The sequence below is a fragment of the Ochotona curzoniae genome, unplaced genomic scaffold (genome assembly GCF_017591425.1).
Source record: "Ochotona curzoniae isolate NIBS_2020 unplaced genomic scaffold, NIBS_Ocur_1.0 scaffold_1852, whole genome shotgun sequence".
NCBI lineage: Eukaryota > Metazoa > Chordata > Mammalia > Lagomorpha > Ochotonidae > Ochotona > Ochotona curzoniae.
Window position 1 is genome coordinate 24,229,760 of NW_024467087.1, and position 144,179 is coordinate 24,373,938.

General features: G+C 38.7%; 1 protein-coding gene across 5 annotated transcripts; it reads left to right on the forward strand.

The window, feature by feature from the left end:
* The first annotated feature begins 16,815 nt into the window (after positions 1-16,815).
* On the forward strand, positions 16,816-117,467 carry KLHL13 (kelch like family member 13). Of its 5 annotated transcripts, XM_040999483.1 has the most exons (8): positions 49,718-49,807; positions 51,500-51,565; positions 86,365-86,506; positions 99,448-99,580; positions 100,135-100,331; positions 106,069-106,864; positions 113,708-113,821; positions 115,888-117,467. In XM_040999483.1, exons 1-8 carry the CDS (start codon positions 49,767-49,769, stop codon positions 116,373-116,375), a joined length of 1,977 nt encoding a protein of 658 aa, XP_040855417.1. In that variant the 5' UTR covers positions 49,718-49,766; the 3' UTR covers positions 116,376-117,467. The 5 variants fall into 5 exon arrangements, with proteins under 5 accessions (XP_040855420.1, XP_040855417.1, XP_040855419.1 ...); XM_040999486.1 differs by lacking the exons at positions 49,718-49,807; positions 51,500-51,565 and adding an exon at positions 16,816-16,897; XM_040999485.1 differs by lacking the exons at positions 49,718-49,807; positions 51,500-51,565 and adding an exon at positions 61,363-61,850.
* Positions 117,468-144,179: the final 26,712 nt, after the last annotated feature.

The following is a 144,179-nucleotide window of genomic DNA, read 5'->3' on the forward strand; positions in this document are numbered from 1 at the left end:
CCTAGCTAGGCATGACCTGTGCTCCAGCCTGGTTTTTGCACTTGCCAGTGAGAGAAGGTTTGTTTAGCCCTACTCTGTCTATCCTCTTCCAAATGAACCCACACATTGCCAATAGTTGGAGCTACTTTGCCCAGCCTACCTAAACCCCAAGTCTGGACCACATGCTTCCCAGTGGGAGCTATGACCCACCAGGGGAGTTTCTCAAATTCCCCCTTTCAGCCTACTTTCAGACCCACATCTCATGCATGCTGGTAGGTGCTAGGCCCTTGCCTGGCATAGTCTGCCCCTCTCTTAATCTTGGCCTAGTATGAGCTAGTGAATTTTGTGGCCTGGCCTGCCTCACACCCTGGTTTAGGATGCACATGTGGATGCTGCAGTCTGGAACTGCACAGACTGGTTTTGGTCCCTGTACCAGTGAGTGATGGCAGGTTCTGTGATCACACTGAGCTTAGCCCATCACCACCCCAAATTTTGAGCCACCCATTGGGACTTGTATTTCCACATGGTTTGGTCCACATATCCCCCACAGAATCTACCCCCCGACCTGGTTCTCTCATGAGCTGGTTAGTGACATGGCCCGTCTAATTTGACCTGTCCCTTGTTCTGACACTCAGTCTGGTACTGGGATCTAGCCCTGCTAGACAGGCCCTCAGCCCTAGCTTTTGTTTGGGCTGGCAAGTAGTGGTCAAAATGTTCTGAGCTAAAAAGCCCAATACAGGACTCGCATGTGGGCTGGTGCATCAGTCTGACTCATACAGATCTTCCAGTCTCTCCTCTTTAAACCACCAGGTCTCAGTCCTTTTGCTTACCTGCAAGTACAGTGGCCCTGTCGTTGGGAGTCCCTCAGGATTCATTCCTTACCAACATGCATTGGTGGCCTTATCCAACGATGTCCTTAGGTAGTAGTTCCTTTCCCCCAAGTCTCCTGGGCTCTAGAACTAGGAACTGCCAAGCTCCTGACTTGAATATTATCTATGAGTCTTTGTGCCAGATCCACTCTCCATAGCATCAAGCCCTGCTCCCAATCTCTGAGAAGCTTCTGAGGGCCCGGTATGGTAGCCTAATAGCTAAATCCTTGCCTGCATAGACCAGGTTCCTGTATGGGTACTGGTTCATGCCCTGCCTGCTCTACTTCCCATCCAGTTCCCTGTTTGTGGTTTAGAAAAGCAATGGAGGACAGCCCAAAACCTTGGGACCCTGCACCCACATGGGAGACATGAAAGAAGCTCCTGACTCCTGGCTTCGGATTGGCTCAGCTCAGCTTGGCCGCTGTGGCCACATGGGGAGTGAACTAGCAGAGGGTGGGGATCTTTCTCTCCATAAATCTGACTTTCCAGTAAAAATAAATAAATCTTGAAAAAAAAAAAAAGAAAGAAAGGGGGAAGACTATATAATTGAGTCCAGCCAGAACTAAAGCCAGAACAATCTATCAGAGCAATACTGAAAGAACACATCTTTGAGGGCAGGGGGAGAGGGAGGCGTTCAATCCATAAAAAAGCATTCTTTTAAAAGATCATTTATTTATTTCAAAGTCAGACTTATAGTGAGGGGAAGGGGCAGAGAGCGAGAGATGTTTCATATGTTGGGTCACTACCCGGATGGCTACAGTGAGTACCCCTGGCCAGGCAGGAGCCAGGAGCCTCATCAAGATCTCCGTGTGGATATCAGGGGTTCCATTATTGGCGCAATTTTCTGCTGCTGTTTTCAGGTCATTAGCAGGTAGATGTATTGAAAGTAGAATGGGACAGACATGAAACGGGGCCTGCATAGGTGCTGGCATTGCAAGTGACAGGTTTATCTACTTCACCACAATTCCAGCCCCCCCAAAACATGTTTTTAAAAGTAACAGAAGAAATTACATTAAATATTAAAATTCAGTAAAACTAAAACCCAGAAAGAAATTAGCAGAAACAAGCAATATGTGGCGAGGCTGGAATTTAAGATCAGGTCTGCGTGACCTGAGAATCCCTTCTCTCCCCATTTTCCTTTCCAAAAGTATGAAGAACTTATAAACCTCTCTGGACCAGGCTGTAAGTAGGACTCCAGTTCAGTATGTGCAAAAGCCAGTTTCAGTATCAAGTGTTTGGCAGCCATTTCTCCATTTCTGGAGCAAACAGTCATATCAGTTATCTAATGTTAGTCCCTTAAGCACCTGGGTTTTTCAGAGGTCATTAAAGTGATGAAGCAATATTTTAAAATATTTTTAAAATTGCAGGGGAAAAGGGCAAGCTGACATTTCTTTTTCAGTCTGAACAAACAGGAAGAAGAAGTAGAAAACTGATTGAGTGGTGTAATACAATTATTTTAAGGTTTCCGTGTTTGTTCCTGAAACTATTTTGAAAATGACCTTTTATTGTGAAATATGAGAGTAAGCATGTGCTTTAATAATTATTTGATGGCAAATATTTATGACACAGTTCCTTTATATAATACTTACATAAGACACATTTTAATTTTCTCATATTGATAATGTAAAGGCAAAACTACCCTGGAAATATTCGTGATTTTTAACCTGTGGATTAAAGCTATTTGCCTACTAATCTATCAATGGCTTTGGTCAATGAAATTGAGATGAATAGTCATTTGATTTCTTGTGTTTTCAGATCCAGTCTAAAAAATTCAAAATTGCTGGGAATGTGTAATTCCCAAAATAACCAGTTTTGTCTTTGAATGATGAAAAATTCATGTTACGGTTTCTTAGCACAGAATAAGAATGTGCTGTGCTCATAGGCAATCTGATGAAATGTGGTCTCTCTGGCTCTTAAGATTAATTTGATATAAAATGAATCTAACCTAACGCTTTATTAAAAATTCACTGTGACCATTTTAAATTAGAGGACCTGGGGGTGGAGATAAGCTTGATGTTCCGGAGTTCGCTTTGCTGCTGTGCTTCCTTCTGAAGCAAACCATTTTGTTTTAGTTCTTTAACAGTTCTTTTGGAAGCTATTTTTTTCTAGGGAGAAACTAATACAGCATGACATAATTTAAGTATCAAACATCTGAGTTTTTCCCCCAACTGCTCTCAGCATTTTGTTTTAAAATTACGCAATTAAGAGTAATCCTTAGATACTCTCCCAGATATTGGCCCAGTTTAGGGAAAATGAAGCCCACTTAAAGACAATGGGTTGAGCCAGTTGTCCTCTGTAGTTCATCTCAGTGCTTCTAATGCTTTTCTTTTCAGAGCAGGAAGGGGAGCTTCTTAGGGATACAGTTTGCTTCTTCTAAAGCCAAACCTTTAGTATTGTCTCCTGACATGGGATTCTCTGTGACTTCTTGACTCCTTTTCTCTTAAACTCATCACACATGTGATGATGCACGACCACAGTTTACTGGCATTAGAAACATGTTATATAGATTGTAGAATTCATGTATCAAAACAATCTGTTAATCAAATACATTTCTTGGAAATCTTTCTGGATTTAAATTCTAACTAGTTTCCTTTATGTCCTCTGAGCCCTCTTACTCCTGATGCTGTGGCTGCTGCTGAGTTAGCTCTAAAACCTTCACCAAGAACCAGTTTTTTAAAGATTTATTTTTATTATTTTTTATTGGAAAGGCGGATATACAGAGAGGAGATACAGAGAGGAAGATCTTCCATCCGATGATTCACTCCCCAAGTGAGCCGCAACGGGTCGATACTATGCCGATCCGAAGCCAGGAGCCTCTTCCGGGTCTCCCACGTGGGTGCAGGGTCCCAAAGCCTTGGGCCGTCCTCAACTGCCTTCCCGGGCCACAGGCAGGGAGCTGGAAGGGAAGCGGGGCTGCCGGGATTAGAACCGGCGCCCATATGGGATCCCGGGAGTGCAAGGCGAGGACTTAACCACTTGCGCCACCCCGCCGGGCCCGAGAACCAGTTTTGTATATTCATGATTTTTAACTTTCTTCAAAGCCACTTTTTTTTTCCCCTTTAACTTCATTGCATCCAGCTTCTGACCTGCAATTTTTTTTTAAGTTTTGTATTCTTTTTATTGAGAGGATCAGTAATAAAGAGCATTTTGATTTTCCATTTGACCTAGCTCAGGGGCAGATTCTGTCACGCCCACGAGTCCTATCGTCCAGCAATAAGAGGCAGACGTGAGTGAAGTCTTCTGCGGTAATCTTTATTGTGCACACCAAGATGAGGAAGAGGAAAGGGCCCAGACCCCGGCAGGCTGTCTGCTCTTATGTGCTGACTGGCCCCACCTCCGCCGATGATTGGTCGTCGTCATGATCACGCAAGGTCCTGGGTGACTGGATTCGTCAGTCCCCAGTGTTCACGCGCCGGCCACACCACAGCTCACTGTGCCTGCGCAGTACCGCAAAAGCTACGTGACTCTCCACCAGGCACCAAGGTGTGGCTTCTCTGGCCGGCGCCATTTTGGGTACAGCATGTGGCCAGTGCATACGGATGCGGCTGGCAACAAGATTCCAAGTTCTGGTTTAGGTCTCTATGTGTCTTCATATGATTCTTTCAACCCCTAAAATCCTGACACTTTTTATACTTGTCACAATTTAGTTAACAAGCTGGAAACAAAAATCATAGAAAATGTGGCTTACCTATATACTTAATGGAATAGAGCACCATGATGATCTAAAGGATAAATGAATATAGTTTTTAAAAATAGCAAGTATTTTAGGATGTGGCTGTGATGCTCTATCTGTGCTGGAAAATGTTAAGTAGTTGATGCTTATACCTGCTTCTACGTAGTAAGTTTAAGCTTACAAAAAGAATGATAATTATGTATAGGAAGCCCTGTAAAATGAAAAATTGCAGGTGTTTGAGGACCACCAAATGACATAATATAATAAATAATAGTGTATGACATGTATTTGCATATGACAAGAAAGGAGATAGTTGAAATAGAGAAGAAACTTTAGGATACATACAAGATGCTTAGAGTGGAGAAAATTAGAAAGTATGATGTTATTACAAGTAACTCCTGGACTATGTTGTGATATAGGATACAATACTGATGTGGTACAGAAATGATTTTTATATTTTGAAATACCACCACCTAGAGGCATGTTTTAGGTTCCTTGCACTTAAAAAGACCTTTAAACCTATGCTCATCACTGAATGTGAGATAGATTAAAAAAGAAAAACAATGAAACAAGCAGGGCAATAAATATCTCTCCACATAAAAAATGCAAAAATAATAGGCAACCACCAAAAAATTTTTTTTCAATATAATCCTTTATATCTTATGTTCCTTAGTGTTTCAAAAATGTAAACACATGAAATTGCCATAACAGAAGAAATTTCTGCTGAGATTCATCCAGTTTATGTGTTTCAGTTTACTAATATTTTATTTGAAGTCTACTGAAAGACTCAAATAGCTTCTGTGACTTTTTCCCAGATTTTGTTGCTTTTGTGGTAACTGCACTATTGTACACTAAAATCCTTTTTAGCAAATAGTTTACCATATACGGTATGTAGAATGCAGCGGGCGCATGCTTTAATCTTGAGACAGTGTCTGATTCAAACTTCTATCTCTGTAGAGACTTTGCTCTAAATTAGCAGGTGTTTGTCTTAACTTCTTGTGAAAGCTGCTTGTGTTGTTATGCACAGGAATGTTCTTGACGTCTGTGTTGCTCTTACACTGCAGGACATACCTTTTTCTCTGAGATGATGCCATGCTATTTTGTGTGGAACTAATCCATGTACTGTATGACCAGCTTCTGTCCAGCAAGTGCTAGTGGTTTCTCCCCCAAAAATGTAGTGTGCATGAGTGAAGTTGACATTTTGAGGTTTTATTATTAATTGCACTTGTCTATACTCTTAAGGAACAGGTTTTTTTTCCCCCACTTACCACTTGTTGAATTCTTAATTTAGTTTGTGTGGGGATGTATAAGCTTGTGATTATGAAGTACATTGAAGTGCTATCATTGCAAAAAATTGAGAAAAATAAGAAAGCAAGGAGGAAAAAGAGTGGGAACAAGGGAGGGAGGAAGGGTAGGGTGGAAAGTATCATTATGCTCTTTAGACTGTATACATCAAGTACATGAAATGTTCCCTATATTAAAATAAAAACAATTTTGAAAAAAGCATAAAGCACTCCAACATGTTTTCAAAATGCTACCCCAGTGGTAGTGCTTACCAACTCATTGGTTTATGCCTTGCTGTATAAGTACATAGCTGCAATTCATATGACAGTCTCTACAAATTTCCTTTATGATTTAGAAACATTTATGATACCTCTACATCTTCTCTTGCAAGAAGTATCTCTTTTTCACAGTGTGGCTGTTGTAGGTTTAATTGTGTCGCTACAAAATTGAAAGGTTGAAATCCCAACTCCTGTATCCCAGAACGTGGCTGTGCTTGGAAAATGTAGTACTTTTGGATGGGTTCTAATTCACTGTGACTGCTCTCCTCTAGAAGAAGAGATAACGTGTAGGTACCAAGATAAGGTGATGCAAAGTTCTTGGGAGCATTCACTACAAGCAATGGAAGTCAACCCTGCCAGCATCTTGATTCTGCTACTTGAAGCATTCAGTCTGTGGTATTTTGCTGTGGCAGGCTCAACAAACGAATCAGTGATTGATTGACCACTTTAATGCACATTTCTCCCATGTTCCTGTAGGACAGAAGTGTAATTTAGTGGTTGTAGTTCTGGTTTTCAAGATTAGAATCCTAATATTTACCTCCTTAAAATTTATAACCTTGAGTGCATTAATTGACCCAGAGAATTGCTAGTTACGCTTCCTGTAAGATGAAGGTAATAATACTGTCCTTGCTGGGGTGTTACGGGGATTAGGTGAATTAACTAATGTGAAATGTCTGACCTCTAGAATATTTCTGTTGCTATTAATAATCTTTTCATTTGCTTCCATTTTAGGATATATTTCACATTTCCAAATTAAATGTGTTGGCATGACTGGGAGATTGGGAGATGGGCCTTTATTGTGGGAGAGTTTTGTGATAATTTGGGTTTTCACACTATTTTTATACTCCATAGTGTGAATATAATACTTTGTACTTTACAGAGCTACGATAGCTATGATTCAGGGATTCTCCATGCACAAGAATCAACCATAATTGTCCCTCGGGATATTATTTTTTTAAAGATTTATTTATTTTTATTACAAAGTCAGATATACAGAGAGGAGGAGAGACAGAGAGAAAAATCTTCCATCCCACGATTTCTCCCCAAGTGACCACAATGGCTGGTGCTGCACCGGTCTGAAGTCGGGAATCAGGAACCTCTTCCAGGTCTCCCACTCGGGTGCAGGGTCCCAAGCATCCGGGTTGTCCTCCACTTCTTTCCCAGGCCACAAGCAGGGAGCTGGATGGGAAGTGGAGCTGCTGGGATTAGAACCGGTGCCCATATGGGATCCTGGAGCATTCAAGGCAAGGACTTTAGCCACGAGGCCACGCCGCTGGGCCCCAGGGAATATTATTGTATTCTTTGTTTTGTTTGTCTAACTTATTTTTTAAGAACTGAAGAACTGTCCTCTGTGAACCTATTGGGGATAAGTAAATGTTGTTCCTCTGTGTTCCATAGCACCATTGCATGCATATCTTTGTTCATGGCATTTATATGCTCTATTTTAAATGATCTGTCTTCCCGTTGAGATTGAGTTCTTTGAAGGTTAGTGGCTGTTGACTGTTCATCCTTGTGTACTTAGTGTCCTATGGAATACAGTGATCTTTGCCAGGTGTGCTGTAAATCATGTATCACTAACATTTTATGACTGGTGCTGATTGGTAGATGATTTTCTGTTTCCACTTTATAGATGAGAATTAAGTACTTAGGGTCACCATAGTTCAATGGAAGAGTTAGAATTTGGAGCTGTGCTATTTGCATTATCATATTGCATTATGTTACCTGAGTATCAGGGGTATTGTAGAGCCTAGAGTGTCCAAAGAGTTTAGAACACTTTGTTGGTACTGTTGAGAACCTGAAATGCACTTGCCTGCTAGCAAGTTTGTGTGTGTGTGTGCTTGATGAAATGAAAAGAAGTTAGATCCTAATGTTACATAATCTTTTCTGTATTATTTTTGCTACTTGTAATGAAGATTTAAGACAAGAAGCTATCGTCAAAATGTACTTTATTAATTAAAATGTGTTTCTATAATAAAGCTGAATGAATTTTTTTTGCTTATTTTAAACTCCCAAATTTCTTGATAAAAATGATATCATTAACTCTGTTAATACCAGAATTGATATGGCTGTATTTGCTGTATTTCGAAGTGAAAATAATTAGTGGAAAAAGTGAAGATATTGGTCATAAATAAAAGTAAAGCTCTCAGGGCCTTTGTGAATTTTTGATAGATGAACCATTTTAGAATATTTTTTGTATAAATAACAAAATTTACCTATTCAAGCTCAATTTATTTTTCATTTCCATTATTTCAATTAAGTAGCTTTTCTATTCTGACTCCTGACCATCTTTACAACTTTTATTGTATAATATTTTAGATGGCATAGAATCTGCGGAGACTTGATAGAACCATTTGCTTCTATAATATATGAATATACATTCTTTTCTTGAGTTTTGTAATGCCTGAGGTCACTTATTTTTTGTTTATAATTTTAATAGATGAAATGATTAAAAATTGGTTTCTTTTATGTACTTATAAAATATTGCACATTTTAATTTTTCCATGTTAGAGACAAGTAATTGGCCTAAAGAAGTTGGACACTTCCTTCACTCCATATACAAAGGCCTCTGTGTGATAGTTTTTGTATTTTATGATAGTAGGGGAAGCAGCCTTTACTTATCCTCTTACATGATTTGCTAAATACTTTTCTTCATTTATCTCCTGTCTTATTGGAAGTACCTTGCACCTCTCCAAAAGGTATCACGTTGGTTGATGTAAACTTGGAACAGTAGAAAATCTATGTCTTTTAATGAGCTTATCAGAGACAGCATATTTCCATGACCCCTTATTACAGTTCTCCTTTTCACAAACATTATAAGAAGAAAAAATCTAAAAAAAAACTTTTTTTCTTTTACTTCTCTGGGACATAGCCCAGGCACTCTAGTATGGCACGTCAGTATACTCTCATGTGGTTTCACAATTAGGCCAAATGCCTTCTCTGTATTCATTTTTAAGCCAATACTAATCAGCATAATGTTCCTGCAACTCCAGAAAATCTGCTATTACCAAGATTTCTTTTAGCCCACATTATGCCACACCAAGTTGTAATTTCTCACTGCATGAATGAATCTCTCAGTACCCTACAATACACCCATTTGCTTTTTCTTTTAAAAAATTATTTTTCATGATTCGGTTCCACAGGGTCATGGATTTTCCCTTACAGCTTCCCCATTCCCTTACCCTCTCTGTTTTCCCATATATTATGACAGCATAGTCCTCCATCAACAGTCATAATTCCAACATTCTGCTGTTTGAGTTATCCATGACATTGTAGGTATAGACAATGATGTAAAGTCTAGCATTCTATTGTCAAGATATAATTGACAGTTTCATTGGGAGTCCGTCTTTGACTTGAAAGTAGTGATGCATCCTGCATTGTATCTTCATGTCTCAATATGATAGTCTCTATTATACAATCCTTCTATATATATGTACATGCATGTTCACCTATATATCTCTTGATCTTGTATTTTGTATTAAGGTGCCTTATGTCAGAAAGAACATATGACATTTATCCGTTTGGGATTGACCTATTTAACTGAGCATAATGGTCTCTAGTTGGGACCATTTTGTTGCAAATGGTGGAATTTCATTCTTTTTGATGGCTGGGTAGTATTCTATCGAGTAGATGTACCACAGTTTCTTTATCCATTCCTCTTTCAATGGGTATCTGTGTTGTTTCTGTGTCAACACTACTGTAGATTGTATTGCTATAAATATAGGATTACAGTTCACTTTAATTTTCATTTTATTTGAGAGGGAGGGAATAGAGAGAGAGCTAGATAGATAGCTATTCAAATGGCTGATTTACACCCCAAATATCTACAATAGTCAGGGCTATATCCAGGATCCAAGAACATTCTGAGTCTCTCATGTTGGTTATAGGAATCCAAGTATTTCAGCCATCACCTGCTGCCTGCTAAAGTGTATATTATTGGGATGTAGAGGCAGGACTTGAACCTAGGCATTCCTGTTTGTGCTGTGGGTATCCCAAGTTGCATCTTAACTAACGACTGTTCTTTAGCCATGTCTCAATTCTTTCTTCATATATAAGGAGACTTCAGAAAGTTCATGGAAATGGAGTTACATTTTGCTTTGGTGCAAAAGTTTTTTTGGAACCACACAGCTTTTTTTTAAATGTATTTGCTGAAAAGGCAGAAGGGAAGTGAGAGAGACAGAGGGGTCAATTTTTTTTTTATTGTTGTTTACATTGTATTATGTGGTACAGTTTTATAGGCGCTGGGGATTCCCCCCACCCCTCCCATACCCCTCCCCCCATGGTGGATTTCTCCACCTTGTTGCATAACCATAGTTCAAGTTCAGTTGAGATTCATTCCTTGCAAACACATGCCTACCATGAAGTTCAGCGTCTTATTGTCCAGATAAGTTCAGTGGCCTCTTGGGGAGACCTTCTCTGTCTGAAGGTAGGGCTAACAGAGTAAAGATCCGGTCAGTTAAAAGCCCCAACAAAACCTCAGTATCAGTATACAACCTTATGGAATTAATTGACATAGTATTGGGTAAACAATATGTTAAAAATAATGCAAGTTCCATTCTTCGAAACATCTGGGTTGAGACAGTATCAATGACAGGTTCAAAAAATAACAACCAAACAAAAAATTACAGGTTAAATCAAGGCAAACATGTGGTATCTAACCTTTTGGGATTCGCTCATTTCCCTTAGCATTATAGTTTCCAGTTGGGCCCATTTACCACAAAGAACTGCATTTTGTTTTTTTTAATAGCTGAGTAGTATTCCATGGAGTAGATGAACCAATGCTTTCTTATCCAATCTTCTGCTGATGGGCATTTCGGTTGCTTCCATGTTTTTGCAATTACTGATTGTGCTGCAATGAACATAGGGATGCATGTTGGTTTGTCGTAAAACAGGTGTTTTGGATATATTCGTAGGAGTGCTATTGCTGGGTCATATGGTATGCAGATTTTGAGTTGTTAAACTAAGAAGCTTCTGTACAGCAAGGGAAACAATCAACAAAGTAAAAAAGCAACCCACAGAGTGGGAGAAGATCTTTGCACACTATATAGGCGATAGGGGGCTAATTTCCAGGATATACAAAGAACTTCAAAACAACCAAAAAACCAAAACAAACAAGCCACTCAAGAAATGGGCACGGGAAATGGGCAAACATTTCACAAAGGAACAAGTCCAAATGGCAAACAAACATATGAAAAAATGTTCCAGCTCCCTGGCAATAAGGGAAATCCAAAGTAAAACATCGATGAGGTACCACCTAACACCAGTAAGATTGGCCCACATAAACAAGAACACCAACGACGCTTGCTGGCGAGGATGCGGGGAAAAGGGAACCCTACTCCACTGCTGGTGGAGCTGCAAATTGGTACAGCCTTTATGGAAATCAGTCTGGAGGGGTCAATTTTTCATCTGCTGGTTCATTCCTCAAATGGCTGTGACCTCCAGGCCTTACCTAGCTGAATCCAGGAGCCCGATTATTGTGCTTGGGTGGCAGGGGTCTAAACACCTGAGCCACCATCTGCTGCTTTCCCAGGACACCAGCAGGGAGCTGGACCACAAGGGAAGTAGCTAGGGCTGGAACAGGCACTTACGAGCATCACAGCATTAGCCACTGCACATAATATTTCTGTACGAATATGCCCAACTACCTGGGTCCCTAATAGCAAGTGGGAACCTGTGACGGACTTCCTGACTCCACACTGGCCCAGACCTGGCTGTTGTGGCCATCTGGGGAGTGGAGCAGGAGCTAGAAGACATTTCTCTCTCCATAGACTTCTATTACTGTGTTCATCAACTAATTAACAATGAATTAATTAATAATTTCTGAGAGGTAAAGAACTGATGACCTGGGAAGGCAATAGAGGATGGCCCAAGTCCTTAGGCCTCTGCATCCATGTGAGAGACCAAAATGGAACTCTAGGCTTCTAGTTTCAGCCTGAACCATCCCTGGCTATTGCTGCCATTTGTGGAGTAAATGAACAGATAGAAGATCTCACTCAGTCTCTGCTTTTCTCTCTGCAAGTCTTTCAAATAAAAATGTATACATATTTTTAAAGTAAGTTGGATAGTTCAGGATTGTGTGAAGCACTCAAACACATACCTCATGCTAATATATTAGCCTTTCAAAAAACTAAGGGTAAAGGGAGAAGATGAAATCAGCAGTGTGTAGACAATTTGGTACTGATTTTCTATAAAGCAGGATTGCATGCCACTTCACTTCTTATCCTAAAATAAATTCCCATAGAATTAAAAACTTAAAATTTGAAGCTGAAAGAGTTCCAAAAAGAAAACCCCGGTGCAAACATGTAAAATCATGGAATGGAGAAGGCAAACTAACCCCCCGCAACCCCTCCCCCAATCATAAACGCTTAATAAATCTGATAATAGACAAAAATAAAATTCTTTACTTCAGAAATGCCAAAGTCAGTGGCTGAATTTAGGTGCAGCAGGTTATGGTAAAGTGCGTTAAACTTTCACTTGTGGCTCCAGCATTTTGTTTCAGAGTGCCAGGTGGAATCCCATCTGTTCTGCCTCTGATCCCGGTTCCTAGTAATGTACCTGGAGAAATAGTAAATGATAGCTCAAATATTTGCATCCTTGCCACCTACATAGGAGACTGAGATGGAGTCCCTGGCTCCTGGCTTCAGCGTGACCCAAACCCTGTGGGCTGTTTTGGCCACTGTGTAGTGGACCTGTACAAATGGACAGTAGACTGAACTTTGCTTTCCTATTCTCCCTCCCTCTCCTGCTCCCTCACCCTATCCCCCTGCTTCTCTACCCCCTCTTTATCTTTCCCTCTGTATTTCAAATAAAACACAAATCAAGGGCATATAATGCTAATCTGCCACCCGCTATCCCATATCAGAGTGCCAGAATGACTACTGGCTACTCTGTGTTCAATCTAGCTCTCTGATAGTGCACCTGGAAGGGCAGCCAAAGATGTGCCAACTTGTTGGGACCCTGCCTCACATGAAGGACACCGAGATGGAGCTCCAGACTACTGCCTTCGGCCTGGACCAGCCCTGGCGTTTGTAGCCATTTTGGAAATGAACCAATGAATGGGAGGTTGGTCTGTCTGTCTGTGTATCTTTATCTCTCTCTTCCTACCTCTCTCTTTATCTTTCAACTAAATAAACAAATCTTTAAAAATTACAGAAGTTCGGAAGCAATTGATCACCGATCAGAAATGTTAGAAATATGTATGACAGGCAACAAAAGAGCTAATTTAATTTATCTCCACAAATTAAGAAAAATAAGAAAACATGATAGTAATGCATTGATCAAGTAAGATAAGCAGGAAGAAATTCAAGTCATTGAAAATATATATCAATTCTGGTTAAGTTGAGGAAGTGTTTTCTAATACAAAATTTGATTGTGTTTCTATACATGTGCGTATACAAAACACAAGCTGTTCATTTCCATTTTTGTGAGAGGGTATAGGAGTTTGGGGAGGATGTTTAATTTTCTTCTGTGTTCCTCTATTCAACTTGTTTTTATTTTTAAAGATTTATTTATTGTGATTGCAAAGTCAGATATGTATAGAGAGGAGGAGAGACAGAGAGGATGATCTTTCATCCGATGGTTCACTCCCCAAGTGAACGCAGTGACTAGAGCTGAGCCAATCTGAAACCAGGAGCTTTTTCCAGGTCTCCCACCTGGGTGCATGGTCCCAAGACTTTGGGCCATCTTTGACTGTTTTCTCAGGCCACAAGCAGGGATCTAGATGGGAAGCTGAGCTGCCAGGATTAGAACTGGCGACCATACAGTATCCTGGTAATTCAGGGCGAGGACTTTAGCTGCTAGGCTATGTTATCTTGCCATCTTGCTGGGACCTTTTTTTTTTTTTTTAAAGATTGTTGGTTGATTCCAAAGGCAAAGAGACAGACAAAGCTTCCATTCACTGATATATGCCCTGCATGGCTGCCAAGGGCTGGGGCAGTCCACGCCAAAACCAGGAGCCAGGATTTCCATCCTGTTTTTGAAATGGGTGACAGGAGGTATCCATCTGCCTCAGCCATGCTTTGCTGCCTTCCCAGGCTCATGAGCAGGAAGCTGTATTAGAAGCAAACCTGGTGGGACTCAAATCAGTGCTCCAGTGTTAATTGTCAGTGTAGCAAGTGTTAGTTCAACCTTGTGCCACCATACCTGCCCTCTTCTTCAGCTCTTATTTCACAATTCTCTTAGCATTGCTCCTACTTTTTTTCTCCTTTTTTCCTTTTTGTCTAGTTTGCTTTCCTCTATTTTGTTGGACTCCCCTCTTTTCATGAGAAATACACATTTGAGTAATATTTCTTGGTCTTGTAACTGAATTGGCAAGTATTGCTACATCAGCCTTTCCAGTTTTCTGTTGGATCCTGTATGATACGTGTGGTAGTTTATAAATATGTTGAAATCATCCTATGCTTTTTCTTTGAGGTGTTTCCTTATCTATATCCTATCTGACTTGATATAATCAGCTGCTCACTAAGTAGATGTTATGAATTGATTTATCTTTGATGTCCCATTTTAACGTCTGTCAGTGATCTTTCATTCAGCAAATATTAGTTGTTTCTATCCTTGTAGCCCTTGAATATGCTGCTTAGCTCTCACACTGGGACAACAGGAGTAGTTTTTAACGGTTTCTTTCTGGTCCACTACATGTTTTGACCAGTGCTAATATATATTTGATAAATATGTATACTTAATATATAAATATGCTCTTGTGATATCACTATGCATTAAACATATAAATAACACTAAATTTATATGTAATATAAATTCTGACTAAAATTAGTTGGTTTTAGTTTATCTCATGTGAGTTTGATTACATTCATTTATGGACTCTCCTTTCCTATCCTGATTAAAACAAGGGTGACAGAATTGAATAATTCAGTAATGCAAAGATCAGGAGTGGAAGCACTGGCAGTTGTAGCATTGAAACTAGTTTCTAACTTAGAGCAAAGGTAATTCAAGGGAAAAATAAGGCAGGTGTAGAGAACAAAGAGGAAGGGAGACAGAGAGAGAGAGAGAGAGAAACAGTGAATGACAGAGAATGAATGAGAACACCCAAAGTGGGGTTTAACTTTTCCTTTATAAGGAACCACTTCTGAGATAATGGTGTAATTCATGAAGGTGATGTCCCTGTGACCCAGACACCTCACATTAAGCCTCACTGCCCAACACTGCAGCATTGAGGAATACATTAAAACCATAGCAGGATTAAGAGAAAGTTTACACACCTAATTTAGAGACCCTAGGTCCCTATATTCTGTGATGTAGTAAAATAAGGCTTGGATTATTTGAATTCATATTACTAGATTCCTAATAGTAATCTGAATATGGTTGTTATTTCTTTTAAAACATCCCCTACCAAATCATAAAGCATAAATAAAGCTAAGATTGTTAACATCTTAAAATTCTCTGAATATCTATATGATTTTAGAAAAAGAATTAATCCAACAATTGATTGCTTAATTGCATTACTTCTAATAACAGGTTTTGAAGGAGAAAAATATTGTACAGATGAACAAATTTTGTTATTTGTTCCCTTTTATAGTTATAAAGAAATGGAGTTATTCTTTTTTCCTTTTACTGATTTTTCTTAAATAGAAAAGATAATGTATACAGTGAATATCCCTTTCCCCATCTGGCTTGATTATTTTAGTTCTTCACACAGCTTTATAGCATACATTAAAAAAATACTTGCCTATGTATGTGCTTTGAAAAGCAGGGAGTCAAGGAGAAAGAAAAATCTTCCATCCCTGATTTATTCCTTAACTACATCAGCTGGGGCTAGACCTGGCTGAAGAGTCTGGAACTTCATCTAGATAGTAGTAAAAGCACCAGGACCTTCTTCTGTTTTCACAGGCTCATTAGCTAGGAAATAGATCTGAAGTGGAGCAGCCAGGACTTTTACCAGTGCTCGGATATGGGATGGCAGCATTGTAACCAGTGCCTCAACCTCTTATGTCACAATGCCAGTCCCAAACATGGCTGTATATCATACATTTTTTTGTGCAAGTATTAGATACCATAATTTTCTCTTCTCAATGCAATGAATTAATTTTATTGATTATAAACAATGAAATACACATTTTCTTCCCCATATATGGAAAATGAACAAAATAAATTAACAAAATATACATTGCACTTGATAGATGCATGAAAGCAGAATTGTAGGTAGTTTGATTTACTCAAATTCTCTTACCCTCCGCTGCCATAAAAAAAAAAAAACCACCAAAACCAAAATTCAGACCAGATCAAGAAAATAATATCCTTACCCAAAATCTTAGTTTTTAAGATTTGAAAATATTATGCCTCTCTAGTTTGCATTTTGTGTACCCATTTTTCAGATTGCCTTCTAAGGCCCCAAATCGCCCAGGGACATAGGAAATAGTGCTTTCTGTGTATCTGCTGGACATGTGTGCCTTGACTAATCATTTCTCTTGCCCACCCCTACTTCATGTGCCTTCCTTAGGTTTTTGGAGTCCCAGTTTAATCTAACATCCTGTGTACTCGGTTGACTTTCCATCGATAACTACTAGTTGCTGATGTCATGAAATTCAGTCATTACTATTTATATATTTGCATTATTTCACTTTTTAAAAAAAGAAAGTGTATTTCTTAAGATGCGATTTGTGCATGAGTTACAAGGACACATATTTTGATTTCAAAACAATCATGAATGTATGAAACATTAATGTGGAATACTTAGAAATCTAGTATTGATTTTCATAGTAAATATTGGCTTCTTTTCCTTCTGAACAGGTCATTATCCAACTTTCAGAGGTGATGGATCATCTGCATAGAGGGGAATTGGTTGCTGCAGTACTCCGTAACCGGTATATTCATGGAAAAATTTACTTTGTTATCTAATGTATCTCCCTAGTTATTCCTATGCTTATTATACCAGACACTTGGCAAATATTTGTTGAATGCCTGGCAACACATAGGGAAGATTTTCTATATGAGTGAATGAAAGAATGCGTGACAGAGAAAAGAAATAAAGAGGATGTTAGTTTATCTTGAGCTAATGTAAAAAGCAATATAAGTAGAAAACATAATTGATATAAATTGAATACCTGTAATATTGTCAATGAAGGCTTTTTAAATTTATAGTTTTAAAAGCGTATTTGTAAGTTAATACTGGTTTCCATAGCTTAAGAACTGAGGTTTCAACAAAGCTCTTTTTTAAAAAATAGGATTGCTGTGGGATTGCATGTATGTTTCTGTTACTTAAAATCCTGTTGAAACCTCTTGAGGGAGCTGCTGTGAGGCATTTGAAACTATCTGTGGCAATTTGGGATTTCTAAGTCCATGCTTTAAAGCAATGCAACCATGTTTTGCAGATATGAAAGAGTGTCTCATACTCCTAAGAACTTGATTGTACACTTTGGTTGACGTACTTGGAATAGGAAAGTAGAGTTGTTTGTATTCTGGCTGTAAGGTATCTGACAATCTACTCTTGAGGAACTTTTCTGTTGATGCGATTCTGTAGGTATAGGGATTCTCCCTTCCACCTCCCTGGTACTTCCTCATTATGGGTTTCACTTTGCATTTTCCCCTTGCATAATGGTATATGTTTTCATATTTGCATCAGTTATTTGGATATCTTTCAGTAGCATATGTACAATTCTTAGTCCATTTAAAAAAGCTACGATTTTGATTTACTTTGATTTTATGTTTTACTGAGTTGTAATTAATAGAACTTTAAAAACTGCAGATATTTAGCTGTATCATTTGCTTAACTTAGAAATATACATACACGGGCCCGGCGCGGTGGCGCAAGTGGATAAAGGTCCTCGCCTTGCACGCCCGGGATCCCATATGGGCGCCGGTTCTAATCCCGGCAGCCCTGCTTCCCTTCCAGCTCCCTGCCTGTGGCCTGGGAAAGCAGTCGAGGACAGCCCAAAGCTTTGGGAACCTGCACCCGCGTGGGAGACCCGGAAGAGGCTCCTGGCTTTGGATCGGCATAGTATCGGCTGTTGCGCTCACTTGGGGAGTGAATCATCGGATGGAAGATCTTCCTCTCTGTCTCTCCTCTCTGTATATCCGCCTTTCCAATAAAAAAATAATAAAAATAAATCTTTAAAAAAAAAAGAAATATACATACACATTTATGGTAACTTTGTCACAATCAATGATAATATGTTCAACTCTTCCAAAGTTTCTTTGCATCCTCTTGTGGTTTTCATTTTCTAAGAGTGTGTAACATGTAATTAATGCTGTTAACAAATTTTAATATGCAGAGCACTACATTATTAATATAGGCAAAACATGTACAGTAGATCTCTCAAACTATTCATCTTGTGCATTTAAAACTTGATGTCCATTAAGCAAGAATACCTCCTGAGGCCCTTCCCATATCCTCTGGCAACCACCATTCTACAATCTCTGTACGTTTGACTAGTTTAGGTATTTCATGTGAGTGGAATCACACAGCATTTATCTTTATGGTACCAGTTTATTTCCCTTAGCATGATGTCTTTGAATTATTCTGGATGTTTAGATACACATGCTATAAACATGTTCTTCCAATCTGTGGCTTGTACTCTTATTTTCTGATTTGCATCTTTGAATGGGTAGTTGTGGTTTTTTAAAGTAAAATTCAGTTTACCTCCTCCCCCCTTGTTTTATGCTTAGTCCTTGTCTCCTCTTGCCCAAGAAATATTCCCTTCCAAATACAATTCTTTCTTTGAAAAGCTTTATAGCTTTAGCCCTCATGTTATATTTGTATTCTTGACTAAAAACCAAACAAATCAACCTAAGATGTAAGTTTCCCAAAGAGTCTGAGTAATTAAAAGATCATTTTATAATTGTATGCTTGACTTTTAATACTGTCAATATTTTGCAAATGGCTAGGTAATTCAATGGTAACCTGAGTTAATTTAGGTTCTAGTTTTTATAACACAGTAACTATTGATCTCCTTACTTTATTGCCTTCATTATTACCAAAGGATACCTTTAAAACAGATCATTCTTAGTATAAATAAACTGATCCAGGGCACAGTAAGTGATGTGAAGCAGCCCAATTAATTTTATGATGCTGAATCATATAGATGTCAGAACATTAAAACATGTAACAGATATTCATGCAAGAATTATAGCTCAAGTTCAAATTTCAAATAGGATAAAATTAAACAAAGAGATGTATGAAAAAAATAACCTTTTTGCTTTTTGTAACTTGATACATTTTTAAATACATTTTATTCTTGATGATGTGTACAATAGTTGAGAAGAATGCATTTCCATGTGGACCACTGATTAGGGAGGGTCGAAGAATAGGGGAAAGTGGATGAGACAACTGTTGCCAGTCTCATTTTTTCTTCCTGCGTCTGCAGAAAGTGGGCAAAGGAGAGAGGGCCACTCCCAGCAGCCCAACTACATCAGTACCCAGGAATGGGGGATGGCAAACTGATGTCATCCCAGGATTCCCAATGTGGAGCATGTTCTGAAGGTATTGCTTCAGTGGTTCTAAAAGTTCCAGGACACTGCTGATTTCACTGCTCCAAGGTTGAAGAAATCCTTCCAACATCCATTTGCTGACATAGTCCACTCTAGAATTTTCACTTGCCAGATAGTTGCTGTCAATGCTTGGCCGGGACAGCTGTCCAATTTGTTCTGCCGTCCATGGTTCTGGACGTCCTCTGCAGACCTCAGTCAATTGGTTGTCATGTCCCCTGTTTGCATCTGGGGGTGCGTTCTGCTGCACAGGCTTCAACAACCAAAAAGACCCAGTGCTGACACATGCACTCCACGTTCAGATAGCAGATCCTGTAAAGTTCTGAGTTGAGCAGTGAGTTTAGAGTGTCTAGCCAAGCCCAGCCCTGGCTCCATTGCTCACAGGTTGGAGCTACAGCCCATTAAAGAGGTGCCCACAATTTCCCTATTAGGCCAGGAATTTGCACTTACCAGGTGGTTCTGAGGTCTAGCCTGACAAGATTTGTCCCCAGTCCTAGCACCTGCTAGGTGATGTTGTAGCAAAGCTCAACCAGCCCGCAGTTACTCTGGCTCATGCATGCATCAGCGAATAGTCACTTAACCCAGCCTGGCTTTCCCCTTAACCCAATTTATATGCAGGCCAACAGGCTTTGTAGTCCTAAACAGCCTGGTCTTCTTCCAGTTCCAGTTCCCATGCTTACCATTGGAGCAGTGACCCAGTAGAGGAGCCCCTGAAGTACCCTACTGGGATCGTCCCCCAAGGGGAGGTGCTTATGTATGCTGGTGGGTGCTGCAGCCCAGTCTGCCCCCAGTATCAGCTCATGCTGGTGGGTGCTGCAGCCTAGCCCAACCTGGACAGCCCCCAGTCCTGGCCCTAATGTAAACTGGCTGGTATTGTTGCCCAGGATGGCCTTTCTTGCACCCTATGCTGGTTCTCACATCTGCCAGTGGGTGTTATGAACTGACCCAGCTTGGCCTGCCCCAGACCAGACCCACATGTGTGCTGGTGGGTATAGTAACCTGACCTTGTCTGGGCTGCTCCCAGTCATGGTTCTTGCACTCACCTGCAGGGACTGCATAGGAGGGGACATAGGAGTTCCCCAAGCTCCTCTATCAGGTCACCTCCCAGTTACAGATCTTGCACACCCTGGTGGGTTCTTGGCCTAGACAGACTTGGTTCACCTCCTGTCCTGACAGGAGCAGTGACCTTGCCTGATTAGCCTACACCCATTCCAGCTCTAACCATTGAGTGTTACAGCCCAGCCCTCCTTGGCCCACACCCTAGACCTACCTTTTGGGTGGTTCAACAGGTGTCAAGACCTAGCCCAGGCTGTCCTACACCCACCCTGGTTCCTGTGCACACCAGCGGGTGCTGGATCCTGGCCCATCCTAGCATACCCCAGACCCAGTCTGCACCTATGCTAAGAGATACTGCAGCCATGTCCAGCCCTGTTCGCTGCCCCAGTCCAGCTGGCATGTACCCTTAGCTCCCTGACCAGGCTCACTCCCAGCCATAGATCTTTCACATGCTGGTGGTTGCTCTGACCCATCCTGGCATAACTCATCACCCAGCTTGGCCTTTGCCATTGGATGCTGCAGCCCAGCTTGGCCTGGTCTGGTCCCACTCCCAACTCTCACTGGTGAGTACTGCAGCCTTGCCCTATCCAGCCTGCCCCCATCCCTGGCTTTCATGCAAACCAATAGGTGTGATAGCTTAGCCCAGTCTGGCATGGCCTGCACCCCAAACTGGCTCCTGCACATGCCAGTAAGCTATGATTTTGCCTGGCCCTTCCTGGTCCTCCCTAGAACCCCATCCCTAGAGTCAGCCCACATACCTGCGAACAAATGGAGCAGCCCTGTCTAGCCTGACCAATACCAAGTGCTGACTCACATGCTCACAAGTGGGACCTACCACCAACTAGGGGAATTCCCCAGCTTCTTACACCAGGCCCACTCCCAGAGGTTGCCAGTGGGTGCTAGACTCATAACTGGCACAGTCTTTGCCTTTGTGTATGCTGGTGAATTTTGCATCCCAGCCCGTCCCACACCCAATTCTTGGCTGCACCTGTGATGCTGCAGCCTGGACCAGTCTGGCCTATTCCCAATCCCTGCACCCACGAGTGTTGTAAGTTCCATGATCATGCCTAGCTTGACCCATCGCTACTCCTGGCTCTTGACCAAACCAGTGAGTATTGCAGTCCTACAGGGGTGAGCCCATAAATCCCTCACAGGATCTGCTCCCAGACCCAATTCTCTCTTGCATGCTGGTGGGAACCCAACCTGAAATGGTCCACCCTTTGCTCTGTCACTCAACAGTGGTTATTATGGTTGAACCCTGCCTTGCAGGCCCCTCAGCCCTGGCTTTTGTGCGTACCAGTAACTGGTTGTTGATACCAACAATCCCAGCTCAGGTTTCCCACGTGGGCTTGTGTATTGGTTTGGCCCTGAAAAGTACTCCAGTTTCTCTTGTCCAAACCACCTGGTCTCAATCCCCTCATTTACCTGCAAGTGTAGTAGCCTGGTTGGTGAAAGTTTCCCAGAAGTCACTTCTCACTTATGCTGTCGCTCAGTAATCTTCCCTCCCATACATTCCCACTTCCCTGAGCAATCTACAGCCCCTCATGCCCACAAGCATGCAGATTCCCAAGCCTGGTACTCCAATGGTGTGTCATGCCAGCTTGGGGCTGTGCCTGGCTACCTGGGCCCCATGCATGCTTGGGTGTATGTTCCCAGATCCTGTCTGCCAGTGTGCCAGAATCCTTCCCCCACATATATTTTTTAATAATAGATAGAGTAGGCTAGCATACTGGTATAGTTAACATGAATTTGGCATTAACTAGGCCCAGAATTCCTGTGAGCTATTGGCTCCTTTCCTCTGGCAGTATAACTCTTGCCTAGGTACTGTGCAACCTATGCAGGTGCCTGCATCTGGGAAAAAGTATCATTTTTTTGATTGAGACATTTTTACCCTGCCATAAATAGGGCTTTTGTTATGATAGTTATTTATAGGGTATACTTTATCAATAGAACTCACATCAGAAGAATTGAAATAAATGCTGAAGATTTTAATAGATTCAATTGCTGTGTTTAAATAAGAATAATTAAAAAATTGTTGATGTAAATCTTTTTCACTTTAAGAAAAATAATCCCTCTGAAACCAAAAATCTTGTATTTCCAAGAGTAAAATGTAAGAGGTATTACTGAAGCAGCAATAAAACAATCATCATCACTTAATGCATGCTTCAAGATAAATGGGGCCCGGCGTGGTGGCGCAGTGGTTAAGGTCCTCACCTTGCACGCCCGGGATCCCATATGGGCGCCAGTTCTATCCCGGCAGCCCCACTTCCCTTCCAGCTCCCTGACTGTGACCCGGGAAAGCAGTCGAGGACGGCCCAAAGCTTTGGGACCCTGTACCCGAGTGGGAGACCCGGAAGAGGCTCCTGGCTTTGGATCGGCATAGCATCAGCCGTTGGGCTCACTTGGGGAGTGAATCATCGGACGGAAGATCTTCCTCTCTGTCTCTTCTCTCTGTATATCTGCCTTTCCAATTAAAAAATAATAATAATAAATCTTAAAAAAAAAAAAGATAAATGGAGGGCCTGGAGCAATGGCTTAATTGGCTAACTCCTTACCTTGCAAGTGCCAGGATCTAATATGGGTGCCAGCTCATGTCCCAGCAGCTCCACTTCCTATGCAGCTCCCTGCTTATGGCTTGGGAAAACAGTGGAGGTTAGCCCAAAGTCTTGGGACCCTGTGCCCACATGAGGGATAAGAGGAAGCTCCTGGCTTTGGATCAGCTCAGTTCCTGATGTTATGGGCATTTGGGGAATGAATCAGCAGATGGAAGATTTTCTCTTTCTTTCTTCTCCTTTCCAATAAAAAATAATTAATAATTAATATATTTTTTAAAAAGATGAATGGAGCTAGGAGAACTGTATATTTATATTCATAAAATGAAACTGATCCAAATAAACAAATGAACCAAATGCAAATAGATCAAAGATGTAAATGTAATACCTGAAAATATGAGAATCTCAGGAGAAAATGTGGAGAAAAAGCTCCCTAGATACTGGCCTTAACAATGACATTTTGTATATCATTCCAAAAGCTAAAAACAGAAGAAAAATGAGTAAATTTGTGTTAACACTTTCTACACAGCAAAACAATTAGAAAAATTAAAAGGCATCATACATATTGGGAGAAACTTTATATATGAAAAGGGACTAAGATCCAAAATGCGTAAGAACTCTATTCAACAGCACTAAATAGCTAGCTAGCTAGCTAACCAACTAAATAAATAAATAACAATGATACCATGATTAAAAATAGTCAAGTGGGAGGCAGCCCTGTGGTATAGTAGGGTAAACCTCTGCCTGTGGCACTGAAATCTCAGGTGGGTGTGGTTTCTGCCCCAGCTGCTCTGTTTCTGAACCAGCTCATTGCTAATTTGCTTGGGCAAACAGCAGAGGATGGTCCAAGTGCTTGAGCATCTGTATCCATGTGAAAGGTTCCTGGCTTCCAACCAGCCCAGTCCTGGCCATTGTAGCCATTTGGGGAGTGAACTAGTGCATGGAGAATCTATCTTCTTGTCCTTCTCTCTCTGTAACTGCCTTTCATTTTTGAAAATGAGGCATACAGATGATCCAGTGGAAATGAAAAGATGGTCAGCGTCATTCAGCACTATGGAAATGCAAATCAAAAGCCTAACATCTAGGATAATGTCATCTGTAAAAAGGAATAACTTGACATCCTCATTTCTAATTTGTCCTTTTGATTTCTATTTATTGCCTAATCTCTCCAGCTAAACTGCACAGAACTGTATTGAATATCAGTAAAAAGTGGGCATCCTTGTCTGTTTCCAGATTTTAGTGAAGACGTTTCCAAAATTTTCCCATTCAATATGATCCTGGCTATAGGTTGAACTATTCTTTCATCCCTGAAATAAAGGGAAGGCATATTACTCAGCCATACAGAGGAATATAATCACTGTTGTAGCACAGTGGGTGAAACTGGAGATCATTATGCCAAGTAAGATAAGTTAGACTCAGAAACATAAATTCAATATTTTTTCTGTGATCTCTAGAAGTTCACAATTGGAGGGAAAGTACATTAATAATATGTGGATACCAATTTTTGGTTAATTGATGATTAAACATATTGCATTCACTGAATTTTATAGTCAATATAATTCTGTAACTTTATTTCCTGACATTATTCCTTGTCATGAATCCCATATTGTGTGATATTAGTACTGCATCTTTCAGCAAAAGTAACATGCAAAGTCCAGGCTGGATCAGACCCAGAACCAAAAGTTTGAAACTCCATCTAGGTCTCTCAAATGGATGACAGGTGTTATAAACATTGAGGCCATCTTCTGCTGCTTTCCCAGGCACGTTTGCAGGGAGCTGGATTGGAAGTGGAGTTGTCCCAGGACTCCAGCCAGAATTCATTTGGAATCCCAGCATTTCAAGTGGTGGCATAACCTTCTGCACCACAGTGGATTTTATCTTATTTACTTTTCACGAAAGTAATTGCAACCTGTTGCAGCTCATTCCATTCTAAAGAGAGCTGTTTCAGAGACTGAACATAATCTAATTTAAAAAATGATTTGTTTATTTGAAATGCTCAGTGACAGAGATGGGGGAAAGAATGATCTTTCCACCCGCTGGTTCATTCCTCAGATTAGCTGTAACTGTCAGAGCTCAGCCAGACTGAAGCCAAGATGGAGACAGATGACTATAACAGTATGTGCTGGTGCATTGGGAAGCCAGGAGCCAAGAGCTTCATTCTGGTCACCTATGTAGGTGGCAGGGACTCAAATACTTGGGCTAGCTCCGTCCAGGTCTCCCTTATGCCTAATCATAGTTCCATGTACTTAAGCCATCCTCTTATGCTTTCCCAGGTGACTTTAGTGAGGAGCTAGATTAGAAGTTGAGCAGCAAGTGCTAGAACCAGTGCTCTGATGTAGGATGTTGGATTCGCAAGCAATGTTGTAATCCACTGCACCTTGTTAACCCCTCTGCTGCATTTTTATACTTTGTATAGTGGACATATAGGATTTTGTGCACTGCAGATATTTTGAAAATATTTGTAGACATTGCAATATCAACAATGGCTATTTGGTGCTGGTGATTTTATTTAATTATTTCATGCAGATTTTCCATCTGTGTGTGATTGAATCCATGGATGTAAAACCCACAGATAAAAAGGGCTGGTTGTGCTGTGTGGCTTCCTGTATGTGTAGATCTATGATTTAATTTCTATCTTAGGCAGGGAAATTACTAATAAAATAGAAAATTACTCATAAAAAAGTGATACACAGTAACAGTATACTGTAGTGTGCTTGCCAGCATCACTACTCTTGAACACCACTGTTGCAGTACTGGCACTGATGCGGTAACTGAGAAGGATGTAAAGTGACAGAAGAGCAGATAGCATTTATTATGCGAATGCCATGGAAAGGAGAGGATTTTTTGTCTCCATTGGGATGGAGTGGGGGCAGTGCAAGATATTATTATGCTGTTCAGAGTGGCCTACAATTTGAAAATTGTGGATGGTTAGTTTATAGAATTTCCCATTTACTGATTCTGAACCATGATTCACCATGGTAACTGAAGCTACAGAAAGCAAGACTTGGAGGAAGGTGCTGTATGTGTGGCAAGGAATATGAACCCAAGAAATATTTGAGAGCCTTAATGGATATGAATACCTCAAACATACAGCCAGGGGGTAGAATATTCCATTATCCTTTTGGTTGTTAAAGCTGCATGGTATTATGACCAGTTCCAGCTCCATAAGACTTTAATTACTTTCTCCTGGTTTTAGATTTAAAGGAACAGTAGAAGAGCAATCCCCTTTCTTGTTCTTTGGAAGCTTTACTCTTTTATAGGATACCAGTTTCTATGTTTGGCTTTGGGAATAAGTTTTGGCAGTTAGCTTTACTACAGATCCTCTCTGAAAGTCCAAAGCTGGAATCTGCTATCGAGAAATTAAATAATTTCTATTGAGAGAAATTTAATAAATGTGCCTCCCTTCCTTCCAGCAGTTCTTCCAGTCCATGATGTGTTAGGGAATGAATTTCCCAAAGGTGAACATGTTTTCTTCTGTGAGCATGCTGTGACATAGCTGACACAGACACAGCCTCCAGTGATCTTAGCCAACTGTTCTAAGGGCAACAACAGAGTCGGCAGAATGTAGTCGAGTTAAATGTAATGTTTTGATAGGAAATGCTGGGTCTAGGTATAGATTATGCCATTTGTTTTTCTTCTGGTGTATTATTGAAAATACTAACATGTAAATTAGTTTGAAATGAGCCGTTGTCCAGAGTTGGGAGGTTTTCATGGTCTCTTCAAGCTTGGCTAACTGGTGTTGGAGAGAGTGGAAGGCCGCCGAGAACACACTTTTCTCGCTGGGTTTCCTGAGACGGTATGAACATTGATTGAGAGAGAACTGTCTAATCTTCAGATAGTGTAGTCTATCACTCCATTTATTCTTATTCTGTGTGGCATGAAGGGGGAGATGCAAAAACATTACTTTTTGATTCCCAGCTCATACCCGTTTTACCTTAACGGTACTTAATTATCTGATTAATTAATCCTTCTGTTGAATAGACAGACCACAGTGCTGAGTCTAAAATAACCTTGTTTCCTTGTCCTGGCTCTGCCAACAATATAATGGAAATTTATTTAATCAGCCAACATTTTCTTTTTTATTTTTGTTGTTTTCAGAATAGAAATACTTTCTTTTGAAAATTAATGAGGTGAGAGGTTTGAATCACTTTGTTCTCCCCAAAAGGTGGACCCTGAAGAATTCAGAGCATTTGTTTATTGAAAGGAGTTGAAAGCATAATTAAGACAATTTTTGGGTTGTTCTGTAGATGTGGTTTACCAGATAACAGATTGTGTTTCTTTAGAAATAGAAAAAGAATGAAGAGAGCTTGTTCAACCCTTTTACATGTAAAAAGACAGAACACTTAATATCCAAAGATGAGAAAACTCCTTCAAGTTCACAAAACAAGGAAAACAGTGAAAACGTGAAACCTTTGGATTTCTGATATGTGGTTGTCCCTGCCTCCAAACACCAGTTTTTACATATTTAGTGCAAAACAACCTTCTGTCATAAAATATATTCTGTCAGATTTTAATGTTATTTAAGGCAGGTGATAAATTTATAATCAAATGCTATAGCCATTACCACTGGTTTTATGTGTAAAATACTTTTTCTTTTCTAAACTTAAGAGTTACAGTAATTTTGTTAAATTTTTGTAGCAATGAGATTTAGTCAGTTGAAGTTTTATTTGCATTTGAAAAGAGAGTGGCACAGAGATGAAGAGACAGAGAGATAAACAGAGAACTTTCCCATTCATTGGTTCACTCCACAAATGTCTGCAATACCCAGGGCTGAAATCAGGAGCCAAGAACTCAATCTGGTCTCCCATGTGGGGCAGGCAACCAAACACATAAGCCGGTATCCTGTGCCATTCAGGGTGGTCCTTAGCAGGAAGTTGGATGGAGAGTGGAGCAGCATTCCCATCAAGGATGCAGGACTCCAAGCAACAGCTTGACTTCTGTGCCAGGTGGCTGCCTCTCTAGTAGTTTTTTGTTTGTTTTAGTTTGGATAAATAGGTGTTTGGATAAATAGGTGTGCTGACAAGTAGCTGGTTCAAAATCGCATGGAAACTCACCATAGTTTATTTTAAATATTTCTCTAGCATATTGTTTGACCTTCAACTTAAATTTATTGACATTTACATTCAGACACAGATCTTGTTGTTAGCAGCATTAAATCAGATTTGTCCTCTTGCCTCAGATATTTTGTTCCCTGTCAAATCAACAACTGAAATAATTATTTCTTTTCAGCTATTGTATTTTCATATATTAGTTTCTTTTGCTGTTGAAAACAAATTACTGCAAACTCACTGTCTTACAACAGTACAGACACTTATACTTTCATAGTTCAAGAGGTCTTTGGGCTAAAATCAAAGTATAGGCTGGCCTGTGTTCCTTTCTGCAGGCTTTCCAGTTTCCTTGCTTTTCCAGTTTCTAAGAGTTATTTGCAGTGCTGTTTCTTCCATTTTCAATGCCAACAATGTTGGGTCAAGTTCTTAGGTCTCATATCTTGGACTTCAATAGTTTTCCTCTTAAGTTCCAAGGACCCTGTGAATACATCAAATGCATTTGAATAATCCAAAGTAGTTTCTCCATCTCACAATCCTTACTTATATCACCAGTTTCTTTCACCATTTAAGGTTACAGATTCCGGAGACTAGGAATTAGATGCATTTTGGGTGCCTGTATTCTGCTGCCATGCCTCATATGCATGTCAGCTCTATCAGCACAAATTTTTTCCTTTAAAGGGTGTTGAGATAATGGCTCTCTTGCAAATTTAGAAACTTTTTTCTAAAAATTCATCACACATCTTTTTCTCAATACTTTCTCTTCATAAGTATTTTAGTATATTATAGATAAAAATTTAATATTGTCTATAAAATTGGAAATTTGGGGAAATGAGGAAAAGAAAATCCTGCAATTCATTCTACTCTAAGCAAATTGTCATTTTAGCATATTTCTTTTCAGTCATTTTCATGTGCATATTTGATTTTATATTTTATTTTAGCTGCTATATAAAACATGAAATGTGATGTATATTTACATTCCTTAATGATTAGACTACAACATGATCAATCAAGAAAGCTAGCAGACACATTGTCTAACATCCTTATGATGTTGAACTCTATTTTGTGGAGTGTTAAGCTTCTGATGATAAAGTAAGTTGAAATCATGTCTTAATAAAAATTAAAAGAAAAATAAGAAAGGATAGAAAAGAAGGAGAGAGGAAGAAGGGGAGGGAAGGAGGGTAGGATGGAAATGTTTTATACTTTTAATTCTCTATAAAATACATGAAATTTGTGCTCCTTGTATAAATACATTTAAAGACATTAAAATCTATTTTTGGAAATACTGAAATATCAATTTATTATGAGGGATTGTGATCACAGTTCTTCACAAGAAGTCATTGACATTTGTTCCTTTGGTCTCATTAAGACTTTTTATCCTTGATGCCATAGCTCCCCCTCCTTCGCCCACTCTTCCACAAACCCTCCACTCTATAATATGGAAATGCCCATACCACTCTCTCTTTCTGTGAGCGTAGTGTTTTTGGATTCCCCACATGACTGAAATCATTCAGTGTTGGATTATCAGTGCCTGTTTTATTTCACTTACATGTGTATCTATTTAGCATAATTATCACAGTATATTTGCAATTCTTATTTTTCTTTTACAGCACAATGTAGTTAATGCTTTATGCCTTGTTAATAATTTTCTCTTATAATCATCTAATTTAAAAAAACCTTTTTTACCAATACAATTAGGAGGTGGGCATTTGGTGTGACAGTTGTCACACCACAGGAGATGATCACTTCTTATATTGTATTACCAGCTTCCTCCTAATTACAAGCTCTATGAGGCATCAGGTTATGGTTCTGGTATTTGGGGTCCTTCCACTCTTATGGGAAACTCAGATTTATTTTCAGTTACTTCAACCTTGTCCAGGCCTGGGTGTTGTGGATACTCAGAGTGAACCATTGGAGGAAAGATCCCTGTCTCTATCTCTCTGTTTTTCTGTCTTTCATAATAATAACTTTTTTTAAAGTTAATGCTCATAGCAGAAAACCTAGAAAATTAAAAAATAGTACAAAGCTTCTAATACCATCATTCACATTTACCTGCTATTAACATTTGTGTATATTTCATTCAGTCATTCTTGTCATGCCTACTTTAAGAAGATTTATTTATGTATTTGAAAGGCAGAGAGAGAGAATTGATTGATTCATTTTTCATTTGCTGGTTCATTCCCCAAATGACTACAACACCCACAGCTGGTCTAGGCCAAACCCAGGAGCCAAGAGCTTCATAATGGTCAGTGTGAGTGTCTAGGGCGTAAGTACATACTTCACTGCCTTTCTAGGTGCATGAGCAGGAAGATGGATCAGAAGTGGAGCAGCTGGGACTCAAACTGGCATTCTCTTATGGGATGCCAGTGTCAAAAGCAACTTAATCCATTGTGCCACAATGCCAACCACTTCTGATTTTTATAACGCTAAATTTGATTCATATCAAGTATTTAAAATTCTTTTTATTTTTAATTTTGGATTTTATGGTACAATTCTGTGCAGTCTAGGATTGCCCCCCATTCTCCACTCCCTACTGATGTTTCCCATATTGTTACAATAGTATGGTCCTTCATAAGGACTTATATTTCCATCAGTCTGTTATTTAAGTGTACCCGGCATTGTAGGTACAGACAATGTCAGACAGTCCATCATCCCATTATCTGGATATGTCTAACAGTTTCATTGGGAGTCCGTCTTTGATTTGGAAGTAGGGATGCATGTTGCATTGTGTCTTCACGTCTGGATATGGTAGTCTCTATTACTCAATTAGTATACATTCCAATTTGCATGATGGTTTTCTTATATTAGAGAGAACATATGGTATTTTTCTTTTTGGGATTGACTTATTTCAGTGACCATAATGGTCTCTAGTTGGGACCATCTAGTTGCAAATGGTATAACTTCGTTTATCATGCTTTTCTTTTCATTGTAATGTAACCCTAACACTTGCTGTTACAAGTCTAGCAAAACTATAAATGGCATAATTTAAAAATTTTAAATACATGACTATTATTTTAAAATTTTTTGAAATATTTGTTTACTTGAATGGCAAAGTCAGAGAGAGAGAGAGAGAGAGAAAGAGAAAATCGTCTATAGCTGGTTTACTCTGCAAGTGGCTATAATGACCTAGGCTGGGCTAGCCAAAGGCCAGGAATCAGGAACTTCTTCTAGGTGTCCTGTATGGCTACAGGGGTCCAAACGCTTGGACCACCCTAATCTGCTTTTCTAGATACATTAGCAAGAGATTGGATCAGAAGTGGGGCATCTGGTGCTCAACTCGTATCTGTGTGGGAAGCTGGTATTGCAAGAGAGTGGCTTAACTTGTTTTACCACAATGTTGGATCCATAATTTTGTAAAGCATAGAAAATGAGTATTAAACCACAAAATATGTCAACGTTATCCTTTTGTGTTCCCTTTCCTCTTTAGCATTACTCTGTGTAGTATTGTAAAAATATTTGCTTATGGAATGCATAAAACACTGCCTGGAACTTAAACATGTGAATTTGGCTTAACATTGAAATGTCATCAGCCTCAAGTAGTATTTATTTTATAATGTATCAAAATTTGCATTATCGTTTTTTCTTAAAATTTTTATTTTCCAAGTGTCTTCAACTTTCTGAAAAGTTGCAAGATCAATACACACAACCTTCTGTTTTTGGTTTTTTTTTTTTTTTATCCCCTTGGATCATTTCAGTGTAAGCTGCTGATACAGAGCACTTTGGCTTCAAATTCTCTGGTGTACATAAATGAGAACATTCTCCTTCATAACCTCAAATCAACCATCAAGTTCAGGAAATTTATATTAATACATTATTACATTCTAATCAGAGCCCATTCCAGTTTTTCAATTATCTCAAAACTGTTCTGAATGGCTAAGATTTCCAGTTCAGAATCATGCATTGCATATTATTGAAATAGCTCTTTGATTTTTTCCCATCTGGGACATTTCATCGGTCTTTCCTTGTCTTTCATGACCTTAAAACTTTTAAAGTGATTAGGCAGATTTTTTTTTATATAGGATGACCCCTTGTTTTAGTTCTAGTGCTTCCCCAGCATTACATTTGTTTAGGCTTTCTTTCTTCAGCTGAGATTGCAGTAAAAATTTGTATTCTTCTCATTGCATGCTGCCTATGGCGTATCATTTTGAGTTCTCACATATAGATGATAACTTGGTTAAGGTCATGTCTAGCAGACTTTCTCAGGGTAAAGCTACTTTTTCTTCTCTTCATAACTAGCAGTATTTCAGAGAAGATGCAAAGCACTTTAGGATTATATAAATGCCTCATTCCTCACCAGACTTTCAGTATATACTGCTATCATTATGGAGTTACTGTTTCTCGTTTTGCTCAACGATAATCCATCCTTGTGTTTTCCCTTGCTGCATTTTCATCCCTTGGTCAATCACAGTACGGAATGTGTCTTGCATTAACTAATCCCCCAGAGGAAGCCCATGCCCTGTTGATGTTGCCTTGCCCATCTCCTGATGGCTTCCGTACTCTGCTCGGCTTGCCACAAGTTGTGACTTCCCTGCACGAATGCCTTCTTTTTGTTTGCTTTCCAGCTCACCATGCTAGGCTTAGGTTGATGCTGTCTCTCCACAGTGAGAACCTTCTTCTGCTCTCGAGCCCCACCGGGCCCCACTATTCCCTCCTTCTAATGCAGGCTGAATCCCATGGCTATGGAGTCAATTATTCATGAACAGGAATGGAAAGAGCACTTTCTTTTGCCCTTTTAAAGATTATTTTTATTTTTATTTGAAAGGCCATTGCAGAATGAAAAAGGGACACCAAGAGAGATCTTCCTTTTATTGGTTCACTCTCCAAATGACTTTGTTCTGAAGCTGGGAGCCGGGAGTTTCTTCTGGGTCTCTCATGTGAGTTCAGGGGCCCAAGGATCTGAGCCATCCTCTGCTGCTTTACCAGGCAATAAGCAGGGATCTGGTTGGGAAGTGGGGCAGTTGGAACTAGAATGTTGGCACCACCAGGAGAAGCTAGGCTTACTATGCCACTACCCCAGCCTCAGAACATTTTCTATACTATGATTTTTAAGTTGTCGACTTTCCCCTCATAACCATGATTTTTTTTAAATTTTTAAAATGTATTTTATTGATTTGAATAATAAACACAAACTTACATCTTGCTCATGTTTTGCAATAGATATGAAGCAGATAACACAGTCTCTAATTAGGCCTTTCGAAGTATATTCAGAGCCTCATCTGCACCATTTCTCTCACTGGACCTTAAGCACTGTGAAACCTGACTCCAATAGAATTATGTGATACGACGCCATAGTATGTTATTGCATATCAATCATTAACACTTAATGTGTTATGTGATAATGATTCCCTTAATAGCTTCTCCTGACTAGACCATCAAGTCCATGAGGCAAACAACATATTTCTGTATGGCTACTCCTTTCCTGTATCTAACCCAGGCAAACTGAATAACTTATTGCATTGTTTATACATGTAGATGCTGGCTCTTATAGGAGAAATTGTTTCTATTAAACTGTTGTACACTTGATTCATTAGCACTTTCTGGGAAGGAATTTGACATGCTCAGAAGGTTCAATTTGTGAATATTTCAAACTGCTCAGAGAGCAGGCAGCACTCAGAAGCAAATCATCATAAAAAGCCTTAACATTCTTCTGCATAAAGATTTCTAGCAGCTTCTCCTTTCAGCTTGCCCAGTGTTCTGGTAAACAGGATATGTATTTAGATAGTTCTGATTTTGATCCTGGACATTTCTGTTTATTCAGTTTTGGTGATTTAAAAAAAAAATCAGCCGTTTGAGTTCAGTTTGTGCATGAGAGGAATTTCAAGGAAAAAAAAATTGAAACTTTATTGTTGGAAGAATGCACAGGACCACTGGCTCCATTGCTCCTGGAATGGCTGTGGCCTGCAGGAGCAGTAGAGTTGCTGTACTCATTCCTTAGCATTAATGATGTGTTTTGCCAGAAGACACATATTCACAGTTGTGAGTGCGGAGTCATGTGTGTAGAATATTTTTGCAAAGGCACTGACTCCCTCACGGTTACTGATTTGTTACGGCAATTGTCACAGTCTGCAGTAAAGTGCTAAATTCCCAAATTTTCCAGCTTTCCTGAGAAATAAATACAGCTTTAATGTGGCAATGACCAGCCCTCAATCTGAGATAGTTTTTAATATCTTTTGGTTATTAAAATCATCTTTTGCTCTTTCTTTAAGGAAATATGGATGATCAGGAATTCTGAATTGGTGTCCTAATGTAATTTGAAATGCTCAATATAGAATCTGTTTCAGAATTTAAGTTTTTTTATATTTATAAAGGTAGTAAAATCCATCTGTCATATATTACATAACAGTCCCAGCAAATATGACATGATGCCCTGTAATCAGTTACAATAATGTTTCCCAGGGACATGCAACAATATTTGCACTAAATGAGAGAAAGCATGTGACTAACCTCATTCTACTTCAGGTCAGAGTTTACTAAGACTTTATTTTGGGTCAATCAGATGAATTCAGATTAGCTGCCAAATGAATACAGGCAAAAAAAAAAAAGAGGGCCATCTGATTATTAAATGATTTAATTTTGAAATTCTGTATAAGGAGTTGCCTTTTAAATTTTTTTTTTATTTGGCAAAATAAGTTCACTACCCTCTGTAGGAACCCAAAATGTTTTTGGGCCAATACATTTCACTGGGCACAAAATCCAAAGAATATGGGAAACAATCCGTTGAATGTTATTGAAGTGAGAATAACTTTTATGTTCATCTCTAGTCTGTGATAATGACCTTTCCGTTTTATTTACTAATCTGTTTCACTTTCAAGAGGATACATCGTGGGTTATAATCTCTTATGTTGCATGATTGCCGAAGTATTCTTTTTTTTAAAAAAAAGGATTTATTTTATTTTTATTGGAAACTTTCATACAGAGAAGAGATGAGAAAGAGAAAGATCTTCCATTCGTTGATTCACTCCCCAAGTGGCCTTAAGGCCAGAGCTGCGCTGATCTAAATCCAGGAGCCCAGAGTCTCTTTCAGGTCTCCCATGTTGGTGCAGGAACCCGAGGCTTTTGGACATCCTCATCCTCAACTGCTTTCCTAGGCCACTAGCAGGAACTGGATGGGAAGCAGGGCAGCCGGGATTAGAACCGGCACACATGTGGGATCCTGGCACATGCAAGGTGAGGACTTTAGCCGCTAGACTACCAAGCTGGGTCTTCCAAAATATTTTTTAATTAAAGCAAATTGAAATTAAATTTATCTTGTGGCAATTTTAGGAGCTTGGAGCAAGAAAGAAGGTTGCAGCCTAAATGAATCAACAGTTTCCACCAACAAGCTATGATTCTCTAAGTCTCAGAGCTTCACTTGGGTGCATTTGATGCTCAGCCTCTGGAAAATGGTTTGTGTTAAGGAAAAGGACATCGTCAAAGAGTTACATGAACTTAGATCAACTGATCAATCTTGGATGTTTCTGGTCTATTTTTCTGTTTATCAAATGATGCTGAATTCCCACTTTGCAACTGTAAATTGAGTTAGCAGCTATGAAAGTACTCTGAAGGTGACCACTTTAGCATGTAAAATCATTATTTTGAAAAATAATTTATATAGTGTGAAGTCCAAGTGATAGAACTATGTAATTCTTTTAAAAAATATTTATTTGGATAACAGAGAGAGGAGACAGAAAAAAAAAAAAAAGAAAAAGGAGGGGCAAAAGGAGGAAGTGAGAAAGAGAGAAAAGGGAAACGACTGATTCAGCCTGTTGGTTTATTGCCCAAATGATCCTGACAATTAGAATTAGGCCAGGATGAAGCCAGGGACTGCTTCCAGGTCTCCCTTGTGCATGGCAGGAACCTTAGCATTTTGTATTATCACTTGTTCCTCTCCAAGAACATTAGCCAGGAGTTGGATCAGAAGTGGAGCAGCTGGGACTTAGCACTCTAAGTTGCTTAACCCACTACACCATAATGCCCATTCCTAATTTTTATCTTAGCAGATTTGTCCAGAAAGCAGATTGCTAAAACAAGCATTTGAGGTGTCTCTCTCTCCCTCCGCTTTCGAGAGGCACCCCACCTCCCGTCTTTCTGTAGGAGATGCATTCCCCCCTCCCTTTCCCTTCCCAGCTTACCTGGTCCCTTTGCAAACTCTTCTCTCTGCAACAACAACAACAACACAAAACAAAACAAAACAAAAAACCAAGCATTTAATTTGCTTGACCACGCTTTGTGTATTGCTTGCAGGCAGTATTTCTTTATAAACTAATGTGTCATTGAGCAATTGATTGCCGTTCTGCTTCCTTTTCACCCTTTCTGACCTACCCTGCAAAAACCAGATCTGAATTCTTGAAATATTTTTTCCTTTGCCACCCAGTACTGAGGTTTTGTCAGTAGAGGGTGCTGTGAAGGCAGATAAGGAAGCTTGTGCAGCCAAATTTCCTCAGACATCATTACCAGTATGCTCAGCTTCTTTTCCCAGGGGTCAGCCTCTTCTGGCGCCTCTGGATACAGTTTCATAGCAGAGGCAGGGCCTTTTCTGGAAGCTGAGTACCACGCATGTGCCAGAGGGTGTGTTTCTGTCAATTTCCAGCAAATAATCACCAAAGTGATTTCTGTGCCCTTCATAGACCTGCAGCTGTGCCCTGTCCAAGTCTGGAGAGCAGCGCTGCTTTGCAGGCCTGTCTCTGGGTGCTCTGTCTAGGTCCTCGGGGTAGTGATTACTTCTACTATCTGTTGCGCTTATATTTTTAGAATTCTCTTTGCTTATTATGAGACAGTTTCTCCTCACTCCAATTCTCTATTTTCCTCTCCCTTGTCATAGTGGTTTCTCTCTGTTAAGACCCCCCCACACACAATAAATTAATGATCTGCATGACCTAATGCAAGGCAGTTCTTCAGAGATAATACCATGAGACCTGTATTTGAAAAATTGAGACATGTCATCCCAAAATATCCAGTTGGAGATTGCCTTAAAATCTTATAAACTTGAACAGATCTTCTCATGGGGTCTCTGAGTATTTGTGTATTTGTCCTCCATCTCTGTAACCTCATATGCACTGCTTTGTCTCTTAGTCTGGTCTTCCGTTAGCCTTACTAAGCATGTTCTAGCCCCAGCTAGCCTTGAGCAACCTGTCACTCTAAGTCCATGGATTCCATTTTCTTTCTTGCTGAAGTGGAGATGTGAAAGAGAATACGTTGAAGAAATCAAGGAACAAAAATGCTTTGTAATTAAAGGAGCACCCGACAAAAAGTACTATCGGTGTTTATTACATAGATTTTCCTTTCCATGATTTTGATTTTTACAAGTACATTTTTATTTTGACAGCCTGAGGTAGTAGTAGTGATACTTCCAACCTACTAAAATGGGCAGACATATAATTATTGGATGAAGCTGAATGTCCTGGATGCTAAAATACAGAAATGAATAAGGTTTCAGGAGCTCTGAAATGTAAAACTTCACTGTGGTCTGAGGATTTGTGGTTTATTTTCAAGGAGAGACCACCTGATGGTCAAGAATCAAAGTTGCCATTTGTACAATGACTATGATGTCATGTTTAATATTTATATTCTACATTTTAAATTATTTTGTCTAGTGTCATTTTCCCATTCAGGTATTACTTATAGACTTCTACTGTATTCCCAGTAGAGTCCTTTTGCATTTTATTTGTCCAGCTTCTGAAGTGTTAAGCCCTTTTATTGTAATATAAGTTTAAACTCTGTTATCTCAAAAACTAAAAAGAGAAATGAAAGGAGGGTGGGAGGGGGAAAGAGAGAGGAAAGAAGGGAGTATCAGGATGTTGTTAGAATTGTAGAAATTGTAGGAATCTGCAGATCACGTCGAGTCCATTAAACTAATTAATGATTAGATCAAGATCAAGCATTTTGCTTGAGGCCAATTTTTTGTTCATTTGTTTTTTAAAAAATGAAATCTTGCTCCAATTATGTGCGGAGAGATAGTGGCAGTAAAATCTTCAAATAAGAAATTCTCTTACGCAGCTCTTTTCAAGTGTTACTTTATTTTTGTGTATATTAATCAATGTTCACATTTAGAAAAAAGATTTGAATAACTTTTACTTCAGAGTTAGTTACACATAGAAAAATTATATGGTCATCCTTAAGTTAAAAATGGGAAATGATTTGTTTGCCACTAAAGTGTGCTTAGAACATTCTAGAGGATGACATACTTGGTGAACCTAGGAAGAAATATAGCATACTATTTAACTTAGAGGTGATTACTCTTTGAATGCAAAGCACCCTGTCAAATCGCAGGATGAGTGCATCTCCCAGTGGATGCTGTTGCAAAGTGCAAGTGACTGCAGGTCCTCCCTAAAGCACTTATCCTCACAATTTGGTTTCTGTGAGAAGCCCACCAAAGACACTTAACCTTTCTCTAAGGAAATCAGGACAGATGATTCTTCACATTTATCAGGAAGACTGCTTCAGTTTCACTTTTTTCCATATATGGTGAGTCAATATTCTGTTGATTTCCAGACTAGATGGAAACTTCCTCTTTCTTTGGCAATATGATTGTGTGAGCAGAGCCCATGCAGCTTTAGAAAATAATTGCTTTTGGTCATTGTTTTCTGAACTGTGATGGTCCTGCTGCAGTTTGTCGCACACTGTTGAATGTAGACTAAAGCAAGCTGAAGAGACATGTTACTTTAAATATGTTTGTTAGAAAATAAAGCATGAGCTATCACTTTTGTCATACCATGAACAGCATTGCTTATGTCATGACTAGGGTAGGTAACAACCCTGTATTGACAAAGTGGTTTATTTACGCTGTGCACAGGCATGCTTGAGAAAGAATTGGTGCATTCTTTCTAGGGATCCAGCAAACGTCTGTTTCTAGAAGATGGCTGTTATTTAAAATATACAAAGTATTTATAGTAGATATAATTGTGAGAATCAGACTTTTGCTGTTTTTCATTTTGTTGTTGAAGTCAAATGGCTTAGTGGATAAAAATGTAATGCTTAAAATGTAAAGATGCAGACTGCAGGGAAACTGTTATTATTAGGAGATGATTGTGATGAATCAGTCATGTATCTTTAGATAGATGTGAAGGCCAAATATAGTAATTGCATGAATCATCTGCGACTGTTATAGAAGGACTAATTACAGAGAATGTAACTATCATGCAAATATGATGAGAACTATTTGAAAGTTAGGCTTTTGTAAGTATGATGGGAATGAATCTCCTTTCGTAGATGCCATATCTTTAGGAACATATATTCTTATCACTTTTTGACCTTTCAGGCTATGACTAAGTGTAGAAGTATATGTTATTTTGAGAAACCTTTCAGCTATACAAGTGTTGTTTTCAAACACAACGGATGCAGGATAAAACCTATCCAAGTGGTGGACCAAAAAAATTGAACAGAGTTACAGTATGACTGAGTAATCTCACTTCCATATGTTCCCAAAAGAATTGAAAATGGCACTTCAAACAAATGAACATCTAGGCATGCTCATATTCAGGGCAGCACTATTTATAATAGCCAAAAACAATAGGGGCAGGTAGGGAATAACTGTTCAATACATATGAGTGCTATTTTGGGGTGACAAATGCTATGCATAAAAGGAGGTGGACCTGTAATTTTCTGAACATACTAGATGCCCCTGAATTGTTTACCTGAATTAATTAATTTCACCTCTGAAAAACCACCAAAGCTGCCCTCATGGCATGGTGCTGTATGATAGCGCTATGTGGAGAATGAACTGTTGTTAGGTTATGCACAAGAATTCCTCATTATAAGAGTTACATATTTTTAGTCATTTTTTTTCTTTATGATAAATTTACCCTTTCCCCTTTGCAGTAGTACACTTTTTTCAGATGAATATAAATTTTAAATGGTTGATTTAATGAGAAAGTAAATAAGTAATAATGTGACACTCAAAAGAAAAATGATGACAAGTTATAGATGACTGAAAAAAAGAGAACTTCCAGAAACATTGTATTTATTCTGTGTTCAAGCCAATTGGGTACATATTGAATACTACTAACTGTTCATCAAAAAAGAACAAGATATATTCTTTCTCTTAGGAACTTTCAACTTATTAATACTGACAAGCCACATCGACAAATAATTCTAAGATAAAGCTGGATGTACCAATTGTGAATTAGAGGAAAAACAGATTGATGTCAAGATCAGCTACCTGTTTAATCATGGGTACCATTCAAGAAAATACTGGCAGTGGGCACAGGTGCATAGCAGAGTAAGCCCATGATTAGGATGTTTGCATTCCATGTTAGAGTGTCAGTTCAACTGCAGCTCTCCGAATAACACACCATGGGAGGCAGCAGATAATGGTCCAAGTTCTTGGATACTTGCCATACATTTGGAAGGCCCAGAAGGCATTCCTTCTGGCTTCTGGCTTTGGGCTGGTCTGGCCATGGTTGTTGCAGACATTTGGGGAGTGGACCAGTAGATGAAAGGTCTCTCTTTTTCTCTCTCTTTTCTCCCCCATCCCTCCAGTCCCCCATCCACCCCCCCACATCCTCTCTCTTTCTTCCCTCTCCCTTTTCTCTTCCCCTCTATTTCCTTTTCCCTTCCCTTCCCTATTCTTTCAGCCACTACCTCCCTTACTCTGCTTCTCCGCATTGTTCTGTTTCTCAAATAAATAAATCAATCTTAAAATCCTAGTATATATAGACCGGTCTAAAGTGTGTGTGTGTGTGTGTGTGTGTGTGTGTGTGTGTGTGTGTGTGTGGTAGTAATGGGGTGAGGTAAATGTTTTTTGTTTTTTTTAAGAATTTTTATTACAATTTTATTACAAAGTCAGATATACAGAGAGGAGGAGAGACAGAGAGGAAGATCTTCCGTCCGATGAGCGCAACGGGCCGATACTATGCCGATCCGAAGCCGGGAACCAGGAACCCCTTCCAGGTATCCCATAAGGGTCCCAAAGTCTTGGGCCGTCCTCGACTGCTTTCCCAGGCCACAAGCAGGGAGCTGGATGGGAAGTGGAGCTGCTGGGATAAGAACTGGCACCCATATGAGATCCTGGTGTGTTCAAGGTGAGGACTTTAGCCACTAGGCCACGGGGCCGGGCCCGAGGTAAATGTTAAAAGGTACAGGTAGTTGACAACTATAACCAAGTTGTGTTTTAAAGTTTTATTTCCAGATTGTTTGTTTCGACAATAGATAAACCAGACATGATGTTGAAGTTTACAGCCCAGCTCAAAGATATTGTGTTAAAGCTACTTAATTAGTTCCTTATCTCATGGACAGTGCTGGCCTTGGCTCTAGAGCATGAAAGTAGGGATTCAAGAAAGGCACAATGGATTATAAGAATGTTGGATGAAATTGACCATTGTTTTTGTTCCTGTGTTGTTCTTATACAAACTGGACATTTCAATTTCTTTGTTCTACGTCTCTCCTTATGTCTTTTTCCTTAATTTGAAACTCTCTTTCTCTCTCTCTCTCTCTCTCTCTCTCAGACACACACACACATTCTCTGATGCAAGACTCTTTCTCTCCCTGATACTCACATACACACATGACAGAGAGAAAGAGAGAGAGAGAGAGAGAGAGAGAGAGTGAGTCTTGAATCGGCTGGACCCCACCACAAATGCCTTGGTAGCAGGGATTCAAATGCTGGAGCCATGACCTACTGTCTCCCTTGGAGTGCATTAGAGGAGGCTGGAATTAGAAGTGGAGTTGAAACTGGAAACCAGGTACTCCCACATGGGTTGTGTCATCCCAGATAGCCTTTGGATTGGCTAGGCCAAATGCCATGTTTCTGTTGCTTCAGAGAATAGTGTCTGTGTCTCTCGATGCCCTGATTTGGTAACTTACCTGGAATAACTCTGTCCCCCCCGCCCCCTGGATTGCTGGGGTTCCAAAGGCTGTGTCTCACCTCTAGTTTTCTCAGCATAAAAGCTCTTTGCTGTTTGAAGAGACTTGACTGAACTCATTCACTTCACAGTGAATAATCAACAACCACCTCATTCTGGCAACTGTACTTATAATTGTAACAGCCTTCCTGTTATCTCAAATGAACCTGTAATTCCTGGAAGATTTGGCAGTAGTTCAGAGCAAACAGTGAAGCTAGGGGTTGAGGGTTGGAAAGCATGCCACTACAGAAAATATTTGGAGGTGGGAAAAGCCTTGACTGAGAGCTTTCCCCAATTTTCTTATTTCTCCAACGCTGCTGCAAATTGTTCCTGTGTACAAGTATTCTGTTCTACAGGTTGACTATAAGCTACTGATTATGTAATTAAAAATAGCAATTTTGTGGCAGTTTTATGCTTTGTAGTTGTGTACATATTTGTTACCACCTATCATGGAAAATAGGATTGAGTAGCAAAAGTGGGGCTGAGGTTGAGGGACCTTTCAAAGCAGGGTTTATGAATGAATCCACACAAATTAGTAGTCATAGAAGATATTTGAATAGATGATTACAATGTTGAAAGCATATAAGTAATGCATAGTACTTTTTAAAAAATTTATTTAAAAGATACAGGGACAGGGCCTGGCCCCGTGGCCTAGTGGCTAAAGTCCTCACCTTGAACGTGCTGGGATCCCATATAGGTGCTGGTTCATATCCCAGCAGCTCCACTTCCCATTCAGCTCCCTGATTCTGGCCTGGGTAAGCAGTAGAGGATGGTTCAAAGCCTTGGGACCCTGCATCCATGTGGGAGACCTGGAAGAGGCTTTGGGCTCCTGGCTTCAGATTGGCTCAGCTCCAACCATTGCAGCTACTTGGGGAGTGAATCATCAGATGTTAGATCTTCCTCTCTGTCTCTCCTCTCTGTATATCTGCCTTTGGAATATAAATAAATAAATAAATAAGTACAGGGACAGAGAGATCTTACATTCTCTGATTCATTCCACAGATATTCTTAACAGTTAAGACCGGGTCAAATCAAGGTCAAAAGCCAGAGATCCCATCAATGGCTCCTACACGAGTGATAGCAACTTAAGTGTTTGGAGCATCATCTGCTTCTTACCAGGCACATTAGCAGGAAGCTGGATTGGAAACAGAATAGTCAGGACTTGAAGCAGGCATTCTGCTATGCCAGGCACATATGCCAAGTGGCCTTTCAAGTAATGAGTGCCATAATCTACTATACCGCAATATTTGCGTCAGTGATAATTTATTCTAAATTTTGTGGGCTGTCAGGTTTAATCTTAGCTTGTGATTGGTTCATACAGAATCCTATTTGTTACTGTTGGTTTCATTGTCTTATGTCTGTTCTCTGACATGTGACTATCTGGATTCTGAGCCAATCTTCCTTTAGGGTGAAGACTAGAAGTTCTCATGATTCTTGTCTTTCTATCTAGCTCATAAGGGAGTAAACACTGCATTTATATGTCCCAAAATTCAAGTCCATTGTAACAAAATACAGCTTTCTTTTATAATGTTATAATTTCTTTTATATATTTCTTTTTCCTTTTTAATAAAATCTCCAGCTTTTTAACTGTACTCCAAAACATATCGGAGATAATCATTAATGATCTGTGTTGGTTATCCCTCACAGCTACAGCAGCCTCAATGCTTACTCCCTGTTTTGGGCATGTTAACCCATTTTGCATAATAGACCATATTCTATTCTCCTTGGGGAATCCTGTTGTTTCTTATTCTTCATGCTTTCGTTATGTTAATATGTTGATACTTCTACTTTGCCAGTTTGAATAAAGGGAGAAGCTGTGTAGCAGCGTGAAATAACCATTTTCTTAGGCCTAATTTGCAATTCTTTCATTGGAAAAGGATTCATGGATTTTTTTTTTTTTTTTACCAAGCATTTATATTGATGTCTACTTTGAAAGTGAAAGTGCTTGTTAGCATTGGGTCTTCAGTGTTTCGTCTGTATATTTTATTCTTGACTGCTCACCTAGCCATTTCTATTACTACATGTTGCTGATGTACAGTAGCTTGCTTTGTCAAATTTGCTATTTTATTTATTTTATTTTTGCTGTACTCGGTAGGGCAATGATTATCAAAATTGGATTTTGAGGTTTACTCTTTTTGTCATCACTTGGATGCAAGAATAATTTAATAAGATCTAACAGTCCCAATAATTTACCTTTATCTTTTCAGTGAGCTGTCTATAGGGATGTCTGTTTTTAGAGATACTCTTTTTATTTTTTAGCATTCATTGGTCTAGGTGTTTATGATAAACCAATGAAATGTTTACTTTCTTTCTAGCTTTACCTATGTTATCTCAGATTACTATTTACTGGCATTCCCCATCCTTACTGTAGCTAAGGGATTCCCCTGGCTCAGTTCAGTTCTGCAGTCATTTATTGAGCCTTTCTCCACACCATCTATCTAAAGACCTACAATGTGGACCCTGCCATGTACACACAGGGGTCTGTCATGTAAACATTGAGAGGAGCTATTTAGGTATACTGTTTGCAGTTGAAACCTTTTATTTGTTTCTCTTTAAAATTAATTTACCTTGAATGCCAGAGAGACAGAGAGAAGGACACAGAGATATGTACTATATATTATTTCACTCCCAGATATCCACATCGGGCAGGGATGGACCAAGTCAAAGCCAGGAGCCAGTAATTTAATGCAGGTATCTTAAGTAGGTGGCAGGGACCTAACTACTTGAACAGTCACTACTGCCTCTGAGGCTTTAGCATGAACCTGGAATTGAAAGCAGAGCTGGGTATTTTTCTGTGCGTGTTACAAGCTGAATAAATTTATTTACTAATATCACATGTGAGATCAGAATTCAGTATCTGGCATCACTAACAATAATAGGACAAAATATACACTGTATGCTCAAGAATAGTATATTTGAAGAAAGGGAGCCAGTTTGTTACATAGAAGGAGACCATATAAAGGTATAATAAATGCAGAGTTGCATTTTGAAGCCAGGCACCCTGGTGTGGGATGTAAGTAACTTAACTGCTAAGACAAATGCCCACACATTTTACTTTGTTATGATTTATGTCTTGGTTTTAAAAGAATTACATAATTTAATGATTTCTTGTTCAGTTATCATCAGAAAAGTTTACTTAAGCATGCAAAGTAGGCAGTACCTACTTTGCTTATTTGATTTTACCAAAATTGCTTCCTGTGGTTTGGGTTACTATGTGGCAGACACCAAGTTATGATTAATAAAAACATAAGGAAGACTCAACCTCTGCTTTCAGGAGTTTATATCCCAGGGAGGCACAGAAACAATAATAGTAATCCAAAGTGACAGGAGCTATAATTATTTACAGTATCATGGGAGAACAGAAAACCCAAGCACCTGAGTGGCTATGTGAAAGAGGGTTTCCCAGAAGAATGCTGCTTGGAAACATAAATGTGACGAGAAGTTGGCTTAGTTGACAAGGAGGGCACAGAAGTGGAATCATGTGTAAAACTACTGAGATCCTGAGTGAGTATGGCATGTTTGAGGACTTTGCCAAAAACGTTGCTAAGTGATGGGAATTGGGTTGGGAAGGTATTTCTACTATAGGAATAGGTTGGTCATTCTAGAGCTTTCGTCATAGCCATCCTACAGCCTCCATGCGATCGTCCCTATTCCTGCATTCTTGAAAATGAGATTCCAAAATGAGATTCTTAAAATTAAGAGGTAATATACTCTTTGACATAGAATCCTCATGGCAAAGTTGAAACTGACATTTAAAACAAACATGTAATTGGGGCAGGTGTTCCATGTACTAAATCAGAATACCTGGCTTCAACTCTCAACTCTTAGTTCCAGCTTCCTTCTCATGCAGACCCTGGGAGACACAAGTGGTGGCAGTAGAAGATGACTCAAGCACTTGAGTCTTTCCACACATGTAGGTGATCTGGATTGAGTTCCTGGCTCCCAGCTTTGACCTTTCCCAGGGCTAGCCATTGCAGATGTTTGGAGAGTGAACCAGCAAATGAAAGCTCTTTCTCTCTCTCCCAGTGTCTCTCTACATCTCATGTAAATGAGTAAAATTTACTTTATGGAACATTTTGATTAGAAATTATGTTGAAAAGTCATTGATAATTGGAAATATTCTTCCTCATTAACTTTGCATGTTTTCCTTTGTGTCCTTTTATAGAGCTGATTTCTATATTTCCAAGCTTGCATGATAAAAATATATGCTTCCTAGTGTTTTAGTATGTATACTTTAGCCATTTTAAGATTGTCATTATAGGCTTTAAATACTAATCTGTTTAAGATTTAAGTTTATAAAATATGAGCGGGCCTATTTCATAGTCAACCTTAAGTAGTTAGTGTTTAGTAAGTACTTTGTCATGCTGTTCAGTGGTTTGTTTTGTCCCATTTGGGAGCTATATAGGAAGATTCTGTTTCATTCAATTAGGATTAGGAGGTTATGAGAGTTTGGCTTTCTGCCTCCTCTCACATTTGTCCTAGTCTAGTGACAATGCAGACAGTGGTAGCAACAAAAAGACTTTTCCCATTTATTTTCTTTCCTTTGACCTCATTTTCCCATTTAGATTGAGTGGTAATGCTACTGAAATCTGATAATTTTCTTGAAGTATGAACTTCTGCACTATAGGAATGAGTGATTGCTCCAAATATAAATACTCTTGACCAAACCCTTTTAGACCAATGGTTCTTAAAATTTATCATCCATGGATATTTTAGCAAGACAGAAAAAACTCTCTGAAGCAGTTCACCCATCCTACTCTGAGCACTTTCACATACCCCACAAGAAAGCGGAAGAGCGCTGCTGTGGCTGAGATGACACCTCAATGGTTTAGAGGGAATGTAAGTGAATTATTTATGGGAGTAGCTCCTGTCATCACAATCACTAATATTAAAAGACAGTTTTCTTATGGACTGCTAGGCAGTAGTTTTCTCCCTCCGCCTTTCTCCTTTTACAGCTTGGAGATGAACTAGTTATGTCAATTTGAATAAAATACCTATTCTAGTCACAATATAATATGTTTGTTGCTGTGCTCCTGCCAGACCTGAAGGAAATGCTTTGGCAGTTGGTCTGTTTTCCAAAAACTGAAATGAGGAAATTGTCTGGCTTATTTTCTCCTTGTTTTAAAATCTATGATAACATTGATACATAATTTAAAAACATTCTTTTCAGGACATAGTTAATTAAATCATGTTTATGTTCCCCACTAAGTATGGCCCCTTGAAAAGATTAATGGGGAAAATGTGGTACATTTCCAAGATCACATTCACCATCTTTCATCCAGTATTTGATTTTTTTTTTTTCATTACAGGTCAATGGAAAGGCAACTGGTCAGTTTTTGCACTCGATGAAAAAGATACAAAGTGTAGACAGCTTTTATCTGGGACATTTTAAGTCATTTGGGAGACTGTTTCATGCATTAACTACTTTTCAAGATTATTGGTAGTATCCTTTTAACCTACTTTAATATAAATGGTTGGCTAAGATGAAAAGCTTTTTTATTGTCTACATAAATGAAAGCAACATGGATTTTGCTTCATTGCATAAATCAAAGATGTTGTGCATACATAAAAAGGATGAGATAGCGTTGAATACTCAATGCCCAAATCAACAAAAGCTTGAGTACTTACTGAGTTCTTGACACGGATCATAATGGGATATGATTCCTTCGGGAGAGAGCACTAAATATCTGCACCCAAGGATATGTCTGGCATGTCGCAGATATAGCTGCTTGTCCTGGATATATATTCCAGCTAATATTATTAGCACCCTCTTCTTACACTTAAATTTTCACCTTTTTAGTAACCTATCTTTGGAGATTCTATTTTAGATTCTCCTATCTCATTTTGTAACCCTGATCAATTCCTTTTCTTTTTGTATGGACTTAACAGGGGAGTTCTCCTGGTTTACTAAAAGTAATACAGCATCATCACACTTTTTCTCATGTACAGTTCCATTTCTCTGAAGGCCACAGTCCCGCTATTCAGGTATGCTGTTGCTATCCCTTTCTCATGAATTTCGCGGAATTTTCAGACCAGTGTTGTGCTATATACTGACAGCAGCATTGCATAGGAATGTAGAATTGCTTCCCAAAACATGTGTGGGTCTCTTCACAATTCACAATAAGCTTAAGTGTGGGGAAGGTAGTTACTAAATACAGTGTTTACTGTGAAGTTTAGGAGAGTGGGCTTTCTTGGGTCCTCGGCTTGTGATCTTTGCCATAGTGTAATTTTGCACTCTCCTGTATTCCCTGCCTCACTGTATGGAAAAAGGATCTAGATGATTTCTTGTACATTGTGTGCTAAATATCAAGAAAGAAGCACAATATCCATAATTGAAAAAGAGTAAAATCTCTGTGGACTAACATTGCTATGTTCACATCACAAAAAAGAATGGAATTTGAGCTGAATTGAGTAGGTTGGTTGATTTCAGGAAGGGATTCCATGCCTAACGGACCTCTGTAGTAAAAGTGAGACAACAAAACAAACGTGTGCAGTGGAGAATGGGAAAGTTGGTGCTTTGGGATACGGTGACAGTGCATTAGATGATCTGGCCAGGCAACATCTAGAGTTATTTCTTCTGGGCCGAGCTGTTTGATTAGCTCTTTGATCGACTTATACAACAAGTGGTTTCTTGTGGCCTGCAGGATAAATTCTAAAGCTCTTCACTGGTATGCCTGATCTTCAGTGATATAATTTCTGCGTATCTAAAATCCACCGTGCTTAACACAGTATGTCTTCTTTCCAGTCCTACTGAAGACTTCACTGTTCTCTCCCTGCCCCCTCCAAAGCATTCTCCAGGTCTCTGTATCCCTTCACAGAGTAGTTTAGGGTCATCTGAGGAATGCCTCATTTCTTCCGCTGCAGTCACATTAGGATGTTTATTGTTGCACGGCTGCTGTAGAACTGTGACAGATAACACTGAAGTGTCTGCACTGTATTTGGTGTTATCGGAGGCTGTGTCTGCCTTCTTCACTGTGCCACAAGCTCCCTGAGAGAAAGGAGTGGTGTCCTTTCCATCCACACCACATAGCTCAGTGGTTAATATGTAGCTGATCCAGCAAGTACTTGTAGAATAAAATATTCATGGAATGCTTATGTTGTGTTGTATGTGATTTTATTTTTAAAGATTAATCTGGAAGAATTATAATTGACAGATTAAAGAAGAGAGATTCAGGGAGATTAGCTATGTGTGTTTTATTGAAGTAGCTCATTTGTTTTAACACCAGTGGGGGGTAGATGCCTGGAAAGTTGATCAAGAAAAGCAGATAGGACTTAATAGCTGCCTGATATGGGGAACAGAAAGGAAAGTGCTAACATTGATAAGGACCGTAAAACAAATAACAGAACATCGACTCTTGGGAAAAATAAGATTCCTTGTTAGGTAAGCGTGCTTTTTCCTGGGTCATACCTCCTGGTGTTAGTATTTGCCTTGTCCCACATCTGCCATAAAGGAGCATAGTTATTTTCTTGTTGAGTTTCCAGGAACTAAGCTCAATATTCATATGGTCCTCATTTCCATATCACCAGGAATTTAGGTATGAAATATAAATAGGTCAACCACACTGACTACAGTTTCCTACCACGGGAACGCGGGCAGTGCCACAGGTTTTTGAACGCGAAAAAGCCCATTCCTGCTTTTGGGAGCTACAACTGAGGTGCTATACCACAGAGATACACTGGGGTGCGCTACTGTGTAGCAGAGCCTAGCTGTGCATCGCAGCTCTTAACTTTAAAACTCCAGAGAATTTGATGAGAGAGGGATCCACAAGAACATGACAAATGATGAGAGTTCAAACCTTAAGAGAAAAATGGGCTTATTGGTAAGAGACCTTTCTTTTCCTTTATTTACTGCTGCTACTTATTGAGTAAAATAGCAAGCCTGTTATTTTCATATTGCTTGTGAAGCGGTATACAAAAATCAATTTTATATGTATTGTAGAATTCAGGAGACATATTGGTAACCATGTAAAAATCATAGGAAGCATGTATAAAGGTTGGTTTTTAAACAAAATCTCTGAGGAAATTTTATCCTCCTTCAGACTATGATATAGATGTATTTATATGGCTTAGATGTAATGCTGGTTAGAAAATGCATGTACATATTTACAAAGTTAAAATAAAGAACAGTGACTTGTGTGGAAATACATAATTTCACACAGTTACCAGAAGGTGGCACACCAGATTATTCTATAGTGCACAAAGAAAAAGAATAATATGAATAGGAATATAAAATAAGCTGTAGTTAAAGATATTTTAATGTATTTTGAAGCAACGGAATAATGTAATCATTATTTGCTTGGTGAAGCTTAATGCTAAACCATGACAAATATAAATTTAACCTGTTGTAGATTTTAATCATTCAAGAATAATTTTTGTGTGTATAGCGTTTTGAAACTAGACATTGAAATACTATTGTCATTAAGGAGATGCTGTTTTTGAATTTATCATTCTAAAAAAAAAATAAAATTCTTGCCACCTACCTTTTCTTAAAATAAGAAGTCACGAGAGTAAGGACAGCATTTTGAGCATGGTCTTTGTCAAGATCTTTTTGGAGAGACTTTTAGGCTGTGACTTTGATTTAGTTATGCCTTTAATAATGCAATAGTGATTGCGAGATGACCCAGAAAAAAAAGCATGGTAGTTTGTTTTGAAGAAAACGCTAGATAAGGCTAATGTGCACTTCCTATAAACTCAGAACGATATAAAGGAAATAAATATAAATACGTGGAATTCTATGTTAGAGCTCCTCGGACATTGGCCTGCATGCTTTAATTCTGAAAAGTGTCGACAGTCTGCAGCATATACTGCAGTGCTTCTGTAGTAGTCTCTATTTTTTAAAACTGCATTCTTGAGACAGTAGCAGGATTATGTCTGCCCACCGTTGCTTCTGTACTAGCTCGAAGGAGCTGGCTGGGACTCCACGAAGCACGTCTTCTGCTTAGGAGACAATACCTCTCTTTATGTTTTTATTAATTTCAAGCAGTATGAAGAATCGGAAAATTGGTAGTAAATGAACCTAGACGAACATTAGCCATCTGTTCTCTGAAAGCTTGTAGTATGTGTCATTGGCTTCAAGGCTTTTGTTTTGTTTTGTTTTGTTTTGGCAAAGCAATATATCAGCACAGAATTGACCTTTAGACTTAAAAAGCTCAAAAATGACATATTATTCCAAGGGCCAACTGATCATTTACTGAAAAAGTATTTCCTTGTGTCCATATGTGTCTACATTAGTTTTTCAGGTCAGCTCCAATTAAGTGTTGTATTTAATGTCAGTCTTTAATTCCAGACTTTCTAAAGGATTAAGACAGCTTCTGAAAAGAGAACCGTCGAGTTTCCTAGTTAAGGTTTTTACAAATTAATTTATAGTGTTTAGTGTGGTCTTAACTGTTCAAGATGTGTAAATGTGGTTCATTAATTCGTGGCTAAAATATTTTGCAGGTGTATTTTGGAAATTTTGAACCAAATACAGTTAAGTCACAATTAACCAGATTTTTGTTCCACTCCACTTTCAGGAGACGGAGGCAGTTGTCTTTAAAACAAGCCGATTTCAAGGATATATTCAAAAAATCAACGTCAGGGTATGTTCAAGGGTCTACATTTTGCTCTGCCTTTTGTTTCAAGAAATGAGAACTGCTTTTCAGAATAGACCCTGAGATGTTGGAAGACATTCAGTTATCAAGCAGAATTGCAGGGTACTTTGTTTCTTATGAAAACATACACATACTGTGCTGTTCAAAATGCAAATTACTGTGTTGCACTTTATATTTTCCAGTGTACTTTTGCAAATATTAGCTCCTTTGCTTTTCCTAGCATCGCTATGAGACAGGTGGAAAGTAGCATTTTTTCCTATCTTACAGATGAGGGAAGATAGCCCTGAATGTTGTGAAGCTAATCAGTGCCAGAGCTGCAGTTGTAACAAGGTGCCTAGCTCAAGATTGGCTCTTTTGCATCCTTCCTCATTGAAAAAGTTTTGAAACAATTGTTTAACTTTCGATTCTGTATTACACAGTATAATTTACTTTTGTTGTCTGATTTCTGTACCTTACCATTTCACACTTTGCATTTGTCTGCCTCCCACTGTACATGTCTGCTTGCTGGCTACAGACCTTGCTCTCAGAGCTGGAAGGATCTGAGTGTGGGAAAGTACCATCAGGGTCAGGGACAGTTAGGTTAGATGGTTGGTGGTGAACACCCAAGGGTGATAGGCCAAGGAAGGCCAGAGACTGAGAAGGAAAGCACAGCCTTACAGTAGCTGATGTATCTTGAGCAGAACATAGGCACTTTGATTTTAAGGCAATCTTTTTCCAAGTTTAGTAGACCTGGCATTATAATCAGAGTACTTGAACAAAATGTAGAGTCCTGGATCCTACCTCCATATTTCTGATTTTTAAATATCCAATTCAGGCAATTCTTAATATTAGAGAGCTTCCACTTACCAGAACTAAAACTTTTTTCTTTCTATGTTATATATATTTATATGTATGCGTGTATATATATATATTTAAATGTATGTAGTATACTATAAAAAATTGTGTGTGTATGTGTGTACACACACCCGATAAAAGAGACACTTTTGTCTCAGTATTGCCTGAGTTTCATGTCAAAACATGAATGAGGGGATTGGGGATGAGGGGAAGGTAAGAGTTTGGAATCCAGCTATAATCGTGACATACTTCATATCTGTATCTGAAGTATGTCACGAGAGCTATCGCATGCTATGGTGACTGAGTTTTTGTTTTTTAAACTTATATCCATTTCATATTTGAAAACGTAAAGGGCAGAAACATTTCCACTAAGAGGTAAACCATAAGCAAGTTTGGATATTTTTTATAGTCATTGGCTCCCAGTTGCTTTGGCTTAAACAAAGTTTTATAAAAATTTGCTAGGTTTTCCAGGGCCATGGATGGTTAAGACTTGATTGCAGCAGTATATGTATGCTCATTTTGTGCTTCATAGGTGAATGTCCAGTGTATTCAATTATATTGTAAGGACTGTGGGGTTGGAGAACATGTGTTGTGTATATTTATATCATCTAACAGTCACCAGTTCTCAATATTTACAGATGATAGAACTAATTTAGCATGCGTGCACCTTTTCTCTATGGATTTTGCATAGCAAGTTGATGGACTGGGAATTTGTTATGTTCAAGGAGTCTATCTCACACTGTCAGCAATAGTCAATATACTATGGAAGCCTAAAATGGAACATTTATATTTCAGTTAGCAAATGCAAAAGCCATGATCCTAATTAACTTGCTAATGCTTTTTCTATATTAGACTGTCACTTTAAGCTTGGTTTTTCTGCCTATTCACTCATTTTTGGAATACAAGTTATGTTGCTCTGTGCCTTAAACGTTTGAATCTCAAAGATAAGTGTATCTGGAAACCGCTAAACATAAATATTTTAGCTTAAGTTCTGAATGGTATTGCAGGAATTTAGACAAAATGGCCAGACTCTGTAGAGGAAGACACATAAAAATACTCGCCAACGTCTGACTTCCACCAAGCCAAGTAAGGAATGAATGAATAAATACATGCTGGCTAAAAGGGAAATACATTGTACTCAAGTGCTATTTAGCTTTGTAATTCTGTGAAAAATAACTGATGAGTCAAACGTATGTTTACTTTTGAAGATATAAAGTGATTCTGAACTTGTTAGGTAAAGTACACAAAGCAGTCAAAATTTAAGTTCTATTTTAAACCAATGATCAGTCTAGAAGATCCATTCTATTTTCATTCAAAATTGTTCTTATTTTAGTTAGTAATAGAATATAAGATAAAGAAAAGGACATGCCTTCCTCCTTTTGCATAACTGTATCAATATAATAAAGTTAGATATGAAGCCAAAGCAGCTTTCTGGGTAGATGACAACATATGAACACTTTATGTATAATGTATGTGAATGATGTTTTGTGCATCACAGGGATGTAGTTGAATTACTGGTTGCAGGCAGAGCAATTGTAATTTACATAGATTTTTTAGATTTACTGCCATGTATTTGGCGTCTTTCAGACTATTTCTGTACCCATTGCTTGTTTTGTAGAAATTGAAAGTACCAAAGAGAAGAATTCTAAATTAGAATTTGAGAAAGATTGGAAATTATCATGAAAACAGAGGGATTGGCCAGGTTGCTAAGTCTTTGGGTAACACCATTCTAGGCAAATGACAGGATTGTAAGCTACTCTTTAAAGAAAACCATTGGGCCTCATTGCATAGAAATGGGTCATAAGCTTCAAGTGTGAAATTGAATAATTTCTTAAAATTAAGATTTTTCCCATTCATTATATAGTTAAAACTTTTATGGAACCAACAGTAGTTTCTATGGGTGTCTGTGGGGACATCAGAAATATATGTTTGTGGAAAATACATGTTATGGAAGACCAACATGGATTGCAAAATGTTTTGTTCCCATTTTCATGAGGATTGTTTGAAATTCTTTTTCTTTATTTAAAAAGCAGACAAAGACAATCGGAGATGAAGTGTCCTCATAGTAGGGAATTCAGAGTTACACATGGGAAATTATGGAAAATTAAGACAATTCACTTCAAAAGGCCTTTATTCATGGAAAATTTACATAGTATATAATCTTAATGAGTCATTAGGTTTAGCTTTCCATGTTTGCTGCTGGTTAACAAAACATTAGTGTGACCATTCCATAAGTAGTACTTATGTCAGTATACTACCATGAGTGCTTGTAGCCAAGATTTACAAATAGGGAAGGGAGAGTCACTGGAAAACCAGGTAATCGTACTTTGTCTTTGGCCATAGCATTTATGCCAAACATGTGATTTTTATAGTAAATATATATATTTATATATATATTATTAATATATATTATATATATTATATATATATATGATTTTTAAAAAGTAAAATTATTTTATCAATTTAGATTATAATGTTGAAAAATATACTAACCTAATGGTGTTTAAGAAACTCAGGCTTTCATAAAAGTGTAGATATTTCTGAAGTTTTGCAGAATATAGTACATGTCATTTTTCCTTAACTGCTATGCTTTGTAGATTTAGTTTCTGATATGGTATGTTGTTTAAAAATAATTTGTAGCATTGTAAATAAATATCAGAGTTTGCTCTCAGCAAAATTAAGCAGGATTTACAAGCAAAGATTATAGTATTATTTATATTGTCTTCATGTAACTTTGGTTGATTTGCATTTATATTTAATACGATCAGGATTAAAATGTTGAAATCATTTGAGAATGTCTTATCAATCTATTCTTATTCATTTGAGTCATTCTTAACTGTTCTTTTGGTGGTACATTTTGTTTTTTAAAAAATTGAATGTTTAGATTTACATCATGACAGCTTACAGTAAATAGCTTGGTTATTTTATTTATCCAAAATAATTTAAACAGATATTTAGGAAGTTGCTGAGAGATGTCCAGCCATAAATAATCATTAACTGAGGTGAGAGATTTTTCATTAGCACAGTTTACTTTAAGACAGTATATATTCTGAGTGATTTCCTTCACACACCTATTTGTATCAAAATTAATATGAATATTTTTTCATTTAAATATAACATTATCAAATTAGCAAATGAATGCTCCTTGTACCCAAGCTCTGTTTTTAGTAATAGAAAAAACCTAAAAATGTTTCCATTTTATGAGGGAGAGAGGGATCACTTTTCCATCTTGCTTCACTTCTCAAATGCTCGCGATAGCTAGGACTGGGCTGGGATGAAGCCAGAAGCCTGGATTCGGTCTGAACATCTCGCATGAATGGCAGGGACCAAAGTACTTGAGTCGTCATCTGCTGCCTCCTAGTGTATACAAATAACAGCGGGTTTAATGATAATATTTTAAGAAACCTTCCAGAGCATTGGCTTTCATATGTGATTCTGATCTATTCACTCCTCTGCTTATGAACTTCCTTTTCAATTTACTCAACAAATATGTATGAATGCTAGAAATGGGGCTCATTGAGGAAGATGCATTACAGCGATTCCTTCTTGAAGGATAAATAGGAGCTCAGGACAGGTGCCTTCAGGCAGAGGAAGGGGTAGTGATGTAACAGAGAATGTGGTAACAACAGACCTTTCATTGGAGTATTGGCTATCATGTTGCTCTTTGATAATAATAAATTGGTTACTCTATTCCTCTTTTGCCACAATTTTTTCAAATGTCAATGCAAAATTGGGTATGTGAATAGTATATTAAAATCCTAGACTTGGGCCCAGCGCAAGAGCATAGTGGTTAAACTCCTCACCTTGAACACGCCAGGATCCCATATAGGCACCAGTTCTAATCCTGGCAGCTCCACTTCCCATCCAGCTCCCTGCTTGTGGCCTGGGAAAGCAGTCAAGGATGACCCAAAGCCTTGGGACCCTGCACCCGTGTGGGAGACCCAGAAGAGCTCCTGGCTCCTGGCTCCTGGCTCCTGGCTCCTGGCTTCTGGCTTTGGATTGGTGCAGCACTGGCCATTGCGATCACTTGGAGAGTAAACCATTGGACGGAAGATCTTCCTCTCTGTTTCTCCTTCTCTCTGTATATCCACCTTTCCAATTAAAAAAAAAAAAACCTAAATAGATCTTCAAATACTCTAGAGTTTGAAGCATTTTTCCTAAAAGATGGAAATATTTTTAAGCACTTGAAGTAGAAAAAGTAAAAAGCCATACAGAATTTTGATAATAACAGGAAAGACAGAAAGACAAAAGCTATATTTACCATTGAATGCTACTCTTTTTTCTCAGCCTAGAAAGAGTAAGGGCAGTAGACCTTGGTTCTCTGCTCAGTTTAGTCTCTGTATTTTGACTCACTTATTCACCTTAGCCCCATAAGCGCTTTGATCTGAGCCCAAACTATAAAAGACATTACATGAGTATCAGGCACTGCTATGGTTCTGTCCTTCCATTTCCCTTTCAGGCAACCATTCACTTTTTGCTCCTACTGTCTTCTCAGTTGGTTCCTTTGCCTAATGGCGTGTTCCATGATACAGACTCCTAGGTATATCAATTCTTCCCCCTCCTTCCCCTCTCTGCTTTTTCTCCTCTTGCCACTTCCCCCCATATTGTCACAGTAGTATTACAGTATGCATCTCTACTCCCAAATAAAAGTACTCTCAGTGAAAGTTAAATATATCTTGACAGTATGATACTAGATTTTCTACCTTTGTCCCTTATAATTAAATGCCTTCTAGAATTTCATTTTCAAAATAGGGGTGACACATGGTTCAGCTATTAAATCACCACATGGGACGTCCACATCCCTTTTCGGTGAGCAGTGATTTAAGTCTCAATGTCACGTCAAGTTCCAGCTTCCTACTCATATATACCCTGGAGGGAGGCAAGTGATGAGTCAATTACCTGGATAACGATATCCGCATGAGAGCCTGGATGGGTTTCTTGGCTCTTGGTTTTAGCCTGGCCCTGGCCGGGGTGTTGTGGGCATAGAGGGAGCAAAGAAGCAAGATGAACAATTTTCATCATCCATGTCTCTTTGTCTCTGCCTCTCTCTTTCCATTTGTCTCTTCCTTTCAAATACAGTAAGTGAATTTTAAAATATATATATATATATTTAGAAATGATTCTCTGTACATACTTCACACTTTTTGTTTCTCATTTCTATAAGAAATAGTCAAAACAATTCATAGAAAACACATTAAAAATTGCATGCATTTCAAAATTTTTAAAGCAAAACCACCTTATCTTTTCCTTCAGTTTTCTGTGATTTTTTTTTAAGTACACTGTATCTTTCAGTGGATGTGTATTTGGAAAGGAAAATATCTTTTTGCTTTTAATTTTTTTAAAATAAAAAAGCTTGAGATGAGAGGGGGAGAAGGGGAGGACAGGGGCAGAGGGAAGAGAAGGGAAGATTAATCTTGTCTGCTGGTTGGGGGTCACGCCCCAAACACATGATGCAGCAAGGGTAGGGTCAGGATCCCAGCACTCCTATGTGGATTTTCCAAATGGGTGATAGTGATCTTGAACCATCATTTAGTGTCTCCAGGGTGCACATTAGCAAAGTGCTGAAATCAGGAACAGAGTCTAAACTTGAACGTAGGTGCTGCAATAGGAAATAAGGATTTACTAAGTGATGTCCAAACCACTAGAGCAAATTTCTGCTCCATTCCCACCCCCTGTATCTTTTTTGAATGTATTGAGGCATTTATAGAATTATAGTATGTGTTTTACTTCAGAAAGGAATGTGCATCTCTCATGATCTCATTGAGAAGAAAGAGTCAGGGTTTTTAAAGAATTCCTGAACTAGGTCATTGAGCTTTGGTTTCTAATTCCAATTCTGTTGCTTCCTGGAAATGAAGTTTGACAAGCTTCCATCTCTATGTTTCAGTTTTATTATTATTATTATTATTATGTACGATGAAGACAATGACCAAGATAATTTCGAAGAGTTCTAGATGTTCTCAAAATCTTTGCTTTCCATATTGTGAGCCAGTGAGTTTCGTATTATGAGTTGGCCTAGAATGATTCTTTCTGTGGTCTTGCTCAAGACCCATCACTGTCTTTGATTTATTACATTTTTAAAATACACATTTCTCAAGTGTTTTTAAGTGATTAGTTAATGTTTGTAAGGTGATTGGAGAGCTTGGTATATGCTACCTTTCCATCATGTTCAGTGTGCTTGTCTGAGATAGAAAACAAGTACTCTATAAATGAAATCTTGTTTTTCTTTTTAATATAATGTGACCAAGGGTTTTTGATTCCTTTTAGTCTCACTTTTAAAATATACATTGAAATACATTTTTACTAACTTTCATTCCGTTATGTAGATGAAACCATTTTAGGTTCTGGAATGTAATGATAATTATAGTTACATTCTATAGTTGCTGCCGGAGCCTCCACTAGGGTAGTATTTTCTGATGAATTTGAAATTAGGGTGGTTTAATCCAGCTGGAGTTAATTTCTACTTAAAATAACTACTTTTTTGCTCATTAGAAATGATTTAGGGGGGCCTGGCATGGTGGCCTAGTGGCTAAAGTCCTTGCTTTGCGTGCACTGGATCCCATGTGTGTGCCAGTTCTAATCCTGGCAGCCCCGCTTCCCATCCAGCTCCCTGCTTGTGGCCTGTGAAAGCAATCCCAAAGCCTTGGGACCCTGCACCCATGTGGGGGACCCAAAAGAGGATCTGGGCTCCTGGCTTCGGATCGCCTCAGCTCCAGCTGTTGCGGCCGCTTGGGGAGTGAATCAACGGACGGAAGATCTTCCTCTCTGTCTCTCCTCCTCTTTCTATATCTGAGTTTTGAATAAAAATAAGTAAATCTTTAAAAAAATTAATTTAGGAATTTATTAAGGCAAAAGTAAGAAGTGAATGTAAATACATTTTCACTCTTAGATATAATGTGGGTTTTTTTTTTTAATTTGGCTCTTTAAGAGTATTGGGGATAAGTTGGAAGAAAGCAGTTTGTTTCCCCTTGAATAAATAGTAAAATTATCGGAGAGTTATAATAGTATTGCAAATTAAGCCTATGAAAAATGTAGACTAGAAATTTACATAGAACATTATTGGTATTGGTTGTTTTCTTTGGACTCTAATGAGATTAGAACAAACAAAGCTGACTTTTGAATTAGTGGATTTTTCACAGAAGGATAATATCTTGAAAACATTTACAATAGAATGATCTTTACCTACTTATGTGGTGATTTTTAAAATATGGAAATTTACCTTGCTCCTCTTTCCCACTCATAAATTTTGAAGAGCCTCCACAGGAAGATAAACTTTTAGAAACTTTTCACTGTTACGCTTTTATACATACCTTGGAGTCTTTGTTCTGAGAAGGTGAAGTCACATTTGCAATGAACACTTTGTAACATTTTCTGAAGCTGGAAAATGATTGAATTTCGTTTCTGAAACATTGTCTCCTTATTCTAGGTAAACTATTATGTAGATTTGATAATTTGTGCTTTTAAATGTTTGCATATACTTTAGGCTATGAATGTTTAAAAGCCATTGTAGAATGAGGCTTTGCACACTTGGTGCCTGGATACCTGTGTGTTTCTCTGCCTGTGTGCGTGTATATGTGTAATATGTGTATGTTAGGAAAATGTATTTTTCCTTCTTTGGGTTTCAAACAAGTTGCCTCTCCTGACTGTGCCTGGGACCTCTTGTTCTATAAACATTAAGGCTTATTATCCAGTGTCTCTAATGTAAAATCTTGATATTGAATTACTTATGTTAGTGGCAAGTTTATTTTTAATCTAGTACAGAATATGTTTTGGCCATTAAGACATTGATAAATGTGATTACTCCTTCCTCCAATCCTTTTGAGAATTTCTAGGAGATGGTTTTCTGTGTGGCTAGTGAAAGGAATTGGAAATATATCCTTTAATTGGCTTGACTGGATTTTTGGGAGATGTTATATCCTAAGGTAGTGATGGCTGACAAAATTATTGATAAAATTCATGCATTCCTATAACTTCCCTATGCATAATTTATAGGTATTTATATATCTGTGTATGTGCTGCATTTACATACATGTTTGTGTTTTTTTAGGAAAACACTAGTTTGTCTTTTTGCCTTGATAATTGATCTATACGGAATGTAACTGTAATTGATCTATAAGGAAGGCATTTTTTTTTACTATCTCAGCTGGTTTCATGATGTATTGTTGGTATGGTTTGTATCTTTCAATTTTCGAATACAGTTTTTTTCTTTAAGAGCACTCATGTCTGCTTTTTAAATCAAATAAAGAATATTCTTAAGGAGCTACATTGCAATCTATTAAATTGCAGAATAATTTTGGAGAAAGGTTTGAAAGCTAACTTTCTCAGTTGCAAGCACAAGTTTATTGTTTGGCTACAGATTGGGGAAATAGATGTGAGCTCCTTTTCACTGCAGTGATTTCATGTTAATCTTGGTTTAGTCTCACTAAGCTTGAATTGATGGAGACGTAATTTTGTTTTAGAGTAGTGGAAGTGTGTTATGAAGGTAGATAATTAGTGATGGTGAATTGCCCACTTTAAAGGGAATTTTTTTTAGCTTGTAAATAAAGAGGTTAGCTTAATATCAATGTAACCTTCTTTTCACTTTTTAGAAATGTGTAGAAAACTTGTGCATTTGTTTTGGTGTTTTAAAAGGAAACTTTAAAATACCCAGTTAGTTTGGGGGCATTTACAAAGAAATTTCTGGCAGTATTTGAAAATAATTCAGATGAACCCTTTATTTGCCACTGCTTTCACAAAATACCTCAAGCTGCCTTTGACAGCCACCTCAATTTTTGAACCTCCTTGACAGTCGCTAATCCCTGGAGGTTACAGGACTGGCTGCTGAGCTTCAGCCGAGTCCCTGCTGGACACCTGCTTGGCTAGCAGCATTGGTCTTTCTTCAAGGCAATTTGTGAGCTATTTGGGGGCGGGGGAAGAGGGCGGGGGTAGGGGGTGAACAGGAGGGGAAGGGGGGAAGAGACGGAGGGGAGGACAGCATTGAATTAGATTGTTGATAGCGTCCCTCCAAGGACTGCTATTAAGAGCATGCTACTCTGTACTCTGCTGCAGAAGGCAGAGTGGTGTTCGGGTAACCACAGCATGTTGTGAATGTATGAGATTTTTGCTCATCCCGGCTTGGAAATAAGAATAGGGAAAGGAGAGCAACTTGAAACGGAAGCTACTAGAAGAGCGTGCCGAGTTCTGCGGCAGTTCATATTTGTTCTTACAGTTTGCCTTTTCTAACTGGAAATCTGAGGGACTGGCATTTTTTAAACGGGCTTTTCCCACAATGGCATTCTTGTGTCGTGTGGCCAGAGCTTGCACAAGAGGAAAGCAGGCTGCTGAATTTAGTCAGTAATCTCTGTTAGCACTGGCCCAAGGCTATGTTGAGGTTTATATCCCATTTGTATTGTTGCAGCTCAAAAGAAGAATGTTCAGAGGATGACAAGTGTATTCTGAGTAGGTATGTTGTTTCATTTTCATATGAAACCCATCTATTTTTTTTGCCTGCTACCATTGGTCAGAAATCAGGTTAATAGGTGCAGAATAGAGTGCTGCAGTATGTCTCCCTGCTAAGGTAGAACAATGGTGATGCAAGCATTAAAAAGGGGGAAAAAACCCAGCTGCTTTTATTAAATAAAGCTGCATTGTGTGGTATGCTCAGTGCAGCAATGTGTATATGTGTGTGTATGTGAGTGTGTGAGTGTGTGTGTGTGTGTGTGTGTGTGTGTATTGCAGTCAACGCTTTCTTAATGAGGTGGCACTATTGTTAAGTTGGAAGGATAAAATCATATTGCTTTAGGGGACAGGAGGATTTGAAGGAGGCACCTTGCAGCCCTATTGTACAGAGTGGAAGCGTAGGTTTAACACTGGCAGAACCGCTTGCTTGCTTTCCTCGGCAGCCACTGCTGTATCATTACAGTGTGGAATGGAAGTCCTAGTTGGTAGTGTGTTATGGAAACGCTGTTTACTGTTATTGTAGTACCGTGGTGACAACATGCCATTGAAATGGAAAACGAGCTCTCCTGCTATCTGGAAATTCCCAGTTCCTGTGCTTAAAACATCCAGGTCAACTCCACTTTCTCCAGCATACATGTAAGTGAGAGAAAATAGGATGTTAAAGTGGGATTTCATTCATGACTCTACCTTATGGCAAAATGGTGGGGGGGAACCCCAAACAGCAGCCTGCAAAAACCCACAGGATTAAGAAACCTCAAACCTGTTTACATTTAGACTTGGCATGCCCACATTTTATCATTGTTTTGTTTTCCTAGAGTTTATGTTTCTGTTCCTTTACAGTGCTTAATGGTAATCTAATTACTGAAATGAAAGCGCAAGAGAATAGCTAAGGCATTACAAAAGGATAAACTTTAATTCTCAACTTGGGTTGCATATTTTTGAATTTTTTTTAATGTCCAAAACACTGAAAATGCTTTCTTTGATATAATGATTAAAAAAAAACTTGATAATTGGTGGTAGTGTGTTAAATGTAAAAATGCCTCATATAGTGTTTTTTTAGGAATTTTGCAGCACAGTTATGTTGGCCAGAAAATGAGTCTCCTAATCATGACTTTTATGCTTTAGTTTTGTACAAATATTAATAAGTTTGACATTATATATGAGTTTTGAGCTGTGTACTGTCAGGTACAACTTGTGCAGATTTTAGTTTTATGAGCAGTTATTTATATACAGGAGGTTTGAAAGAGTATGTTACAAATGTCTATTTTAGATATGTTGTTTAAGTAAATATATACAGAGCTGTATTAGAAAGTCCACATTTTTTATTTTTTAAAAAATTTTAGTATATTTCTAAAAACAAAATTCAGACGATATAATAAAACATTTAAATACTTTTCATGAATCCCCCTTCCCTATCCCTCTGTTTTTGGCTTATGAAGGCTGGATCTTTTTAAAAAAAAATTATGTTCGCAGGAGAAAAGCTTTTGAATGAAAAGAGTGTGTTAACTGTGATTGTCCCCTTTAACATATTTTTCAGTAGGAAAGAAGTAGAAAATTCCTCCTGCTTTAGGTTAATTGTGTATTTAGAAATCTGATGAGCTGCCTTCCCCCCTCTTAGTTTTTGTTGTATGTGAGGTTCAGATGTACAGCTATCTGTGTGGTTCATTGAAAAGCTTTCAGCTGCTGAGGATGTGTGCTTATGTTCTCAGTCCACAGAAGTCTTCCCCTGGAAAGTGCTTAAAAATGTAGACATTCCAGAGTATAATCCCATACTCGTTTTATTTTGAATTATATTTTGTGTTCCCTCCTTTATACATCACAGGTTATTTTATCTGAGTGTTAAATTCCATTTTCTTATATATAAAAAAGGAATGGCTAGATATGTAAAAAAAAAAAATTCAGGTACATTTGTTCATCCAAAGCTTTGGATTTTTCAAAACCACAAATTAAACGATGTGACAACTTCATGGAGGTGACAAATGAGGGGAGCGCTTTTTAGAGAATTTAACAAAATAGTATGTGCTTGCTGACTTTATGGAACTTAGCTGCTGAGGAATGACAAATATTTACTACAAGCAGCTTTATTGTAAACAAAATTAAATGCAGTAAAATCAATTGGTTACTGTGACTAAGGGTCATTAACCTTTCCTGTATTCTTACTGTGTTTTACTGTCCAAAAGATCCAAATTGCAGCTCCTATTGCTGCTGACTTGTCAGTTTTTAGAGGTGGTTAATAAATGCCTGGTGGAATTCACACTACCCACAAGTTTAGATACAGCTTAATACAACATTTATAATTAATCAATTTCTTCTTTCTAAGTTACTTCTGTCTTTGACCTAATAAGACGAGTGAATTGATTTGGAAAATGGATGTTAGAAAATACCACAGACCTTGCATGCTGGCTATTGATTATTGGTTAGTGCACATAGACAGAAGGCAAAATATATTTGAAGAGCTAATGATAGGGTAGGCTATTTGTGATATTTTGACTCCATGTTCCTAAGTTATCTTTGACTTAAAAAAAAAAAGTATATAGTTACTTAATATTAAGTAAGTATACACAGAGAGAAAGTATGTCGAATATTGTGAAAACTAGGCTGGGGAGTTTAAAATGTGCTTTTTAATTGTTTAGGTTTTGACTATTTAGATGACAGTTCATTGCTTCACAGGAACAGAAATAAAGCCATCAGATTTGCATGTTGTTTTCATCAGAGCTAATTTATATTCCACAACATGTCTATACACAAAATGATACTTAAACTTAGTACAATTTCACTCAAAAATTATAACACTTAATTAAATTACTGTATCAAATAGCATTGCATTGGCTCTCATAATTACTTGGCTGATCAAAATTAGGTTTAATGGCTACTCTGTCTTGTTTTAAGAGGTTATTTTTTAAGAAAATGGTTATTGTGTTTTATTCATTTCTAAGCTCTTTGCACTGAAGTTGAATAGTCAAATTCTAACTCTGATCAATTTTTATATATTAGAAATTTACCATAAAAATTATGTGCAGACATTTAAAATACTATTTTGAATATAGAGTACCTAGCAGTTGTTAAAAAAAGAAACTTTTTGTATCCATGCTTATATGGAAAGCATCATTATTGATTTGTAAGGTTCTAACATTGTGATTTGTCAAGTACTATGCAATTTTCAGTCAGTACCTGGGAACTGTTTCAGCCTGAATTTTAATGTAAAATATTCTTGATTATATTAAAATGTGTTGTTGAACAAGTATGGAAAAATACAAAGACTTTTTTGGTAAACCAGTTGTAGGTGCTGCTTGGCTATAACTCTTTACTGATGAGGCAGTGCTGCTATGGTGCTCAAACTGTCACAGAGAACATTGAAGCATTGAGCAGAAAGGCTTAGTTTTTAAATTCCTGGGTTTAAAATCCAAGGTTTTTTTTCTGCCTGATTTTTAGGACTTAGAAGATGATAAATCTGTCCAACATTTTTAAGACTTCCTGATGATAAGGACTATTTACTGCAACATTAAGGGAAATAGTTTTCTTATATAATGTAAGAGCTTTGAAAGAAATGGACAGTGAAAGTGAAGGTTTTAAAGATGAAATATTTTTTATAATTATGCTTCAGGCCCTGTACAGATTGATGACAACATGCTTGGTGTCTGTTGGATACCTATATTCTTCCTCCAACTTCAAATTTGAACACTTGCAGGTGGCATGCCTGAGGGTCTTGTCTTGCTAGAAATTGAATACTTTGTCATATATGTTTGCATTATACACTGTTCAGTAGTAGGTTGAAATTCAGCCTTGGCCTGGCAAAAGATTTCCTGGTCAGTGTAAAGTGCATTAGTAAAGACCCTGCTCCTGACTGTTGTGAACCATGTGAATTACTGCCATTTTGCTTATATCAATAATGCTGAAGGGCAAATCATATTTAAGTGGCTATGATACTTACTGTTTTAAGGCATCAAATGGGTCTTTCAGGCCACTATTACAGAGTTAGTGATTTGTTCGATTCTAAGGATACTGAAATAGAACAGGATTAGCACTAGGAATTCTTTTATCTTTTCTTCACAAGTAGCAAAATTTACAATATTGTGATGTGAATGAAGAATACAGTTAAGTAAAATTAACCAGTGTAATCTATCAATGATTTATATCAAGACAGACCTTGTGAGGTGTTTTCTTTAGAACCTTACTTTCATGAAGCCAAAGGATCATAAATGTTTCGTGAACTTTCTACACATGTATTCATTTATCCTTATTTACAATTATGTAAATATGCTCAATATGTCAAGCATATTTTATAATAAAGACCCATAGCATTTCATTTCACAACAATTTCTTTGTATCATTTCATTAACAAAAATTTGTACCTGGATTTCCAGAGAAAAATTATGTATATTGTATAAGTGAACATTCCTTATTGTGGGTGATTCAAAATTTAGGCATAACAATATCTGTTTTGACTGTCATGTGATTTCTCTGTCACACAATTATCTTTTCTGTAGTGGATAAAACAAAACTTTGTGATTTGAGCAATCTTGTTATCTAGCAAAAATTTATTGAATTATTGACACTATCTAATGAGGAAAAATTATTGCTTTCTCAATTACCATATAAGCTTTCACTTTTTTGTGTGTCTGCTTACCTTACTTTTGCTATATATGTGCTATCTAACAAAATTAGGTGGAGAAATAACACAGCTAATCCGTAGGAACAGTTTTCTGATATTTTATAACTTTTGTGGCATGTTCATTGTCAGAGTTTGCAAAGGGACTAGATTAGCATTTACGCATGGAAAATCATGGAGATCAGAGTGAACTAACATCATTCATTGAGTTCAAATCCCTGTTAATTAATGTAAGAATCCCTTCTCTGATACCTCTAGAAGATGCTTATCCATGTCCTCCTTGAACATTGTCAGTGAAGAGGAACTCACTACCTCATAAGCCAGCACTTTCATTCATGGAGAGTTCTTTCTGGCATTGAGTGAAATAATTCTTTGTATCTTTGATCTTTTGACTCCATTGTGATCTAACAGAGCTATGTAAAACAAAAAACAAAAAACAAAACTCTATATCTGCTATTGCATACAAGCTTGGAAATCTTATGTGATGTGATTGCCAGGCCCCCTCAGTCTAATGACTGTCCTCACCTGGATAGCATCTCCTTGTTCATCTTCCTGTGACACTACACCTGCAGGGGATTCTTCATAGTAGTCCTGCCAGAGGACAGATGTTCTTGCTTCTTTTCAACAGATGTACTATTTCTCTTAAAAAGCTGAGGGACACATTATTTCAAAGATTTATTTTTATTTATTTTTATTAGAAAAACAGATCTATAAAGAGAAGGAGAGACAAGACAGATCTTCCATTCACTGTTTCCTCAAATGGCCACAGTGGCTGGAGCTGAGCCAATCCAAAGCCAGGAGCCAGGTGCTTCTTCCAGCTCTCCTTTGTGGGTACAAGGTCCCAAGCTCTCGGGCCTTCCTTGACTACTTTCCCAGCCATAATTATGGAGTCAGATGGGAAGTGAAGTAGCTGGGACACAAACCTGTGCCCATATGGTATCCAGGCAGTTGAAGGTGGATGGTTAGCTGATTGAGCCGTGGTGCTGCCACACATTATTATTATTTTCTAATAATAGGGCGCAACTGACTCCTAGTGTATTTAGAGGTCAGATACATGCTTTTCTGAGGTTTTTGATTAGTTTACTCGCTCCTCATTGTCAGGGTATATTGCTTAACCGGCTTTGGATGTTTTAGTCAGAAAGTTTGTCAAGTGCCTGAGAAGTTAGATGTGTGCTTTAAAACCCAATGTGTATATCTTTTTAAGAAGACCACTTGAAAGTCTTTAATATGACTGAAGAATCTTGCATATAAGACAACGTGCAAAGCAGAGAGCTAGTGTTTGTTACTCTGACATATTTCAAAATGTATTACTTATCAGTAATTTATCTTGATTCATTGCTTTTGCATTTGAGTATCGCTTCCAAGTCTCCCTTGTTCCCTCCAAATAACACTTTCCTAAGCAGGGAAGATAGAATTGCAGCTCTCTGCACCATATTGGGAAGTGTGGACTTGCTAAGAAGCCCCCATACTTGATACTTGAAATTTGAACTATTTCCTTAACAAATTGGGGCCAATTTGGAAGAGAGGGAAACATGAGAAGTATAAGAGATGGCAAAGGTCTGTGTTAAAAGGGTTAAAATTATTTAAATTAAAGAGTTGATAATAATAAGCAGTGATAATAGCTTAAATTAAAATGGCAGCCATGGTATTTTATTTTACTTCTTCAACATTGTGAGAAAGACTTGGTATAAACCCAAGATTCCTCAAGAATCTCTACCTCAAGAAGTTTCTGAGAAATGCATTTTTGAAAGTGCTCACTTCTTTTTCAATCATTCTATTAAACCCATGAAAAATTGAAAATATTTTCTTTAAGACGCAATTACTTGGGTTGGCACTGCAGTGTGGTAGGTTAAGCTGTCAGCTGTGATGTGATCCCATATGGATGCCAATTAAGTCTTAGCCTTTCCACTTTTTGGTCTAACTCTCTAGTAATGCACCTGAGAGAGAAATTTAACATGGCCTGAAATTCTTAGGCCCCTATACCTACATGGGAGACTGGGCTGGGGTTCCAAGTTCCTGCATTTGACCTATTCCAGTTCTGCCAATGGTAACCATTTGGAGAGTGAAGCAGTGGATGGAAGATCTTCCCCGTCCCTTATCTCTACCTTTCCTTCAGTAACTCTGCCTTTTAAATAAATACTGTTTTTAAAGGATGCACATATTACGCTCTCAACATCGTAGCTTAGTAGCACAGCACATTGCAGAGTCTCACGGTCATGGAGCAGACTAGAAACTGTGGCTGCTGTCCTCAATAACATCATAAGAGAGGATTGTAGTGCAGGTTACTAGCTGGCAAGATTATCCAAATTTGTTTTGAATGTCTGACTTCTCCTGAAAGTATATTGCTTTTAGCCTTCCTGATATCAAACCATTGCAAGTTAGGGGCAGTCTACATTAAGTTTCTACAATGTCATAATTCCTATTACATGTCAGGCATCACTCTGCTGATCATTGGGAATATGGTCCTTGTCATTCTGAATGCCTTAAAATGTTATGTATCATCATTTTTAATAAACAATTGCAGTTATTTTATTGCTCTGAAAATTCTGAACCAAGACAAGTGGTTTAGGTAATATTTTTGTTATCTATACTTTCAGTGTTAATGACGGATTTAAGGGCTAGGAAGCACTACAGAAGAATGAAGCAGACTGTATAGATGAAGAGATGTGAATTAGAATAAAGTGCCAGTTGAAACTATCCTAACAGTAAGCCGATGGACTCCTGACAACATCCATGCCTACATTGTTGGGAAACACTTCAACAACAGTACGATAGACTTGTGATTATTCTTGAAGAACACCCACTGTAAAACTAGAGAGGAAATCAATGTGGGGGTGGGGAGAGGGACCTTAGGGAGGGACACAGACAACCCCAGAACCTAAGGAGCTATGCCATAAAACAAAATATGTTTAAAAAAGAGTAAGATACTAGGTTTTAAAGTACATTTCACATATAATAAAAAATTTGATTTTCTTTCAAAATAATGATATCTTCCTTTAAAGAGTTAATTGACTTATTTGAAATGCTGAATTACTGAGAGAGGGAGAAATAGAGAAAGAACTCTTCCATCAGCTGGTTCACTTATCAAATGGCCACAATGGCTAGGGCTAGGATGGATTGAGACCTGGAGCTTGGAACTCCCATCTATCGGGGTGGAATTCGAATTATTTTTAAATGTATAATTTTCATAAGCTACTGTGCTGTATTTACATTAAAACTACTCTCCCCCCAACTGTGTTTTGCTTCCCATTATCCACCACCTCCCTAACTGCCCTTCCTAGACTTGCGTGATCCTTGTACTACTCTCTCCTTCTATGTGATCAAATTTTTAAAGAACTTATTTATTCAAAATACATATTGGCACAGACAAAGATCTAGCCACTGGTTCACTGCCTACCTAAGTCATCACAATGGTCTTACTGGCTCAGGTCAAAAAGCCTGGGACTCCATTTGAGTCCCCCACATGGATGGCAAGGGCCCCAAATACTTGGTCCTTCCCCCATTGCCTTCTCAAGCACATTAGCAAGGAGCTGGATCAGGAATGGAGCAGCTGGGATGTGACCTAACACCCCCGCCCCCATGATATGCCAGTGTTGCAGGCAGGATCTTAGCTCGCTATGCCATAGTACCAATCTCTATTTCCTGTTTTAAACATGTCCTTGTTTAGCATAAATACTATTTATTTAGTGCTGCTATGAAAGTGCTACACTTCTTGCATAAAACTTCCTCTTCACTGTATGTCCTCCCCCTGTTTTGCATGTAAGAACAGAGACTCAGAAGTTGATTCACTTGCTCAATTTTACAAGTAAAATTTTACAACTTTGCCATTTTATCAAGTAAAGCCTTAAGCCAGAATTAAAACACAAGTTCACTTGGCTTCAGATCTCTTGGCTTCTCTATAATCTTTATTTTTGTAGGCTTTTGTTACTTTCATGCCAGCTAATAAATATTTCTTTTTGAGGATTTATTTACTTATTTAAAGGCAGAATTACAGAGAGGAGAGGCAGACAGAGGGAAGTCTTCTGTAGCTGCAATGGGTGGGGCTGGCTGAGGCCATAGCCAGGAATGTGCACCTGCTTCCAGGTCTCCCACCTGGGTAGCAACGGCCCAAGCACTTGGACCATCTTTTATTGCTTTCTCAGGTGCATCAGGAGCAGCTGAATTGAAAGTGATGCTGTTGGGACTTAAACCAGCACTTCTATGGGATGACAGCACTGGGCATGCTTCTTAAACCTGCTTCATTTCGACATTGACCCTGGAAATATTTTACTACAATTAAAGGAAAAATGAAGTAGGGGAGATGGTAAAAGTTTGTTTGACTGAATACTGGTATGGAAAGAGGCTAGAGAGATTTATCTGCATACTGTCAAGTGGTGAAGTTGTAGGAAAATCCTGGGTAATTTATCTAGACTTGCTCATATGATGTTGTGGTTAACTTCATTACTGCTTTTGCTTTCATAGTTTCTTGAAGCACCTTTCCACTGCCTTTGTTTCCCCCCCCCCCCCCCCCATAACTCTAGCATGGAAAGTGCTGTGGTTGATGTGCTTGATTTTATAGAACTTTTTGAGGTTACTACTCTAGTCTGTGTTTGTTGTATTTTGTCTTGGACATTACCATCCCATTACTTAATTGTGTGTAGGCACTCAATGAAATGAAAACCCCTCCAAGTTTTAGTTTTCTATTGCTGAGACCAGCGCAGCAGCCTAGTGGCTAAAGTCCTGGCTCACATGCACACACCCATATGGACGCCAGTTCGTATCCTGACTGCTCCACTTTCATCCAGCTCCCGCCTGTGGCCTGGGAAAGCAGTTGAGGATGGTCTAAAGCCTTGGGACCCTGCACCCGTGTGGGAGACTGGGAAGAAGCTCTAGGTTCCTGGCTTTGATTGGCTCAGCTCTGTCTACTGTGGCCACTTGGGGAAGGAATCAGTGGACGAAAGATCTTCCTTTCTCTCCTTTTCTCTGTAAAGAGTTGCCTTTTCAATAAAAATAAATCTTGAAAATAGAAAAAAAAAACAGTTTTCTATTGCTATCGTAGAAATTACTGTACACTTGTAGCCTAAAACATAACTTTTTTTACAGTCTTAGGGAGTCAGAAATTTGGTTTCAGGTTCACTAGGCTAACCCGAAAGTGTCAGCAGGCACTGAGGCTATGAGGAAGAATCTATTTCTTGCTCATTCCCATCATTGACAAAATTCAGTTCCATATGGCTATAGGACAAATGTTGCTAAACAGTGTTTCTCAATCTCTGGGCCTATAGTTTTGTTCTTTGAAAATAATGCTTATTTATTTTTATTTGAATGAGAGGGAGGAAGCTTTCATTTGCTGGTTTCCTCCCCAAATGGATGCACCCGTTGGGGTTGGACCAAGTGAAAGGCAGCATCTGGGAGTTCAGTCTACGTTCTCCACTTGGTGGCAGGTGTCCAAGTCCCAGGGTGCACATTTCAGCTCTGAGGCAGAGCTGAGACTCTAACCTCAGCGCTCCGATGCAGGTGTAAGCATCACAAGTGATGTTTTAACTGCAAGGCAAGTCGCCTGCACTTGTTTTGTCCCTGAATGTTAGCTTCAGCATTGCAAAGGCAGTTCTCAACCCTTGCAATACGTTTCCTGGAAATCTTATTGAACAGAATTATCTAGTGACAGCATTATATGCTGGGATTGTTTTCAAAGTGTCATGAAAGTGGGTTCTACTATTAAAACTTTAATTGTGCTCCAAGTCCTATAAGATACACATGTATTGAATGTACCACTTGTTTAAGTATACCTGATCACATAAAATGCAGACGTGAATAAAAACTGAGATGCTAGTCATTTCAAATCTGTATTATATATTTGCCTTTTAAGATACAGGCAGCTTTGAGATGATTTGCAGAAGCAGTTTACCAGCGACCCAAACTCTTTAGTCATTGTGATTTGATAGAATTCTAACCTGTTCCAAGATTGCAGCTGTTATTTAGGAGTGATTTATTTTCATTTACTCTTTCTCAAATTTGGAAAAAGTATTTTAGACACATTTATGGTTTGAAGCTAGCGTGTTTGCAGTTAAATGATAATGTGTTTATGTATTTATACATATGTATACATATATATAGTTTGAAAGCAAATGAATGATACAAAGGAATTCTGGCTAGTGTTTAGGAAAAACATTTTAAATCAGCACATAATTATTATTTTTAAAATAACATTTAGGGTCCGGCACATGGCATATAGCTAGTTAAGGTGCTGTCTGCAACATTGCCATTGCATATGGGTAATTATTTGTGCTGTACTTCTGATCCAGCTCCCTGCTTATGTCCTAGGAAAGCAACAGAAGATGAGCTAAGTGCTTAGGCACCTGCCTCTCCCATGTGTTAGGTCTGGATGAAGCTCCTAGCTCCTGGCTTCAGCCTGATCAGCCCTGGCTGTTGCAGCCATTTGGAGGATGAACCAGCACACAGAAGATCTCTCTGTTTCTCCCTCGGTCTCTTTCTGTAATTTTGACTTTCAAATAAATAAATATTAAAACAAATAAAATTAACATTTAGAAGCAGTCCAACCTAATCTCAAAAGTTTAGCAGATGGTAAATTTTAAGCAATTTTTGTCTTTAAATGTTGAAAAATGTTGAACCAAAATGACTTGTGCACCTTACTCAAAGCAGTAAACAAAAAGTCATTATTGTGAAGATGAAAAAAGCACATATTCTAGAACAAAGTAACTGATAAGTTGTAAATATTCTCTAAGCATTAAATGCATCTTTGTTGTGAGTGAGCTGCTGGAATGGCTTATTAAGACTGGCTTGGCCAAGAAGCCATGAATCTAGGAATGTAGGATTTGGTTATTATTCAGCAAGCAATGAATCATTGACTACTTCTGGACAAAGCAGTGATTTTCTAAACTAAAAGTGAAATCAGAATATGTAAAAATAATCCATACCATAATATATATGGAATGAATAATCATAACTGAATTTGGGCGAAAGACAATAGAGACAAGAAGCGTGGCACTAGCAGTGAGAGTAGAGAGGAAGTGAAGGGCAGGAGCAGTCTAGAGAGATTCAGTAGTCCCTGACAGTTGGTTTGACTTGGGAGATGAAGATGCAGGGTATAACCAAAGTATTTCCATGATAGCAATTGCCTTTAGAATCCTAAATATGCTATCCATGGCTCTCTTAAATGCATAATAGAACATCAGAATACATTTCTGATTCCTGACAATTCTTTGACTAGAAAAACTTCCATTAATGGTTATTTAGAAATATGGGGTCGAATTAGTTTCAATTGAGAGTAGCCGACTCATTACAAAGAATGGTTATGAATATTTAACAAATAGTTCTCTAAGTAGCTCATGGTGATAAAGTAAGGTGCTAGCATTTAAGTAGAATTTTCCAAGTAGCCAAATCACTGCCTGTTCCTTCACCTACATGGTAACTTCTCTTGTCATGTCTGCTTCTCCCTTTCACCCTGAGAGTCAGAAAATTGCAATCTTGAGGTTTGATCATTGTTGATAGCCCTTGTCTATACTCCTGTGGAACATCCATCTTTCTACTTTCTACTTGTTGAATCCTTTATTTAGCACAGGGCTAAGCCTGTGACTACAAAGTATAGGTAAAGTATGTTATAAAAATTAAAAGAATAAAAAGAGGGGGTAAGGAAGAAGAGAAATATTTTATTGGACTTGAAGCTATATATATGAAGTACATGAGATGTAGTATCTTTCTATAAAGAAAAGTGAAAAAACCCTACAATTTTGGGTGTGAAACACTGTTTTAACAGACTGTATGCATGAAGAAAAGAGGTCAGTGTGGTATCCTGGGTAAAGCTGCCTCCCGCAATGCCAGCATCCCATCTAGGTGCCAGTTCATGCTGTAGCTGTTCCCTTTCTGATCCAGCTGTCTGCTTATATTCCTGGAGAAGCAGAAGAAGATGACTCAAATCCTGGGGGCCTTACCACTTCCTTGGGAGGCCTGGGTGGAGTGCCAGGCTCCTGGGTTTGGCTTGGCCTAGCAGCCAGTAGTTGTGATCTCTGTTTCCTCTCTCTCCCTCCCTCCCTCCCTCCCTTCCTCTCTCTCTCTTGTGTATGTGCATCTTTCTAACCCTGACTTTCAAGTAAATCTTTAAAAAGGAAGAAAATAAATGTTTTTATTTCTATTAATTTCAGGTTAATTTGATTTTTATTACTATTTTATAATTCATAAGTTGCTTCTTGAAAACACATGCATATGCAATCTAAAAATGTTCCAGTTATTCTCTTTTTAAACTTGTCATCTGATCAGCTTGGAAATTTGAGCATTTAATGCCTACTGTATCCTATCATCAAAATACAGTCTACCTATATCAGGTCTATTCTGCCCCAAGAGTATATAACACTCTTTCAGTGGAGCCCATGATATCTCTAAGAAGAAATGGCTTTCCCCAAAAGATGCAGATTCCCAGGACGATTAATATTTTGTGCTCTGGTCTTCCAGTTACTAATTTGCCATCTGAGAAAACATACGAATTTTGATAAGTTTTAATAGTTTTGATAATCATATATGGTAATGGCACAAATACTTTACAAATGATTTCACTTTTAGAGTAAGTTGCATGAGTACCAGACCTCAGATGATATTTTTTGTACAGTTATGTTTATTATTCACATTGGTAGACTTTGCTTTTACTTTTGATGATGTTTACGTAGTCAAGAAGGATGTATGCACATGTGGACCACTGGATGCGAAGGGTCCAGGAATAGGGAAAAGTAAGTGAGACAACTGCTTTCCATCTCTTTTTCCTTTCCTGCATCTGAGGAAAGTGGAAGGAAGGGGAGAGAGCCTCTCCTAGCAGCTCAACTGCTCCAATACCCAGGTATGGGGGAGAGAAACCCAATGTCATCCCAGGGCCCCTGATGTAGAGCATGTTCCGAGGCTTACTGCTTAAGTGGTTTTGATAGTTCTGAGATGCTGTTTGATTTCATTGCTCCAATGTTGACAAAATCCTTATAAGGCCCATTGGTTACACAGTCCACCTTAGAGTCTCCACTCACCCAGATACTAGCTGTCAAAGCTTGACCAGGAGAGCTGTCCAATTTGTTCTGCCCTTCATGATTCTAGACATCCTCTGCAGGCCTCAGTGAACTGGTTGTCATGTCCCTTGTGTGCATATGGGCATGCTGTCCACTGCACATGCTTCAACAGCCAAGGAGACCCAGTTCTAACACATGGACTCGAAGGTCAGACCACAGATGCTGTGATTTTCCCTGTAGTTGGAATTCTGAGTCCATTGGTAGACTTTTCTATAGATAGATCATGAAGTTACATTGTGATATGGAACTGACCATTACAGTGATCTTAGTTAAAATTGTTTTTGAAGAATGTAGTTAAATGTTGGATCCTGATAATATTTTAGGAGAAAATATAAGAAACTATTGCCAAGATATTAAATATATATATATCATATTAAATATATAATCACTATTGTATTAACTATTATATATATATATATATATCCTTCAAGAGAGACGATTATGTAGATTAGTGAGTGAGCCAGATGTGATAGTGAAGATTTTTTATTTCGTTTTCATGTTCTAACAAGCTGAGAACTTAAGCCCGGCAAAGCCTATTTCTCTTTTGGCAGCAAGATACAAATTAAAGTCTTGCAACACAGTTTTACTAAAAAAAATCTTGAATGGTGAGAAGGATGCGCAAAATGAATAATAATTTTTTTAAAAGAAATGATAGACTTTTTGCTTCTACAAACTGTACCTGAGCAAACTTCCATAAGAGTGATTCCCAAACTCTGTAGGTTGAAAGGCTGTCTTCTGCTCATTTACTTGTTAGCTAATATCATGCCCTCTTCAGAAAACACCAACTGCCATACTAAAACAAATGAAAACCAGATGATTGATTCAATACTAGAATGTTCTGCATTCACTGAAGTAACCAAAGATGGCTCTTGCTTGTTGCAAAATCAAGCCTGAGATTTGCTATATTTATTGCAGGCTTTGAATACATGAAGTTAGTGGGACTCTTACAGCTGCCAATTGTATATCTTAAAGCATGGGATGCAATGGTTATTATTTTATAAGTCATTCTTTTTTATATCTCCTTTTAAAAGAGAAATAAATATTCCTTTAATTCCTTAACATGAGTTGACTTTGTAAGGATATAATGTGGAAATTTAGAAAAGGATAGGATTTTTACCATTTTTTAGTCACTTGATTAATGATGCTACCATTCCCAAATGGATTTGTCCCAGTGAATTCTAATTAGTTTGAAGTTTGTGGAATCAGACTATAATAAATTCTAAACTTGGATAACTTGGATATTTGAATATTTAATAAACTGAAATTCTAGGCAGGCAAAACTCAATTCATTTGTAACATGCTTTTCAATTTAAATTCACCATAGCACAATAGTCAAATTTCAGAGTTGATGAACTAAAGATAATGGGAGTAAAATAACACCTTCGTTAACAAATTGTCTGGAAGTAAAGCTCCTCTAAAGAAAGTTGGCCTGAGCATTCAAGAGATTTGAGTGTACCCTTAAGTTTCTTCATGTGGGGATTGAAGAAGGTAAACTCAAATCACCAGGTATAACAAGACCTGTCCGTGGGCAACCCCAATGCTGGCTGTAGAGTGCAACCCCCTTTCCAGAGGGCGGATGTGTGGCCAGAAGATGCTGTGTCCTTTGTGCTATATGCAGGGCATTGCTAACAGTGTTAGGTGCATATTCTGTTTCTTCCAACACTTTTATGCGCTACCAACCTCCAAACCTTTACCACTTGTGTGTATTTCACCTTATGTGTTTTAGTTTTTTCTGAATAGTAGGTATGGGATTAACATTTAGAAATTCATTTCCGACTATTCTGTTTTAGGAAATAGAACAGATTCTTATATAGCCTCCTACCTATTTACCCATCTTATATACCTCTCCTACCTACCTACCGATCTTGCCATCTTGTTTCTATCAAAATATTAAAAGAAATGTGAAGAATGGAAAATATTTAAACCAGGCTTCCCAAGTAGAAGAGTTTGTTGGTCAAGATTCATGAGACTTAATGTAATTTCATTGGTACATAGATTTTAGAAGATGAAGGAAGACCTAAGTCTTGAAATATAGTGGCTACGGGGAGTAGACATTAATTTTTAAAGTTTTTCAAGGACAGAATTGAGGTATTCAGTGCAAATGCTTTTTGGTTTGGATAATTAACTTTCCTCCTCTTATAGTTATATAATGGAGTATCATTTGTCATTCCATTTGTCTAGCCCAATTCCCTCATCTGTGTCATAGTGCTATTTCTGTAATTGTGATGGCTGGCATTGGAATTCAGAATCTGTTCTTTTAAATGCTGCTATTAGTGATGTAAAATTCTTTCTATGTTTGATCTGAGTTATACTCTAGAGTGTGCTACTTCCCTGCTCCAAATGTGTTGGGAGAATGATATTAAAGACTTTTTGCTCTTGATATTGTTTTTATGGATATGCAGTGGTAACAGTAGATAATTTAGATGGAATGAATTAAACAAAAAAGTTGCTTCCCTCTATCAGAATGTATCTTTCTGATATCCTCCTAGTATTTAAGAATTAAGCATTGTAAGGTGAATTGCTTTTATATTTTTTGCTCTCTAATTTGCATTTTTTAGGCTTTTTACAATGGGAACAATGTGGATTCAAATCATAGTAGATTCATAATGAGACCTTAAATTCTCTGAGCATCAGTTCCTTGTCTTTAAAATGGGATTGCTATGAGGATCAAGTAGCATATTGGAACATGCCTGGCACAATGCCAAGTACACAGCAGGTGCTTGGTAAATGATCTTATTCCTGTGTTAAAATGGACAGAAGTTATTTCTTAATACAATTCTATTTTAAATATGATAGACACACATATATCAGAGGCCAACAGAATAGCTTCTTTACTTTGAAAAAAAATTTCATACTAGTCCCCTATTACCTTGATTTTTGTTTGTTTGTTTACTGCAGTATTGTTGCAGTGAAAAAGAAAGCCTTGGGAAGAGAGCAACTTTTTTTTTTCTTAAGAAAATCGATATTAAAGATTTCTAGTAGTGAAAGCATTTCATGCAGACAATAATGTACTAATATTAATGTGATTAAAAGTACCATTCACTGACAAGATGTAGCATTATTTCTTTTAAGCAAACATCTCAAGGAGAGACATTCTCCCTAGTTTATTATACAGCAACTAATATCTGCCTTAAGAAGAGTTGCTATGATATTTGAAATTGTCTGGGTAATGATAATGGAAATGTTTCAGTTGGGAGATAGCTCTTTCAGTATTTGAAGTTGTACACTTCAGTTTTTTTTTTTTTTTCATTTTACCAAATGGCAGGATTATTTTAAAGACATTGCGTGAACTGGAAGCTTCGTTTCTGATTTTTATAAAGCATTTTTCATCTTTATTCATAATGCAAATTGCTGTGTGTGTGTGTGCATCTACAAATGTGTGATATAATTTTGGGAGATATGAGAAAGGAAAGAAATAGAAAAACTGAAAATCTTTAGAAATTATTGCAGTGTGTATAGTTTGAATCTATCTGAAAACCAATGACCTCCACCATCTTTTTTTCATTTATTTCTCAAGGGTGGGGGGAAATACCTTGACAGATTTAGCACTCAAATTCAAATTAGCATGAGAACAGGTGGCGAAATGCAACTTTAGCACAAGAAATTTTTCATTTAGCAAATGCTGTTGCTAGCAGACACTTCTCTGTTTCAGAGCAGAAAAAAACAAATGGAGGGGGAGTGCTTCTTTGAAGAAAACATTTTTCTTGATTTTCTCTTTAAATTGTGAGTGTGAGAAATATATATTTCTTCCCTGCTTTATGGGTGGTAGAAAGCATGACTCAGTTCCTTGACTAACCAGTGGGTTTTGTTTGGTTATTTGTTGCTGCAAACTAACTTGCTAGCACTGACTTTCAATTAAGATAATATTATTAATCTGAAAACTGTGATACTAATTCAAAAATCTCTGTTCTGTTACCATGAAATTGTATATTTAGAATATATTGTTAGAGATAATATCTTTGTTTAAAAGTGGTGGTAGGCAAAAAGAACTATTATGAAACCAATTGGGAACTAAAATAAAAAAAGAATAGAGGTGTTGTTAATGTGCTTTTACCTTTTTAGCTGTTCTCAAATTAATGTCTTTTCTGCTTGGAAATTATAATGTAGGAAAGTATTGACCAATATTTTGTTTGTAATTGTATCAGTGTGCTGTTCCTCATTTGCTATGAGCCAGAGAAGTTAATGTGCCAAAGCATGAGTTGGCACATAAAACGGCTATACCAGGAAAAGTCAATGGTTTCATTTTATATTCATTCTAGTAATTCCAAGAAACATTAAAATATTGCTTTTTTTCTTAACAAGAAATTTGTACCTGGTTTTCTGTATTACGTGAACTAATATTAGCAGTGATAGAACTCACAAAATTTTAATGTGCAATTTATAATTTGTCAACACAGTGTCTCAATCTTAAAATATAGAGATTGGTTTTGGTGGATTTGAGATTTTTTGATACGGAAATAAAGTGGCATTGGAAAAATATTTGTGGTTTTGAACCTAGACAATAAAATTGTTTTTGATATTATAGCATGTCAATAAACAACCTTTACACTAAGATATATATATATGTTTCTTTAAAAAAAATACTGCCAAATTTAACTTAAGAGGTTTAATCAACTTAGTAGTTTTTAAATTCTTTCAAACATTTATTTGGATGAACAGTTCCATATAGATTAAAGGGACTTAGTGTATGTTTGCCCTAGCAATTTTCAAACTGTGTGTTTTCTTTTTTTTTTTTTTTTTGATGGTTTTATATGTGTTAAGGTAGAATCTTGGCTTTAATTGTATATTCTGGAATTGTGATGAAGTTGACCATTTTTTCCTGTAAAAAATTGGACTTTTTTTGAATTATGTGTTCATATCATTTGCACATTTCATTTGGCATGGAAGTTTTGAAGTGTAGCTCCAATTCTGGTATCAGTTAACAGAAGATAGTTTGAGACTTTTTTTCTTTCGCCTTCAAACAGCAGTGTAAAGAAATGCCAGGGTCAGTATGTTCAGTTTGGCAATGTTTACAACATGTTCAGTAAAATGATCAGCTAATGTTGCTGTCTCTAACCTAATGCTCTTTTTCAAAACGTAATTTTCTTTTTCCTTTGAGCAAGCATGGTTGACTGGTTCATACACATTGTGAAAGATGACTTTTGTGCCTTGTGGTTGATTATTGTTTTGAAATAAGATGTGTCTAGTAGTGGTGGGGTGTGCAAGTGTAGTGTGACAGTAGTATGCCTAGAGTATAATGCTGCAACCAAACGAGACTTGATTTTTAGAAAAGAACATCGATGAGCAGTGTCTTTCCCAGGAACTTGTGGTTTACAGTGTTGATGTAATGGGACTCTTTGGACAGATTTTGACATATTCTAACTTAGCACGGGAAAATGAATGCAAATAACAGTTGCTTGAAGTAGAATTAAACTGTTATTCTTATATAATCTTATGTAAAGCTTTGCTGCTTAATTGTCCTATAAACTTCAAGGCAATTATTCACCTATGTACCATTCATACTTGACTTTTAAATAGATCAGTCTGAGGAGAGCAGAGTCTGTTAGGTAGCCTTGGAAGAATTAGGAATTTTTCAACTCCAGCATTCTTGACATTTTTGCCAGAAAAAAAAAAATCTTTGACATAGAGAACTGTCCTGTGTATGCTGGCTGTTTACTTTTGCAGCATCTCAAAAGATGACAGTAATTGCCGCCCTCCCTGCAGATGCAACAGTGAAAATTTTCTCCTGATGATGCCACATGTGTGGGTGCAGAAGGATGGCAAAAAATGCCTCTCATTCCTACTCCCCCTCCCCCATCGAGAAGCAGTGATATTTATATGACCTTCAACTTTTTTTGACTTGAAAAAAATATCGGATTGGGTTTAAAATGCATTTGTTCATGGAATTACTCAAGTGTCTGTTTAAATATAGTTTGATGTGACTGTGTCCTGAGCTCTTCAGACAGATACTGCCCCTTTGCAGTGTTGTAGGAAAATGTTCATGTCCAGTCAATAAACTTAATGTGAAAGAGCTAGATGGGAATCTTGAACGTCCGAAGAAGGTTGACATGGCACGTCCTGTCACTGATGCAGGGATAATAAGGACTCTTTTGAATGTTGAGAAGTCAAAAGATATCGATAAAAAGTCGTGAAGAAGATAATTTTAGTGAAGGCTTTTTCAGCCTTCAAAATAATTAATTAGAGAGCCAGCCATATCATGTTGTGAAGAAAGGGCTATATTTTCACATTCTGTTCTTCAATTCTAAAAGCAAGAGGCAAATGACGAGTAAGCAAGTTGTTATCTGTACTTCATTCCAAAAAGCAATTTTCAGGATATGTCACAGGGGCAATGTGGTTTCAGCACTAACTCCAGTCCCTTTTACATCTGCAGTTTTATAAAAATGATAATTAATGATCTTTTAAGCACTGCGTGATAACAAAGTGTCTTTGGGATGATCCACAAAATGAGATTCTATATTCACTCAGAAGGTATATATTAAGCCTCTCATACTGGATCCTGTGCGTGGAATACTGAAACTAATAAAACAGCTTGCTTGAATATTCTAATAAAAGAATTTTGGATGATAGGAATTTTCTGGTTAAGGCTACCAACCAACATCAGTCTGCTTCTGACCTTTCCAATTGATTTTGCAATTTTAAATAGCTGTCCACAAAAGCTATTTAAAAGTGTGCGTGAGTGTGCATGCTATATATCATGAATTAGTTCTTTTCAAGCTATTTCTGAAACTCCAGTGGGAAGCTATATCCATTTTTTTATACTTGTTAAAATCTTACTTAAATTATCCTCTTGGTGATTAAATATCTATGAGAGTTGAATAAAACATGGTTATATATTACTAATTCATTTTTGGTTATGCCATAGCTCTAATATTATTAAGAAGAATTGATGTCACCCTTAAGGCCAGCATTTTTGTTAATTATTGCAGGATGTAAGACATAGGATTGGTGCCAGAATTAAAGTATGCTACAGCCTCTTTTCTTTTTAAAAGCAGTTAACTGAGCTTATAGATATGGTAGGATAAATAGATGAAACAGTTGTGATATTGGATTGCCTAGTTAGGAAAATTACTCAGGGTTTAGGAAATTGTAGATTAAAAAAGGAGGCGTTCTCACACCTGGAAAGTCCATTATCCTCTTTATCTGTTATGGCCATTTTATCCCACCCAGCACAGAAGTATGGACTCTCTGCTCTTAGGTGGATGTTCACGGGTCGGTTTTATTATTGTACACCTAACTCCTGATGAAAAACAATGCTGCTTCTAAGGCATAGTACATGATCATTCTGTGATGGTGAATTTTCAATATATCCTAACTGATGTCTTTCAACTCTAAAATGTGTTGCTGTATTTTCTATGCAACTAAGTGACCTGTTGACTGCAGGTTCTCCACCCCTCCTTTTTTTCCCTTCTATTTTGTTTTTAAATTTTTGATAAAATTCTGTAGGCTCTGGGATTTCCCTTATCCTCTCCCTAAATTCCCTACTTCCTACTGATTTCCTCCCATATTATGACAATAGTCCTTTATAAGTAGTCGTAAGTGCATCATTGCTATTTTTAGTGTATCTTGACATTGTGGGTACAGACAATGGCAGAGAATCCAGCATTCTGTCGTCAAGATATATTCAAGAGTTTCATTGGGAGTCCATCTTTGATTAGGAAGTAGAGATGCCTACTGCAATTTATCTTCATCTGGATATGATAGTCTCTATTAAACAGTTACTATACATTTCCTTAAATGAAAAGCCATAAGAAAAAAATCATCAACTGGAATAAAGTTAAAAAAATTTACAGCACCACGGAATTAAATAACATGCTTCAGAATGGCCAATGTATCCATGAAGAAATGAAAAACAAATAAAAAACCTTATTGGAGAAAATGATGCTACTGTGCGATCTATGAGACAGTGAAGAATTTAATAATAGAAAAGAAAGTACTTTGAAGAAATGAAAATAAAAACATAAAAACATTTTATGCCATACCTCCAATTACTATAATATATATACAGAAATAACTTGTATCTGTTTTTTATCCATTTATTTGAAACAATGAAAATACCACTAGACCATAGATATTTAGATAAACAACCCCAAATTAAGTGAGAGATACTACTATAAAAATGATTCCAAGTATGAAATATTCAGATGGGGCTGATTAAAATTATTACTAGGAAGATGAAACAGTGTATCACAGTCAATATTTGACTGCTACCAATGAGAGCTTTTGAGTTGAGGTTCAAAGCTTAGTCCATCCAGTTTCATAATTGTTGTGACTGTAGTTGCTTGAACCCCAGCTTAGCTTACCTTCATCTTTAATCAGAAGGAGATGCTGGTAGTATCTATTGTTTTGGGATTTTTAAAAGAATTAAATGAACACATATGTATGAAATTCTTGACAACTATCTGACACAGAGTGCCTGTTCAATAAGTGGTAGTTATCTATCTTTTTAATTTTTAGAATTTGCCTTCATAAAAAAGAGTGAAATGAACACACATATATTTGATCCATTGGTTCATTCTCCAAATGCTTATGATGTCTACGAATGGGTCAATAGGAGGCCAGAAACTGAGGCCCAAGTTCTGGAGTCATCTTGCTTTGCAGGACTCATGTTACCAATAAATTAAATTTCAAGAAGGGCTATGACTTGAACCAGCACTCCGATGTGGGATTCAGGCATCCCGAATTGTGTCTTAACCATTTTACCAAATGCTCACCACATTTTTATCTTTTTAAAATTAGAGTATGTGAATTAATTTTAACTGTGAAAAGCACAATTTAATAGCATTGCTATTTAGTTAAAATACCAAAATAAGTTTCACAGTCCCTAAAGAGCCCTAATGACTATAGATTTTGGCCGAATTTTTAATGAGTTTTAAAAATTTTTAGTTTGAAAAATAGAAATTTACAATGCCATGAAGTTAAATGACATGTTACTAGATATGACAGTCTCCATTACACAACTACTATATATCCCCTTAAATGAAGAGCCACAAAACAAACTCAGCATCCGGGAGAAAAATGAAATTAACAACACCAAGAAGTTAAACAACATGCTATTAAATGTATAACATGTAGCTGAAGAAGTGAAAATGATGTGACTGTATGATCTATGAGTCATTGAATGATTTAATCAGAAGAAAGTGTTTTGAATAGATGAAAACAACAGAAAACAACAAAACCCATGTGATATAGTTTCCGCTGATCTTTGTTGGAGTGTGTCTCCTCCCGACAATAAACAGATGGGTTTTGTTTTTTAATCCAGTCTACTAATCTATGATGTTTGATTGAGCTTAAGCCATTTACATTCAGAGTTTAATATACATAGGTGGTTCTTTGGTCCTGTCATTTTTTAGGAATCGGTTCTTCATTGGTTTAGTCTTCTGTTGTCATTTTCCTGGGATGTTCTTCCCATTTGCCTTGGGTTTTGGTAGGTGTTATTCCTCTTCTCTGTCAAGAGAACATCTTGAAGTATCATTTGTAGGGCAGGTTTGGAAGAGGCAAATTCTTTTAGCTTTTCTTGACTGTGGAAGAATTTTATTTCATTTTCAAAGACAAAAGAAAGCTTTGCTGGATATGTTATCCTAGGCCGACAATTTTTTTCTTTTAGAATCTGGAATATGTCACTCCATTCTCTTTCTTGCCTGTAGAGTTTCCTGTGGGAGGTCTCCTGTGAGCTTAATTGGCATTCCTTTATATGTCAATTGATTTTTTTATCATGACTTTTCATTTAAGGGAATGTACAGTAGTTATGTAATGGAGACTAACATTCAGATGTGAGGATGCAGTGTGGTATGCATTTCTGTTTCCAGACACGGATGGACTTAGAGTGAAACTGTTGACTATATCTTGACAATAGGATTCTGGACTCTCTGCCATTGTCCATGCCCACAATGATGGACATATTATTGAGTATGAATGACTATATGTTAGTAATGATATAAAGGAACTAGGTGGGGGGGAGGGAATTGGGGAGGGGATAAGGGAATATGGAACTCTATCATAAAATGATAGCAATAATAATAAAATGTGGGAAAAAAATTTTTTAGTTTGAAAAGCAAGTGAGAGTGGAGGCAGTGGGAAAAATTTCTGAGGCTGGTATTTTGGCATAGCTGGTAAAGCTGCCACCAGCAACCTTTGTATGCCATATGGCCACTATTCCATGACCTGACAGTTCTAGTTCTGATCCAGATCCTTGCTGATGGGCCTGTGAAAGCATGGGAAGATGGCTCAAGTTGCTTGGGCTCCTACCACTCATGTGGGAGACCTGGATGGCGTTACTGCCTTTGCCCTGACCTAGCCTCAACTATTGCAACCTTTGTGGAGTGAACCATTAGATGGAAGATCTCTCTATGTATTTTTGTAACACTTCCTTTCATTAAAACAGAGAAAGAGAGAGAAGTCTTGCATCGGCTGGTTCACTCCCTGAAATGGCTGCTTCCCAAATGATCAAGACTTGGCCACATCAAAGCTAGGAGTCAGTAACACAAATCACTAGGTCCATCTTTTTCCTTTCCAGATATTAGGAGTTAAAGCAGCTAGGACTTTAATTGTTGCTCTGATATGGGTGCTGGCAACACAGGTGGTGTCTTAACCTACTGCACCACAATTTGCTGTGCCACAACCTGCTATGCCACATGCAGGTTCCTGAATCAACTTGTAAGTTGAAGTTTTAGATACCTGCCAAGATAGAAAATATGCATAATACTCTACAAAAAATATTTATTTTGTGGTATAGTGACATGAATTTAAAATAGTGAAACAAAGTTGAGTATATTCTGCAGATAGATAATTGACAATGATGGTTACTTAAATCTCATTGGGATGAATTATGCATGTTTTAATTTCCCTTTCTTATTTTAAAAAAATTTCAGATCTCTTGTGGAAGAGGAAGATCAGCACATGAAATTGTCCCTTGGGAGCAGCGAAATGGGCCTCTCATCCCATTTGCAGTCTTCCAAGGCAGGAACCACACGCATCTTTACGAGCAATACTCACAGTTCTGTGGTGTTACAGGTAATCTCAGGTGTTCCTTTCATATGATTTACATGGCTTTAAAAAACAGACGTTTTTATTGTATGAGATGTCAAAATCTCTAGGAAACAGTGCCATAAACTTACATTTCTGAATATCCAGATGAATGCGTATGTAGGGAGAATAGAGTCATTTGTTACTACCAGCAGGTGATTGAATCTGCAACCGCTCTCCCCACTCATACCAAAGTCCTTGGGTGCTCAAATCATCTTTAGAAAATGGTGTAGTATTTATATGTAAACTAAGTACTTCTTTCCATCTAGTTTTCAATACTATATAGTTTATGCATTTTAATATAGTAAGTGCATAGCTGTCATGCTCTGTATTATATGGAGAATGATGTCAGGAGAAAAATCTGTACGTGCTTACCACAGATACAAGCATCGTTAACATAGCTACGGTTTCAAATCACGGTTGGTTCAATCGTGGCTGTTAAACAAATGGGTACAGAGAACTAACTGTGCTGTTAGAGCTACTATTCTAGAGACAAGACCTTCCACCAAGAGAAAGAATCACCCTCTCCATTTTATATAGATGGCAAATTATTTTTACAATGGGAAACAACTAGAAAGTTTTAAATTTTGCATCACTAGGGAAACAGTTACATTAATTATATTGCATCAAATCTCTGTCGCACTGTCCTAAAAAGAATTAGACAAGACTGCAAGATACTAAATAAAGAAATTAACAGGGAAATATGATATATCATACAATGGAATATGATTCAGCTATACTCACATGAAACTGAGGTGTAGATCCATGGTGCCATATGAACCTTGGAAATGCTAAATGAAAAGAGGCTGATCTCAAAAGCCTACATGGATAAAATATCAAAAATATGCACAATTACAGACACACAAAGTACACTAGTGCTTGCTTCCGGTTGGGGAATTTGGGTGGAAATGAGGGGAACAGCAAAAGCCAAGAATTTGTTTTTGAAATGAATATATTATTCTAAAGATATTCACATATGTATGTATATACTAATACCATTTATTTGTACACTGTGATTGCTTGAAATGTATGAGTGATGTGCCAATAGAGCTGTTAAAAAGTGTAACATAACATATGTTACATAATTCTTCTCACTTGTAAAAAATTACATAATTTATATACATACAAATGAACGTGAGTGTGTAGCAAAGGATCTGGAAACATCGGCGAGGTTGATGAAGTCATCTTTTGCTGTACATAATGCTACAATTTTTCAAGCATTGGAAATGGTTTTCTGAGTGTCTTCTGTAGTTTTAAAAAGAATAGTTGACAAGCCAATGGTGGCTCCTCTGTTCCTGCAGGTAGGAAAAACGGTAACCTGAAAGTTTGTATTACTTGAAAATCTTTGTTCTTCTCATTTTTTTACATTATTTCCATGTCTGAGGTAGCACCCTTTACTATTCTTGAAAGACCTTGTTTTCTCTGTTTAAAAGTCTAAAAATCGCAAACTGCAATTTTGAGGCCAAGCACTAACAATTCCTTTTGGGATTTAATTTTAGATAATTGTTGTCAAGAGAACAAGCTAGAAAAAAGTGTTCAATATGTGTAAATGTTATTCTTTTTTTTATTATATTTTGGCAATCTTTACATAGTTAATTAGGGTAAAAAGGTACAAGGGCTATAGGAAAGTGGGTAAGACTATTATTTCCATATTGTTTCCTTCATGTATCTGAGGTAAAGGGGATATTGAGGGAGAGGCCCCACCCAGTCTCCCACCCCCCCCCCAGGTCCCGGATGTGGAGCATGCTCTGAGATCCTTGCTCAAGTGGTTTTGATAGTTCACCAGTTCTGAATCGCTGCCAATTTCGCCACCCCAGGCACGATGAGGTCGTTGGAGAATCCACTGATTGACATAGTCCATCATAGATTCTCCATTTGTCCAGTATTTCTCTGCCAACATATAGCTGAGGTGCTTGATTGACCTGTTCTATCTTCCATCTTTTCTTGGTTAGGGTTAAATGTTATTCTTGTTTTAAAATTAGCAGTGACACCAATCGCTGATTCTGAAGGCATTGAAGGTTCTCTCAGGGGAACTGACCCCTGGGGAAGATCTCTTCTGAGCGGTTTCACTCTAGAAGACTCTGCCCTGCCTCACTGAAGTCGCATGGACAGGGATTCCACCCAAGCTGAAGTTCTAGCTGTACTATTTACTAGCTATTTGTGCGACTTTGAGAAGGTCATTTGTTCTCTATGTGCCACCTTTGTCATTTGCAATTTGGCTAGAAAAATATTCTACAATTGGGCCCAGTGTGGTAGCCTAGTGGCTAAATCCTTGCCTTGCACATGCCAGGATCCTATATGGGATTTCATGTCCCAGTTGCTCCACTTCCCTTTCAGCTCCCTGTTTGTGGCCTGGGAAAGCAGTAGAGAATGGCCTAAGGCCTTGGGACCCTGCAGCGACTTGAGGGACCTAGAAGAAGGTCCTGACTCCTGGCTTCAGATTAGCTCAGCCCTGGCCGTTGCGGCCACTTGGAAAATGAACCAGCAAACCCAAAATCTTTCGCTGTCTCTCCTTGTCTCTGTGCATCTGCCTTTCCAATTAAGAGAAAAAACCCTTGTTTGGGGATTGGGAGGAGAGGGACTAGCACAGTGCCATAGTGGGTTAATCCTCCACCTGCAGCGCCAACATCTTATATGGCATCAGTTCTAGTTCTAGCTACTCTACTTCTAATGCAGATTCCTGCTGATGAACTGAGAAAGCAGCAGAGAATGTCCCAAGGTGATCGGTCCTTGCACCTGCATGGGATTCCCTGAAGTTCCTGACTCTGAGCTTCAGACAGACGCCAATGTGGCCATTGTGACCATTTGGGGAGTGAGCCAGTAGATGGAAAATCAATCAATCAATCTCTCAATCTCTCTCTCTCTCTCCTCCCTACTGACTCCATAACTGTTTCAAGTAAAACAGATAAAAATCTAATAAAATCCTTATCAGCACTGTGGCATAGTGAGATAAATTTCTGCCTGGGATGCCAGCATCCTGTATGGGTGCCAGTTCATGCCTCAGTTGATTCGTATCCAATCCAATTCCCTGCTATTGTGCCTGGAAACACAGCAGAGGATGGCCCAAGCCCTTGGTACCCTACACCTATATGGGAGACCTGGAAGGAGCTCCTGGTTTTGAATCAGCTCAGCTCTGGCTATTGTGGCCCTTGGGGAGTGAACCAATGGACAGAAGATTTTTTTCTGCATATCCTTTTTTACTGTAAATATGCCTTTCCAATAAAAATAAATAAACCTTTAAAAAAATTCTAGGATTGCATATTGCAATTTATGAGAAAGTAAGGTACACAATAAAGTCATTTCTTCCAAAGAAGTTAAGCAGAGAAGGTGTCAGAGGAAATGAAAATGAATTAGAGGTGAATGGCTGACCGAACTGTGCAATTTGGTTGACTTGAATGGCTATGGCAGGTTCTCTATCTTAACAAACGGACTACAGCCAACTTGATTGTCAAAATACTAAGAAAGCCATTTGATACCTAGTAGGCTTGGGTTCCTAGAACCTTTCTCAAATTTCAGGTGGATTCATGATGGAATTAGCAATGCAAATTCCTTTGCTGGAATAGGAAAGATTAACAAGGGTCAGCTGAAGTGGTGATTGTTGAAGTCTAGGTGTTTTTTTTTTCTTTGTCACCCCTTGACTTCTGTACCTCCATAGTTAATTCTCTTGGAAACCCTCTGTAAATGTCTCCCTATTATCAGATGGTCAAGTTATAAATCACATGCCTTGATTAATAAAGATATTGAATATATTTTCATTTGTGCTTGTAGCCACTTGCATGTCACTTTTGGAGAAATATGTATTCAGATCCCTTTTCCAGTTTTTGTTTGGATTCGGTTATTATTACTGGGTAGTGAGGCTTCCAGTGTTCTAGGTACAGATCCCTTATGCATGATTTGCTAGTATTTTCCCTGGGCACCTTTACTTTTCTGATCTCTTGTTGCTCTGCCACAGCTGCCCTGCTGCCCTTTAATCCTTTACCCATTCACCCTTACAATGGTTGTGTGTGCATTGCCGTGGCATCTAAAAGCCTGGAGGGTCAAGGCAAATGCCTGGAGAACTTGATTTTCCATTGTCTACTACACCTGTACTGTTCTCTCATACTTTTTTTTCTTCCATGTTCTATTATTGGAATGCTACATGTCTGATAACCCCCTTTTTATTCATCATGACCCATCTTAAATATTTTTTAAAGGTTTATTTATTTTTATTGGACAGAGAGAAATATCTCCATCCCCTTGTTCACTCCCCAAATGGGCACAATGGCGAGAGCTATGCCGATCTAAAACTAGGAGCCAAGAGCTAATTTTGGGTCCCCCAACACGGGTGCAGGGTCCCAAGGCTTTGGGCCGTCCTCTGCTGCTTTCTCAGGCCACAAGCAGGGAGCTGGATGGGAAGTGGAGCAGCCTATCCCCCGGTACTGATGCGGTTTGGCTCTTGGGTGTGGCTCTCACTGCTTCTCTCCCCACTTTCCCCAGATACAGAAAGAAAAAAAAAGATTGGAAAGAGTTGTCTCATCTACTTCCCCCCATTCCTCAACCCTCCCACCCTATTCCATGGTCCTCATAGGCATGCATCCTCCTTAACTATGTAAACACCATCAAAAATAAAATAAAATTATACACATACACACATAAATAGTAGTTGGAGCAGCCAGAACTCAAACTGGCACCCTTTTGGGATGCTGGCACTTACATGTGGAGGATTAGCCGTTAAGCCATTGCGTCTGGCCCTCTGTTCATATGTTTTATTCCATATGTTTCAATCCTAAAAGACCTATGTTACCCTGAGTTCACATAGCCATTTAATAACAAATACTGGGTCTTAAGCTCAGACTTTCTGCCTATAAGTTTGTATTTTCATTTCCTGTGTTGCTTTTAATGGTACTGCTTATTAAAATATGGCTATATTAATTATTAGGTAGCTACAAATGTAAAAATTTGTATTCACAAAGGGTTATAGCTTTTGGCATTATGCACTAATGATTTTACTATATGTTAGAATATATATTTTAGAATATTTAATTGCCTGATTATCCCTTCTTCCTGTCTCCTGCTAAAAAGAAAAAAGTTAATTGCCATTTGTTAACATGCCTTTGGGGACAAGAAGTTATAACTAAATTGCCATTCTTCAGCTGGGAGCAATGTATGTTATGTGGAAACTTCTTCTGGTAAGTAGAAGTGGATAGTTTTGTGATTATATGCCAGGCTTACTTGAATCCATAAAGGAAGAAAATTCTTCCAGCTTTGGCTGTCAAGGCTGCTAACTGCCATTTTTTCATTTTAAGATCAGTGTCTATCAGATATTCTTGCTAGTTTTTTCTTCATGTTAGAAGCTAAGAACTAAAATTTATTAGAAAAAGTCAAATCCATTTAAGATATTTTTCTATAGATTTACATTATTATTTTGCTAATATAATGTTAAATAAGTAGATTATTCACGAATCTCTACAGATGAATGTGTTGCTTTCTGCTAGGTTGACTTCAGTGTTTATCCTCTGGTAAACTCGTGGTTTGTTGATGTTATCATGTTGTATAACTGTGCCCTATTTTGAAAGTTTATGATCATGAGATAAACAGCTTATTGTTTACACAGGAAACAGGTATAATGGTTAGCGCACATTACATTTGTATAAAATATGAGCTCAGTCTATGTTATTGAGTTTGTTTGTTTTTAAATAAATGCCAGTGATGATTCTTCATTTCAGTTCCTGAATGGCAACTGAGTCTACAAAATGAATCTCCAGTTTCTTCTAGCCTAACTCTGGGGTTATGGCAGTTGGGGCACAATGTGTTAATCTTGAGTTTTTATAAATTGAAAGGGTGTATAGTGGTTTCCCTTTTTAGGTCAATGTAGTGATATCATTATTTTCTCAATTGAGTATTTTTAGTTATTTAACATGTGTTGAAGTGAGAGTGGGACAAGCCTGTACCAATCTGAGAGTTTTGTATTCTGTGATGCCTAATTTCAGTTTCTGCCTTTTGGTAGCATTTAGCAATACAGATTACTAGTTACTGATCTTGCAGTTTTGATGAACTGACATGCTGGTTCTGTGATTTTTTGTTTTTCTGTAGATTTTGGTGATTTTCTTCACAGGCTTTCATTTTGTCTATAAGTTAAGTTTACTTCATCCTTTCCAGGCCTTTATTGCTTTTCTTGTGTTATTGCTCTGTGGAGAATTTCTAAAAAATGTCAAATTGATGGGAATATATATTCTTGTTTTGTTCTTGATGATAGGGGTAGGAATAGGACTCTGTTCTGAGCTAATGAAGGTTTGAGGAAATTCCTTTGAAATGTGCTGAGAGATTTTTAAAACCAAGAATAGATGTTGGAGGTTTTCAGATGATTTTAAGTAGTTACTGAGATGATATGGTACAGTACACACTTCCTCAGTCCTGAGGCAAATTCCTTTTGTCTCCTTCAACTAAAGCCCCAGCAAGACAATGCTTCTCCACTCCGCTGGCTTGAGGGGGAACTCAAGCTTTGCAAAATGTTCGTTTTGCTCCATCTGGGTGACTCTTGCCCCGACACATATACTCACTCAGCTGAATACTGGAGGGAGAACCTTGTCAGACCTCTGGAGTATTCTTTCCAAGCAGCTCTCTTCTCTTGCATTCTGTTCTATAGTCCTGTCTGCCTTGATTTCCCTGTACACTTTGCTCCAGGAGAATGTTGAGTTTTACCTGAGTTTTTACTCCCTGTTTGGAATCTCTAAGGCAGAAAATCATAACAACTTGCGAGGCCTTAATTTGTTTCTCATCTTTTACAGCTTCCTCCCCATCAGTGTTTAATTTTTCATACAAATGATTTTTTCTAGTTTAAACTATTTCAGGAAGTAATGTAAAACCAGATTGTTTATTCATGTTCACTGGAAACCTGATAGAGGATAGAATGGATAAATTGTGAAATCCAGACTTTCAGGGGCCTCATTCTTTGAGAGGAGATTTGTTTGGTGATAGCTTTATGAAGGAGATCCTATTTGAAATTGTTTCTGAAAATGGGAGGACATTGCAATGAAAAATAGTCTCATAAAAGAAAGTGCTAGTGAAGGAGTGAGCCTGGTTTTTACCAGCGAGACAGTTTATAGAGGACAACCCTGCACTGGGAAATCTTAGAAAGGAAGGTTGACTTGTTGGGTTGGGGTCAGATTGGAGAAGGATTTGAAAACCAGGAGTCATGATATAATACAGCAATAGGGAGCCGTTTATCTGTTGTTAAACTCTAACCAGCATTCTACAATGAGCTTTCTATTAATATAAACTGTTATATACACCTGGATTTCTTTCAAGTGCTGCATCTGTGCCTTTTCTCTTCTCTGAACAAGATGGAAAGCAATGTCTTGAAAACATGTAATCATGTTGATCAAACACATTGACTTGAAGATTGAAGGAAACTCATTCCTTGATCTTTGCCTTTTCACTCTCTTTCTTTTGGTAAAGATTTATTTATTTTCATTGGAAAGGCCGATGTGCAGAGAGAAGGGACAGAGAGGAATATCTTCCTTCCGATGGTTCCTTCCCCAAGTGGAACCTCCTCCAGATCTCCTATGTGGGTGCAGGGTCCCAAGCTTTGGGCCGTCCTCGACTGCTTTCCCAGGCCACAAGCAGGGAGCTGGATGGGAAGTGGAGCTGCCGGGATTAGAACTGGCACCCATGTGGGATCCCGGCGTGTTCAAGGCGAGGACTTTAACCGCTAGGCTATCACGCTGGGCCCCCCTTTTCACTCTCTTAATCTTTGTTCACAAAACATTTCCCACTAATTTTATTATGCTACCGAATATGTTTATCTCCTTCCTTTTCTAAATTATGGTCATCAAAACTAGATATATTACGGTAATAGATTATTTCCAATGAAGAATTTAATGAGAAGATTTGCTTATCTGATTTGTTTCTAATAACTGGTAGTATCAGTGTAACTTTTTCTCAGAATAGCAATCTATTTTATTGAAAATTATTGACATCCAACTTTAATTGGTTTTAAACTTGTGAGATGGAGGGACCGTGGGGGAGAGGGAGAGGGTGAACACAAGAGGGAGCAAACAGGAGAAAGAGCAAGCTCACATCCACTGGTTTACTCTGAAGCTGGAGTCAGGGACTCAGTCCAGGACCAACTACCGTACGAGTGACAAAGCCCAAGCACTTGAGCCATCACCTGCCCTCCATCCCCAGTGTGCATAGCAGGAACCTGGAATCCCAAGTGGAACAGGAACTTGAACTGAGGCATTGTGCTTGGTAATACAAGCTTCATAACTGTCAGCCCCAAGGAAGTTTTCCTATAAGCTATGAATAACCTATCTGCTTTCTCTGTTTTTTTTTTTTGTATTTTCAACTCATTGTCTTACTTGAATATGATTATTAGATTTATCAAACTCTTATATTTAGACATTCTTAATACTAGATATATACCCTTGATCTCATAGGATTTGGAGTTTTGATGCTTTGAGTAAGTTTTATACAGAGAAGGGGGAACACTTTTAAATGCTTCTTTTTCCCTTGCAAAAACAGAGGAAGGACAAAATGTGGACATTTATAGGGAGAAGGAAAAGCAAATCTCAAATTGCAGACAGATGAGTCCTGCTTATGTCAAAACTAAAGCCCAGAAAAATAGAGAAATGAGATTAGTGTAGAGTTAAAAAAAATCAGTTTAAGTTTATATAAGCCTTTAAAAAATTATTCATTTGTAAAGCAGAATTACAAGAAAAAAGAGGTGGAGAGAGAAATCTTCCATCCACTGGCTCACTTCCCAGATGACTGCAATAGTTAGGACTAGGTTAGACCGAAGCCAAATGCCAGAAGCTTTATCCAGGTCTTCCAAATGGTGCAGGGGCCGAAACACTTGGGGAGTCTTATGCTGTTTTGCCAGGCATTAGGAGGAAGCTGGGCTAGAATTGGAGTAGCCAGGACATGAACTGGCATGCATATGGTATGCCAGCATCATAGGTAGCTGCTTTGCCTACTATGCCACAGCACACTTGCCAATACAAACCATTTTAAAGACAAGATTTAAAAATGGGAAGGTGAACAATTTGCAGTAAGCAAAGCTGTCTAGGTGTATAGTGGGTTAGCATATGGAGATGCACAAGTTTATAAAAAGCTGACAAAAGTGGTGACCACAAATTTGGAAGAAAATGATTTACAAATAGGACACATTTTGAGTGCAGGATATCTTTGGAGTCTTCCTAGAGTTAAATTGGGGGAAAGATTACTGGAAGTAAAAAAGAAGATATATAGGAAAGCACATGGGAGCTGCAGAAGATAACATATGGCGTTTAATTTGTGCAGAGATATAGAGGAAGGGCATTTTCTTAAACACAGTAGAGTGTAGTGTAGAAGGAACTTTTTAGAGAGAGAGCCATGATATCCAGGAAAAGAGAAAGATCTTAAGATTCTGAATTGACAGGTCTCATTTGTATAAAGATAGTAATCTAGAATACAGTTAATAAATATGGGATTGAATAATAGCGGGATCATTCATATATGTCTATGAAAATAAATGTCCTGAAATGTAAAGGAAACTACTTTGCATTCAGAAAATGCATGCAAAATCTCAAAAGCAGATATTTACCAAAGATGAATAAATTATGTTTAAACTGAAAGATGCAGAACATGTGATAAAATTCATCTAGGTACATCAGCTTCTTTACTTTTGTCATCTTTCAGTTAAAAAGAGAAAGTGAAATGCATAAATATTCAAACATGTGAAGAAGATGTGTGAAGACCTTTGGTGCTGTATCTGAGTTGCCTCAATCTTGAAGATTTTGCACATACTTCATAATTTTAATGAAATGAACAAGGAATGAGAAAGACAGTACTAGAAATATAAGTAATGCTTTTCATTAAAGGGCAAAAATAAGGAATGCAAGGTAGTAGGAATGGAGCTTAGTGACATTATTCTTTTCCAAATTAAAATATTTGCGGGAGTATTTTATAGGCAGTGGAGCTTAGTAAATGAGCCAAGGATTTTTTTCCCTTAAGGAAGTAACTAATTGTATCCAATGATTGCCCTTGACTGAATAAGCTATGCTTGCTTTTCACAAATATTATCTATGTAAGCTTTAGGGAAATTCAAAAATGTTTTGGTAAATCAAAATAAAGGATGTATATAGTACCTAGTCTCATCTCATTAGTGTCTTGACTTTCTTTTTTTTTTGCCAGTTATGGTATTTTTCCCAAGACAAATTAAATCTTTTGACTTGTCTGAAAACTATAAACATGCACTCTTTAGACCAATACTCACTTATTATTTTATTATAATAAAAACTCCCACAGATATGCTTACACAAGAGCTGAGAGATCAGCTAAATGTTCAACGAGAGCTAAATTGATAAATATGTTGCATTATGCTACCCTATGCTTCATTCAGAGTGAAGAGAAATTATGTGCAATGATGCAAATGGTCATGTTACCTGCTAAGGTGGGTTTTTGAAAATACATAACCGTGTGTATTATATCTTACTTTTAAAACTCCATTAGGTTATATATAGAACGATATCTTGGCTCAACTGGCTAATCCTCCACCTGCAAACACCGGCATCCCATATGGGCATCAGTTTGTGTACTGGCTGCTCCACTTTCTATCTAGCTACCTGCTTATAGCATGGGAGAGCACTGGAGGATGGCCCAAAGCCTGGGGACTATGCCACTTGTAAAAGACCTAGAACAGGCTCCTAGCTCCTGGCTTTGGATTGGCTCAACTACAGCCATTGCAGCCACTTGGGTCGTGAACCAGTGATGGAAGATCTTTCTGTCTCTGTCTCTTCTTTTTTTGTAAATCTGCCTTTCCAGTAAAAATAATCGTTAGAATGATACCTTGAAACATTATATACTAAAATGTTTATAGTAGTTACTTTTAGTAACTTACTAGAAGTAGTTTCAGTTACTAAAAGTAACTACCATTTCTAGAAAATAGGTGGCCTTTTAGTTTTCAATTTGTTTTTCCAGATTTCAACTTTCTTTAAAAACATGCATTTAATTGTTTAAAACCTTAAATCTGAGGGAATGAACTGAGCCAAGGCTTTGGGAGCCAACCTTTCCTTCACTTAGGGCATAATCCATTTCCTTATTGGGAGAACTTTCATGATTTCCTGGTTTATGGTTAATTGGTTACAAAATTTAAGACATGTGCAAGTAGACTACATGAATCTACAAGTACCAAGTGTGATTTCTGGATGAAAGTCTGACTACTTCTTTTGTTCATGTGCTGATTGAAGATAAAATGCTAGTCCCTCAACTGTGTTCCAGTTGATGATTTCTTCCTTTGCTTAGTTATTTTATCCTCCACCTCCATGTCATCATGTCATGTTCGTGTTCGTCCAAATTTGAAGGTGAATGCCATAAGCTCACCTCATTTGAGACCTTATTTGAATTTAAAAGGAACACTTCAGCATGACGATATTCCCGAAAAACTGACATCTTTTTACAATATGAGTTATTATTTTACTCTTCCTAAATTGTACCCAGGAAATATGTGAAATCTACTCTCCTTATGTTAGTAAAAAGAAAACACTAAAAACTAAATTATAAATACTTATTTGAGAGACAAAGAGAAATATGAAGAGGACTCCCCATGCACTGGTTCACTTTCCTAAATGCTTGCAAAGGATGGCAGGCGGGGTGAGGGGGGCAGGGAGGTAGGGGGCAGGGCCACCCCTGGGAACCAGGAATTCCATCTAGGAACTAACTACCTGAGGCTGCGTGACTGCCCCTCAAAGTTGAATTAGAGAAGCTGAAGCCAGCAGTCCAACCCAGGTGCCTTGATGTAGGACATGGGTGTTTTAACCCAGGTCTTAGCTGCTGAATCAAATGCCTGCTCTGTTTTTATTATTCTGAATAACAGAAAGAGCTGATACAGTCACAGTAAAAACTGAAAATAAGGGGATGGGATGCATAACATTTGTGGGAAAAAAAGGCATTTTGGAAAGATGTTACATCTTTGAATAGGACATAGGACAATCGTCAGAGGAAGAGAACTGGTATAGAACTGTATGTTAAAGTATATGTGTGATGTATAAATATTTGGAGATAAAATATTTATCTTTATCCTTAGAGAATAAAGTGGCTTAGTTAACTCTTTGAGGGTAAGTCCTGTAGGTTGAATTATTTTTAAAAAGATTTATTTATTTGAAAACAGAGTGAGTGTTACATGAAAGAGGAGGGAAATCTTTCAGCTTCTGGTTCATTCACCAAGTGGCCACTGTGGCCAAGTCTAGACCAGGCTGGTGCCAGAAATTTCATCTAGGTTTCCCATATGAATGGGAGGGGCCCAAGAACTTGAATCATCTTTCACTGCTTTCCCAGTCGTGGTGGCAAGGAGCTGGATTGGAAATGGAGGAGTCAACTCAAATCAGGCCTTCAATATGGGATGGCATCTCAAACAGTGGCTTTACTCCCTAACACAATGCCAGCCCTCCTCTATTTGTTTTCAACTAGTTTTGAAAGATTATTTAATGGAATGGCAGAGTAACAGAGAAGGTGAGACAGAGAGGGAGATCTTCCATCCACTAGTTCTTTTACGAAATGATTGCTGTGGGTCTGGCTGTGCCAGGCTGAAGCCAGGAGCCTTGGAACTCCATATGTGTCTCCAACATGGGTGGCAGGCACCTGAGCACTTCTGCCATCTTTTGCTGCATTCCTAGACACATCAGCAGGGAGCTGAATTGGATGTGGAACCGCTGGAATCCAGTAGGTGCTCTGATATGGGTTCAGTGTGTCACAGACGTCAGTTTCATTTGTGCGACACATCTAGGCTCTGTTCTTCATTTATACGTCTTGATCTTTTTTTTTTTTTGTACAGTGAAATAAAATGTGCATTACCACTTGTCAAAAGAGGTGCTTCATTCTTCTTAATTATTGTCACAAATATATCGCGTCACATCAGTATGTGTACACTCATTTTACCTTGCTTAGTAGCTCAGCTCATTGTCTTGTTACAGGGCTTTGACCAGCTTCGGCTTGAAGGATTGCTTTGTGATGTGACCCTGATGCCTGGTGACACAGATGATGCCTTCCCTGTGCATAGAGTTATGATGGCATCTGCTAGTGATTACTTCAAGGCTATGTTCACAGGTAATTTGACTTTTAAACTCTGCATCCTCATTTTAAAAAAAAAATCTGTGTTTATGTTTTAGTTCAGACTTGACATGTAGTCCTTTTTGTCCGTGTCTTTAGAAAAAGAGAAAGTATCCAAAAGAATATATATATATATATAATATATATAATGTATATATATATATAATAGTGAGTTAGCACAGTTTTAACATGAGAAATTGGCACCCTTATTTATCTATTGTGTGTTTTTATTTCACATTTTCGAAAAAAATATATGACTGGACAACCAAAGGACCTGTGTCCCAGTAACAACAATCTTTAGTCCCTCAAAAGATACCCGAGGGACAGGAACGTGTTTTAGAAGCACTGGCATCATATATGACCTCCATTCAGATAAAGATAATCCTTCCCAAGTACTTTCTTTGAACTGCAAAGTAGGCAAAAGCTAACCCAGATAGAAATGCTTACACAGAATAAGACTTCTCCTTGATTTTATTGCATCTAATTAGCAACAGAAGTGAATTTGACCTTAATTATCCACCTTCAGTTAATTGAATATCTTTTTATTTAAGGTGGAATGAAAGAACAAGATTTAATGTGCATTAAGCTTCATGGTGTGAGCAAAGTCGGCCTAAGGAAAATTATTGATTTCATTTATACTGCAAAACTTTCTCTTAATATGGACAACCTCCAAGACACACTGGAAGCTGCCAGCTTTCTACAGATTCTGCCGGTTTTGGACTTCTGTAAAGTATTTCTCATTTCTGGGGTAAGGGATTTTCAAGTCCTATTTTTTTCCTGAAGTAGATTCTGATGGAGCCTGTGTGTTCAGGGACTCATAGAATCTGCCGTGGAGACATGTCACACTGTTGCTGTTAGTGCTGTCATGTGGTCTGACAGCTCAAGCTGAAATTAAAGCAAGTCTTTAAAAAAATGATATCCCTTAATGAAAGCATTTGTGCACTTAGCTGTTAGCAGGTAGTAATGGTGTTGGGTCAAGATATACAAATATGCCTTCACCTGTTTGATAATGTTCTATAGTGTGATGTAACTTTGTTGACCTTAGTGATTTTATATAAACAGACTTCCCAGAATTATACGGAAAAGTAATCTGAGTTTCTGGAAGTCTCTGAAATATACTTGGTCACAATGTTTTTCATCTTTTGATATGGGAATTAGATCTTAAGAAGAACTAATATTTGTTCCGAAAATTCATTTTTACTTTTCAGAAACTAGATGCCTGTCTTACACAAAAAATATTGCTAACATTTCAAGAATTCATAGATCTTGCTTTCATGAATAAAAAATTATGACAGTAGTTATATTGATGCATTTTCCAGTTCATTATGTTGATGAATTACATGTTGTTCTGTAATTGATTTTAACTTGTATGAACTTTAATAATAGTAAATAATGGCTGTTATTGTTAAAAACTGCCTTTTTTGAACATTGGATCTATTATAGAACAGCAAGTTTGAAGAGAATGTATCTTTATTTTAACAAGGTACTATTCAGCTTGGGAAGTCAGCCAATAGTAATATAACTAGGCCATTGGACGTGTGTATTTGTATGTTTGTTTCCATTGTTGCATACTCAAACTACTGTCTGACAAAAACTTGCAAAATTTTAAACAAATTGTTCTTTTAAAGAGTTTTATTGCCACACTGTTATCCTTGACTTGTATTCTTTGATGTACAATTATCCCAAGAGAAGGATTTTTAAAAATGTTTGCTCACAAGCTAAATTATAAATATTTTGAACATTTAATTATCTTGTATTTTAAGACCTGTATAATGACATCAAATATTGTGAGGAAATAACATTTATGTACAATTATAGCTCATATAACCTAAGCACTATGATGGACTTGAAGTTCTAGAAAGAAAAAAATTGTCTTTGATAGAATTGTATATTTTAATCACTTGTGTGGGTAAGGAGAAGTGATGCTACATTAAATGTAAGTTAACCGAGAAACCAGTTAGACATTATTTTTGAACAATAATTTTAAAAATGATACTGAAACTACAATGGTCTTTGAGATAAAAACACCAGTTTTCTGTAATAGTGTCAATCTCAATAGGACAAGAACCAACTCTGCTTCTATTTTTGCTATTTGATTCATTTCTTTGGGTGCAAATTAGCAAGACAGTTTGTAGGACCCAAAATTTTGTTCTTGCTGTGCTATTTACTTGGTCATTATGGAGTAGAGGACCGTGAAATGCAAAACAGTGAGAGAGAAGGCAGAGTAGGTAGGCATTTCAATAAAGCCCAAACCATCCATATATCATGGGGATCATGGAAGATTGCCTTTGTTCAGTCATACATGCCTTTAAACATTAACTTAGTGTTTGTCCTTATGACATTGCACACCTAAAACATGCTCAATGTTGTGCAGCCGTTCCCTCATTTAGAAGCAGTTTGAAGTTTTTGCTTCATTATTTGTTTGCAGTTTAAAGTTTTTAAACTAGCATTTGTCCCACCAAGTTATCGTTTTGGTGGATTAGGCTCACCTTAAAAAAATCCAGTTTAACACCAGATGGCTGAGCTAGGACATTTGGAATTGAACTGAAATATGATAACTTAGATTTAAAGTTATATAGAATAAATAAAACATATATAAAATGAATACAGATATATAGAATAAATAAAACACAGTAAAGCTGTGGAATAACATGGTAACATTCCTCTCCTCCTTCAGTGCTATCCTCCTTCCTTCCCATCTTCCTTTCTTGCATTATATCTAAAAACCATATCAAATATGTTAAAGACTAATTTAAAAATTAAAAAAAATTAAAAGTCAAAGTTGGCACACAGAAAGATGTGAAATAAGCCCCCACTCCACTGGGCCCACATATCACTTTTTAAACCCTACAAGCTGTTTAGAGATCTGTTAGCTGAGACCCTTACAAGAATCAGTAATTGTAACTGAGGTGTGAATTGAAAGCAATGATAGTAAAATCATCTTTTTGAAGATTTATTTATTTTACTTGAAAATGTTGCAGAAAGAGAGAAGCAGAGAGTGTAAGATCTCTCATCTACTGGTTCACTCCCCAAATGATGGCCAGAGCTGGGCTGATCCAACCAGGGAATCCAGGAGCTTCTTCCAGGTCTCCCACGTGGATGCTGGGGCCCAAGGCTTGGGGCATGATCTGCTGCCTTTTCTAGGCCATTCATAGGGAACTGGATCTGAAGTGGAGCTTCTAGGATGCAAAGCAGCACCTGTATGGAACGCCAGTGCCACAGGCAGATGATAAATTTGTTGTGCCACCACGCCAACCCTCAGATAATACTTCTTTACAACTGAAGATCATCTAGCATTATTCCATCATTTTGGTCTACATATATTTTTGATATTTTAGATTTTGCATTCTGTGATGAACTGTTTATTTATTCATTGTTGTTTTTCATTATACAGATTTGCAGCTTTAGGGAGCCCTGCCTCCCTTAGCCTTTTCTCCCTCCACATTGTCCCCTTGTACCATCTCTCCCATATTATCACAGTAGTGCAGTCCTTTAGTAAAAGAATTGTTTTAATTATATACACTTGATAAGAATTTCCTGTCACGTATTTTTCTCATTTGCCTCATTTAAAAATGCTTCTAGTAACTTGCTATATTAATTCAACAAGTATTCTTTTTAAACTGCATCTATCATTGCATCATTCTTTTTTTTAATTTGTTGCCATTAATAGCATTGAACCTTTACTGTGTACCAACCCACAATAGGCTAGCTCTTGTGCTTGAACTACAGAAAATTCTCAGTCTTTCAGTCAAGAAGATGACTGCCCAGAAGGTTCTGAAACACCTCTTTTAGGTGATTTTTAAGAAAAGAATAGGCAGGGCCCGGGTCGATGGCCTAGTGGTTAAATCCTCAACTTTCATGCAATGGGATCCCATGTGGGTGCTGGTTCATATCCCAGCAGTCCTGCTTCCCATCCAGCTCCCTGCTTGTGGCCTGGGAAAGTAGTCAAGGACAGCCCAAAGCCTTGGGACCCTGCACCCGCATAGGAGACCCAGAAGAAGCTCCTTGCTCCTGGCTCCTGGCTTCGGATCAGCTCAGCTTTGACCTTTGAAGCTACTTGGGGAGTGAACCAGTGGATGGAAGATCTTTTTTTTCCTTCTCTGTAAATTTGACTTTTCAATAAAAATGAATAAATCTTAAATAAAAAGAGTAAAGAATAGGCAGCTCTGAATTGATTGGGTGGTCTGTCAATGTCTTGTTACATCTTGTGCTTCTTGGTATATAAGTACACTGGAATATAGAAAGCAGTTTTCAAATAGTTTTTCACCTGTCATATTAGCAATTATTTTTCACTAGATAAACTTGGAGAGAGAGATGGATTGAGTGCCTTGGTTCAATTTCAAAATTACTATGTACAGCTTTTTTTTTTTTTCTAATATTTTACCTGACTATGGTATATTTTTGTTTAAACTTGGTCACAGGTTACCTAATTTCTCCCACCTAAAGTGTGCATTCTTTGCATTAGTAAGCATATCTGTGAGAGTCTGTGTACATGGGGATTATGTTTATGTTGTTGTCAACTATTGCTTGTCCATTATAGTCAACATTTTCCAAAGTGCAAATTATCCTGGCTTTGGGAAAGACATTTTCTGGTCTTGGGAAGTAGATCCATTACTCCAATCAGGAATCCCTTCCTTCTTGGATGTCCTGGACAATTGTGTATCACATGTAATTTCCATTCATAAAACTTAAATTTTGTGAGATAGAAACATGACCCTTTAAAATTGAATTACAGTGAGCTTGGAGTAACTATATTAGAAATCTGAGGTTTTGTTTGTTAAGCCATGTATTTCTGGCTTAACATATATATCCTTAATTTTTTTAAACATATATCCATAATTTTTTCCTAGAATTAGTTTTTAGACATTTAAAATATATAGCTGCTAAGTATTAATAAACAGTTTTATTATTTTTGTAAGGTAAATCAACTGCACGACAGCCCGGTTTCTCCTTCAGTAATAAATCTGTGAAAAATCACCATGAGCTTAGCATTCCTCAGAAGAGTAATACTTTTAGCTTTGTTCCAGCTTTGAAATGAAATGTCAACAGAAGGATTAGCCGATAAATTTCTTAACCATCAGCCAATCTGTCGAAAAAAAAATATGGTGATGAGATTAACAGCGCATTGATGGTCCAGTATGTGACATTGCATACATATAGTGACAAATTGTTTTTAATTGTTTCCTTTACATGTGACCAGTCTCTGTGGTTTTTGTATACAAGCCCTGACCTTGGTTTAATAGGTTTGTTTTTGTGATTTATTCCTTGCATTTTATTTGCTATATTCCTCACCCCCCTCCATGACCAGTCAGGTAGTTCATTGAAATCATTGTGCTGAAAAAGGACCTGTTGCTACTCCCCTTTGCTTACTTTCTGGTTGGTGACATATGCCACCCTGTGCTGAGACAGGGTCCTGGATTCATTGTGACTTCAGAGTTAGAGATGCTGAGAGCAGGAGAGTCGCTGTGCACCCAGATGCAAGCAGAGACCTTGACTTACGTGTGATTTGCTATGAAATCCATCCTTCATGCCCTCAAAAAAGCCATTCCCTCCCTTTTATTTCCAGATAGATACAAAAAGTAACTTTATCCTATGAGTGATAGTCCTATTATGTTATTTTCTTTATGAGCAGCGAGTGTTGAAGCAACTGAAATGAGTGATACTCATTTACATGAAAATAAAACCTAAGAATAGATTATTAGTGCTTTTCTGTTTCTGATTCTGTTAGCTGTGTGGTACTTTTTAAGCATCATAACTATCATCACTGAGAAATATGCTGACATGAACCATAATAGAATCATTTTCGGAATTTCCTTCTGATCAAAATCTTACCAGTATTTTTCTGTGGAACAATATACTCTTTTTAAATCAGAGGATTTATTTATTTTATTTGAAAGTCAGAGTTTAAGAGAGAAGGAGAGAACAAGTGAGATCTTCTATCAGCTGGATCACTCTCCAAATGGTCACAATGGCCAGAGCTGGGCTGCTCTGAAGCTGGAAGCAAGGAGTTTCTTCCAGGTCTCTCACATGGGGACAGGGGCCCAAGACTTGGGCCATCCTCTGTGGCCTTCTTAGTAAGCTGGGAGCTGGTTGGAAAGTGGAACAGCTAGGACTCTAACCATTGCTTATATGTTATGTTCGCATCAGGCAGAGGAGTAGCTTGCTATACTACCGTGTTCGCCCTTCAATACACATCTTTGAGGAAAGAGAATGATTTTAGCCATAGTCAAGTAATAACATTATTTCATAAATTACTTCCTAACCTAGTGACTTAACACTTTCTTTTGGTAACTGTTAGTGACTTAGGTAAAGGTGGTTTGCAAATTGTCTTTAGAATTTTGATGCGTACAAACAATCTTTTATTTGCACCCAAGTGGACATTAAAAAGCATGTTTTATTCTTCTAAAATAGGTATTTATGTTACAATATGAGTGTCGTGAAAGTAGTTGTGTTTTAATTTTTTTTTGTTGTTATTGACTTAACAGATTACTTTAGACAATTGTGTCGAAGTTGGGCGGATTGCCAACACCTACAATCTGACAGAAGTGGATAAATACATCAACAGTTTCGTCTTGAAGAATTTTCCTGCCCTGCTGAGTACCGGGGAGTTCCTGAAACTCCCTTTTGAGCGTCTTGCCTTTGTGCTTTCCAGTAATAGCCTTAAGCATTGCACTGAACTTGAGCTCTTTAAAGCTACTTGTCGCTGGCTTCGCCTTGAAGAGCCTCGAATGGACTTTGCTGCAAAATTGATGAAGAACATACGATTCCCGCTGATGACACCACAGGAGCTCATTAATTACGTGCAAACAGTCGATTTCATGAGAACTGATAATACTTGTGTGAATTTGCTTTTGGAAGCCAGCAATTACCAAATGATGCCATACATGCAGCCAGTGATGCAGTCAGACAGGACTGCCATTCGGTCTGATACCACTCATTTGGTTACGCTAGGAGGGGTGCTGAGGCAGCAGCTGGTTGTCAGCAAGGAGCTGCGTATGTATGATGAAAAGGCCCACGAGTGGAAATCCTTGGCGCCCATGGATGCCCCAAGGTACCAGCATGGCATTGCCGTCATCGGAAATTTCCTCTACGTCGTTGGAGGACAGAGCAATTATGACACGAAAGGAAAAACAGCAGTCGATACAGTCTTCAGATTCGATCCCCGATACAACAAATGGATGCAAGTTGCATCTCTCAATGAGAAGCGCACCTTCTTCCACCTAAGTGCTCTCAAAGGCTATCTGTATGCAGTCGGTGGACGAAATGCAGCTGGCGAACTACGTAAGTGTGTGCCTTCAGATAAGCACGGAGATACATCTTTGTTTCCCAGAAATTCTTTTCTAAATCTTAACATAAGCAATCCTGTAAATTTTTAAACAGTTTTATTTGTAAGGTCTTTTATTTCCTTAGAAAGCATTAGAGGTCATCTGTATGTTTTACCTGACAGATATTCTTGGCGAGGGTACAAATCATATCTTGCAAAGAAATTGCTATCTTATAGAGTGTTGGGCAGCATGTAGAGTCTTCATCTTGAAGCTCAGCTAAAAAGCACATTCAGCCAGTTGATGTTCTGATCGTATCTTTCACGTCAGTTTGTCATGCTTCCTCATTGTCCATTTTTAAAAGACCACATAATACTTTACTAAGCAAGTTAAAATACTGCATTACCAAAAACAGACGTTGGTGTCTTTTAGATCATTTTCTAATAATCACTGAGTGGAAGCTACTTAGTAAGATGATTATCTTCATCAATTAAATGTGTGACATTCAATATCATCCAAAGTGTATTTACAATGAGAATAATAATTTGTGACTATTTTAAAATCATTCTTAGTGACGTTCAGACAGTTTTACTCTAAGTTAATTTGGTTGTTTGATGGCTACTTTTTTTTTGTCTTCCTAAATTCAGGTTGGTCACATCCACACTTAATGTGAATGCAGTTTTGGCTATATAAATTAACACTAAAAAGTGTAATTTCACTCTTAGGCAATATATTAGTTTATCCAAAAACAGAGATAAGAAACCTAAATTTTCTATCCATCATTACATTATTATTTGGACTTTTTTTTTACACTGCTGTTTTATTCTGTTATAAAGTTCTCATAATTGACTAATACACCAGGCTCCACAAAGCCTAGAAAGTTCAAAATATTGGTCTTGGTTTTGGATAATTTAGAATAATTCTCAACTTTTGTCTTCCATAATCTAAAAAATAAAAGCTAATTTAATGAATTTTAGACTAAGGTACTTTCTGGAGGAAAAAAACGAACTACTCTAAGCTCTTAGATTTTCCTGTTTATCAAGTCCTTTTTTGGGGTGAGTGTTGGGGTGCGTGGGTGGGGAACATTCAGCTTAGACCCATGAAATCATTTGGTCTGGCCCTGCCAAGGCAACCACAGGTGACACTCAATTCAGTAAATCTTAAGTAGGCTCGTGTTTAAGTTGACAATTTTGTAATGGCCCACGAATGATGTTATAAATAACCAAATGTCCTGTGGCAGAAAAATGATTAAAATGATTCCCCGCCCCTGTCCCCAGTGTGCCATGTCCTTGTGCTATGTCCTAGGACCTACTTGGAGTAGTGGTTCTGACTGCTGACTTGAGCTTCCTGCTAATACACACTCATGTAGCACATGCCCACGCCCTGCCACTGTGGCATGTGGGGAATGCCCCATTAGAATCTCTCCTTCCACAATACTCTCCTACCACAATGAATGAAATATATAAGGAAAAGCAAAATGATTTTATATATGAAAAACAAACCCCGTCCTGTGAATACCATGGTGCTAGCATGACTGATCATTTCCTCCCAGAAATGTTTTCCTGTGTTGTTGCAGTGGTTTGTTTTCTAATTCCAGACCTCTAGGTTGTTGCACTAAGTGACATCATGGACTACATAGATTTACCTGGGTATTTGAGTGGACAGACTGTCAAAAATCATTCAAAGCATTGTATGGAATTGCTATTTCAGATCTCTTTCCTCATGTTATATGCTATTACATATCTATGATGCTTGGAAATTATCCTCAAGGTTTAAGGAGTGACCAGGTGGTTTCTTGGAAAAGCCACTTGTGTAAGATAATTTTCAATGTCCAAAAATGATAGGTCATCAGCCCTGACAGTCAGTGGTCATCCTAAAAATTCTTCAAGGATTTGTCAAGAGCACAGTGAGCTTGTTAGCACTCCTGTTAATATGCTGCTATTAATTTTTCATCATATTATTCATAATAGTAATTAAAAGCCATATTGTTCCAGGATTTTATAATCCTCATGCCAAGGATGATCATCACATAAAGCCAAGAAAGCTAGGGACTCTTTTGCTCATACATTTCTGTGTGCTTTGTGTCCTCATTTGTCACACCTAGCCGGGAACAAGACCTAGATTACTCTGTTGGGCAGGTGCTTTATGCATAAGCTGCCTTGTTCCTCTCCTTCACAAACCACCTCTCCATTTCTCATGAAAAATAGTCTGTTTTGAAAGTGAACAGAAGCAGGAAAACCGTGCTTTTAATGAGTGATTATTAAGTTCATATTGACTACTTGATCATATTTTTATTTAGAGTTTAAAAATAAAATTTGTATGGCGTCATGGACCTAATGAAAAACTAAGACTGTAAAACACCAACAAAAGTTTTACATCTGCCTATGTGTATGCTTGTGTGTGTGCCTGGCTTCTTGCTGCAATATAATTCCTTGAAATGTTGTTTGTCTTTGACACTAGTTACAAAGAAACGAGGGGATGCTTAAAGTTAACTGCCACTAATGTGAAAAAGTTATTTCTGGCATATTTCAAAATTATGTCATATAAGAAATTGATCTTATTGAGTCTATATTGAAGAAGAATATGATAACTCAAATATATTTTACTTTTAGTTATTTTACATAATTATTTAAACATCAAGCCATCAAGTAGTGAAATGACTTATAGAAATCATGTTACATATTTTTAAAATAAATATACAATAAAAAATACCAGAATCCAGCATATACCTCCTCCGCACACTTGAATAGCTTTGGGGGTTTGTTTATCACTGCCCAGCACCCTAGAATTCCAGAGTCCAACCTCACTCTGTAGGAACCATCATTCTTCACGTGTTTTTTCCAGGCCAAACCTCAGCAAGTTCCACATGGTCTTGTGGGACCTATTCTAAACTCGACCAGAATTGGTTGAGAACACAAGAACCTTTGTTAAATGAAATTGTCCAGCAAAATGTAAGCCTTAATTTGTAGAAATTCTGTAATGTAAACGGCAGGCCACCAGACTACCAAAGCTGATCTAGATTAGGTATCAGCAAGCTTTATAAAATTCATTAATTAATTTGAAAATGTGATAATGTGCGACAGCCAGAATTCTACATGATGGAGACAGAATCCCTGTTCCTATGGTACATTCTAGTAAGACATAAACAAACCATATTATGGCATAGTAGAATTTTGGAGGATAGAAGACAAGGGGGTGCAGAGAATGGGGCTTTATAGGAAAGGAGGTTATAATTTAAGTAGTGATAATGTAAGATTTCATCTTGGTGTGCTGTTTGAACAAACTCAAAGAGTTGAGCAGTGAGTGATGGATGTGTATGGTGAAAAAGCAATACGAAAAGAGTGCAGATGTCCTGAAAGAGGGTTTTGTGTAAGTGTCCTAAGAGCAACCAGGAGGGCAGAGTCAGGGAATGAACCAAGGGAGTGAGTATGGTAAGAGAAATGGTTCTGGAGCTAATGGTTGGCCAGATCCTGGTCGCTACTGGTGAAAAGTGACATTCAGTCCGAGGTAAACCAAGAGCTTTCAACCTGTTCACCTAGAAGAATGAAGTGATCAGACATTTGTTTTGAGAGGATCACTTAGATGTCACATTGAGTGGATTAAGATAAGTATGTACTATGGTGTTCCCACCACCCCCAACCAGGTATTGATGCATTGGGAGCTTGGTCTTCAGTGTGGCAGTGTGAAGAGATGTTGGGACCTTTAAGAGGTCTCAATTGTCCCCTCCCCCTTGCTTCCTGCCTTTCGGTATGATTTTCCACTTCCATATGCGTTTCCACAATGATAGATATCAATAGGCTTGATATAGATATCAATAGCGATTTGTGTTCTTTTGAGCTGTTTGGGCTTGTCAGCCTTTGTCACAGTTAACTCTTCTGTTGTGCTATAAAGCAATCATAGATAATCCACAAACAAATGGGCATTGGTATATTTCAAATAAACTTTACTAATAACCACTGGTATTTGAACTTCATATGGTACAAAACAGCTTTTAGTTTTCCGATGCTTTAAACATGTGAAACAATTCATAATTTTGTCTTTTGGGTCATAAAATGATAGTGGATTGGCTTGGGTTCATGGGCTGGGATTGGCTGACCTCTCCTGTAGATTTTCCTCATTGTCTCCTGACCATTTGCAGCTCTTGGTCTCTGCTGGGAGCACTGCTTTATGGCAGCAGCTCCTTGTCTTACAGCATCGCTGCTTTGCCTCTTTTTTTCTCATTGAAGTTACCACTAACATATTTGTCTGTCTTATAGATTAAAACAAAAACAAAAACGAAACAGAAATGAGAGCAGGAACATCTACTTCTTAATTAAAACTAAGTTCCATTGCTTTTAGTAACAATTCTGCATGGAGAAAGGTTGACAATAAAGATTAAAGGATGAGAAAAACTGAACAAGATTACCTAGGATTGACAAACTATTGTATGCTCATGTTGTTGGTAGTTAATAGTTGCCTTGCTCTGAGAAGCTCTGGTATAGGGAAGTACAATAGACCAACCCCCCTCCCCACACCAAGGAAAAAAATGCAGTTACCTCGATGACAAATAGTATTATCTTTCTATATAGGGAAATTTTTATAACAATAAATATCTATTCAGCTTCTAATTCCACCATAAAAAGAATGAGAAGAAACTATTAAATGTCTCATCAGAATTATTTGAATTTAACATAAGAAAGGATTGGTCTAGTCTGTAAATGTCAAAATTAAAGGCAGAGTCAGAGTCCTGCATTACAAAAAAAGAATACAGTGTGTGACTTGAAATAGTTGGAGAAGATTATCTCTGGAAGTCTTTTAAAACCCTTTTTTTCTGTCTGGATGTGTGACTACATTACTTCATTACATTAAGATTTTCCCATTAATTGCTTTGTTAATTCCAAAAATCAGTATACTAGATCCTCTGTTGTGTGTTGAGAAAAAGGTATGATTTTGATTGTGAGTTAACCTTTTGGATGATGTTTCACCACAAAGAAATGGTAGACATTTGACATTCTAGACATGATTCTGATTAAACAATGTATACATGTATCGAAACATTACACTGTTCTCCTTAAATATAGTTGTCACTTAAGTTTAAAAAAAAAGACTTAAAAACACATTCAGTGACTAGAAATGTAAAAGACACAGTAATAAGACAACTAGCACTTACATTTTCTATTAATTGTGGATTTAGCCCTTATTTAGGGGCAAAGTTTTTGCAGGATTCTACTGGGAGATTTCAGGGTAAACAGTGGTTGATAAAGATCCAGGCAAGAAATGGTGAACAAAGCCACCAAGATAGTACATCAACTGAGAGTCATAAAAGTTTTTGAAATATGGGTGAAAATTCAAAGCTGAAGTACACAGAAAGGGGAGTTGGTCTCAGCTAATGGAGATATTGTGACACATCTGTGTTAGAGGAGAAAAAAGTCCATCACACTGTGAGCTTGTTGAAGAAATGAAACTATTAAATAGAACAGAAAATTAACTGCCCCCTTAACCCTCTTCTTTTTTCCCTCTCTGCACTGTCTCCCACCTCCTCTTTTCCCAGCCTTGCTTTTTAAACAGAGCATCTGTTCAAAGGTGGATTCATTAGTGCATTTGATCAAATGTGCATTTGATCACAAGTAGTTAAAGCTTTTGCCAGTGGCTTGCTCAAATAATGTCACTCAAGATCCTTCTGTTTACATGTCACTGCCGAAACATGTATCACATAATTGACCAAAGATTCAGGGGAACTTACTCAAATGAATTTTGTTCTGGGCTTGATGCAGTGCTTGCCTAAAAAGTGTTATATTTTCGTGGGGAAAAAAAGAGCAGTGTTGGAAAAGTTAAGGAATTCCATTAGCAAGTGGAAGCATCTACAATAAGCAATATCAGCTTTTAGTCCATTTTGAATTTCTGTTTTGGAACATCGGCCTCTTCAAAGCCTTTAACCAGGATTGCATTTTCCATCTGTCTCACTTTTCATTTTAAAGAAGTGGAGGTCACTTCTCTGAAGCACTTTTTGCTAGAGATGATACATTATCTACAGAGAGGAAGTGTTTATAGTAAAGCTCTTTAAAATGGATCTATTTGAAAGGCAGAATGACAGATGGAAGGAGAGAGAGCCAGGCACTTAGTCAGGTGCTCCCGTACGGGTGGTGAGAACCCATGTACTGTGGCCATCACCAGCTTGCCTCCCAGGTGCCTTAGCAGGAAACTGGATGGGAAAAAGCAGAGGCACAACTTGATACCTGGCCTTCCCATATGAAATGTGAGTGACCCAGGCAGCAACTTAACATGACGTGCCAAAACACTTATTCCTAATTAAGATCGTATCGGCCTGTGCTGCAAGTTATCTTCAGGTTCCAAGTAGTACTTGCTTACAGTGGTGATGGGTATGTATAAAGTATTAGCTTTAATCTGTTATGATAAATAAGTTATGTTTAGTGTCCTTTGTGGTCTGAATAGGAAGTAAAGTGATAGACTTCAGTGTATATATTTTTAGCTTTAATTTAAAATTTTGCTTCATATATAGATGCTCCTATTTGATATTTCAACATGGGATCCCAGAGTTTTCTTTCTTTGTGATTTTTTTTTTTACCTCCTCACATTCTAGAGGAAAACACTTTTGAGAGATGTCAAATTATAGACATAATCTGATTCCAAAAGAAATCTTAGCAATTTTTGCAGTGACAGAAATGTGTTGAATTCTTACATAGCCTAGTCTTGATGTCACATATGTGAATGTTTTACATTACTGATATAGTCTCCAAGATTATTAGTGCCCCCGAAAGGGGCACTAGAATGTTTCAAATAGTTAATATAATTATTGTTTCACCTAAAGGATAAGAAATAGTTGCTAAATTTGAAATGAAACACAATTTTCTTTTTTAAACAGCTACAGTAGAATGCTACAACCCAAGAACAAATGAGTGGACCTACGTTGCCAAAATGAATGAACCCCACTATGGCCATGCTGGAACTGTGTATGGAGGAGTAATGTATATTTCAGGTAAATAATTGTTATGTGGACACTATATAAAATGTGAGTTTTTAACAATATGCTCATCTTTGCATATCACAATACATGTATGTTGATTTTGAAAGGTATTTTTGTGAATTAATTTATACATAGATATCTTGGAAATTCCTTAATTTCACAAGACCAGCAGCAAACCATTCCTGCTATAAATAGGGTAATTTAGAAGACATTACAGAGTATTCAGATTCTCTAATTTGCTTTCCATTCTACCACTCTGTATTATAATGAATATTATTCATATTATCTATTGCAACATTTTATTTAAGATAAAGCTCAACTGTGTGGGGAAATAAATCATTGTGTAACATATAAGCTCTGCTATTTTGTGCCTAAAATATGTTTCTAAGAGATAATACATGGCATTTACTGTCTTTTAATATACAATCCATAATATCTATGTGTTTCCTTTCTTGCCTAGCATTGTAGTGGGATTCTACTATAGTAACATTGCCTGACTAATTCTGCGGTCCATATATGGATTTTTAGGCACAGGGAGATATCTTTTGGTTATAAGATTCTGCAGTGGTTGCAGCTGATTCTCAGTGTCCAAGTAACAACTTTGATTCTCAAATTGTTGATGTTCAGATCACCCTTTCATAGACTTCTGAAGGAAGACTTTCTTTAATCCTCACCTCTGATGTTGATATTTGTTAGGCTAACTCACTCCACCTCTGGCCTTTATTCTCCCCCTTTGAAGGCCTGGAAGTGCCAGAGCAGCAGTTACACTATTTGAGAACAAAGGGGGAAAGGTAATGTTAGTGGTCTGATTCTTTCAACACTGCCTTATGAAGTCTCTAATGAAGAAAGATCTACTTTGTAGATGATATAAATGGAATACTTCAGCAACAGACTTCTGCATGCATAAAATTTCACATATATTCAGCATCATAGTTTTTTTGTAAATCTTTTTAATGGTTCTTGTTACCTGCAAAGCTAGGTATTTTTTCCCCTCAGCTTGGTGTAGAAATAAAAAGCTGGGAAGCAAGTGCAAGTGTAACAGAATCTTTATTCAAAGCAAAGCAGTAGGAAAGCCCTGTCTCACCAAGAGGTAGGGAAGTGGAGTGTCTGACAGGACGCTGGCTTTAGGGGAAGCAGCTGGGGCCTTCAAGGTTCTTTTTCCCTTTCTTCTCACAGTCGTGGCCATAGGGAGGGCCTGGGGGACCCAGGTGTCTGGGCTGATAAGGAGGTGTCTGGAGTGAGTCTAGTCGAGTGACTATCTTGTCCTATTCTGGGAGCCTGGCATGCAGCCTCCCACTCCCTAGGTCTGGCCAGAGAAGCAAAGGGAAACTCCTCTCCTCTCGCCTTGGTTGTCCTGGCAACTCCAAGGTCTTGTTTCCACTGCCAGTTCATCTAGTTCATGCAGTGAACTGTGAGATGGGGTCCAAAAAGTAGGCACCCTTCTCTCTCTTCAAGATTCTGGACCATGCCTCAGTTCTGACATAAATGTTATTGCCATTCCTCAGCCAATGTACCAAAATTTCTCTAAAAACAGAGTTCAGGGCATCTTATAACCGTGTGTGCTTTAAAAGGCTTTGTCAGTGCATTTTGATAAGTAGCTGATTTCAGAGTCACAATCCTAATGGCAAGCTAGAGGTAGATATTCTTATTTGGCAGTTTGAGGAAATGAGCAACTGGAATGTTAGGTCCTCTAGTCCAGTACTTAGCACTCACAGCACCTGCTCATACGGAGCAAGGAGTGTGTGGTTCTTCAGAGCTGGGATGTATCACAGACCCAAATTTGGCCAAATATATTTTGCATCTGTTTCTTAAATACTACAAGATCTCCTTTTGAGAAAACCATTTGGAAAATGCAAGCTGTTTTTCGTTCTTTAAGAAGGAAAAATATATGGTTAGTGGAGAAAAAACGTTTAGAGTGCAGACATAAGTACACTGTTAATATTTCATAATGTGTTGCTAAACATTTGTGCTCAAACTTGTGTTAAAAATAAGTTGCTAAAAGATTAGGACACTCAGCCTTTACTTTTGCCTTTTTGTAATAACTTCTCAGGCTCGTGTTTTTCCTTTTTGTTCTTTAGGAGGAATTACTCATGATACTTTCCAAAAGGAGCTCATGTGCTTTGACCCTGATACTGACAAATGGATCCAGAAGGCACCGATGACCACCGTGCGAGGTCTGCATTGCATGTGCACGGTGGGTGAGAGGCTGTATGTCATTGGAGGCAATCACTTCAGAGGAACCAGTGATTATGATGATGTCCTCAGCTGTGAATACTATTCACCTATCCTTGACCAGTGGACCCCAATTGCTGCCATGTTAAGAGGGCAGAGTGATGTTGGGGTCGCTGTCTTTGAAAATAAAATCTATGTGGTTGGTGGGTACTCTTGGAATAACCGTTGTATGGTAGAGATAGTGCAGAAGTATGATCCAGATAAAGATGAGTGGCATAAGGTTTTTGATCTCCCAGAGTCCCTGGGTGGCATTCGAGCTTGCACACTTACAGTGTTTCCACCCGAAGAGACCACACCATCACCTTCTAGAGAGTCCCCTCTTTCTGCACCTTGAGATTATTCGTACAACTAAGCTGCTGTAGTCCTCTCTTTGCAACGTGTCATGAGTTTTCTTCTTTTTCTCCCCTTTAGTAGTATATATGTTAGAATTAGCTTCCAGTAATTGATGCAGCTATTGGAAAAAAAAAAAAAGACGACATTGATGTTATTTGTGCTGTTTCTTTGGCTTAGAATGTTTATAAAGTGGTAACAAAAACCATTCTGGCAACGTTTCTCATAGAAGCTGATGTTTAACATATGAACAAAAGGTATTGTCTATAAAATGTTTCTTCAGTACTCTTTCAATGCTGTGTACTGGGTGTAAGGTATTTGTCATCTTACATTATTAAGCCCAATAAACCTGGTTGAAGGTGGATGATAGTAACTGAACACCTGTGTCCACTAGGCTTCAAAGTTAACAGGTTTTCTTTCATCTTTGACTGTGATATGTCAAAGGGAGGCAGCCTGCTCCACCAGGAAACCATTCACAAAGGTTGCCAACGCGCATGAGCTACCTCCCTCTTTCCATAAAGTCTTTCTGACATAAGTGTCAACCCACCTGACTGTGTGGGTACATTGAGAACATGTGAAGTTTCTCAGACACACAGGAGAAATGACTGGAATTCACCAATTCTAATTTAAAAATACAGCATGAGCCTTTTCAAGATTTGAGGTTTTAGATGTGTGTGTAAGTGTGTACATACACGGTTACTTACATCAAATAAAAGATTTTTAAAATTGAGTGTTACTTCCAGTGAATATGAAATGAAATCCTTCCCCAAAGCAGCTTCAAAAGGGAGTTCAGTATGCATATACTGAACGCATGTAAGCCGAACCATATTGAATTGAGGTGGATAAGGGCTAGAAATTTTGAACAAACAAATTTGTCAATTCACCAAATTTTCTCTTCAGAAACTGTATTCTACTCCTTCTCCTTTGCTCTTGAGGTAACTTACATATTATATGTATTCTGTATACTCTCAGTTCATAAGGTTCTTTAGCACAAAGTGTAGCAGCATCGCCTGGAGAGCTGCTTTCGCTCAGTGAATTCAACACCCATGTTTTATCTTTTTTTCTGTTCAACAATAAAAAAAAACATTTAATGTCATTTTGGGCTCTGGCATCTCATTATTGTCTGTTTCAGCTTCTATGTATTAAATATCCTTTTCTTTGTAATGATGGCATTCGTATGATCAGCACTGAGCTGCTTGAGTGACCATTTATGAATTTTTAAAAAAAAGATGTATTTATTTTCACTGTAAAGTCAGATATACAGAGAGGGGGAGAGACAGAGGAAGATCTTCTGTCAGCTGATTTGCTCCCCAAGTGTCTGCAATGGCTGGAGCCTGGGCAACCCAAAGCCAGAGGACTAGGAACCAGGAGCTGCTTCCAGGTCTCCCAGGTTGCCAAGGCTTTGGGCCATCCTTGACTGCTTTCCCAGGCCACAAGCAGGGAGCTGGATGGGAAGCGGGGCCACCAGGACCATAACTGGTGCCAATAAGAGATCCCAGTGCGTCCAAGGTGAGGACTCTGGCCACTAGGCTACTGTGCTGGGCCCCATTTATGACTCTTATGTGGGGAAAAAGAGCATTTGATCACATCTGACCTCATTGGACAAAGCACTTTAAGGAGTTATTTTTGAGAAGTGAGTCTTTCAGGAAGGTGATTGGCTTTCATTTATTTCCACAGAACTGCCTGACATGGCTGAACCCTAAGAGCAGTTAAATCTCTAAGGTCTTGATCTTGAAGAAGTTTTATCTGGCATCATAGGTAGAGATTACATAAAATGATCTTACAAATTTGTTTTTCACCTACAATGCTTGAGGGAAAATGTTTTGTTCTGTGTTTGCGCTGTTCTGTAAAGACATTTCAAATATAGCATAAGAGTATGAAGATTGAGCACACAGAATTATTTTCCATATTTTGCAATACTTATAAGTAAACATTTTTTTAAAAGCATGGGTATATATATTGTCATGTAACGCGTAAAACTTTTTAAAAAATCACTTGAGAATCATATTCAGGTCATACTGTGATTTTTCCTACTTTATTTGCAAGTAATTAGACTAAAGGAGAAAAAAATTTTTTGAAGAATATACTATTCTTCCACAACAGGGAGAGATCAGTCATTTTTTTCACCAGTGAATAATTAGCAATAAGGATGTCATGACCTTTGTCTTGGGTTAAGTTGTCAGTAACAAAGCAATTTTTCCATCAATGGCACTTTTGAGTCTTGGGAGGAAGTCTGCTATGAATTTGAAAGACCAGCAAGATTGTTAAGTCTGAGCACTCCTTCAGAGTTCGCTGCTTATAGGCACAGCACATTTACCCTTTGCAAACAGCTAACACCCACCTCAACCACGAGGCTTGTACCCAGCCCATCAGTGACCCTGCAGCAGCCTAGGTGGCTGTTCCTGCTCAGGCTGCCGGCCCCTCCGCCGTGAAGATCGATCTTGTGGCCTCCCCTTCTGCGTCCTCAGGATCTTCGTTGATTCTGCTAGAAGAGCAAAATTGAAGAGTGTAGTCTTGAGGGCTGTGGTGTTCAGGCTTGCGAGAGGAATACATCCCTTCTACACTTCTCACATTTTATAACCTGGTCGGCAGTCCTGTACCTGTTGCGAGTTGACCAAATCTATTCCAGAAATGAGTTGGAGGCAGATTCTTAGAAGCTCAGGAGGCTGTATTCACTGGCTGGACTGTCCTACCACAGGTGGCAGAGGTGAGCAAGCCGTGCCCGCACCTCCAGGGTTCTTAAGCAATGATTATTCTATCAACTAAGAGAGCAACCGCACGTGATGGAAATCATTCAGTCAACTGTGGTGGCATGGAATACAGATACTCAAAGTATCATGCACTTAATCCAATCAGTAAGAATCACATCCAATAGGACTTTCCAGTACTGCTTACAGAAAACAATTTGGGACAATTAGCTTACTGCTTACTACCTGTGCTGTAAAAGAAAAGCAAGATCTCATCCTGGAATGAGATAGGCACCCAAACTTTAGGCAAAGGTCAGATTATGGACATGTCCCAGAGGAGTTTCAGCAGACCTAGCCTTACTGCTGCCATTTTCTACTGCCTGGGCTGTCACAGTGGCTCCGTGTAACACCAAGGGAACTGGTAAGTATCAGATAACTGTGTGCCCAGAAAGAACAGGCAGTAGAGTTGGGAGTTTGGCCAGTAGTCCTGTGTGAGGATTGACATAAAGCATACATCAGATGGGTTTGGGAATTTCTGACATCATTTCCTCATATTAACCCATATCAAAATGCTCCATGGAAAGATAAGTTGCATTTTATTGAACTAGTGCCACCATATGTCCTTTTCGTTTCAAGGGCCTTTGGTTGTGTCACCCCCAAGAATAGTAAGCTTACATTTTTGAGCAAAAAAAAAAAAATTGTCTCTGCCCTGCCTTCTAATGTTCATTTTCAAGCCATCAGACCTCAGATTTAGTCCTCTGAACTTCAGAAAACTTTTGACATAAGCAGCAAGAAAAATAGAGGAAGATTAAAGAAATATCAAGATTAAGGAAAATAAAAATTAAGGTAACTCTAAGTTGGTCCAATAATGCAGTGTTTAAAAATTGGACTAGTAAGAATATAAAATAAGAAATTTGAAAAGCATAAAAAGGAATGAAATAGAAGTCTGTTAGATAAAAATAACCACACCAAAACAATGGGACTACTGAGACCAGAATGGTGGTAAAGCCAGAGTTTATTGAGATCTGTACACAGGCAAGGTTCGTCGGTCCGCTAGGTAGCAGACAGCTGGAGTCACGCCTGCACTGAGCCGCACATTCTTAAGTAGTGGTGACAGGGCTTGATGTTGTCTTCTGGTTGGTTCACTCCATTTGAATGAGTCCCAGGTGGCTATTCTCAGTGGGAACTCTTGGGGCCATCTAGGGGCTTTCTGCTTGCACCCCACAATCCCACTGGGCTTGCATCTTTCCCCCCCAAATGAAGACTGTGAACTGTGAGTATGTTGTCTTCATACAATTATCATTTAAAGTCAGTACAAGTTTATATATCCCATAGGAAGTATTTCTGATACAAAATGTGCTGTGATCTGTCAGTTATAACTGCTGTTATGAATTATATCAACATACTACTTAGGATAAGAGTCTGTAACCTATATTGAATGAGGTTTAACTGTTAGGGAATGGGTTGGCTTTTGTCAGTTTAAAAAGAATATCAGATCAGATTTCTGCTTAATCAAGTTGCTAGAAAATTTATTTCATCAGTGTATTTTATTTGTAACTTCCAGACTTTATATAGTCTACTCCTGTATAAAGTTGATGTTCCTTATTGTTTCCACTGCTTGAGCGTTATGACATAATTGCAGATAAGATATATGATGTAGATAAGAAACAATGAATGAGAAAGAATATAGATCATACTTCTGAAAGAAAATAAAAGAAACATTACAACACAGTTTTGCAAATAATTTTTGCAACCAACCAGCAAATATTTTAATAATTGTGGGCCATATGGTTTTGTTACTACTCTTCAAATATGCTGTTGAATATATGAAAGCAAACATAGATGAAACACATGAATAAGCATGGGTGTGTAGAAATAAAACTTTCATTAATGGACAAAAAGTTGATTTTTATGTATTATAAACTAGTATTCTTCTTTTGACTTTTTCTAGCTATTCAAACCTGGGAAGACCATTTCCTCATTCATAGGCCATGCAAAAGTATGCCATGTCAGCATGCATTCATTTCATCAGTCAATGAAGAGTCCCAGGAATACAGTGATGAATAGAAGAATCCCTGAGCTGTTGAGCTTCACCTAGTTGAGTAGACTGGTCTTTTCAGCACAGTGCGCTTGAGGCTGTGATGGACAGGTAAAGGGGCAGCATCTGAACAGACTCAGGAGATTGGCTGTTTGTAAAATGGGTGGGTCGAAATCTATAAAACACTGAGGGCCTGTCTTCATAAAAGCCATCTACGGTGGCCTTACTTATGCGAGTACAGCGTACTAGCTCTGGTGCTCAAAGATACAAGCTCATCTTTACCTTTTGTGACCTAACCTTTACCTGGCCTAACCCAGATTAGGCCAGGTAAGATCACACCCAGTTGCTTTCTAAAGTACTCTACAGCAGCCAAGACAGGAGGGGTTATTTTGCAAGGTTTCCCTAAGGTCCCAGCCTGTCAACATGCCTGCTGTCTACTGTAAGAAGAAAGCCCCACACTAACAAAAAGGAAATATGTTTTCTCACAGAACTTTGGAGATGAAAGAGAAGATGATCACTGTCTAATTAGCTCACTGTCATCAAATACTTGGCCTTTTTTTTTTTCTGTCTCTACACTCTACAGTAGGTTGCAGACAGTCCTGCCATTAGTATCCCTAATTTACTCTCAGATAAATATCTCTTTTCCCTGCTACCATGCAATGTAAATCCTTATTTTTCATGTCAAATGAAGTCAACTTAGGACAATAAGATTGCCCTGGACCATGTGCCAAGGGAATTGCCATACTTGCACTGCTTCAGATTGAGTGACAAAATTGTCAAATTAGCCATCCTATCTTTCTGGCTCATAAAGAACAAGGAGAAAACATAGGTAGTAAAATTTGGCTACTTAGGCTTACTTGGTACAGTCTTCCTTCAGACTGATTTGGGTACCTCAGTATCCCCGAAACCCATCCAGGGAGTTCAGGATGTCAATCCCATTTTCCTGGTAATGCTGAGACATTATTGGTCTGTTGCACTCTCATTCTCCCAGGAGTATACAGTAGAGTTCGACAGAGTGTGAAGGATGTGTGGTGATACCATTGGACAGTCAGGTAATAGGACAGGAATTTTGAAGTCCTTAGGTTTAAAAATATTCTCCTTGTTCATTTCTAATAAAGCACGTGTTAATAGAAATCATCTGCATGAATGACGCCTCCTTGGATGTCCTCAAAAAATTGTTGAGTATAAAGGAATCTTGAGACCAAAGCATTTGTGAACAGCTGGTATTAGGTCTAAAGGCAATTATAAGCCATCATAAGCCATATATTTTACAGAAATAAGATGAAAATAGCAGTGCAGAATAAGTCACAATTGTAAGAAAAATGTACATTTTTTCATTTGGCTGTATGAGAGACCTTCAAAAAATTCATGGAAAAGGCACATGATAAGAACCTATCCATGAATTTTCCAATTGTTTACACCAGAAGTAATTGATATTTTAATTTCATTTCCACACAATTTTTGGAGGTACTTTCCTATGTCGAAGTGATGCTTGAACTTCTGTGTTTATTGTAGCACTTTTCTCAAGAATCAAGAAATGGAATTAACTGAAATGCCCATGCTGAAATGATTGGCAAATGAAATGCTGTCATTTGTGGCAACAAGTATATAACTGAAAGATATTATGTTAAGTGAAGTAAGTCAGACACAAAAAGACAATTTCACATGTTCTTATGAATATATTTGAAAGCTAAAACAAATCTATCTCATCAAAGTAGAGAAGAGAATACTGGTAAGCAGAACTTGGGAAAGGTGTGAGTGGGTTAGAGAGGGGGTGTTTGATGGGTTCAGGCACTGAAGTTGGAAAGGAGAAATAACTTCTAACATTCAATATCATGGTAAGGGAACTGGTTGACAAGAGTTAATTGTATATTTCAAAATAACTAGTAGACAGAATTTTGAATGTTCCCAGAACAAAGAAATGATAACTATTGTAAGTAAGAGACATCAATTACTCTGATCTAAGCATTGCATATTGTATACACATATTGAAATGTCACCCTGCCTTCCATAAATATGTATCATTAATATGAGTCAGCTTAAATTTTAAAACTATTTTAAGGAGCTGGCATTAAGGCACAGCAGATCAAACTGTCACCTAAAATGCCAGCATCCCATTTGGATGCCAGTTTGACTCAGCTGCTCTACTTTGAAATCGGCTCCCTGCTCATGAGTCTGGAAAAGCAATAACAAATAAACAATGGCTTGAGCTTCTGCCACCCATATGGGAAACTTAGATGGAATCCTAGCTTCAGCTTTTGTTGTCATTTGGGGAGTGAACCAGCAGATGAAAGATCCACTTCATCCCCACCCCCCTTTTCCTCTCTTCCTACCTCCCTAACTCCCTTCTCTCTCTCTCTCTCTTTCAAATAAAATAAATCTTTTAAAAACAGTTTTGCCAAGATACTACCCCAATAGAGCCATCAAAAATGTGGCAAGGAAGGCATGGGTGCATTTAGAAGTCTTTTCATTGTGCACCTCTCTCCATCAATTTGAGGTGCAGAATAAAATCTCTTTGGGACAACAGATTCGGGACTAAAGGATTTCCAGGACCATGGCAATGTGTAGTGATGTTGCACTACTTAGCAGTCAGTAGAACTAATCTGGTGTGGAGCCAGGGAGGTCCTAGGTAGACATCCGTCCTTCGGGTATGTAAAGTCAGGGAATTGGCAGCAGGAGTTGATTCGTGCCTACTTTGCTGTGGGAGCATTCTCATGTGGAATGTTCATGACATGAACCCTGAACTTCTCGCTGAGACCTTGATGACCTTGGGAAAGGTGAGGTCAGAGTCATCAGAGGGAGCCAGCAAGGAAGGACTTGAGATTACAGTGTCCTTCAACCTTGTCACAAAACCGTTGCACCTCTGTGCGGGATGAGCCAGAAAGACAGAACGACCACAGACAAAACTGACCATTGTGTTGCTATTTCAGATTTGAGCAAGGAGGCTCAGCATGTGAGAAATGTTTACTGGGAATGCAACACATTATTTTAGATTTCACTTTGCTTATTAAATATTTCAAAGATTCTGCCAAACAGAAAGAATATTATGAACACCTGCATATCTATTATCTATATGTAATAATTACAAATAATTTTCTGTATTTATCTTAGTTTTTGTTCAAATATTTCAAGTAACTTACAGACATTATGACAATTCCGTCCTAAATACTTAGTATGCATATTTGTTTATTTGAAAGTCAAAGTGAAAGAGAGAGGAAAACACAGAGAAAAAATGACATTCCACTCACTGGTTCCCTCTCCCAATGGCTATAAAGACCGTATCTGGGTCAGGCTAAACCAGGAGACATGGGCCCGACACGGTGGCCTAGCAGCTAAAGTCCTTGCCTGGAACGTGCCAGGATTCCATATGGGCACCGGTTCTAGTCCCAGCAGCTCCACTTCCCATCCAGCTCCCTGCCTGTGGCCTGGGAAAGCAGTTGAGGATGGCCCAAAGCCTTGGGACCCTGCACCTGTGAAGGAGACCTGGAGGAGGTTCCTGGCTCCTGGCTCCAGATCAGCACAGCACCAGCCATTGCGATCACTTGGGGAATGAATCATCGCATGGAAGATCTTCCTCTCTATATCTCCTCCTCTCTGTATATCTGACTTTCTAAGAACAACAAATCTTTAAATAAATAAATAAATAAACCAGGAGACAGGAAATCCTTCCATGGCTCTAATATGGGTGGTAGGGCCCTAAGTCCCTGGTCCATCAGCAGGAGGCTGAGTTGGAAGCAGAGCAGCCAGGACTCAAACTCGTGCTCTGATATGGGATTGCCAGCATTGCAAGCAAATGGTGGTTTCCTGTGCTGTGCCACTATGCCAGACCCTGTATATGTACTTAAGTCTAACAGAATTTTCCTTTTTAAAATCTATATTATTATCCTACCTTACATACACATTTGGATTTCTGTTAAATATTTTAATATTCCCATTTTCTTAGTTGTTCCCTAATTATGTTTTTGTTTTCAAGCCAGATAGGAGGAATGGTTTATTTATTTATTTTCTTTCTTTTTTGGGCCTCAGAGGTCGAATTCACACTCTCTGTTGATAACAACAGTATATATATCTGTGCATGTCTTAGCTAAGCATCTGAACATGTTGGGCTTATGTAGAAGGGGAGATTGCTTCAACCCAAAGGCTCAAAGGAGGTGTTGATCATCACCAATGATAATCTTCCCAGCAATAAAACTTCGTGTCAGCCATTCAGGACAATTGCATTGTTCCCCCCTCCCCGCCCCCCCCCCCCCCCCCCCCCGAGCTCTCAGAAGCAGGGCCTGCAGCCTGAGAAGCATGCCTGGGACATCTATGGCTGAAAAGCTGAACAAAGGTAAGCTCTCAAAGCATAGTTCTGATGATAGGCCAAACCACTGTAGGAAACAGACCCAAAAATGGTAGTGCCCAAGCCAAGGAGATTTGCTTCTTAGCCATGGAACAGCCAAGCATTCTGTTTCAGGTCTGCTGGTAGCTCTCCTCCATGCAGTCACTCAGGAGCCGAGCCTGCTGTCACTCCCCTAGCCTGTCACTGTGTGTCCATCGTGATGAGTAAGAATGTGGGAGGGGAAATAAGTGGCCAAGAAGTGGCAGGATTTGTGTGCTAAATTTGGACACAGTACACCTAACGTCCCATACTGCTTTCAAGGAGGCAAAGAAATGTAGTCAAAAGTTAAACTTCAAAGCAAGGGGGAACAAGTATGGCAGAACATTTGCAGAATCTGCCATAAAGAATGTCAGTTGTTTAAGAAGGGACAGGCGGAGAGTCCCTCAGGGTCGGTGAGTAAAAGCAATCTCCCAAGACATGAGATTTGAAGTTTTAATAGGCAAGACAAGAAGAACAGACTGAGTATGTATCAGTGAGGGTGTTCCCATTTGCTAGGACTGGAACAGCTGGGACTTAACTGCATGTGAAGGATTAGCCTGGGGTTCCATGCTCTGGTCCCTGAGTTCCCTCTGTTCTTGAGGGAGGGCAACCAAACAGTGAAATGCTGTCTGTCCTTGCTACCATTCTAAGGTGAATCCAAGGTGTCAGGGCTGTGGTCTGTGAGCCTTGGCAGAGTAAAGGAAACCATGGTGTCCCATCGTGTCTACTGTTGCTTCCCAATCAAGTCAATTGCCTCTAATCAAAAGCTGTAAGAGCCCCATGGATTGGCTGGAGGCTGCTGGGGTGACCACACCTAAGAAGGGACTCTGCAGGCACCACAGTCCCTCAGTGTTTAGGAAGACGAAGGATGCGGCTGATTTGCGTTCTGGTGGAAATGAAAGATGTCCCCAGAGGGACGTGTAGACTTGGAGCATCTGGAGTGTGGGTGGCCACGACCTGCCAGGAAAGGTCGGGGTGAGGGAAATGACCAGTAGTGGACAAGAGGCTCTTGGTTCTAGTCCCTTTGGAAAGTATTGCGCACATACTGATCAGTGGGCTTTACACCCAGTCGTGGCCACCTGTTACTGAGTATGGGACAGACCTCAGGGAGGCCAGTACCTGGGAATTACAGTCCTGTGTATAGCAATGAGGACACATCAGATCACCTGCCGTGGCGGAGGCCTCAGGACACTGCTGCCCTTCACGATTCTTTCCTGGGCTTTCTAACACAAGAAACATTTAAACTGTTTACCCAAAGCCCTTGGTGCTGACATGGGCATCACTGTACCAGCCATGTTGGCTCTTTGAGTCCCTGGAAGCCAGCTACCTTTACAGATTCCCTTTTTTAACCCAAACCACTCCTACGCCTGCCCTAGCATTAGCAGCTCTGCTGGCTACCTCTCCCCAAGCCTTCCTAAACCACGTGAGCCAGGAAAATTCTTCACTACCCTGGCAACACCAAAAGAATGGCAGGCTCTTCTTTGAAACATCTTTCCTTGCTTGAAGCCTTGCTGTCCAGTGCTGGCTCTTAGTGGACTCGGATGTGGTGTTTCCTTTAATGCCAATGCAGTTTCCTATGACAATGTCGCTGTTTGCTGTATGCCACTGTACCCTGTACTCTGCATACTGGATGGGCTATGGCTCTCCAGCTTTCCTGGCAGAATTGTGCAGCACCAGGTAAAGGGGAGGAATCTTTGAAATCCCAATGACCGCTGGAGTGTAAGTTGGTGTGTCCCAGTGAAAAGGTGCAACCTTCATACTTTGGAATTTCTAATTAGGAATGACTTTCTTCAAGAGGGAAAAAAAAAGTGAAAAAAAAAAGTGATCATTGTTTCAAAAGACCGAGTAGCATGATGGATGCGTGAAAGGAAGAATGCCAGGTAGCCCGCTTTTCCCTTCCTTCCTTTGATGGTGAGGGAGAAGAATTCTGTCTTTAATGAACAGTAGCTCCTTGCAGGTGGCTAAAACACACACTTGGCAAGAATTGTTTTCAAGGTTTACCTTATGGCAATTGCCCCATTCTGTGAGCTTATATTTTCCAGTCTGACCTCTGCGCTGCTATTGCCTGCAGTCCTGCCATTGGCTCCCCTAAACTTCCCAAGTAAATCTGTCCCGTTTACTAATCACCACTCCCTTGCCTCATGAATTTCTGGAGCACTCATTTGTATCCTTTGTCTATAGAGAGATGCTTCTTTTTAGCTGTTTCACATGGATACAGTAACACAGTGAACAATACATGACCTTTTGCTTCTTTTGTTTATTGTGTTTTCAAGTTTTACCATGCTGTATTGTGTAATTGTATTTCAGATCTTTTCATTACAGAGTAATATTCCATTTTGTGGACAAACTCATTCACCTTAATCCCAAAAACCGGATAGAGAATTAGCAGAGAATGAAAACTTCAGATAAGTCTTTTTCTAGTAGTTGAGACAATGCAGTAGCTGCTTCAGAAATGTGTCACCGAAACGTACTAGGGAGGGGGACCTTTTTCTCCTCGTCCTTTAGGTGAACATGTATTTATATTGATGACAACCCCTGAGGGTGTCTTCCAGCATAAACTGCTACTGGGATTAATTTGGGTGGTGTTTCACAGCCCGTGATTCCTCCATTTAATCCCAACCACAACAAGCCTTGCCTTAGTTTTGGCTCCATTCTCATTCTTCCCCTTTACCATCTTATGTCCCATTTCTTTTTTTTTTTTTCCCTAAGATTTATTTATTCATTTTATTGGAAATGTAGATTTACAGAGAGGCAAAGAGGAAGATCTTTTATTCCCTGGTTCACGCTCCAAGTGGCTGTGATGGCCAGAGCTGAGTTGATCTGAAGCCAGGAGTCAAGAGTTTCTCCCATTTCCACCACGCAGGTACAAAGTTCCAAGGCTTTGGGCCATTTTCTACTGTTTTCCCAGGACACAAGCAGGGAGTTGGAAGGGATGTGGAACAGCTGAGATATGAACCGGTGCTCATATGGGATCCCAGTGCATGCAAGGTGAGGACTTTAACCACTAGGCTACCACACTGGGCCCCATTTACCCATTTCTATCTCTACCAGAATCAGTTCTATGAATTGGCATCTGTAAGTCACTGAACTATATTATTTAAGAAGTATATGAGTCCAGGTCCTGGTGTGGTGTCCTAATGGCTCTAGACCCTGTGTTGTACATGTCAGGATCCCATATGGACACAGGTTTGTGTCCTGGCGGCCCCACTTACCATCCAGCTCCCTATTTGTGGCCTGGGAAAGCAGTAGAGGAAGAGGATGGCCCAAAGCCTTGGGACCCTGCATCTGTATGGGAGACCCGGAAGAAGCTCCTGGCTTTGGATCAGCTCAGCTCTGGCTGTTGCAGCCACTTGGGGAGTGAATCAGCAGATGGAGGATCTTTCTGTCTGTCTTTCCTTTCTGTGTATCTGACTTTCCAGTAAAAATAACTAACTCTTTAAAAAAAAAGGAAGTATATAACAAAATCTATGCTGGAAACTGGACATGGAGAACTGATATTAAAAAACATAAAGGGAGAAGGGAAGCAGAATGAACGAGGATAGTATGATGAAATTGGTCCTGTCAAATGGCTTGAAAAATAAAGAGCTGGAGAGTGCCCCCTGTAACACAGGAGAGAAAGCAAAGCTGCTTAATGAAAGCAGTTCTTTCATGCTATATTTAGGGCTTTGAGGCTCCTGACCGTACATGATCGTCTCCTTCCACACAGTCTCTGCCAGACTCTACCAGAAAGTTCTAGCTTCATTCCTCTACCCTCAGAGAAATACCTAGGGATGAAGAATAGCTGAGCCCTCCTTTAACCAGTCATATTGTGGCCCTGTCTTCTCTCATTTTTGCCCTTCCACGATGCTCTTCCTTCCTTCCCTTGCCCTTCTAGAAAATCCCAGAGAAGGAAATTCTACTCTCTTCTGCTTGAATCTGGTGCGTTCTGAACCTGCCGTGTCATTTTCCTCAGCTCAGCCCTCCCTCCCAACCACTCCTGTGGTTCTCTGACTCTCGCAGTCCAAAGGGTCTGGCTTTTTCCTCAGAGTTCTGGGCCAGGCCAAGCCCCTGACTTACGGGTTGCCGTGGGGCTGCGGCAGTTCCGTGCACTGTCAGCTCAGCCCTTCCACCACAGCTTCCTTAGGAGGTGCACAGTAACTGCGGCAGCGTGGTGTTGGGAGGGCCACACCATTCTCCTTGACCGGTGTCCTGACACTCTGATGACCCAACAATGTGACTATCAACTGGATGGCTCTGCAGGGTGTTCTAAGATGTGCATGTCACAGTAGGTCTGTGTCACCACAATTCCCTCATAATGTATTGTGCAGGCCCAGTAATGGGGTGGCAAGGTAGGATCTAGGCATCGAGAAATCAGCTGCGAACTGGCTGGGTGAATTTGGGCAGGACATTTTCCACTCAGTTTCCTCATTTGTGTAATTGAGAGATTGGCGTGGAGAAGTGACTCTTCAAGATGTTTGCTGGGTTTTTTTTTTTTTTAAATTGTGACTAAAAGTTTCAAAAAAAAATAGCATCACTATCGATGTATCAGTGATGTTATCTGATATTTACTGTGCTATTATTTCCCATTTTTAAAAATTGCTTTTATTAGTACCCATGAAATTGACTCTGACGCAGTAATGAGTGGAAGTTTGCAGGGCATTGAACCGCAAGGTCCCTGTGAACTTTTTCTACTGTAACATTTTAAAAAGGAAAGGATCTGTACGGGCAACTTCACAACACAATATTCATTCACATTCTTGCTGATTCTCTTTCTTTGACTTTCTCACACTTGTTTGCAGTTAGCAAAGTCAGATATTCTGCACTACCAAGCCACAAGATTCCTACAAAACCTCCCAGGCTCTTGTCCAATCCCATAAGAACAGCAGTTCCCAGGCATATGGCATCTCTGAAGCCCAGTGCCCTCCCAGGTGAATTTATGGGTTGTGGTAAGAGTGAAGTGAGATGTTGGATGTGAAGGTAACTCAGAATCTATGGTCTGTAGGCCCTCCAAGCTGAATGTCACCTGCATCCTTTGGTTGTCTTATGCCATGCACTCACCATTTTGCCACTGCTTCTAATCATCCCCATTTTTTAATGCTCTGTGATAGCCCACATTCAGATGACCCCAAAAGACACCAGTATTTGCTGATTATGGCTAATCATAAGGCATAGAACCGATTTGACATACAATTCAGCTCTTTGTCTTTATTTTATTTAGTCTGACTTTGGAAATTACTTAATTCCTGAGACCAAAGGCAGGGCATTTAAAGAGATAGTCTCATTTTCTACACTGTCCTACCTGCTTTCAGAGTTACTGAGGAGGATCCAATAAAATAAATTCTTTTGAGTCACTATGTGTTAATGCATTTGCCCGGGATTTATTGACCGATGTGTATCCTAATAGTTGTCTTGCCAATTGCTCCCAAGAAGTTTGCAGGATCAATAGGAAGATTCAACTAGAAAAAGGTACTGTCATGGAGATCATATGAAAGTGTAAGAAAACAGGGGAGGGAGGGAACTATCTCATTAATAGTTTTGCAGCTTAGTGTCCTCATGACCATGAAAATCAGCCGGGGGAGGAGGCTCGTGGTTGGCATGCCTGTTAAGATGCTGAGAAGAATGTACATGCTCCCCCTCAGAGTTCCTGTGTTCAGTTTCGGTCTTGAGCTCCTGACTCCAACTTCCGGCTAATGTAGAACCCGGAAAGCAGCAGTGATGGCTTAAGTGACTGAGTTACTGCCACCTTGATGGAGTGACTGGTTCTTGGCTTTGACCCTGAGTAGTCCCCGCTGTTGCAGGCTTTAGGAAAGTAAACATGAAGTTAGGATGGCTCTCTTTGCTTTCTCCCTCCTCAAATAAATGTTAGCTATTAAAACAGTTTAAAATAGATTACTCTTGACCGATAACTTGAAGCACAGTGTTTTGATGCCACAGATCATGCTAGCATAGCTTTCTTGATATGAATTGCATTGCTAGCTGTTTGTGTTGCGTCATTTCCATTCTTGTTCTCTCATTAGTCCTTCCTACTGCATCTCCACTGCCAACAGACAATGGAGTTGTGTAAGGGGTGTCCGAGATCACTGAGTCAGGCAGGCCTCTTCTCAGTTGTGCTCTATTGGCACATATCCTTTATTTTATGGTAAGCACCCCCCTTTTCTTAGGGAAATAGGATGTATCAAAGGCTTGAGGTAGGATGTGGCATGTTTACTATGCACATAATGCTCAGCAATCACCAGAATTTGGAAGGCTCTGGTGACTTCGTGGCACGGCTGGGTTGGCTTAACTGTGCCTGCTTCTCCCGTGATTTGCACTTCCAGACTGTTTCATGTAACTCACACATCATCTCTTCATGGATTTTGACTGCACCACTGTGTCCAGTTGTTCAGCCTCACCACGGTACTCTGTCATAATTAAACCAGGCAAGATATTAGCACAGACTCATGATTAACATATTAATAAGCTTCACATTGTGTGTCCTGACAATGTTTCTCATCCCTCATGAGGCATCACAGGATGACTCTTCTCAGCCTCCTGAAGAATAGCAAGTCTAATTTGGGCAAATGAGTGATGATAAATTGGATTTAATTATCTAGAGGATGGTTTGAAGTGTGAAAAGGACCTACATGCAAGTTGAGGTGAGGTGAGTAGTGAAATGTCTAAACCCAAACAAATCGCAAACTGACAACTCCGCTTTGTTGAATCATGAGGTTTGGACCTTTCTCTACAAAGATCTGAAATAATTGAGAAATATTCAACAAAATGACTAATATTCCTCTGTAATATCAAGGGGATGAAAGGATAAAGACTAAGGAAAGGACTGTCATAGCTTGGGAGAGACTAAAGAGGTAAATGGAATATTATAATATGCAGCATGGAGTGGATTCTAGAATGGCAATGAGGCATTAAGGCAAGAAATCTGGTGAAATTGCAATAAGAGTTTTAGTCTTGTTTTAAAAAGATTTATTTATTTTTATTGGAAAGGCAGATTACATTTACAGAGAGACAGAGAGAAAGATTTTTCATCTGCTGGCTCACTCTCCAAGTAGCTGCAATGGCCAGAGCTGGGTCAATCCGAAGCCAGGAGCCAGGAGCTTCTTCAAGATTTCCCACATGTATACTGGGTTCCAGGGCTTTGGGCTATCCTCTATTGCTTTCCCAGGCCACAAGCAGGGAGCTGGATGAGAAGTGGAGCAGCTGGGATACCAGCTGGTGTCCATATGGGGTCTCAGTACTTACAAGGTAAGGATTTAGCCACTGAGCCGTCACGTTGGGTCCAGATCTTTACTCTCATTAATGATAGTAAAACAATAAACTTTGCTGGTTTGATAGTTTTAGAAGATTTTGCGAGTTGTTTATGTTAGTGGAAGCTGCATAAATGGTGCGAACATTTTGAACTATTTTTACTAACTTCTGTTAGTCTAAGTTATTTTAGAATAACAGGATAAAATCACTCAAATATATAGGCATATTTTCCTAGATGACAGAAAGTAGATAAATGGACCATATTGGAACTGAACTCAGCTTTGCTGAGGGACATTGGTTTTATGAATCAATCAAAATGTGTAGGCTTTTATATACTGATAGTGAGGCTCCTAGGCCAGACTGAGGGATGGCTCTGAATCAATGAATGTGCGTACGGACTGCATTTTAGGACCTTAATGTCATTACCTTTCAGTTTAGAAACACAAAATTAGACTCAATTTTTAAACTACCATTTAAAGTTTTAAAAATGTATGGGACTGCCTCGAACACAGCTGGGAAAAGTTGAGAGAGGGCTGTCAGATATATTTTTTTTTTGGTAGGCTGCCAGACTTGGCAAAAACTTCTAGATTCTAGTGTCTTATGAAAGCCCTATGTGAAATGCCCAGGACCTGTCAGCTTTGTAAATGCTACCTGTGTCAACAGGCATAGCATCCTGCTGACTCTCGGGGATAGAGGATGTTTGGAACAGAATATGGGATGATCAGTTTACACTATCCAACATGACCACTGAGGATCTTTCTTTTGCCTGGGAATTATTCACTCACAATACTTATGGTTATATGCGTACATATGCTTGTGTTGTCATTGCTGTCCAGGAAAGCAGCAAACTGTGTTAATCAGAAATATATATATATATGTATTTGAACATTTTGTTGTTTAGGAAGATCACAACTTTTTGCAACATCATTCTGCTACTTCTAAGGTTTTCCAAGTTTTAATAAATAACTCTATTCTTAAAGCTACAAAAGAGGGAAATGTTTGTATAAAAATTGGCATTCTGGAAGAGTTATCATGGTTGATTAGATGAGAGTAATGGAAAAGTCATCATTTAATATTGATATTAAATGTAATGTTTTGCTAACCCTTTTACAACCCCACTGCCTCTACTAATTTGGTTTGATTTTATATATTACATTTTAAAATTTTCACATCTCCTCTATTTCTTCTTAATCAGCTCTATATTCTGCGCACACAGTGCTTCCTTGTTAAGGTCCTTCTCAGATTCTGTCTTTTCAGTTTAACACATGTTAATGCCATTAAGTGAATGAGCTGATCTTCCAGTTCCTTTGAATAGCGAATTGATAGAAACAGATCTTGAATCATGAGTTTTGATTTCATTCCTGTGGCTAATTGTCCATCCTAAGGGGTCCTCAAACTGCAATTCACCGAAGTTTTGGTTGGAATTAAATTTTAGACATGTTTCCTGCTGAAGTAACACCTCTTTGTGTTGAACCCAATGGAGGAAATGACCCGAGTGTAACAACTCTGTGGAAAATCTGAGTACCCTAGCCACGATTAGATAGGTACAGGAAATCACTGGTGGCCGACTGAGTTCTCAGATTGCCTTCCAAGATTTCCCACTCTGAACCCCATATTGTGAATAGGATGATATTGCTACAAAGGGGGATTTTTCAGGTTACCTTAGCAAAGGGAGATTAGCCAGGTGGGAGCAATCTAGCCATACGCATCCTTTAAAAAGGAACATTTCCCCCAGCTGGTGGAGTAAGACGAAGCCTCAGAGGAACCGGAAACGCTGCTGCTGACCGAACATGGCAAAAAGCAGAGGGACTCACAAGGAAGGAGCGTGAAGCTTCTAGAAACTGAGATCTTTCCTGGAAGGGAAATGAGGTGTCCCCTCTTGCAGCTGCCGCACAATTCAAGTTTTCGACAACCTGAAAGAGCTTCTTTCCCAGAGTTTCCACAGAAAAACCCAGCCTGGTTAACAACTTGATATCGGCCAAGAGAAACTCAGAGAGCAGAATGCCACAGAACCTCTTGACTGCTCACGTCCAGACCCGTGAGACTGAGTGAGTGCTGTTTTAAGCTGTTAAAGTTGTGGTAACTTGCCTCACTGTGCATAAGTTTCTTAGTTTGCTATCTTCTCGTTTGTCTAGTTTTGCTGGCGTTCCTTAGGCTTTTGGCTTCTTACAAAAGTATTGCTGCTATGCCACACTCGGAAGTATCTCCTATGTTTTCTTCCAGTTTTTTCATAGTTTTGGTTATTGCATTTAGATCTTTGTGGATTGGTCTTTATACGGGGTGAACAGGAGGTGTCAAGCTTATGGGTATCCAGTTTTTCCAGCGCCACTTATTGCAGAAATTCTCCTTTTTTCCCCAATATGGTTTTGGTGCTTTTGTAAAGAATCAGTTGGCTATAAAGGTACGGCTTTATTGTTGGGATTTCTGCTCTTCCATTGATCTTTGTTTCTTATTGCTAATTCTATGCTATTCTGCTTATAGTGGAGCGACGCATTAAGTCTCAAAGCCGGGTATTGCGTAATACCTTCAGCTGTGTGTATGTGTTTACACACGTGTGTGCGAGATTGTTTTGCTGGTTCAAGGTCTTTGGTTTTTCTGTATGAATATTAGGATTGCTTTGTCTCATTCTGGGAAGAATGTCATTATTTTGACAGTGATTAAACTGAAGCTAGTGTTACTTTGAGTGGTAAGAATATCTTAATACTGTTTTCCTAGTCCACAAACATAGGAGATCTTCCCATTTTTGTGTCTTCAATTTAATTCATTAGTGTTTAGTAATTTTCATTGTAGAGTTCTTTCATTTCCTTGGTTAAATTTAGTGCTAGGTATATTTTTGCAGGCATTGTGAGCATTGTCCTTGATTCCATATATTTTATAGAGAGCTGATAAGGAAATGGAAATACTAATTGCCTGATTTAACCAGTACATGACTTACACATGTGTCGAAATACTACATTGTGCTCAATAAAAATGAAGAATCATTGCATGTTAATCAAAACTTAAAATTAATTATACCATGAAAATATAAAGTAGTGCGATTTTGTTATACAGCAATACAAAACTAATACACTATTCTCCACAGTTGAAGGAACAAAGGTTACTTGTAAGAAATGGCCAAGGGCAAGTATTTGGGCAGTTTGTGTGTGGAAAAAGCAATAGCTGTTCCATTTTGCTAATGAGCAGTGCTATTCAATAAACTCTGAGTTGATGAGAATGTTCCACTGCTACTGCTCAGTGCCATAGTCGCCACAAATGGTCACTGGGCACCTAATAGAGGGCCACTGTTCCTGAGATGTGGCAATCTAATTTCTTTTTACTTTTATTTAATAGGAATGATGATAAATTTAAATAACCATATAAGATTATTCGCTGCTGAGCAGAACACCTTTAGGCAGTTAAAGGAAGGAAATGTATAGAAGTGCCTGGGTAGCAGATTTGTCTTGGCATAAGTAAGACCTTTCTGGTAATTGGATCTAGTTGCAAATAGAGCAGCAGGCTCTTGAATAGTGAATTCTGTCATTGGAAGTGTTAACCTGAAGGTCAATGACTGTATGTCAGTTAATCTAGAGAGGGCTCATGCTTTAAGAAGGAGGCTGTCCAGTCAACACCTGTGGGTCTTTCCGATTCAGAATTTAGGTTCTGAAACAAAAATGCCACCTTGACTGTGGCAAGAATGGAGCTTTCCCATATGATGTCAGGAAATAGCTAACTTCAAGTAAAATCTCTGCATCTTTCTCTTACTGTGTTTTAAGTGAAGACTATTGGGGAAGTCTACTCCGTGTGATGGAGTGCCTGGTATCAAGTCCCTCTTCAACTTCCAATCAAGTTCCTGCTGGAGCATCTGTACTTGATAGCTCAAGTACAGGAGTCCTGGCCACCCAGACTTGTGTGGAGTTCTGGGCTTCTCCTTCAACCTAATTCAGTCTCTTTCTCTCTCTCTGGAGTAAGCCCACCTCTCTTCTCCCTCCCTCCCTTCTCCCTTTTCCTCTCTACCTTTCTCCTTCCCAAATAAAAACCAACTTTTACTAGACAGAAAGGAGTTTGATTTTAAAAATCATGCCTGCGTTAAAAAATTTGGTAACTAAACACTTATCTTTGAATTCAGTTTCCTATTCCTCTATTCTATATAGCTGCATGTGATAATCTGCTAAAAGACAGATGCACTATTTGCAAAATCCATCAGGAAGGGGAGGTTTTCTGGAGATTGTGTGTAATTGTGTATTAGCCCTGTTGCCTAGGTCCTTGCCCCTCAGCTGGAATCACTTGCTTTGCTTTTAGGTCAAACAGGTGGTGAACCTGTATTACCAGGTGCAAGTTATTTGGTAGGTGGACTTTGTGGTCCAATTACCCAAGGCTGGATTCCCACTCGGCACTCACGAGCTTCTGTTCTTCGTGTCTCAGGTTCATTTTTGATAAAAAATCAAGCCTAGCAATATCTAACTCTAGATGCTCCGAGAGTTAAATGATTTGATGGGATTCATCTTGCATGGAGTAAAGTGTTCAGTAAATGTGATCTGTTAACACTGTGGTCAGTGTTGCTATAACATTCAGCATGGGAAGTGAGATGTTATCTTTTTTTTTTTTTCCCCCAGGAGAGGACAGCATTGTGTTTAAGCAATTGGCACATACAACCTGCTGATCAGTGAGGTAAAACAGAAAGGAAGCTCCCAATGGGGGAAAAAGTCCTTTCCATTTTTTCCAGCTCTACAAAAAGGCACTGCTTCAGCAGGAAATATTACCAAAATTTAATTTAGCTGGGTAGCCAGAGAGTGTTAGTCTTTTGAACCACTGATTTAGTCCTGAGCTATCAGGAAAGACAAGAACCTGTTTCTGAGGACTTCTGTTTGTGTCCTGTTGTGGAACCTTCACCCCCTCCACTGACCCCTTCACCTTAGCCACGCCTTTCAGAGGCTATCATCAGAACCGAGAGGAGGTTGAATCTGAAAATTCTAGCACGGTCTCCACTAATGTTATGTTGCAAGCTCCTTAGAGACCATGTGGAAAAAATAAATTTAATTTGTCCGCAGAATGATATAATTAGAGAAACCATATCTGTGACTTCAGTGCTTTGGACGAAGTGTCAAGTGCAGTGGTCTTGTCTGGCCATAATGTGCTTCCTGTTACTTGCCTTCGGGAAGTTTGCATTTGGCCAGCTGTTGGGCACCAAGCATGCTTTTGTTGTTTCTGTACATGCTTGCATTTTTCTGGCAGTTTTAACCCATTTGTGAATTTTTTTTTTTTTTTAGATTTATTTTTATTATTTTGTTATTGGAAAGGCAGATGTACAGAGAGGAGAGACAGAGAGGAAGATCTTCCGTCCGATGATTCACTCCCCAAGTGAGCGCAACGGGCCGATGCTATGCCGATCCGAAGCCAGGAGCCTCTTCCGGGTCTCCCACGCGGGTGCAGGTTCCCAAAGCTTTGGGCCGTCCTCGACTGCTTTCCCAGGCCACAGCCAGGGAGCTGGAAGGGAAGCGGGGCTGCCGGGATTAGAACCGGCGCCCATATGGGATCCCGGGCGTACAAGGCGAGGACCTTTAACCACTGTGCCACCGCGCCGGGCCCCATTTGTGAATTTTAATGGACTTTGACATTCACAACACCACCTGCTCCATTGTTTTCTCTTGTATTCAAATGCAATTTTAGGAGGCTAAGAGAAAATTCATGGTAGTGTGTGGAAATGGCCCCAGGGAAATGAACTTATAATTGAATGCAGTCCAATTGTCGGTACTATTTCAAATACTAAAATGAAATATTAGGGAAGATGTGCAATTGGACTTTCTTATGTGTGCATACAATTATATAAGGAAATATATTCTAAAAAAAATACCTGGGGAGTTTTTTTGTAAGCAAAACCCTTTTCAAAATGCAAGGAAATAGGTTGGATTGAATCTAGAAAACAGCACTGGGAGAAATCGGGGGTTAGGGAGTCTGCATCTCCCACTGAATGGCCTTTTGATTTTTCCTAATAGCTTTACTGTTCAGGGCCTCAATTTATTTGTACAAGGACAAGAGGGGACAAGAGAAATCCTAAGATCCCTTTCTGTTAAAAACATATGACACAGAAATTCCATATGAAAATAATAGAAAAATTTGGGGGGCTTGGTGCGGTAACCTAGTGGCTAAATTCCTCTCCTCAAATGTGCTGGGATTCCATATGGGTGCTAGTTCATATCCCAGCTGCTCCATTTTCCTTCCAGCTCCCTGCTTGTAGCCTGGGAATGCAGTTGAGGACTGGCAAAAGCTTTGGGACCCTGCACCCACATGGGAAATCTGGAAGAAACTGTAAACTCCTGGCTTCGGGTCAGCTCATTTCCAACCATTTGACCATCTTGGGAGTGAACATGCAGATAAAAGATCTTTCTATCCCTTCTCTCTGTAAATTTGACTTTCTAGTAAAAATAAATCTATAAAAAACTTTGTCCAAATTTGAAGGACCAGAAAACAGAAGGATTAGTACTAAAGAGTAATTGAATAGCCTATCTTTGTGATTTTGCAAAAATGACCTTGGAATCAACATTAGTGTTGCCAAGTAATGATAGTTACAACACCTGTCCCTTGAGCCGTTGCCAAGTTCTCAGATCACATATTCTTTATATTCTAGGATCTGATTAGGGAAAAATTCAATTATTTCTCTTAAATTTTTGACAGGCAAAATGAGAGAGTGAGAGAAAGATCTTTTATCTATTGATTTACCCTGTAAAATGACTGCTTGAGCTGGGGCTAAGCCAAGCTGAAGCCAGGAGCCTGGAACTCCATGTGAGTCTCACACATGGGTCATACTTGGATCATCTGCTTCTTTACTAGGTACATTATCAGACAGCTAGATCAAAAACAGTGCAGCCAGAACTTGAACTAGCACTCTGGTAAAATACTGGTTTCCCAAGCAGTGGTTTTAAGCCCACTGTGCCACAAAATTGGTCACAAAATTGCAATATATTTTTTAAAATATGCATCTGTTTTGAACATCAGTTACAAAGGGAAGGAAAGGGACGGACAAGACCTTTGATGTGCTGATTCACTCCCCAAATGGCTACAACAGACAACGCTGGACCTGGACCAGGCCGAAGCCAGGAGCTCTATCCTGGTCTCCCATGTGGATGGCAGGGACCCTAGCAGGTTGGCCATCCTCCCCTGCTTCCCCAAGAACTTTAGCAGGGAACTGGGACGGAAATGAAAGAGCTAAACTAACATCCATATGGGATACCAGTAACATAGGCACCAAATTAACCTGCTGTGAGACAAAAATGGTTCCCAAAATTGTATTTTTTTTAAAGATTTATTTTTATTATTATTAATTTTTTTTTTGGAAAGGCAGATATACAGAGAGGAGAGACAGAGAGGAAGATCTTCCGTCCGATGATTCACTCCCCAAGTGAGCGCACTGGGCCACCGCGCCGGGCCCCAAAATTGTAGTTTTTAAATATGTTAGACCGTTTTCAAAATTGGAGATGCAGTAATAACCTTTGTGCTGAGTGTGAATCATTATCCTAATTTCCATGGATGCTGTGATGAGCATAAGGTTCAGAGAACTTATATAACTTATTCGCGATCACTTGTCAAATAAGTGATGTAGCTGGGACTTCATCTTAAGTATCCTGTCTCCAGGACCAGTCCCCTTACAATCTGTTTTGAATTATAATAATTAGTGCAACCAGAAGTTGTACATAGACATTGTAAGAATTTTTGGTGTCAATTCAGTGTCCCTGTGGCCTAGACAAGGAAACGGTAACAGTCTTGTTTATAGTTTAAACACTTCTTGGGAAGTACAACTGAAACCAGAGCTCATGTCCTTTGGACTAATTCTGAATCCTAAGCCATTATACCCTTAATAATTACTGTTTGTGGGGCTGGCATTGTGGCATAGCAGGTAAAACCATCACTCTCCCTTTCAAATAAATAAATCTCTTTAAATGTATTAATGTGACTAGAACAGATTTTATGCATTTCATAGATATTTAAAGAAGAAAACCATACTCCCCTCACTCTCCTGCTCCCCTCAGTCTTGCTCTTCTCCCTGCTCATCAGTTATTGCAAAGAAATAATTTAGTCTAATCTGTTAAGTTTTAACTTGCAAATAATCATTATGTTCAATAAGTAAAAAGTATGAAGACCCTAGCTCTGTAAGAACATAAGCAAGGGCTAGAAATGACCATTTCATTCCTATACATTTCTTGTATTATATTTTAACTGCCACATATCAGAAAACATGAGATTTATCTTCCCTGAATGGTTTATTTCAGTAAGGGTAATGTTTTCCAGTTGTAGCTATATATTTTTTTTTTTTTTGCAAAAAATAGGATTTTATTCTTTTTTTATGGCTGCATAGTATCCCATAATGTATATATAGCATTTTTTAATGCAACCATTGATTGACAGAGATTTGGATTGATTCCATATCTTAACTGTTAGGAATAGAGCTGTAATAAACGTTGGCATACAGATAACTCATATGTTGAATTTCAATTTGTTTTGGTAAATTCCCAGTGTTGGGATGGCTGAATCATGCAACAGATTTATTTTCAGATCTTGAGGAATCTCTATACTACCTTATATGATGGTTGATTAGTTCACATCCCCACCAATGGCAAATTAAGGCAATGTCTCCCCCACACCCTTGCCAGCATACACTTAAAAAATTTTAGATGATAAATATTCTAACTGGAGTGAAGTGAAACCTCATTGTGGCTTTTATTTGCATTTCTCAGATGGCTAGTGAACCTGAGCATTTTTCATTTGCCTGCTGGCCAGTTGTATTTCATCCTTTGAAATTGGCTGGTGATGTCCTTTGCCCATTACTTAACTGTATTGTTTTGTAGTTATTGAATTTCTTGATGTTTATAGATCCCGATAAAATAAGTGCAGACTATGCAACTGATAAAGGATTAATTATCTCATTGTATTTGTTGACTCCTCACTTTCCCATCAGAACAGAAGATTCTAAGCTTGATACAATCCCATTATGTTTACTGTCAGTGCTTCTGGGGTCTTTTCCAAGGAATCTTTGCCTATACCAGTGTCTTAGAGCTTATCTGACCTTATCCTGTAGTAAGTTTATAGTGTCAGGTCATAGGTTTAGATCCTTAATGCATTTAAGTTGGTTTTTGTACAAGGCATAATGTAGGGTTTTGTATCATGCTTGCACATGCAGAGATCCAGTTTTCCCAATGCTATTTTTGGAAGTGACTTTCCATTTTTTAGAGACTAAGTTTAACTTGTTAGTCAAAGGTTAGCTTGTGGTAGATGTGTGGATTAATTTCTGTGGCTCCTATCCTGTTCCATTGTTACACACATCTGTTTTTGTGCCAGTATCAGGCTGTTTGGATTCCCTGTAGTATGTCTTAAAGGCTGGGAATGTGATGCCTCTAGCATGTTTTATTGTTCAAGATTGCCTTAGCTATTTAGGATCTCTTGTGTTTCCATGTGAATGTTGGCATTGTTTTTTTTCTAGATTTGAGAAGAATGTTATTGGCATTTTGATTGGCATCACATTGAATGTATGTATTGCTTTTGATGGTATGGGCATTTTAGTGATATTCCTTATTTTAAAACTTTTTAATTTTTATTTTTCATGTTTACATAGTTGATCAGTGTGGGAAGGATTGAGAGATAGGGAAAATTGGGTATGATTATTTCTAAATTTTCTATTTCTTTTCCTGTATCTGGGAGAAGGGGGAAGATAAGGGGAGAAGCCATACCCAGCTGCCCACTGGTATCAGTACCCAGGGATGGAGAACAGCCACCCGATATCAACCCAGGGTCCCCAATGTGATGGATAGTGACTCCATCCCAGTGGTTTTGATAGTTCTGAAATGCTGTTGATCTCATTCTTCCAAGGATGAAGAGCCCCTTCCAATGTTCATTGGCTGACATAGTCAAACTTAGTTTCCATTCACCCAGATGTTTGCTGTCATCATTTGGCTGCGGTAGTTATCTAATCTCTTCTGTCTTCCTTCCATTGCTATGGCACCAGATGTCCTCTCGTGGCCCCGATGGACTACCATAACATCCATGTGCATCTGGACCAGTCATCATTGCTCTATCTTTTCCACAGACCTGGCCCTATGTGAAGTGACTGGTGTTGTTGCCCAACCTGGCCTGTCATGCATCCCCTCCTGGTTCTCACATCTGCCAGTGGGGGCTATGAATTGGCCGGCCCACCCCAGATCTGACTCACACATATGCTGGCAGGTATTGTAACCTGGCTTGGTCTGGGCTGCTCCCAGCCTTGGTTCTTGCATTTAACTACAGGGTATGCATCCTAAAACAGGAATTCCCCAAGCTCTTCTATCAGATTTCCTCTTAGTGGCAGATCTTTTGCACATTGGTGGGTACTTGGCCCAGCCTGGCTTGGCCTACCTCATCTCCTGGCAGGGACAGTGGTCTTCCTTGACCAGCTCTTACCTGTTTTGGCTCTTACTTTTGGGTGCTACAGCCCAGCCCTGCCTAGTCCACCCCTAAACCCAGCTTTTGTGTTCTTCAGATACAGAGACCTAGCCCAGCCTGTCCTAAACCTACCCTGGCTCTTGGGAGTACCAGTGGGTGCTGCAGCCTAGCTCAATTTGGAACGTCCCAGATCCAGTCCACATCCATGCCAAGAGATGCTACAACCTTGTCCAGCTCACTTTGGTGCCCCAGTCCTGGCTCTCATGCTCAGCAGTGGGAACCACAGCCTAGCAGTGGCATCCCCTTAGCTCCCCAAACAGGCTTGTTCCCAGCCACAATTCTTGTGTGCCAGTGGTTGCTCTGACCCAGCTCAGCATAACCTATCACCCACTGTGGCCTTTGCCATCACATGCTGCAGCCTGGCCTGGCCTGTGTCTGGTCCAAACTTTCTCTGGTGGGTGCTGCAGCCTAGCCTTGCCAAGTCTGTCCCCATCCCTGGCTTATGCAAACAAGTAGGTGTAACAGCCTAGGCCAGCATGTCCAGCACCCCATCCTGGCCCTCACACATGCAATGTGCTCTGGTCTAGCCTGGGCTTAAGCTGTTCCACTCTCCCAGAGCCAGGTCACAGAGCCACTGACAAAGTGAAACAGCCCTGCTGGCCTGACCAACACCCAGCCCTGACTGACGGTGCTCACTAGTGGAAGTGACAGTCCATTAGGTGAATTCGCCAAGTTCCCCCACCAGACTCACTCCCAGACCTAGATCTCATGCATGCCAGTGGGTGCTAGGCTATAACACGGCACAGTCTGCCCCCTAGTGTTGACCTTTGTATGTACTGGTGGATGTTCCTCCCGTGCTGCAGCCTGGACTAGCCCAGACTGTTCCCAGCCCCAGTACCCATAAGTGCTGTTGATTTCCATGGTCATGCCTAGCTCAGTTTGTCACCACTCCCAGCTCTCGAGCAAACCAGCTGGTATGGCAGTCCCATAGCAGTGAACTGTAATCCCCTACAGAATCTACTCCCAAACCCAGCGCTCTCATGAGCTTATTGTCAACCCCCCAACCTGACATGGTCCACTTCTTGCTCCGACACTCAATGATGGGTGCTATGATTG

Excerpts from the sequence above, each read along its gene's own strand:
- KLHL13 (XM_040999483.1), top strand. The coding sequence starts at position 49,767 with ATGATGAGAGTTCAAACCTTAAGAGAAAAATGGGCTTATTG. Across the intron at positions 99,581-100,134 it reads CTTCAAGGCTATGTTCACAG|GTGGAATGAAAGAACAAGAT; the intron begins GTAATTTGACTT and ends TTTTTATTTAAG. Across the intron at positions 100,332-106,068 it reads AAGTATTTCTCATTTCTGGG|ATTACTTTAGACAATTGTGT; the intron begins GTAAGGGATTTT and ends TTGACTTAACAG.